This window comes from Anolis carolinensis, unplaced genomic scaffold, assembly GCF_035594765.1.
Source record: "Anolis carolinensis isolate JA03-04 unplaced genomic scaffold, rAnoCar3.1.pri scaffold_7, whole genome shotgun sequence".
NCBI classification, from domain to species: Eukaryota; Metazoa; Chordata; class Lepidosauria; order Squamata; family Dactyloidae; genus Anolis; species Anolis carolinensis.
This window is the reverse complement of record NW_026943818.1, coordinates 36,767,395-36,898,649: the sequence shown is the minus strand read 5'-3', so window position 1 is coordinate 36,898,649 and position 131,255 is coordinate 36,767,395. Positions and strand designations below refer to the sequence as shown.

General features: G+C 40.3%; 6 protein-coding genes and 1 long non-coding RNA gene across 13 annotated transcripts in view; 5 read left to right on the top strand and 2 right to left on the bottom strand.

Annotated features, from left to right (window-relative positions):
- Positions 1-5,365, top strand: part of LOC134293100 (uncharacterized) — an 11,416-nt gene extending 6,051 nt beyond the window's left edge. Inside the window, exon 2 of the long non-coding RNA XR_010000136.1 lies at positions 1-5,365. This exon is cut by the window's left edge and continues 341 nt beyond it. This is a non-coding gene — a long non-coding RNA (uncharacterized LOC134293100).
- A 4,247-nt stretch (positions 5,366-9,612) lies between these two features.
- fem1a (fem-1 homolog A) lies at positions 9,613-23,980 on the top strand. Its single transcript, XM_062958877.1, has 2 exons — positions 9,613-12,484; positions 12,761-23,980. Exon 2 carries the CDS (start codon positions 15,018-15,020, stop codon positions 16,971-16,973), a length of 1,956 nt encoding a protein of 651 aa, XP_062814947.1. The 5' UTR covers positions 9,613-12,484; positions 12,761-15,017; the 3' UTR covers positions 16,974-23,980.
- A 1,869-nt stretch (positions 23,981-25,849) lies between these two features.
- Positions 25,850-31,134, bottom strand: ticam1 (TIR domain containing adaptor molecule 1). The gene is made up of 2 exons (XM_008122224.3): positions 29,616-31,134; positions 25,850-28,071 (listed from the first exon to the last, which is right to left on the bottom strand). The coding sequence occupies exon 2, from the start codon at positions 28,056-28,058 to the stop codon at positions 25,875-25,877; it is 2,184 nt and encodes a 727-aa protein (XP_008120431.1). The 5' UTR covers positions 28,059-28,071; positions 29,616-31,134; the 3' UTR covers positions 25,850-25,874.
- Positions 31,135-31,247: 113 nt separating this feature from the next.
- LOC100563438 (perilipin-3) lies at positions 31,248-48,175 on the bottom strand. 3 transcript variants are annotated; one of them, XM_062958880.1, is made up of 8 exons: positions 48,058-48,175; positions 41,852-41,916; positions 40,443-40,638; positions 40,274-40,356; positions 38,970-39,480; positions 37,693-37,877; positions 36,253-36,378; positions 31,248-35,007 (listed from the first exon to the last, which is right to left on the bottom strand). In XM_062958880.1, the coding sequence occupies exons 2-8, from the start codon at positions 41,897-41,899 to the stop codon at positions 34,402-34,404; spliced, it is 1,755 nt and encodes a 584-aa protein (XP_062814950.1). In that variant the 5' UTR covers positions 41,900-41,916; positions 48,058-48,175; the 3' UTR covers positions 31,248-34,401. The 3 variants fall into 3 exon arrangements, with proteins under 3 accessions (XP_062814950.1, XP_062814949.1, XP_062814948.1); XM_062958879.1 differs by lacking the exon at positions 48,058-48,175 and adding an exon at positions 45,768-45,900; XM_062958878.1 differs by lacking the exon at positions 48,058-48,175 and adding an exon at positions 43,599-44,248.
- Positions 45,976-50,133, top strand: arrdc5 (arrestin domain containing 5). Its single transcript, XM_062958881.1, has 3 exons — positions 45,976-46,225; positions 48,087-48,295; positions 49,566-50,133. The coding sequence occupies exons 1-3, from the start codon at positions 45,976-45,978 to the stop codon at positions 50,058-50,060; spliced, it is 954 nt and encodes a 317-aa protein (XP_062814951.1). The 3' UTR covers positions 50,061-50,133.
- A 2,716-nt stretch (positions 50,134-52,849) lies between these two features.
- uhrf1 (ubiquitin like with PHD and ring finger domains 1) lies at positions 52,850-86,490 on the top strand. Of its 3 annotated transcripts, none has more exons than XM_062959503.1 (17): positions 52,850-53,096; positions 57,689-57,852; positions 61,444-61,701; positions 62,064-62,239; positions 64,497-64,712; positions 64,790-64,899; positions 67,458-67,644; positions 69,856-69,979; positions 70,098-70,205; positions 70,287-70,391; positions 71,273-71,379; positions 74,091-74,253; positions 77,096-77,233; positions 77,574-77,679; positions 77,771-77,928; positions 81,098-81,196; positions 85,384-86,490. In XM_062959503.1, the coding sequence occupies exons 2-17, from the start codon at positions 57,700-57,702 to the stop codon at positions 85,528-85,530; spliced, it is 2,355 nt and encodes a 784-aa protein (XP_062815573.1). In that variant the 5' UTR covers positions 52,850-53,096; positions 57,689-57,699; the 3' UTR covers positions 85,531-86,490. The 3 variants fall into 3 exon arrangements, with proteins under 3 accessions (XP_062815573.1, XP_062815575.1, XP_062815574.1); XM_062959505.1 differs by lacking the exon at positions 52,850-53,096 and adding an exon at positions 55,083-55,186; XM_062959504.1 differs by lacking the exon at positions 52,850-53,096 and adding an exon at positions 55,083-55,190.
- A 19,185-nt stretch (positions 86,491-105,675) lies between these two features.
- Positions 105,676-131,255, top strand: part of kdm4b (lysine demethylase 4B) — a 210,919-nt gene continuing 185,339 nt past the window's right edge. For 2 of the 3 annotated variants that reach the window (XM_008122219.3, XM_016998043.2), the window contains exons 1-4: positions 117,605-117,770; positions 124,557-124,732; positions 126,041-126,155; positions 129,713-129,906. In XM_008122219.3, coding sequence (XP_008120426.1) covers positions 117,630-117,770; positions 124,557-124,732; positions 126,041-126,155; positions 129,713-129,906 — 626 coding nt within the window. In that variant the 5' untranslated portion in view covers positions 117,605-117,629. Of the gene's footprint in view, positions 105,699-117,604; positions 117,771-124,556; positions 124,733-126,040; positions 126,156-129,712; positions 129,907-131,255 lie in introns of those variants that run through there. The other variant, XM_016998044.2, reaches the window with a different exon arrangement.

Sequence of the window (131,255 nt, the reverse complement as noted above, 5' to 3'; positions counted from 1 at the left end):
ACAATAATAACAAGTATTCTGAGGAATAGAAACTTAATAATAAGTGGTGTAAGGATGAGAAACTTTTGTTGTAATAATAATAATAATAATAATAACAATATCCTATGGAAAACTGTTGTGTTGTCAGAATGACAGACTGAATGTCAGGACTCTTACAAGTCAAACAAGCAGTCAAAGAAGAAGAACATGCCCTGGCAGAATATGTAAAGCAAAGTGAAGAACCTGCTTTGATTGAAGTCAAAAATCAGAAACTCCTCAAAGCACAGCAGACAAAAAACCAGTACAAGAAAACTGCACTACAAACTAGAGCTGACAGCTGGCACAACAAAACATTGCATGGAAAGTTCCTTGACAAGATTGACAGAAAAGCTGATAAGGAGAAGACCTGGCTCTGGCTCACGAATGGGACCCTGAAGAAGGAGACAGAAGGCCTGATCCTTGCAGCCCAGGAGCAAGACATCAGGACAAAGGCAATTCAGGCCAAGATCGAAAAATCAGCTGATGACCCAAAATGCAGATTCTGCAAGGAAACCGATGAAACCATGGATCATATCCTCAGCTGCTGTAAGAAAATCGCACAGACAGACTACAAACAGAGGCACAACTATGTGGCCCAAATGATTCATTGGAACTTATGCCTTAAGTACCACCTCCCAGCAGGAAAGAACTGGTGGGATCACAAACCTGCAAAAATATTGGAAAATGAGCACGCAAAGATACTGTGGGACTTCCGAATCCAGACTGACAATACAACACACCAGACATCACAGTTGTGGAAAAGAAAAAGGTTTGGATCATTGATGTCGCCATCCTAGGTGACAGTCGCATTGACGAAAAACAACAGGAAAAACTCAGCCGCTATCAGGACCTCAAGATTGAACTTCAAAGACTCTGGCAGAAACCAGTGCAGGTGGTCCCGGTGGTGATGGGCACACTGGGTGCCGTGCCAAAAGATCTCAGCCGGCATTTGGAAACAATAGACATTGACAAAATTACGATCTGCCAACTGCAAAAGGCCACCCGACTGGGATCTGCACGCATCATCCGAAAATACATCACACAGTCCTAGACACTTGGGAAGTGTTCAACTTGTGATTTTGTGATACGAAATCCAGCATGTCTATCTTGTCTGCTGTGTCATAAATAATAATAATAATAATAATAATAATAATAATAATAATAATAATATATTAGTAAATATATGGAAGAGAAACAGTTGCTCTTCCATATATTTACTCCCGGTGATATCATGATGACAACCCAACAGGGTTTTTGCACCTTTGGGGCCAGGCGCCTATCTTCTTACTCCTAATCCGCCTTAAATCTGACATAACCCTGTTTAGGATTAGAGCCTTAGTCGTGCAAAACTCCTTAGCGAAGAATCAGTTGCGAGAGGCACTAAGCTTCCTCGCTTTGATTTGATTTGCCTCAAGGAGAGGGAATGAAAGAGAGAGCTTCTACTAGGTTGGCAGAAGCTGGGGCTAACAGTGGGAGCTCACCCTTCTTCTTCCCAGATTCGAACCACTGACCTTTCGGTCAGCAAGTCCAGCAGCTCAGCGGTTTAACCTGCTGCAACACCGGATAATAATATTATTACTATTAATAAGCATAAGGGGAAGAGAAACTGATATATAACAATATGTATTATAAGTATTATAAGGAGGTGCTGTGTATGGGTAAGTATATATATCTGGGCTCATTGCAGTCTAGCGACGTATTAATATTATTTATTTATTTTATTTATTAGTGACATTTATATCCCGCCCTTCTCACCCCGAATGGGACTCAGTATTTACCAATTGTATTATTATTATTATTATTGCCGACATTTATATCCCACCCTTCTCACCCCGAAGGGGACTCAGTATTTACCTATTGTATTATTATTATTATTATTATTATTATTATTATTATTATTATTATTATTATTAGCGGCATTTATATCCCACCCTTCTCACCCCGAAGGGGACTCAGTATTTACCTATTGTATTATTATTATTATTATTATTATTATTATTATTATTAGCGACATTTATATCCCACCCTTCTCACCCCGAAGAGGACTCAGTATTTACCTATTGTATTATTATTATTATTATTATTATTATTATTATTATTATTAGCGACATTTATATCCCGCCCTTCTCACACCGAAGGGGACTCAGTATTTACCTATTGTATTATTATTATTATTATTATTATTATTATTATTATTATTAGCGACATTTATATCCCGCCCTTCTCACCCTGAAGGGGGACTCAGGGCGGCTTCAAGTTATTTATACATACAATATATTATATTATTAGCATAGCACAACATAAGCACTATATAAGCTTTATATACAGTAGAGTCTCACTTATCCAAGCCTCGCTTATCCAAGCCTCTGGATTATCCAAGCCATTTTTGTAGTCAATGTTTTCAATACATCGTGATATTTTGGTGCTAAATTTGTAAATACCGTAATTACTACATAGGATTACTGTGTATTGAACTAGTTTTTCTGTCAATTTTTTTGTATCACATGATGTTTTGGTGCTTAATTTGTAATATCATAACCTAATTTGATGTTTAATAGGCTTTTCCTTAATCTTATTATCCAACATATTCACTTATCCAACGTTCTGCTGGCCCGTTTATGTTGGATAAGTGAGATTCTACTGTACCAATAAAATTACATTAATTGAGGCATCAGTAGGTTAAATGTTTTTGAATATTTACATGAAACTGTAATTTAAGATAAAACTGTCCAACTCTGACTAAATAATTATTTTAACATTCTTCAATGTAAATGCTTATGCATCCTTTTAATAATAATAGAGTAAAATAATACACGGACAATGCGGTTGCTGTTGCCCGCTTTTGGTCTAAAACTATTTAGTTGCTTGAGATTTCCTTTTTTTTTCATTATTTTTTTTTTAAAAATGTATTTGTTATGCAATGCTTTTGACACGAAATAAATAAATAAATACATGTAATAATAATAATAATAAATAGAGTAAAATAATACAGTAGAGTCTCACTTATCCAACATAAACGGGCCAGCAGAAAGTTGGATAAGCGAATATGTTGGATAATAAGGAGAGATTAAGGAAAAGCCTATTAAACATCAAATTAGGTTATGATTTTACAAATTACGCACCAAAACATCATGTTATACAACAAATTTGACAGAAAAAGTAGTTCAATACGCAGTAATGCTATGTAGTAATTACTGTATTTACGAATTTAGCACCAAAATATCACAATATATTGAAAACATTGACTACAAAAATGCGTTGGATAATCCAGAACGTTGGATAAGCGAGTGTTGGATAAGTGAGACTCTACTGTACATGTAATAATAAATAGAATAAAATAATAAATGCAATAATAATAATATCAGAGTGAAATAATAAATGTATTATTAATAATAATAATAGAGTAAAATAAATATAATAGTAGCAACAATAATAGAGAAAAATAATAAATGTAATAATACCAATAATAATAGAGAAAAATAAGAAATGTACCATATATTCTCGAGTATAAGCCAACCAGGACCCTCACCCGAGTATAAGCCGAGGGGGGCTTTTTCAGTCTTAAAAAAAAGGCTGAAAAACTAGGCTTATACTCGAGTATATACAGTAGGCGGCTCGGCTTATATTTGGGTCGGCTTATACTCAAGTATATATGGTAAGCACTATATAAGCTTTATATATTATTATATTGTACTATACGACTATATTGCAATATTATTAGTAATATATACATTTAGATCAGGGGTCCCCAAACTAAGGCCCGGGGGCCGGATGCAGCCCTCCAAGGTAATTTACCTGGCCCTCACCCTCATTTGTAATATAATATTTTCATATCAGTTTTAATAATATAATATATTGTATATATATATAATATTGATAATAATATTATCATTTTATACAATACAATACTAACAATAATATCATATAATAATATTAATTATATGTTATATATTACATATAATATTACAGTATAGTGGTATAGTTCAATATAGTATAATGCTAATATTGTGCTATGCTAATAATATAATATATTGTATGTACATACAGCTGCTCTGAGTTCCCTTCGGGGTGAGAAGGGTGGGATATAAATGTAGTAAATAAATGTAGTAAATGAATAAATAAATAATTTTGGACTTAGGCTCGCCCAAAGTCTGAAATGACTTGAAGACACACAACAACAACAACAATTAACCTGTTATGGTTGAGCCTTATGGCTCCGATACTGGGAGACGTGGTCGTAAGACTCCTCGGGAGTCAGACTCTCTTGAGGAGCGCGAAAGGAAACGGCTGCGGGACTTATTTGCAGAACCAACAGACGAAGACTCCTTTGAGGGTTTTACCGAGGGAATGGAGGAAGAGATGGTTAGTTCTGAGGAGGATGACATGGAATGGACTCGTGTGAGGGAGGATTTGGGTGTCACCGGCAATGATAGTGTGGGAGGCGACTGGCGGGTTGCAGGATCGGACCCGTGGACGAGTTGGAGGGATGGAACGGGATCCACAGCTGGGGATGCTGTGGGGCGTAGTCAAAGGTGTTTTAGCTCTGATGAGGAGGATGATGATGAGGCACCTGGAATTAGGGTAACAGCTGACAGCGATGAGGAGTTGTGAACTGGCATAAAATGGGGTTTAGAATCCAGGGCTAATTGCGTTGGGCAAGGTAATCTGGATGAACGCTTGGGCTCTTGTTGGGAACTTCCTGAAGACGGGTGTGATTCGTTTGCTGAATACGTAAGTTACCAAGGACACTGGGCATAGACGGCGGGAGGAAATGTGTGGGCTTTTCCTGTGCAACTTGTGTTTAATCTTGATAGCTTGGACCTCCGTCGTCTTTTTGACGGACATTAATTGCCTACTCTGGAATGACGCTGGACTGACTGACTGACTACGACCTCGGACTATCCCTTCTGTGGCTATCGGTGGAATTTGTGAACTAAAGACGTCTGTACCTGGCTTTCGACCTCGGACCGGATTGGGACCCTGCTGATCGTTGCAACCCTGATTGATGTGCCTGGATCCGGATTTCGTTCGTTGCACGGAGGAGTAACAACCTTAGTTACTCATTTGTAGCTTTGGAGTAGCAGAGAGGAATCTGCTGCCAGCTATTTATGTTTCATTGAATCTTTGTTTATCAACTTTTGCTTGTTTAAATTGCCAGGCTGAAGTAAGCATTTTTGGTTTAACCCGGATTAAACTCCTGTTTAATCTGGTTTATCTTTTGAACCGCTTTTAGTACCAGCGGAGTCTTTTTTGTATCTTTTCACACTGAAGGCAAGTGTTTGCCTAGTCCTTTGTTTCTTACGGGCATTTTTAGTTCTGTAACTTTAATAAACTGTGTTGAACTTTATTTGGTGGCGTTCTGTCTCTGACATAACCTGACTATCTCATTGGCCAGAAGCAGGCCCACACTTCCTATTGAAATCCTGATAGGTTTATGTTGGTTAAAATTATTTTCATTTTTAAATATTGTATTGTTATTTCATTGTTATTGTTGTTGTTTTGCACTACAAATAAGATATGTGCAGTGTGCATAGGAATTTGTTCGTTTTTTTCCCCCCAAATGATAATTCGGCCCCTCAACAGTCTGAAGGATTGTGGACCGGCCCTCTGCTTTAAAAGTTTGGGGACCCCTGATTTAGATGATACTAAACAAATAGACGAATGAAACAGATGAAACAAATACAGCGCACATCACTAATATATAATATACAATTATAATAGTGTATTATTATTATATTGTATTATATTATAATATTATTAATAATATTATATGTATGCATTTCGTTTCTTTACACCATTCATTTTTCCCTTGTGAGATCCATTTCTTTGGCCCAAATTTTCAATTTGGCTCCTTTTGGGTCCTGATCCTGATCCTTTGGGACCAAAGGAAAGCTTTTCTCCTCTCCAGCAAAACATCCTTCTTTGCCGGATTGGAGTCTTCATTTTTCAAAACAACTTTCCTCTGCTCTCAATGGACTGTCTCCTTTCAAATAAAAAAAGTTATTATTACTGTTATTAAAAAAAGAGCCAGGTTGGTGGCGGGAGAGGAAAAGAACAGAAAATTGGAGGCTGGGAAGGAGAAAATTGCTCTCCGACAAAGGGAGCGATCAAGCGCCTGTCAATAACAATGTCAAAAAGGCCAAAGAGAAAAATGGCATTTGCGGTTGGCGCGTCCTTCCCGATACTTTTTCTTTTACCGCAAAGTGGCTTTGGATAGGTTTTTTTTTTCCAGAGCAATTCAATGGCACTGAGAACACAGTGATGTAGTTACTTTGAACTACTTCTTCTTCTTCTTCTTCTTCTTCTTCTTCTTCTTCTTATTTATTACATTTATATCCCGCTCTTCTCACCCCGAAGGGGACTCAGAGCGGCTTACAAAAAATATGTACATACAATATATTATTAACATAGAACAATATAAGCATTAAATTACTATATTGTACTATATAATTACACTGTAACATTATTATTTATATTATTATTATTATATTTATTATTATTTTATATAATTAATATTATTATATTGTGTTATTATTAGTATAATATTGTACTGCATTATAATATTATCATCAATATTATAGGTATATACAATATATATTTATAAATTATTGTATATTACATTGTATGTATGTATATATATATATATATATATAAATTATTATATGTATAATTATATATACAGTCAATATATATTATTGACTCAAAGACACAGTTTGACACAGGAAATGAGATCTATATGCTGGATTTTGTATAGTATTATTATCATATTATATTTATTATATTATTATTATATTATGTTATTACATTTATTATATTATATATATATAATTAATATTATTATATTGTATTATTATTAGTATAATACTGTATTACATTATATTATCAATACTATAGGTATATACAATATATTATATATTTATAAATTATTGTATATTATATTGTATGTATACACACACACATTATTATACACAGTAGAGTCTCGCTTATCCAAGCTCCGCTTACTCAAGGTTCTGTATTATCCAAGGCAGTTTGCCTTTTAGTAGTCAATATTTTTGTCATCCATTTTTCAATAAATGGCAAGATTTTGGTGCTAAATTCATAAATACAGTAATTATTACATGACGTTATTGTGTACTCAACTGCTTTTTCTATTCATTTGTTGTAAAGCATAATGTTTTGGTGCTTAATTTGTAAAATAACATAATTTGATGTTTAGGCTTTTCCTTGATCCTTCCTTATTATCCAACATTTTTGCTTATCCAATGTCCTGCCGACCCGTTTATGTTGGATAAGTGAGACTCTACTGTATAGTCAAAATATATTATTGACTCAAAGACACAGTTTGACACAGCAAACAAGATATATATGCTGGATTTTGTATATTATTATTATTACTAGCTGTGCCCGGCCACGCGTTGCTGTGGCGAAGTATGGTGGTATGGGAAATAAAGTATTGAGGAATTGGTGGTAGTTAAGGTAAAGGGTAAAGGTTTTCCCCTGACATTAAGTCCAGTCATTTCTGACTCTGGGGATTGGTGCTCATCTCCATTTCTAAGCTGAAGAGCCGGCGTTGTCCGTAGACTCCTCCAAAGTCATGTGGCTGGCATGACTGCATGGAGCGCCGTTACCTTCCCGCCGGAGCAGTACCTATTCATCTCCTCTCGTTTGCATGTTTTCAAACTTCTGGGTTGGCAGAAGCTGGGGCTAACAGTGGGGGCTCTCTCCGCTCCCTCAATTCAAACCTGCAGCCTTTCAGTCCAGAAGTTCAGCAGCTCAGCGCTTTAACACGCTGCACCATCAGGGGATATTATTTCCTAAAGGTTGTGAATATACAATATTTCTGATTTTTTTTGTCTGTTTGGAGGCAAGTATGAATGCTGCAATTAGGGGAAATGATAAGCATGTAATGGCCTTGCAGCTTTAAAGCCTGGCTGTTTCCTCCCTGAGTGAATTTTTTGTTGGGAGGTGTTAGCTGGCCCGGATTGTTTCCTGTCTGGAATTCCCTTGTTTTCAGAGTGGTGTTGTTTGAGATATTTTATGTGCTTCTACTGTCTGTGGCCCTCAGAAAACAGAGGATTTGCCAGACTTTAGTGATGGGAATAGTTTGTTGGGAGGTGTTAGCTGGCCCTGATTGTGTTGGATAAGTGAGACTCTACTGTATATTGATAATGTTATATTATCTGCTTAGAACTGGATTATATGAGGCCCCTTCTTCACAGCTGTATAAAATGCACATTGAAGTGGATTATATGGCAGTGTGGAGTCAAGATTATCCAGTTCAAAGCAGATAATTTAAGATTCTAAATGGGTTATATAGCTGTGTGGAAGGGCCTTGAGTCTAAACTGCCATATAATCCAGTGCAAATTAGATAATCTGTGGAAGAGGCCTAAGTGAAGCCTAACTCTGCCTGTCCCCTGGGCTGAGTCGGTTGCTAGGAGACCAAGTGGGCAGAGGTTAGCCTTCTAACTGGCAGCAATTGGATAAAAACAATTATTGCTCTCCCTCTAATTAGGACTTTATTTTTCTTTTCTTTTTGTTGTATCAACCTAGAGCCGTGGATGATGGGTTGTGTTGCTAAAGTTCAAGGTTGGGGGGCCTGTAGTTTTGTTGTTTTGTCCGCTGCCCTGATGCCATCACTCTTTTATATATATAGATTATTATTACTACTTTTTATTATTAGGAAAGCTCTATAGGGATCAGAGGAGGAAAGAGCCGAAGGACACGATGCTTTTGAAAGTTGTTGTTGTTGTTGTTATTATTATTATTATTATTGACTCAAAGAAACAGTTTGACTCTCCATGTACCTTGTAATGTCTATGAGGCCGGATGGCCATCTGTCGGGAGGGCTTGGGTTGTCTCCTCCTTCATAGCACAATATTAGTATCATATATTACTATATTGTACTGTAGCACTATACTGCAATATTGTTAGTGATAGTGCATGCAATATAGAATACATAATTATTATATTATTATATTGTAGTATTAGTATTATATTTTATTACAATATTATATGTACATGCGATATATTATATTAGCATAGCACAATATTAGCATTATATACCACTATATAGTACTAGACCACTATACTGCAATATTATTAGTAATATTAATTATATATTACATTATAGTATTACGTATTATCAATATTATATGTACATACAATATATTATATTAACATAGCACAATATTAGCATTGTATATCACTATATAGTACTATTTTTATTTTTATTTTTCAAACTTATATGCCGCCACTCCCCTAGGGCTCGGGGCGGCTTACAAGAACCGGCTAAAATCAACAATTTAAAAACATCCTAAAAGCACCTTTTAAAACATCTAACAGAACTCAAAGGCCTGCCGAAACAGGTGTGTCTTACATGCCCTGTGGAAAGCCGATCTATCTAGACCACTATACTGCAATATTATTAGTAATATTAATTATATATTACATTATAATATTATGATCAATATTATATGTACATACAATATATTATATAAGCATAGCACAATATTAGCATTACATCTATATATATATATATATATATATATATATATATATATATATATATATAATGGGTAATGGAACAAAACAACAAAACTAAAGGCTATATTGTACAAGTCCACTGTACTGCAATATTATTAGTAATATTAGATGTAATATATAAAATATAATTACAGTAGAGTCTCACTTATCCAAGCCTCGCTTATCCAACGTTCTGGATTATCCAAGTCATTTTTGTAATCAATGTTTTCAATATATCATGATATTTTGGTGCTAAATTCATAAATACAGTAATAACAGCATAACATGACTGCGTATTGAACTACTTTTTCTGTCAAATTTGTTGTATAATATGATGTTTTGGTGCTTAATTTGTAAAATCATAACCTAATTTGATGTTTAATAGGCTTTTCCTTAATCCCTCCTTATTATCCAAGATATTCGCTTATCCAAGCTTCTGCCGGCCCGTTTAGCTTGGATAAGTGAGACTCTACTGTATTATAATCTATAATATCTATCTATGGGGTTGGACTGCATGGCCTTTGGGGTCCCTTTGAACTCTAGTATTATCATTCTATAGCTTTATTATTCTCCATGAACATTGTAATGACTATGAGGTCAGATGGCCATCTGTCGGGAGGGCTTGGGTGGTGTAGCAGAATGAGGTTGGATCTGGATCTGGTTTAAAAGCATTACGAACCTTCCTTTGCAGGAATGGAGCTCCGAAGACAAGAAGACCCTTGTGGCTGGTTTCTGGGTGGAAGACTAGTGATTTTGTTGTTCTGACTTATAATTTAGACAACAAATCGTAGCCTGCCGCCCAGCGACCACAGCCGAGCACCCTTTGGCATTGGGACCCCATGGCACCCAAATCTGCACCCCTGCTTCATAATAAATCAATCACTAAATAAGTCTCTGATACAACTGTCTGCAAGGAAGGACGGCGCCGCCACTCATCCCTCACTGATGGACACTTCAGCGTGAAATGTCACCGCATCCCTGGTTGCCATGGCAACGCAGACCGTGGTCCATCGTGGGATAAATCGCCTTTTGTGTGGACAGAGACGGGGCTCAGCTTCACCTCATAGAGTTGGAAGGCCATCCAATCCAACCTGATAGATAGATAAATGGATGATAGATATAGATAGATAGATAGATAGATAGATATAGATAGATAGATAGATAGATAGATAGATAGATAGATATAGATAGATAGATAGATAGAGCTAGAGAAGATCTCCAAAGGCTATCCAGTCCAACCCCATAGATAGATAGATAGATAGATAGATAGATAGATAGATAGATAGATAGATAGATAGATAGAATCCTAGAGTTGGAGGAGACCCCAAAAGACATCCAGTCCAACCCCATAAATGATCAGATCAGGGGTCAATTCACAAGACCATAAGTAAGCAAAGAGACCTTCATAAGACCATCGGTAAGGGAAGGGGCCCTCAAAGGCCATCTAGATGATCTCATAGGACCACAGGTAAGGAAAGTGATCTCCAAAAGCCATCTAGATGGTCTCATAAGCCTGTAGCTAAGCCAGGACCATTGAGACAATCACATAAGACCATAGGTAAGCAAAGAGACCTCCAAAGACTATCTAGATGGTCTCATAAGACCATAAGTAAGGGAAGGGACCTTCAAAGGCCATCTAGATGATCTCACAGGACCATAGGTAAGGAAAGGGACCTTCAAAGGCCATCTAGATGATCTCACAGGACCATAGGTAAGGAAAATGACCTCCAAAAGCCATCTAGACGGTCTCATAAGGCCATAAGTAAGGGAAGGGACCTTCAAAGGCCATCTAGATGATCTCACAGGACCATAGGTAAGGAAAATGACCTCCAAAAGCCATCTAGACGGTCTCATAAGGCCATAAGTAAGGGAAGGGACCTTCAAAGGCCATCTAGATGATCTCACAGGACCATAGGTAAGGAAAGGGACCTTCAAAGGCCATCTAGATGATCTCACAGGACCATAGGTAAGGAAAATGACCTCCAAAAGCCATCTAGACGGTCTCATAAGGCCATAAGTAAGGGAAGGGACCTTCAAAGGCCATCTAGATGATCTCACAGGACCATAGGTAAGGAAAGGGACCTTCAAAGGCCATCTAGATGATCTCACAGGACCATAGGTAAGGAAAATGACCTCCAAAAGCCATCTAGATGGTCTCATCAGGCCGTAGCTAAGCAAAGAGATCATCAAAGACCATCTAGACGATCTCATAAGGCCATAGGTAAGCAAAGAGACCTCCAAAGACCAGATAGACTTAGGTCCACCCTAAGTCTAAAGTTTAGGACAGGGGCCAGGTCAGTGACCTTGGAGGGCCACATCCAGCCCACGGGCCTTAGTTTGGGGACCCCTGCCTTAAATAGATAGATAGATAGATAGATAGATAGAGTCCTATTGTTGGAGAAGACCCCAAAAGACATCCAGTCCATAGATAGATAGATAGATAGAGTTGGATAGATAGAGTTGGAAGAGACTCCTAAAGGCCATCCAATCCAACCCCATAGATAGATATTATATTATTATTAGATAGATATTATACAGTATAATAATTATATTTTATATATTACATGTAATATTACTAATAATATTGCAGTACAGTGGTCTAGTACAATATAGTAACATACAATGTAAATATTGTGCTATGCTAATAATATATTGTATGTACATATACATCAATACATATATTGATCATATTGTAATACAATACTAATAATACAATGTAATAATATAATAATTATATATTGCATGTAATATTACTAATAATATTGCAGTATAGTGGTCTAGTACAATATAGTAATATACAATGTAAATATTGTGCTATGCTAATAAAATAATATATTGTATGTATATATAATATTGATCATAATATTGTAATACGATACTAATAATAACACTACAATGTAATAATATAATAATTATATATTATATATTGCATGTAAGGTAAAGGTAATCATAGAATCATAGAATCATAGAATAGTAGAGTTGGAAGAGACCTCAAGGGCCATCTAGTCCAACCCCCCGCTAAGAAGCAGGAAATCGCATTCAAAGCACCCCCGACAGATGGCCATCCAGCCTCTGCTTAAAAGCCTCCAAAGAAGGAGCCTCCACCACGGCCCGGGGGAGAGAGTTCCACTGCCGAACAGCCCTCACAGTGAGGAAGTTCTTCCTGAACAGTGAGGAAGTTCTTCCTGAACAGTGAGGAAGTTCTTCCTGAACAGTGAGGTAAAGGTTTCCCCTGACATTAAGTCCATTCATGTCTGACTCTGGGGGTTGGTGCTCATTTCCATTTCTAAGCCAAAGAGCCAGCGTTGTCCATAGACCCCTCCAAGGTCATGTGGCCACTGGCATGACTGCATGGAGCGCCGTTACCTTCCCGCCGGAGCAGTACCTATTGATCTACTCACATTTTGCATGTTGTCGAACTGCTAGGTTGGCAGGAGTTGGAGCTAACAGCGGGCGCTCAAGCCGCTCCCGGGATTTGAACCTGGGACCTTTCAGTCTGCAAATATTGCATGTAATATTACTAATAATATTGCAGTATAGTGGTCTAGTACAATATAGTAATATATAATACTAATATTGTGCTATGCTAATAATATAATATATTGTATGTACATATAACTTGTAAGCCCTTCGGGGTGAGAAGGGCAGAATATAAATGTCGTCAATAAATAAATAAATAGAGTTGGAGGCCATCCAGTCCAACCCCATAGATGACTGGATGGATAATAATAATAGAATATTATTATTACCGAATATAGATTATATAGAATATAGAATAGATTATTATTATGATTAATAGAATCCTACAGTAGGAAGAGACTTCCAAGGGCCATCCAGTCCAACCCCATAGATGACTAGATGGATAATAATAATAGAATATTATTATTACAGAATATAGAATATACAGAATATAGAATAGATTATTATTATTATTATTAATAGAATCCTACAGTAGGAAAAGACTTCCAAGGGCCATCCAGTCCAACCCCATAGATGACTAGATGGATAATAATAATAGAATATTATTATTACAGAATATAGAATATACAGAATATAGAATAGATTATTATTATTATTATTATTATTATTATTAATAGAATCCTACAGTAGGAAGAGACTTCCAAGGGCCATCCAGTCCAACCTCAAGGGCCATCCAGTCCACCATCAAAGCACTCCTGACAGATGGCCATTCGGCCACAGATGGCTACGGATGATGGGACCTGTATGCTATGAAAAAACTCTAGAAACAGGACAGTAAATAAAGAGCAACACTCGGAAAACAGGAGAATTCCAGGCAGGAAGCAACCAGGGCCAGCTAACACGTCCCAACAAAGGATTCCCCCCAGGCAGGAAGCAGCCAAGCTTTGGAGCTGCAAGGCCATTCGATGCTAATCATTCACACGCCTTTCCACAGGTATATAAATCCCATTTGCCTCGCTTCAAACAGGCCTCACAACCTCTGCCATAGATGCAGGCGAAACGTCAGGGGAGAATGCTGCTCGAAACTAACCAGACAACCCGGAAAACTCACAGCAACGTAGTGATTCCGGCCATGAATGCCTTCGACAACACTAATAATACTAACTGCAGGTCCCATCATCCACAGCTTGACTCTCAATGCGCTCCTATAGTTTCCCATTCTCCCTGCCGGCTGGACTACACTTCCCAGAAGCCTCCGCGGTGGCGTTCATTGGCGCTCTTTTCTTCCTCTAGTCTGAGACGCGAAAGAGAGCCGCGAATAGGAGCGTCGGAAAGAGAACTTCGCTTCCCGGCCGCCGTTGCCGCTCTCCTTGCTTAGCGGTTCTGGGAAGTGTATTTCGAGCGCGGCCGGCTCGCCGTTGAAACCAACCAGCGCCCCCTCCCGGGGAGACTACCACTCCCGGCGTGCTCTTCGGCAAAGGCAGGTCTCCTCAGAGCCGAGCGGCCATTTTGTTTGGGTTCCCCGACTGGGTTTTTTTTTTAAGATGGCGGCGTGAGGAGAACTCGGGTGAAGGTTGCTTCTGAGGGAGCTCGGTTGCTAGGTTACCGACCAGAAGCCCCTTATCTGAGGCCTTGCATTGGATTCCCTCAGAGGCAGAGCTCCTTATTTATCTATTTATATGCATATTTATATATATATATATATATTTATATAGAGACATATATTTCTGAAGAAGTTTGGGTCTAGGCTTAAGGCTTCTAGGCTTTGTGGCTTGGGGACCTACCTAGGCCTGGTGTATTTGAATTGCTTTGTTTATACAGAATAATATATATATATATAATATATATATGTTCCCTTTCAGATATATATATATATATATATATATATTTAAATAAATATATTTCCCCCTTAATTTATTCATATTTATATGCATATAAATACATAGCAAGAGGAAGAGGCTGCCTTTTGGGTCTTTTTTTTTTTTGAACTTGTTTTTATTGGGTCTTGCGGGAATGTGAGGGCCACGGATTCGAGGAGGCCACTCTGAACATCGCCATGGATCTCCGCCTGGCTGTCTACAATGCCGCCCGAGAAGGGAAACTCAAGCTGTTGCAGAAGCTCTTGGGAAACCGGAGCCGGGAAAAGTTGGAGGAGTTGACGGCGGGTCCCTTAGGAGGAGAAGGAGCCGGCGGCACCCCGTTGCTGATTGCTTCCCGACACGGCCACCGTGACGTAGTGGAGTACCTCCTGGACCATTGCGGGGTCCACGTGGAGGCCGGTGGCTCGGTCAACTTTGACGGCGAGACCATCGAAGGAGCGCCTCCGCTGTGGGCCGCGTCGGCTGCCGGACACTTACCGGTGGTGCGCTCGTTGCTCGAGCGGGGGGCCTGCGTCAACCAGACCACGCTGACCAACTCCACCCCGCTGCGGGCGGCCTGTTTTGACGGGCACCTGGCCATCGTGCGCTACCTGGTGGGAGAGCGTGGGGCCGACCTAGAGGTGGCCAACCGCCACGGCCACACCTGCCTGATGATCTCCTGCTACAAGGGCCACGCCGAGATTGCCTGCTACCTCCTGGAGCAAGGCGCCGACGTCAACCGCCGCAGCGTGAAGGGCAACACCGCCTTGCACGACTGCGCCGAGTCCGGCAGCTTGGAGATCCTGCGGCTGCTACTGGGCTCCAATGCCCGCATGGAGAAAGATGGATACGGGATGACACCGCTGCTCGCTGCCAGCGTGACCGGCCACACCAATATCGTGGAATACCTCATCGAAGGGGCGTTGGCAGCGACGGAGCATGAAGGGGCGACTGGAGATGATTGTGATGAGGAGCGGCGTGAGGAGGAACCTGACAACGGCGAGAATCGTGTTTATTGCACCCGGGAGGCAGCTGTGGAAGCTCTGGAGCTCCTGGGAGCCACCTTTGTGGACAAGAAGCGTGATCTCCTTGGCGCTCTTAAGCACTGGCGGCGAGCGATGGAGCTGCGTCACCAAGGCGGGCAGTACCTCTCCAAGGTGGAACCTTGCCAGTTGGTCCTGGCTTATGATTACGCCCGGGAAGTGAGCACTATGAAGGAGCTGGAGGCTTTGGTGACCGACCCGGATGAGATGCGGATGCAGGCCCTGTTGATCCGAGAGCGTATCCTCGGCCCGTCCCACCCGGACACGTCGTACTACATCCGTTACCGGGGCGCTGTCTACGCCGATTCGGGCAACTTTGAGCGCTGCATCAACCTGTGGAAGTACGCCTTGGAGATGCAGCAGGGCAACTTGGAGCCCCTGAGCCCCATGACGGCCAGCAGCTTCCTCTCTTTCGCCGAGCTTTTCTCATACGTGCTTCAGGACCGCTCCAAGGGCACCTTGGCCACCCAGCTGGGGTTTGCCGACCTCATGGTGGTGCTGAGCAAAGGCGTCCGAGAGGTGGAGCGGGCCCTGCTCCATCGGAAAGACCCTGTGGCCGATTGCGCCCAGTTCACCAAAGCCCTTGCCATCATCCTCCACCTGGTCTTCCTCTTGGAGAAAGTGGAGTGCAGCCCTGAGCAAGAGCACCAGAAGCGCCAGACCATCTACCGCCTGCTGAAATGCAACCCCCGGGGCAAGAACGGCTTCACCCCGCTGCACATGGCGGTGGACAAGGACACCACCGCCGTTGGCCGCTACCCAGTGGGGAAGTTTCCTTCTCTCCATGTGGTGAACCTTCTCCTGGAGTGTGGTGCCGACCCGGATGGCCGCGACTATGATAACAATACCCCGCTGCACGTGGCCGCACGGAACAACTGCCCACTCATCATGAGCGCCCTCATGGAGGCCGGGGCCCACATGGATGCCACCAACGCCTACAAGCAGACGGCGTACGAGCTCCTGGACGAGAAACTGCTCACCAAGGCCATGATGCAGCCCTTCAACTACGTCACCTTGCAGTGCCTTGCCGCCCGAGCCCTGGATAAACACAAGATCCCTTACAAGGGCTTCATCCCAGAGGAACTGGAGGCCTTCATTGAACTCCATTAAACAGGGTGGTGTGTGGTGGACTCTCCGTCTTCCTGTGATCCGAATTTGAAAGCTTTTCTTTGCACTGGGCCCGGTTATACTGTTTCTCTCTGTGTGTTTCTGGTCCCATCATCAGAGTAGGAGGTATCTACATTCTCCTTCACTCTGCACAATACAATGCTCCTTGAACTGCTCTAGCTGTATCCTTTAGATTTGTAGTTTGTTGAGACTGAAGTCGCTTCCCAAACTGCAAATCCGAGGTTTTCTTCAACTACCAAGTTGAAGCAGTTACCAAAGTGCTACAGTTGTGTTGTGTGAAGGAGACCCGCCTTGACCCACAGTGGGGTCGGCACCAATATCTGACATCGTGGTTCCGCTGTCAAGGGATGCCTTTGCTTCCCCTGCTTCAGTTTCTTTGACAATTTGGGTGTAGCCAAGCTTTTTATAGCTCTCCACAGCACTCCCCACACTTTTCTGGGGATGCTGTGTTGATATATATAGAAAGAGTGGCCCAGTCTGGTTTCTCATCTCACTGCTTTTGCAACCGGGTAGTGACATTTGTCATTTGAACCTCTAGCTGCCTCCTGTCCCAGAGATGGCCACTTTCAGTGTCAAGAGCCATGGGATGGGAGCGGGTTGGTGCTGGCCCCTCCTTTTCAACTGATACTGAAGTTCTTCATTTGATCTGTTTTTGCAAATTCAGCTTGCCTTGCTGGTGTTGGAGCTGCTACCCTTGCCCCTTGCATCCCCTTCTCCTTTGCCCTTTGTCCTTCTCAAAATATAGGAATGGAAATGAGGATTTCAGGCAACCTAAAGACAGTCTTAAAGTTGCCCCCTTGCCTACAAAAAAAAAGTTATTTACGTTGCTGCTTAGCCGAGTGTGGTGGTGGTTTGCGTTCTGGGTTTGAGTTCTTTGTTTGGGAATGGCTGAATCGCATCTGGCTGTTTTTAAGAGCTGACGCTGATAGGGATAAGGTTTGCTTTTTAACCCAAACTTAACTGGTGGCCCCCTTAACCCAAACTTAACTTGCCCACAGTTTGGTTTTTCCCGATCCAGACCTTTGATTACAGGCTTGGTGTAGCTGCTCAGAAGAAAAGGGGGAAGGGGGCCTGTGTTTTGAAACCCTAGAAAAGAAACAAGACGCGTCATCTGTTTGTGTTGTGTTGTGGGAATGAGAACGGCTAGTTTGTATCGGCTAGTTTGTGACTGCAGAGACTCCCAACGATAAAATTTGGCTTGCCAAGTGCTTAAACATCCCCCTCCCAGCAAGCCTGCTTGTTTTTTTCAATACCAATTGAACATCAAAAGCTTCTTTTGCCAGGCCTCCGTTTGCTTGCGCCTAGATGCTCATGTTTCTTTCCCTATTTGGCATAGAGCGATTCCCTAGTCAAGAGTTTGGCTGAGGTCCCCTTCTGCACACAGACCATATGCATTGTCGAAGGCTTTCATGGTCGGAATTACTGGGTTGCTGTGAGTTTTCTGGGCTGTATGGCCATGTTTCAGAAGCATTATCTCCTGTCGTTTCGCTCGCATCTATGGCAGGCATCCTCAGAGATTATGAGGTATATATAATAATAATCATAATCATCATTATGGTCATTATCATTGCCATCATAACAACAATAACAATAGTCATAATTATTATCATAGTAACAACAACAACAATATATTGTCGAAGGCTTTCATGGCTGGGATCACAGGGTTGTTGTATGTTTTGCGGGCTGTATGGCCATGTTCCAGAAGTATTCTCTCCTGAAGTTTCGCCCACATCTATGGTTGAGGATGCCTGCCATAGATGTGGGCGAAACTTCAGGAGAGAATACTTCTGGAACATGGCCATACAGCCCGCAAAACATACAACAACCCCAACAACAATATATTTTATTTGTTAGCCACCTCTCCTCTGCTCAAGGCAAGTTACAACATCAAAATGCGTAACGTAAGACCATTCAAAGGCCATCTAGTTGAAAACTAGACAAATGGGGTTTATTTATCTGTGGAATATCCAGGGTCGGACAAAGGACAAATCCCAACAACGGATTCTCCCAGGCAGGAAGCAGCCAGTCTTTGAAGATGCAAGACTTTTCAATGCTAATCATGGTGGCCAATTGCCACATTCACACTTGCCTCAAACAGACAAGAGTTCTTTCTCCCACCCTGAACATTCCACATATCTATTATTATTATTATTATTATTACTATTTGCCGATACATCACACAGTCCTATACACTTGGGAAGTGTCCGATGTGTGATCCAAAACAACAGCCAGCAGAGTGTCTGCTGTGGACTCATCTTGTGTTTCTAATAATAATAATAATAACAACAACAACAACAGGAAAAACTCAGCCGCTATCAGGACCTCAAGATTGAACTTCAAAGACTCTGGCAGAAACCAGTACAGGTGGTCCCAATGGTGATGGGCACACTGGGTGCCGTGCCAAAAGATCTCAGCCAGCATTTGGAAACAACAGACATTGACAAAATCACGATCTGCCAACGATCTGCAAAAGACCACCCTAGTGGGATTTGCACGCATCATCCGAAAATACATAACACAGTCCTAGACACTTGGGAAGTGTTCGACTTGTGATTTTGTGATATGAAATCCAGCATGTCTATCTTGTTTGCTGTGTCATAATAAAATAATAATAATAATCTTTATTTCTAGACTACCCTAGACTCAGGGCAGTTAACATACATATAAACGGCAAATATTCAATGCCACAACTTCTTTACTAATATCAAAAGTATAAAATGACAATAACATATATAAACCCGACTTGTTTCCAACAGACCTCACAACCTCTGAGGATGCCTGCCATAGATGTGGGCGTAACGTCAGGAGAGAATGCTTCTGGAACATGGCCTTAGAGCCCAGAAAACTCACAGCAACCTAGACTGTATACACATGCGCACAAAGGCACGCATGGCATGCTTTACTCAATCTGGGTTGGTGGAAGAGCCCATCTCTGCCAAACTTGTTTTGTTTCCTGTTGAATTTAATTCTTGTGCTGATTCTGCCAAGGAATGTCAGGCGCAGAAGGGGTGTGTTTGGAATCGTCCAATGGAAAAATGGGCTAAGGAAGAGTTGAGAGTGGCTTTGGAGGGACTGCAGTGTGTTGATACAAAGAGCCGAATCACTTTTTGGAGAAGGAGGTTGTTTGGGGAAGGATCAGCAATGTTTTAAATGGATTGTTTGGGATAGTTTGCAACAACTCACCACAAACGGAGTGTCCCTTGATGCCCATAAAATAAAGCTAGGGTTAATGTCTAGGGCTGCTAAAAGATACACAAGGCATTATGTTATTGTTATTTTTGAAACATCAGTTATGTTATTGCACGACAGGTCTATTGTTTATATACAAAATATACTGGTACAACTTATCTCTCTCCTGAAGAAATGTCCTTATTTATATAGATTTCAAATGTGAGACGTCAGTCTCATCTAAATAACCACAACAGTCCAATACATAGATGAAATATGTCTGATGATTTAAAAAGTCACTTATAAGTATCTTGAAGGACCATACGTGGCATCCAAGATTGTGATTGTGTCAGAGAAGAGTTCTATACAGTGACCAAGGTTACAACAAGGTGTCCCGGGTTGTATTCCTTGTTTCGTTGTTTGGAACACTTCCTTCAGGTAGTTAATTCTTGTCTGTGCCTTTAGATATAACTTAGTACTCCAGTAGAAGATAAGTCTCTGGCACTATATTTACTTGTATAAAAAGATCAACAACATACATAAAATAGATATGCAATAGTATGCAATACCTGTATATTTTGTATATAAACAATTCCTGGCCATGCGTTGCTGTGGCTTATGGGAATCATTTGTTGGCCAAGTGGAATAGCAATGAAGAGCCTTGCAGTCTCAAAGCCTGGCCGTTTTCTGGAGTAGCTGGAGTAGCACCCTCAATCAAAGAACCGCTTTGAAGCCTGGCTACTTACTTTGTAGGGGAATCATTGTTTGGCCAGATTGAATTGCACTGAATAGTCTTGCAGCTGAAAAGCCTGGCCGTCTTCTACATAGGGCATCCTTGCTAGGCCAGGTTGAATGGGACGGAGTAGCCTCGTGGCTTCAGAGCTTGGGGATTTTTCCCCTAGGGAAATTTTGGTTGGCTAGGTTGGAAAGCACTGAATAGCCTTGCTGCTTGCAAGCTTGGCCGCTTTCTACTTTGCGGAATCCTTGGTCAGCCAGTTTGAATAGCAATTAATAGTCTCGGTGTGGCAGGTATGAATGCTGCAATTAGGCACCTTGATTAGCATTTCATGGCCTTGCAGCTTCAAAGCCTGGCTGCTTCCTGCCTGGGGAAATCCTTTGTTGGGAAGTGTTAGCTGGCCCTGATTGTTTCCTTTCTGGAATTCCCAATTTCCCTGCTTTCAGAGTGTTGCTCTTTATTTACTGTCCTGGTTTGAGAGATTATATTTTTCTGTATTATTATACCACAGTCATTATTTCATATTATATTTATAATCTTATATTCTCTGCTTAGAAGTGGATTGTATGAGGTCCCTTCTACACAACTGTATAAAATCCACACTGAAGTGGATTATATGGCAGTGTGGAGTCAAGATAATCCAGTTCAAAGCAGATAATATAAGATTATAAATGGGTAATATAATTGTGTGGAAGGACCTTAAGTATACACTACCATATAATCCAGTTCAAATCAGATAATCTGTATTTTATAGGCAGTGTGGATCAGGCTTAAGTGCACTCTGCCTGTGCCCTGGGCGCCATTTTGGCTGAGGGAGTTGCTAAGATACGAAGGGGGCGGGACCTAAAGGCAGTTGGGGGGGCTAAAGGCAGCAGAGCCTACCTTTCTAACTGGCAGTTAGGGAGAAAGGCTCTTCCTCATCCTTTGTAATTTGGACTATTTTTCTAGGTTTTTTTTATTGAATTGGATGACTATGTCTTTTGTGGCCAAATTTGGTGTGATTTGGTTCAGTGGTTTTGTTGTTTACTCCATAGTAAAACAAACATTACATTTTAATATATATAGATAGACCTGTCATGCAGTAACATACAGTAGAATCTCACTTATCCAAGCCTCGCTTATCCAAGCATCTGGATAATCCAAGCCATTTTTGTAGTCAATGTTTTCAGTATATCGTGATATTTTGGTGCTAAATTCGTAAATAAATTACAACATAACATTACTGCGTACTGAACTACTTTTCTGTCAAATTTGTTGTATAACATGATGTTTTGGTGCTTAATTTGTAAAATCATAACCTAATTTGATGTTTAATAGGCTTTTCCTTAATCTCTCCTTATTATCCAAGATAATCGCTTATCCAAGCTTCTGCCGGCCCGTTTAGCTTGGATAAGTGAGACTCTACTGTAATTGACGTTTCAAAAATAACAATAACACAATACCTTGTGTATCTTAGTTATAGATACCTGTGTTCCAAATATAGGGCTGCTAAAAGACCTCATTTCATCATAGGCTAAGGATCTTCCTCCCAAGGGTCTTAGGAACAGGATTATGGGTGCTGCAGTTCAGTTCAAAACACCTGGAGAACCAAAGCATCCCCTTCCCTGAACTAAATGTTATGTGATTGCTGGTATCCAGAGGTCAGAGAGTGGTTTCCGATGACCGATCTGTTCCCCAGCATGCATTGCCTTTTGCTGTTATTTGGTGGATATTAAATGTACAGGTCCGTCACAAAATATATTCCCCCGAAGCCAGGACTTCTAGGAGTATATCTGTGTTTTGATGTTTACTCAATGACCGTTGGCTGTGGCTAAAATCCCCTGGTTCCTTGTTACCTTTCCGACTCAAAATTGCAGGACAAATCCAATTTTTGGTGATGTTTTGGATGGAAAATATAGAATTACAGTACTTCCCCTCACCTTTGTTTCCTGTGAAGTGTACTTCGAATTAGAAACTAAGCAGAAGGTTTGCAATACTTGGATTGCATAGAACAGGGATCCTCAAACTTTTTAAGTGGAGGGCCGATTCACAGACTGTTGGGTGGCCGGACTATGATGAAATAGTAAACAATTAGGATTGTTGTTGTTGTGTGCCTTCAAGTCATTTCAGACTTAGGTCAACCCTAACATAAGACCATAGGTAAACAAAGAGACCACCAAAGGCCATCTAGATGGTCTCATAAGACCATCGGTAAGGAAAGGGACCCTCAAAGGCCATCTATATGAGATCTCATCAGGCCATCAGAAGACCATAGATAAAGGGACCCTCAAAGACCATCTAGATGGTTTCATAAGACCATTGGTAAGGAAAGGGGCCCCCAAAGGCCATCTATACCATCTCATAAAACCATAGATAAGGAAAGGACCCTCAAAGGCCATCTAGATGATCTCATAAGGCCTTCAGAAGATCATAGATAAGGAAAGGGACCTTCAGAGACCATCTTGAAAATCTCATAAAACCATAGGTAAGGAAAGGGACCCTCAAAGGCCATCTAGACGGTCTCATAGGACCATAGGTAAAGAAGGTGACCTCCAAAAGCCATCTAGATGGTCTCATAAGGCTGTAGCTAAGCAAAGAGACCTTCAAATACCATCTAGATGATCTCCTAAGACCATAGGTAAGCAAAGAGACCTTAGTTTGGGGACCCCGGCATAGAATATTTGTGCATTAAATGTAGTATGGAGAACAGGGGCTCATAGAGTGAAAGCTCCTTTTCTCCCATGACTGAACATAGAAAAGTCACGATAGAAAATCCACTTTCTGCTTCGTTGCTTAGGACTTAAATATCCCAATTGATTTGTTTCTTCGGTGGGTCAGGAAGCATCCCGTGCAGCTTTTTGTTTTTGACCTGTTTTGCCCTATTTTTCGGAAAGTGTGATTTCCAAAGAAAGCGTCAGGTAGGTTTCCTCATTTTGTTTTCGTTTCACTGCCAAGCAGAATAATGAATTCGGACGCTTTCTGCAACCGCAGAATGTGTGTAGTTGGCAAGCCAACGTTTCCTGACTTGAAATGAATAAACCGGCACTTTAAACAAATAAAAAAAAATTAAAAAGGAAAAGAAAGAAAGTTGTGCTGCTAACAATAATCTCCTTGTGGCTCTTCTTTTCATTGCATGCAGGCTTCGCTTCACAGGGATCAATTTTTCTTGGCAGGAGAAGAGGGAAAACTCAACTTTCTCCGAGCTTGATGAAGAAAAGTGGATTACAGACAGAGGAATCCCATTATGGGCCAAAGTTATGTCTAGCCAGGAAACAATGAGGATACTATGGATTCATCGGAGTTGTTGTTTTGCCAGAGGGCAGACTACAACTCCTAGGATTCCATTGCTTGAGCCATGTAAAGTAGTATCAAACTAAGGCAGGTAATAAATTATTATTATTACTATTATTACTATTATTATTATTATTATTATTTTGACACAAAAACATAGTATGACACAGCAAACAAGATACATATGCTGGATTTTGTATTGCTGCTATTATTATTATTATTATTATTATTATTATTATTATTATTATTATTGCTAGCTTGGGTACCCTGCGTTGCCCTGATTATTTGAAAAAGTCAATTTTAAATTGTACAAAATGCATAAGGTTATGGTTTTGGGTGAACTACAACTCACATCATGCCAGGTGAACCCCGAAAAGCTCCATCAGTACTTAAAGTTTGCTATGTTGGGCAAGTTTACTCTGGATGCATCATGGGTGGGGTTCAGTGTGCTCTCTGTCTGTAGGGTAAACAACAACTCCCACTATGGAGAGTCAGTCTCCTCAAAACCCTCCAGTAGGTTAAGTTAGTCATTGGAGTTCTGTGTGTCAAGTTTGGTCCAGGTCCACCATCAGTGGAGGTCACAGTTCTTCTGGTTTGGGTGAACTACAACTCCCAGAAAGGAAGCCCAGTTCCCTAACCCTATCCCAAACCCCTCAGGAATCAAATTTTGGCATATCAGGTCTGTGTACCAAGTTGGATCTAGATCCATCAGTGTTTGTGTTCACAGTGTTCTCTGGATGTAGGTGAACTACAACTCCCCCAAATCAAGGTGAATTTCCCCCAAAGACCTCCAGTATTTTTTGCTAGTCATGGGGGCTCTGTATGCTAAGTTTTGGCCAATTCCATCTTTGGTGGACTTCTGAGTGAAGTTGATTGCAAGTGAACTATAAATCCCAGTACATACAACTTCAAAATGCCCAGGCCAATTTCCCTCCAAACACACCAATATTCAAATTTGGGCATATTGGGTATGCATGCCAAGTGTGGTCCAGATTCATCATTATTTGGGTTCCTAGTGCACTCTGGATGTGGGTGAACTACAACTCTTATAAATCCCTTTAAAGACTGCCAGTATTTTTTGTTGGTCATGGGTCATTTTTTGTTGGTCATTAGTTCCAGGTCCATCATTGGTGGTGTACTCTTAGATTGCTGGTGAACTATACATCCCAGTACCTACAACTCCTATAAATCATGGTGAATTCTCCCTAAACCTCTCTTGTCAGAGGCGAGTGTGAATGTTGCAGATGGCCATCTGTTGGGAGGGTTTTAATGACGTGTTCCTGGCAGTATGGGGTGCAACTGGATGACCCTTGGTAAAGGTAAAGGTTTTCCCCTGACGTTAAGTCTTGTCGTGTCTGACTCTGGGGGTTGGTGCTCATCTCCATTTCTAAGCCGAAGAGCCGGCGTTGTCCATAGACACCTCCAAGGTCATGAGGCCACTGGCATGACTGCATGGAGCGCCGTTACCTTCCCACTGGAGCGGTACCTATTGATCTACTCACATTGGCATGTTTTCGAACTGCTAGGTTGGTGGGAGCTGGGGCTAACAGTGGTTGCTCATTCCGCTCCCGGGAATTGAACCCAGGACCTTTTGGTCCGCAAGTTCAGCAGCTTAGTGCTTTAACACACTTCGTCACGGGGGGTCTTCCAATGCTAGGATTGTGTTAAGAGACGAACAGGCAGATGTGAGAAATGGGCTTTATTTTCGGTCACGGATTCACAATGCCGTTTTCCTCGGCCGTGCCCAGCGTCGCGTTGGTCCTCTCCACCTGCATGTTGTTACAGTCTCCGATTTGGACCATTTGGGCGTTTTGGATGATCAGCGGCGGCCGAGCGCCTCCAAAGCCCTGGGGGAACATAAAGGACGGGCAGAGAGAAGTCAGGTCAGGGCCTGGCGGAGGTTGAGGCATTCCTGGAAAGCCTTGCAGGGACGTCATGTTCATGCTGAGCTCCGAAAGACGCTGCAGTTGCTGCTGGTATTCCCGGTTCTGCTCTTGCAACCGTTCCCTCTCCCGGTTCTGCCTTCGGACGCTCCAGTCCGCTTTCTTCCTTCGGATGTCCTCCTCCCTGAAGGTCTTCTTGACCCGCTTGGCGAAAACGGGAGAGTTCTCGTCCAAGGGCACCAATCCCTTCAATAAGAGCGGCATCTCCCTCGTCTTGAGCGGCCTCTCCTTGGGGAGGAAGGGGATCACTGTGTTGGCCTTGCAGAAGTGGGTCAAGGAGTCCATGAGTGCCGTGTTGGTTTGGTAGGCGCAGAGCCGGCTCTTGAAGTTCTCCGTCAGGAGGAAGAGAGTGAAGGCCGAGTCTTCCAAGGCATTCTCGAAGCAGCCCAGCTGGCAGCGGCCGGGGACGAGGAAATCCTCGCTGTAGGTCGCACCATCAGGGATGCCCATGCTCTCCAGCCGGGCCTTGACGCGGCAGGCGATGGCCTCGTCTTCGTCGGCGTGAACCACGACAAAGGTGAAGAACTCCTGCGGCTCCGACGACGAAGACACAGCCGGTGGAGGGCCTGAAACAGAATTTGAGGGTGGCTTTTGGGAATACGGATCCGCCACAGAGTTGCGCGGATACTGTGTCGAATCTGCAGACGATATCCGCGGATCGTGCGGCAAACTCCTTGGAGAGACGTGCTTTCCAGTAACAGGTTCAGGGCACTGCACACTCCTTTCCGGTGAGACAGATGGATCGGAGGAAGAGCAACGGCTGCCCTTGAGGTCACCGCTTTCCGTTCTCCCCGTTAGAGATTCATCTCTGTTTCTCTCTTCGGTGTCCCTTATTTCGCCGCAAAGCTTGCTGATCCCGGTGCCGTAATGCACCGAATGCGTCTGAAAGGGCACCGTGAGGGAATGACTGATCTCCAAGTGGCTCACGATGGAGGTCGGGCTTCCGGTGGATCGGAGCGGCTGAGGATCCAAGGAGTTCAGGACCGGGACCGGATCACTCGCCTTCGGGAACAGCACAGGATCGTTTACCCTCAGGAACGGCACCGGATCGCTCGCCCTTGGGACCGGCACCAGATTGTTTACCCTCGTAACTGGCACCTGATCATTCGCCCTCGGGACCGGCACCGTATCGCTCACCCTCGGGACTGGCACCAGATCGTTCGCCCTCATGACTGGCACCGGATCGCTCGCCCTTGGGACCGGCACCAGATTGTTCACCCTCGTGACTGGCACCTGATCGTTCGCCCTCGGGACCGGCACCGTATCGCTCACCCTCGGGACTGGCACCAGATCGTTCGCCCTCATGACTAGCACCGGATCGCTCGCCCTTGGGACCGGCACCAGATCATTCGCCCTCGTGACCGGCACTGGATCGCTCGCTCTTGGGACCGGCACCGTATTGCTCACCCTCGTGACTGGCACCGGATCACTCACCCTCAGGGCCTTCCCCGTTTCCCCCGAGCCAAACATGAAGCCCATCCCACACTTCTCCAAGGCTTCATCTGCGAGACCCCGAAGCCGGTCCTTGCTGCCGCCGCCAGATCGGAACGCGGCGACGGCTACCCGGTAGGCCTCATCTCTGAGTACATGACAACACCACTTTGCGTCCACCAGCAGCGAGTAGATCCGAGCCACGGCCAGCCACATTTCGGCTGCCCCCTCCTCCTTTTGCAGAGGAGGAACAACATTGGCCGTGTTTGCTGTAGCAGTGCAATAGCGGGAAATGCGAGCCGCCACTGGGTCACCCCTCAAAGCATCCAGGCTCCTCCGGGCCTCTGTTTCTCGTTTTAAAGTCAACAGGATCATGGTTTGTAGGAGCTGAGAGCTCCGCCGGTTTTGCCGCTCGCAGCTCAGTTTATGTTTATAGTCGATCAACTTCTCCTCGGGGACTTGGGCCAAAATGTGGAAGATGCCCTCCAGACTTGGATGCAGCCCAGGGCTCTCCGCCATCTTTCAATATCACCTGGGAAGGAAATAAAACAAGACTCAGAAAACGGAGGAATTCCAGACAGAAAACAATCAGGGCCAGCTAACAGCTCCTAACAAAGGATTCCCTCGGGCAGGAAGCAGCCTGGCTTTGAAGCTGCAAGGCCATTCAGTGCTAATCAAGGTGGCCGACGGCAACATTCATACTTGCCTCAAACAGATCGTTCTTTCTCCCACCCTGGACATCATCCCACAGATATATATACCCCACTTTCCTAGATCTAACAACCTCTGGAGATGCCTGCCATAGATGTGGGCGAAACATCAGGAGAGAATGCTTCTGGAACATGGCCAGACAGCCTGAAAAACTCAGCAACTCATTATTATTATTACTACTACTACTACTACCATTATCTCTTTGTATCTCTCTAAAAAAGAAACTCAAAGTGGCTCACAATAAAAACAATATAATTAAAAACCTATAAATAGACAAGCATTTAAAATAGAATTAAACACGAACTGCATTAAAAAATGGACCGTTTAATCAATATTAGCTTACTGATGCTCTGAGTCAATAGAACGTTCACATACAAAATAAACATAAGGCAATACAGCAGCGCATAAAATAATTGCACATTAAAAGAATAACGTGATTCAAACGCAATGCAAGGTATTAAAGGTAAACAGCGAAACTACCGTTTAGGTGAGATTAAAATCAGATTGCATCAAAGCAGTCTGCTGCAATAATAATAATAATGCAATATCAGCAAAGCATTGCCTAAGAAGCATTGTTGGACAAGAAATAGAAAAGTTTTTCCGAAACACAGTGGGAATGTAGATAAGCATCCTAGAAAGGGACTCCCAAAGGCCATCCAGTCCAACCCCCTTTCCGCCAGGCAGGAACACCGTTCGATCCCTCCCGACAGATGGCCATCTGACCTCATAGACATTAAGCATGGAGAAAGAGAGCTATGGAATAGTTGAATCCTAGATTTGTATGAGACCTCCCCCCCAAGGGACATCTAGTCCACCCCCTTGTTGCCAGGCAGGAACACAATCAAAACCCTCCCGACAGATGGCCACCCAGCCTTTGTTTAAAAACTGCTAGAGAAGGAGATGAAGGCCTAGGAAAGCTTGTTTTGGGAAGGTGATCCTTGCCAAGAAGGAGGGCCACATTTCACAGACGACACCATCCAAGCCTTCCCGACAGATGGCCATCCAGGGTGCACTTTGCCAAGAAGGAGGGCCACATTTCACAGACGACACCATCTAAGCCCTCCCGACAGATGGCCAGACTGAGTGCGCTTTGCCAAGGAGGGCCACATTTCATAGAAGACACCATCCAAGCCCTCCCCACAGATGGCCAGACTGAGTGCGCTTTGCCAAGAAGGAGGCTCACATTTCACAGAAGACACCATCCAAGCCGTCCCGATTGATGGCCATCTAGATTTTTTACAAACCTCCAAGATAGGAGACTTCATTGCCTAAGTCCAATGCTGCATGTTGAATAACAACAATTGTTGAATTGTTCTTTCCTTCCTCTTTGAAGAGAGGAATGTGATTTTCTTGCCAATTCCTTACCTGGCTCTTTGCCACCAATCCAGCCAGGCTTCGGTTGCTAAAAAGGGCCGGCTACTTGCCCGAAGCAGCGGGGAGTCCCTGGCGATGTTGGCCTTTGAGGTGGAGCATGTGCAGCAAGGAAACAGGAAGCGTCTGGGCTCTGATTTGAGCCGCTTCCTGAAAGTTTTGAGCCCGTTTCCTGGTTCAAAGTTCAGGATCAGAGTCTAAAATACTTGCACAGCTGAGGCCTAAACAAACACAATGACTTCCAACAGGAAGAAATGTGTGGTGCTACACATTACACATTGCATTGCGCAGAGATGAATTTGGCTGTGTTCTCGGAGTCTTTGGAAGCCGACAGTGTGATGCTGCAGCGGCAAAGGCCAATGCGATTCTAGGTTGCATCCATACGAGGATAGTATCATGGGAAGTCATGATCCGTAGGAAACTGATCTAGGAATCGGAAGTCATAATCCATAGGAAAAGGATCTAGGAATTTTGCAAGGGTTTGATTTTGACCTTGTTTTTTGGGAGTTGTAGTTCACCTGCATCCAGAGATATTGTGATCCTCACCAACAATGGACCGGGACCAAACTAGGCACAGAGAAGGCTCATAACCAACTGAACGTACTGTAGGGATTTGAGGGGAATTGAACTTGATTTTTTTGGGAGTTGTAGTTCACCTTCATCCAGAGATTTTGTGATCCTCACCAACAATGGACTGGGGCCAAACTAGGCACAGAGAAACCCCATGACCAATTGAACATATTGGAGAGATTTGGGGGAAATTGATCTTGATTTTTTTTGGGAGTTGTAGTTCACCTGCATCCAGAGATTTTGTGATCCTCACCGACAATGGACCGGGACCAAACTAGGCACAGAGAAGGCCCATAACCAACTGAACATAGTGCAGGGATTTGAGGGGAATTGATCTTGATTTTTTGGGAGTTGTATTTCACCTGCATGCAGAGATTTTGTGACCCCCACCAACAAACTTGGCACAGAACCAAACTTGGCACAGAAAACCCCCATGACCAATTGAACATATTGCAGGAGTCCGTGGAAAATTGACCTAGATATTTGGGAGTTGTAGTTCACCTGCATCTTTGCCATGTCTCTATTGTTTTTGTGCTTCTTCCGCACGCCTAAACCGGTTGGCCACTCCTTCCCTTGAAGGGATTATTATTACCAAAGAAACCGGTTGGACTACAACTCCCATCACCCCACCCAGTGCAGTCAAAGACATGGCTGGTGTTCAATCCGTCAATTTCTTGTGCCGACTTGTTGCAACGAGATTCTTTTCATCCCTCATCTTTGTGAGCCCAGTAATCACATGTTGGCATATCAGGTCTGTGTGCCAAGTTTGGTCGAGATGCATCGGTGTTTGGGTTCAAAGTGTTCTCTAGATGTAGGTGAACTACAACTCCCACAAATCAAGGTGAATTTCCTCCAAAGACTTCCAGTATTTATTGCTGGTCATGGGGGCTCTGTGTGCCAAGTTTGGTCCAATTCCATCTTTGGTGAAGTTCAGAGTGCTCTTTCATTGTAGGTAAACTATACATCCCAGTACCTACAATTTCAAAATGTCCAGGTCTGTTAGTGGAAGTGGGAGTTTGTCTGTGGAAGTGGACACACCCCAGCCACACACGCATACACATTTTAACGTTTATTATGTGTATAGATAGATTTTTCCAGCCCTTCTTTACATCTATATATATAAAAGGGTAATGAAATTTCAGCCTAGGACAAAACAACAAAACTACACATCCCAGAAACACTAAACTTGGTAGCACAACCCCTCATCCATGCCTCTACGTTCATACAACAAAAAGAAAAGAAAAATAAAGTCCTAATTAGAGGGAGAAGGAAGAATTGTTTTTATCCAATTGCTGCCAGTTAGAAGGCTATAAATGGGTTATATAGCTGTGTGGAAGGGCCTTGAGTCTACACTGCCATATAATCCAGTTACAACCAGATAATCTGTATTTTATAGGCAGTGTGGAAGAGGCCTAAGTGAGGTCTAACTCTGCCTGTCCCCTGGGCTGAGCTTTTTGTTTTGTTTTTATCCAATTGCTGCCAGTTAGAAGGCTAAGATCCGCCCACTTGGTCTCCTAGCATCCCACTCAGCCCAGGGGACAGGCAGAGTTAGGCCTCACTTAGGCCTCTTCCACACTGCCTATAAAATACAGATTATCTGATTTGAACAGGATTATATGGCAGTGTAGACTCAAGGCCCTTCCACACAGCTATATAACCCATTTATAATGGACTTGATGTAAGGTAAAACCTTTACCCTTTACCTTAACTACCACTAATTCCTCAATACTTTATTTCCCATACCACCATACTTCGCCACAGCAACGTGTGGCTGGGCACAGCTAGTCTATATATATAAAAATGTAATGTGCATTTTTCCCATGGAGTAAACAGAAAAACCACTGAACCAAATCACACCAAATTTGGCCACAAAAGACATAGTCATCCAATCTATGTCTTTCAATAAAAAACCCTAGAAAAATAAAGTCCAAATTACAGAGGACAAGGAAGAGCCCTTTTTCCCTGGCTGCCAGTCAGAAGAGTAGACTTTGCCACAGCAACGTGTGGCCGGACACAGCTAGTTCCTCCTAATTACCATTATTATTTTATTATGACACAGCAAACAAGATAGACATGCTGGATTTCGTTTCACAAAACCACAAGTCGAACACTTGCTAAGTGTCCAGAACTGTGTGATGTATTTTCGGATGATGCGCGCAGATCCCAGTCAGGTGGCCTTTTGCAGTTGGCAGATCATGATTTTGTCAATGTCTATTGTTTCCAAATGCCGGCTGAGATCTTTTGGCATGGCACCCAGTGTGCCCATCACCACTGGGACCACCTGCACTGGTTTCTGCCAGAGTCTTTGAAGTTAAATCTTGAGGTCCTGATAGCGGCTGAGTTTTTCCTGTTGTTTTTCGTCAATGCAACTGTCACCTGGGATGGCAACATCAATGATCCAAACCTTTTTCTTTTCCACAACTGTGATGTCTGGTGTGTTGTGTTCCAGAACTTTGTCAGTCTGGATTCGGAAGTCCCACAGTATCTTTGCGTGCTCATTTTCCAATACTTTTGCAGGTTTGTGATCCCACCAGTTCTTTGCTGCTGGGAGGTGGTACTTGAGGCATAAGTTCCAATGGATCATTTGGGCCACATAGTTGTGCCTCTGTTTGTAGTCTGTCTGTGCGATTTTCTTATAGCAGCTGAGGATATGATCCATGGTTTCGTCAGCTTCCTGGCACAGTCTGCATTTTGGGTCATCAGCTGATTTTTCAGTCTTGGCCTGAATGGCCTTTGTCCTGATGTCTTGCTCCTGGGCTGCAAGGATGAGGCCTTCTGTCTCCTTCTTCAGGGTCCCATTTGTGAGCCAGAGCCAGGTCTTCTCCTTATCAGCTTTTCCTTCAATTTTGTCAAGGAACTTTCCATGCAATGTTTTGTTGTGCCAGCTGTCAACTCTAGTTTGTAGTGCGGTTTTCTTGTACTGTTTTTTTTTTGTCTGCTGTGCTTTGAGGAGTTTCTGATTTTTTACTTCAATCAAAGCAGGGTCTTCACTTTGCTTTATTATTATTATTATTATTATTATTATTATCATTATCATTATTATTATCTGTAATACAAATGGCAATAAACGAAGTGGGAAAGAAGACTTCATGTATACACACAGTTAAGAAAAGTTTATGGAAATTCTCAGCTTTTGTTAGAAAACAGGAAGGTGGATGGTCCTCTTTAAGGAGTGTTTTAGTTGTGCAGAGCAGGGATGGACTAGATAGCCCTTGTTGTAAGGTTAGCAGTCGTATGTTTCCTTTGTTTACATGCTTAATATTTATTTCGTTTTCTTTTGTGGATGACAAAGGCGAAGACAACACGATGGGGACTGTGAGACGTCGGTTGTGTAAACCAAGTGTCGACTTCTTCCGTGAATCAGAAACAAAGGCATCTAATGCTCTTTTCTGGGCGCTTCGTAGAGTCAGAAGGGATCCCAGAGGCCATCTAGTCCAACCCCTTGCCGTTCAGGAAGGCATCGCAGAAACATGTTGACATTTAATAGGCTTGTGTTAGAAGCAAAGGTATCTAAATGCTGTTGAAGGATTTCATGGCGAATTCACTGGAATGTTGACATTTAATAGGCTTGTATTGGAAGCAAAGACATCTAATGCTGTTGAAGACTCTCACGGAATAATTGGCATGTTGTTGTGTGGTTTCCAAGCTGTATGGCTGTATTTTAGCATCATTTTCTTCTGACATTTTGCCCGCATCTGTGGCTGGAGTCTTCTGAGGATGCAGGTGGAATGTCAGGAGAAAATGATGCGAGAATACATCCATACAGCTTGGAAACGACACAACATCCAGTGCTCTTTCTCAGGCATTTCAAAGAGTCTTTGAGTGGGAAGAGGCTTCCCCATCTGCGCAGTAAGTTCCGTACTTCACACTTTAACAACACAATCGGGGTTGTTGTATGTTTTCCGGGCTGTATGGCCATGTTCTAGAAGCATTCTCTCCTGACGTTTCACCCACATCTATGGCAGGCATCCTCAGAGGTTGTGAGGTATGGAGAAACTAAGCAAGGAAGGTTTATATATATCTGTGGAAAGTCTAGGGTGAGAGAAGAACTCTTGTCAGTTGGAGGCCAGTGTGAATGTTGTAGTTAATCACCTTAATTAGCATTAAATAGCTTCATCTACTGGCTTCTTCCTGCCTGGGGGCATCCTTTGTTAGCTGCCCCTGAACAACACAACCGTTCATTTCAACTTGGGATGGGCGTTGAAGGCATCTAATGCTCGGAGACCTGGTTGAGGTCGCTTTTGCACGCCTTCTCCGGCACGGCTCGCTCCTCTTGCTTCCTCGCCTTCCTTGGCATGTCGGACCAAACCTTGGTCAGCACCTCGGCGTTTTCTTGGGCTCCACTTTCGTCCACCGATCCGAGCCCTCCGGATGCCTTTTCCATCTCTTTCGGCGGTTCTCCGACGTCCGCGGCCGGTATCTCTTCTCCAACATCCGCGTCTGGTATCTCTTCCATCTCCTGATCATTGGGATGGGACGTTTCTGTTTTGTTATTGTCGAGGGGATATGAGGGACGGAAAGGCCCAACGACCCAGTTCAGCGGCGCAGCCTGGGCAATGTGCTTGACCAGGGTGTCCAGGCACTCCCGGGCCTGGGTGGCCGTCTTGTGTGCCTGGGTCAAGGTGCCGTCGGAGAGGTCGTGGATGGAGGAGACCGTGGAGAAGGAGGCGTGGAGCTGTAAGGCGTTATGGAGTGCCTGGTTCACCCTCTCACGGAGGCTGCGGGGTAGACCCTTCAGGACCCCCACCAGGCGCAGGGACACCGGGCCCAGGTCCTGGGTCACGAAGCGCAGCAGGGCCAAGGCACGGGGCTCCACCTGTGGTCGGGGAAACAAGATTAACTGTCATCCAAGAGTTAGAATCACAGGATCTTTGAGTTGCATCCAAGGGATCATGCTAAGGCTTCCCCGTCTGCGCAGGGTTCCATACTTGGCACTTTAACAACACAACCGTGTCTAGGGCCGGGCTCTGGCGCAGCTGGCTAGTAACCAGCTGCAATAAATCAATACTGACCGAGAGGTCATGAGTTCGAAGCCCGGGTCGGGTTAAGCCCCCGACCATTAAATAGCCCGGCTTGCTGTTGACCTATGCAGCCCCGAAAGACAGTTGCATCTGTCAAGTAGGGAAATTTAGGTACGCTTTATGCGGGAGGCTAATTTAACTAATTTACAACATCATAAAACTGCCAGCAAAACACGAGGAAAGGAATGAGGAAGTACAGCCACTAGTGGACAGTGAAGCAACAGCTCCCCCTGTGGCCAGAATCGTGAAGCTGGAAAAAAAAAGTTAAATGCCTCTGTGTCTGTCTCACTAAGAGTCTCACTAATCCAAGCCTCGCTTATCCAAACCTCTGGATAATCCAAGCCATTTTTGTAGTCAATGTTTCCAATATATCGTGTTATTTTGGTGCTAAATTCGTAAATAGTAATTACAACATAACATTACTGCATATTGAACTACTTTTTCTGTCAAATTTGTTGTATAACATGAAGTTTTGGTGCTTAATTTGTAAAATCATAACCTAATTTGATGTTTAATAGGCTTTTCCTTGATCAGTCCTTATAATCCAAGATATTCGCTTATCCAAGCTTCTGCCGGCCTGTTTAGCTTGGATTAGTGAGACTCTACTGTATGTTGTTTGTCTGTTGGCATTGAATGTTTGCCATATATGTGTTCATTGTAATCCGCCCTGAGTCCCCTTCGGGGTGAGAAAGAAGGGCGGAATATAAATACTGTAAATAAATAAATAAATAAATAACTGTTCAATGCTAAGGCTTCCCCGTCTGCACAGGGTTCCATACTTCGCCCTTTAACAACACAACCGTTCAATGCTAAGGCTTCCCGCCAAATGGAATTAACTGTAGAGGAGAGTCTACTGAACAGGCCAGTACCTGTTGCATACCAGTACTGCCATCTACTGAGTTACGAAGGTGGAGTCTTTAACTTTCATCCAATCCTCGTCGATTGATAGATAGATAGATAGATAGATAGATAGATAGATAGATAGATAGATAGATAGATAGATAGATGGAATGGGGAAGGCCTGAGTTCCTCCAAAGTACCTCGGACGGGAGGTCTCCTTCGGCAACGCCTCCCGGCTGCGTCTGGGTCCATTCGGCCACCAACTGGTTCAGTTTCTGCTGCGCGTCTTGCACCCGCTGCCCCACACCTTTTTTGAGCTGCTCGACCTGACGGAAGTGGGCAGAAGGGTGGGAAAATTCAAGAGAAACAATATTAGAAGATAATATTATTTATTTACATCCCGCTTTAGCTGAGACACAACACAACGAGAAGCATCACCATATCGATTTTTGCAGCTGGTCGCATGCAGTCCTGCTCCATGCAATCCTGGTAGTTGTCGTTTGCTAAAGTCCGTGTCTGAGTGAGAATGATGACCCATGATTTAGCGTGAACCACTACACCCAATCATGCCAAGTACAAATTATTATTATTATTATTATTATTATTATTATTATTATTATTATTATTGACACAACGACATTGTATGACACAGCAAACAAGATAGATATGCTGGATTTCGTTTCACAAAATCACAAGTCGAACACTTCCCAAGTGTCTAGGACTGTGTGATATATTTTCGGATGATGCGTGCAGATCCCAGTCAGGTGGCCTTTTGCAGTTGGCAGATCGTAATTTTGTCAATGTCTATTGTTTCCAAATGCCGGCTGAGATCTTTTGGCACGGCACCCAGTGTGCAGATCACCACCGGGACCACCTGCACTGGTTTCTGCCAGAGTCTTTGCAGTTCAATCTTGAGGTCCTGAGAGCGGCTGAGTTTTTCCTGTTGTTTTTCGTCAATGCGACTGTCACCTAGGATGGCGACATCAATGATCCAAACCTTTTTCTTTCCCACAACTGTGATGTCTGGTGTGTTGTGTTCCAGAACTTTGTCAGTCTGGATTCGGAAGTATCTTTGCGTGCTCATTTTCCAATACTTTTGCAGGTTTGTGATCCCACCAGTTCTTTGCTGCTGGGAGGTGGTACTTGAGACATAAGTTCCAATGAATCATTTGGGCCACATAGTTGTGCCTCTGTTTGTAACCTGTCTGTGCGATTTTCTTACAGCAGCTGAGGATATGATCCATGGTTTCGTCGGTTTCCTTGCACAGTCTTCATTTTGGGTCATCAGCTGATTTTTCGATCTTGGCCTGAATTGCCTTTGTCCTGATGTCTTGCTCCTGGGCTGCAAGGATCAGGCCTTCTGTCTCCCTCTTCAGGGTCCCATTCGTGAGCCAGAGCCAGGTCTTCTCCTTATCAGCTTTTCCTTCAATTTTGTCAAGGAACTTTCCATGCAATGTTTTATTGTGCCAGCTGTCAGCTCTAGTTTGTAGTGCGGTTTTCTTGTACTGATTTTTTTGTCTGCTGTGCTTTGAGGAGTTTCTGATTTTTGACTTCAATCAGAGCAGGTTCTTCACTTTGCTTTATTATTTATTTATTTATTTATTATTATTACTATTACTATTATTACTCATCTGACTTACCAGGCTGATGACTTGCTGGAGCTGGGAGAGCCGGTCCTGGGTGCGTTCCTTCATGTGCCGAAGCTTGGTCAGTGAATGCAGGTAGGCCCGACGGCGGACCTTGCTGGAGAGAGATCCCAGGCGCACAAAGTAGCCCTGTTGCCCCTCCGCTGGCCCAAAGCCCTGCACTTCGGTGGCCAGATTAGCTGAAAAGAGAGAAACAAAGAGGGTCTTTATTTCTGAGAGATACCAAGTAAACACTACTTAATTTAAGCCCAAGCCCGACCAAGAAGCCATGAGATTGTGCCTCGCACACCTGTGTTTCAAGGGTCCATATTTCTGAGAGACAACCTTGATACTCTTACTCTAAAGTTGGACAGCATTCCTTTCTCCCTGATTGTCTGGCTTTCTTGATACGGGGTATTGTTGTTTTGGACTTGGCTTGAAGGTTGTCATTATCTGGCTTTGCTCTGATGCCGATCATCCCACGTTATTTTCCCAGCCAAATATGTGACTGCGAACAAGGGCCATCATTATGCAAATCCCCATTTTTTGAGCAATCATCATAACCTCGCAGAATCCAGAGCAGGTCAAAGGTCTTCTTAGGGGAAGGGATGAGTCTACATTAGAGAATGAATGCAGTTTGATTGTACAGAGCATGTTCAGACACAGGACTCTATTTTGTATTCAGTATGTGTCTGGACCTCAGTGGAGGTGGATGCATGTATATGTATATATTTGCTAACCTGTATTCTATGTGTATGTTGATTTGCCAGTTTGGTGTGGGAAGGACTATAGACATGTGATTGATTATACTGAGCATGTTCAGACGCAGGACTCAATTTTGTATTCAGTATGTATCTGGTTGTACTGAGCATGTTCAGACATAGGACTCCATTTTGTATTCAGTATGTGTCTGGACCTCAATGGAGGTGGATGTATGTATATATATATATATTTGTTAACCTGTATATTGATTTGCCAGTTTGGTGTGGGAAGGACTATAGACATGTGATTGATTGTACTGAGCATGTTCAGATGCAGGACTCTATTTTGTATTCAGTATGTGTCTGGTTGTACTGAGCATGTTCAGACGCAGGGCTCAATTTTGTATTCAGTGTGTGTCTGGTTGTACTGAGCATGTTCAGACGCAGGACTCAATTTTGTATTCAATATGTGTCTGGACCTCAGTGGAGGTGGATGCATGTATCCACCTTCTTTCCAGAAAGTTTATGATTGCTATTTACTTCGAAAAGGATATGTGCAGTTATTTTCCAAAAGGGGATGATGGGTCTTACCCAGCTCTGCTTCTGTGAAGGGGAGGTAAAAGTCCACCATCTCCTCCGTCTTCCCCAACGCGGCGTCCACTCCGGTGGCCACCATCTGCTGCAGGAAGTGGGTCATCTCGAGCCCTTCTTGGACGGCCCCTGCCTGCGCCACTTGGCCGCTCACCACCAGGTCCTTGGTACCGATGGCGGCCTGCAGGGCGGTGTTGACGGTGGAGGAGACCACTGCCTTGGCCAGGTCAGCACTCTCCTTGGCCGTGTCTCGGCCCAGCTGCAGGACGTCCGCCGCCCGGTGCGAGACCAGGGCCTTGGCATCGTCGGCGGCGTTCAAGGCGGTTTGGACCGTGGCCTCCACCACCGACTTGGTCAGCCCCACACCGTCCTGGAGGATGTCCTTCGTCAGGTCCACAGCGGCAGTGACTCGATGGACCACGAGGTCCCTGGCCCCGTTGGCGGCATCCTTGGCCGTGGCAACTGTGGAACCCACCACCGTTTTGGCCAGGACGACACCTTCCTCGATGACCTGGAGGGAGACCGGCAGAAGGTCACTTCTGGATCCTAGAATTGGATCCAGTCCAACCCCATTCACCCAAGCAAGAAGACACCATTCGATCCCTCCCAACAGATGGCCATCCAACCCTAGAGACATTACCAAGTTCATGCTATAGAATCAAAGACTCCTAGAGCTGGAAGACACCCAAGGACCATCCAGTCCAACCACATTCATCCAAGCGAGAAGACACCATTCGATCCCTCCCGATAGATGGCCATCCAGCCTTAGAGACATTACCAAGTTCATGCTATAGAATCAAAGACTCCTAGAGCTGGAAGACAGACACCCCAAGGACCATCCAGTCCAACCACATTCATCCAAGCGAGAAGACACCATTCGATCCCTCCCGACAGATGGCCATCCAACCCTAGAGACATTAAGTTCATGCTATAGAGAAATAGAGCTACAGAATCAAAGACTCCAAGAGCTGGGAGAGACCCTAGGGGCCATCCAGTCCACCCCCATTCCTGCCAGGCAGGAAGATACAATCAAAGCCTTCCCAACAGATGGCCATCCAGCCCTAGAGACAATGTCCCGACTGATGGACATCCAAGCCTCCAGAGAAGGAGGGTCTTGATAGAGTGGGCTATGACGTCCTTCTGTCTCTAGGCACTAGACTTCTATGCATGCAGCCTAGAATCGTATTGGCCTTTTTCGCTGCTGCATCACACCCTTGGCTCACGTTCAGCCCATAGTCTAGTGAGACGCCTAGATCGCTGTCACGTGGAACGTTGTCATGTTATCGGTGACAAAACCTAGTTACCTGATGCGCCGGCTGATTGAGGCAGGGGATTGTTTCCTCCAGTTTATCCAGCCCCTTGCAGGCATACTGGTTGGCCGCCGAGACTGAGCAGAAAGCAACGAGAAGCTTATTAGGAAACTGGATTGACAACGTAGACAGTACACTCTTTTTGTAACGTGGTCGTACTCACTCTGGGGCTCGAGGTGGTTGAGGATGGGCTGGGCGCCCCCCACGGCGCTCCCGAGGGCCACCGCCGCCACCATCTCGGCCACGTTGCAGGCGGTGTTGATGTACGGGAAGGTCTCCTTGGCGTAATTGTACACGGCGGAGCAGGCGTCGTAGGTCGAGCTGACCAAGGGGAGGCTGGTGATCCGGGTCACGACGCTCTGGGGGAAAGAGGAACATATACATGTATATATATATACATATACATGCCTCCACCTCCACTGAGGTCCAGACACATACTGAATACAAAATTGAGTCCTGTGTCTGAACATGCTCAGTACAATCACATGTCTATAGTCCTTCCCAGATGCCCCATGACCCAATCTAAGTCCTGGTGCAATTTGGAAGAGGATGGACTATGGATGACCACTTCCTGAGACCACTGCGACCCACATCCATGATAGATCAGGACCAAATTTGGCACACAGGGCCCCCATGCCCCACTCTATGTCCTGGTGCAATTTGGGGGAGGATGGACCATGGATGATGGGACTTACAGTACTCTCACTCGCTTCCTGAGACCACTGCGACCCACACCAATGATGGATCAGGACCAAACTTGACACACAGACGCCCCATGACCCACTCTATGTCCTGGTGTGGTTTGGGGGAGGATGGACCATGGATGATGGGACTTACAGTACTGCCACTTGCTTCCTGAGACCACTGCGATCCCCACCAATGATGGATCAGGACCAAACTTGACACACACAGCCCCCATCACCCACTTTATGTCCTGGTGCAGTTTGGAGGAGGATAGACCATGGATGATGGGACTTGCAGTACTGTCACTCACTTCCTGAGACCACTACGACCTCCACCAATGACAGATCAGGACCAAATTTGGTGCACAGATGCCCCCATGAGCCACTCTATATCCTGGTGCAGTTTGGAGGAGGATTGATTGTGGATGATGGGACTTGCAGTATCTTTACTCACTTCCTGAAACCACTGTGACCCCCACCAATGATAGATCATGATCAAACTTGGCACATAGAGCCCCCATGACCCAATCTATGAGCTGGTATGGTTTGAGGAAGGATGGACCATGGATGATGGGATTTTCAGTACCTTCACTCACTTCCAGAGACTACTGCGACTTCCATGAATGGCGGATCTGTACCGAATGTGGCACATAAAAAAGTCAAATGAGTCCCCTTGAGGGCATCTAGACCAACCCACTGCTCAGTGAATGATCTCCCAGGAATATCAGGCCATAAAAGAGTCAGATGGGTTCCCTTGAGGGCATCTAGACCAGCCTACTGCTCAGTGAAGAATCTCAGAAGAACATCAAACCATAAAGGAGTCGGATGGGCTCGCTTCAATCTATCTGAGATCGTTTGGTGGGAATCTATGCATTTCTCGAACACCTACCTCTGTCTTTGGGGCCTCTTGGCTCTCTCCTTCGGGTTGGGCAGCCATCGCGACGTCCAAGGCAACTGCAAAGGAAGCCCCAAAACAACCAAAGAGTCAGCCTTTAAGAAAGACGTGAGAAGTTTCACTCTGCATCCGGATCAGGGTTGCGGGTTCTAATCCGCTCCCAAAGTGCCAATTATGTCTTATCCAGGGCAGGATGTTTGTTTGTTTCCCCATCATCCCAATGGTGCAACGTAATTGGAAAGTCATGCAATCCAAGGCACCATCCGAGCCCTCCCGACAGATGGCCACCCAACGTCTGGCTTGACTCATTTGGGAAGAAGATGTCACTAAAATAATAATAAAACTAAAATAATAATAAAATAAATAAAATAAATAAATAAAAATAAAAAAATAAAAAAATAAAATAATAATAATAAATACAAATAAAATATAATAAAAATAATAAAATAAAAATAATAAAATAAAATAATAATAATAAAATAAATAAATAAAAATAAAATAATAATAATAAATACAGATATAATAATAATAATAATAATAATAATAATAATAATAATAATAATAATAATAATAATATTGGGATGCTTTCAAACCGACCAACTCGTCCATCCAGTCTCAAGACTTGGAATATTCATGATTTAAAAAGATATAGTGATGCATTCCGCCGTTTATAATATCTGTATGGCAAACAGGTACAACCTGTCGGATTGGATCTATTGTGGATCCATTAACATCTTCATGGGGAAATAGAGCTAGAGTCAGAAGGGACCCCAAAGGCCATCCAGTCCAACCTTATTCTGAAAGCCACCATTCAAGCACTCCCGACAGATGGCCATCCAACACATCAATGGGGAAATAGGGGTAGAGTTGGAAGGGACTCCCAAAGGCCATCCAGTCCAACCTCATTCTGAAAGCCACCATTTGAGCACTCACGACAGATGGCCATCCAACACATAAGACATAGGGCTAGAACTAGAAGGGATTCCCAAAGGCCATCTAGTCCAACCTCATTCTGTAGTCACCATTCGAGCACTCCCGACAGATGGCCATCCAATGCATCTTAATGGGGAAATAGGGCCAGAGTTGGAAAAAGCACTCCCGACAGATGGCCATCCAACACATAAGACATAGGGCTAGAACTAAAAGGGACTCCCAAAGACCATCTAGTCCAACCTCATTCTGAAAGCCACCATTCGAGCACTCCCAACATATGGCCATCCAATGCATCTTAATGGGGAAATAGGGCCAGTTGGAGAAGCACTCCCGACAGATGGCCATCCAACACATCAATGGGGAAATAGGGGTAGAGTTGGAAGGGACTCCCAAAGGCCATCCAGTCCAACCTCATTCTTAAAGGCACCATTCAAGCACTCCTGACAGATGGCCATCCAACACATCAATGGGGAAATAGGGGTAGAGTTGGAAGGGACCCCCAAAGGCCATCCAGTCCAACCTTATTCTGAAAGCCACCATTCAAGCACTCCCGACAGATGGCCATCCAACACATCAATGGGGAAATAGGGGTAGAGTTGGAAGGGACTCCCAAAGGCCATCCAGTCCAACCTCATTCTTAAAGGCATCATTCAAGCACTCCTGACAGATGGCCATCCAATGCATCTTCGTGGGGAAATAGGGCTAGAGTTGGAAAAGCACTCCCGACAGATGGCCATCCAACACATAATGGGGAAATGGGACCAGAGTTGGAAGGGTATCGGGCCCACCATCTCTTTCCATTCCTTACCTGCTCTTTGCTCCTGTTTCCGACAGGGACCTGTGCGAATGGGACTCTCTGGCACCGGCTCATCGGAGGCGATTGCCACACAAAGAGTGGGCGGAAAATGCCGAGGCCGAAGTCTCACCTTCCCAGATTCCCATCCAATGGAAGCGGTGCCTGGAGGCGGAGGTTGGGTTGCACAAGCCGCAGCACAAGGCCTCACACCTTGCACACCACACAATGCTGGGAGCCCAGTAGGTGAGAGGGGAGCAATCCCTCCTGTGGCCACTGGAGGGAGCCCTTGTGAAAAGCCAATTGGGGCAAAAGGTCCAGTCAGGAGCTCTCCAAGGTGCTGAACCTATTAACCCAAGTCATTGCAAACTACTATATTAACTTTCCATTTCTTGTAACATGTTTTGATCTTTGCCTCATGTCTTCTAACAATAAGAACAATATTAAGACAATATCATGTCTTAATATAATAATAATGGCTATTGTTGGAGGAGCTCTCCAAGTGCTGAACCTATTAACCCAACCCATTGCAAACTACTATTAACTTTCCATTTCTTGTAACATGTTTTGATCATTGCCTCATGTCTTCTAATAATAACAATATTAAGACAATATCATGACTTAATATAATAATATAACAACAACAACAATAATAACACAATATGAATATTATAAACCATTATATAAATATAGAATACCATTATTATTATTGTTAGTAGTATTAGTATTATTATTTTGGATTTTTCATTCACCCATGTGGATTGGTAGATTCGCCTCTATATCAAAAATAATAACACATTATACTGCAATATTACTAGTAATATTATATGTAATATAATAATCATAACATAACATAATATGACCTCTATATCAAAAATAATAACACATTATACTGCAATATTACTAGTAATATTATATGTAATATAATAATAACATAATATGAATATTATAAATCATTATATAAATACAGAATACCATTATTATTCGTAGTAGTATTAGTATTTTGGATTTTTTATTCACCCATGTGGATTGGTAGATCCACCTCTATCTCAAAAATAATAACACATTATACTGATATATTACTAGTAATATTATATGTAATATAATAATAATATAATACAAATATTATAAACCATTATATAAATATAGAATACTATTATTATTATAGTTACTAGTACAGTGGAGTCTCACTTATCCAAGTCTTGCTTATCCAAGCTTCTGGATTATCCAAGCCATTTTTGTAGTCAGTGTTTTCAATATATCGTGATATTTTGGTGCTAAATTCATAAATACAGTAATTACAACATAACATTACTGCGTATTGAACTACTTTTTCTGTCAAATTTGTTGTTAAACATGATGTTTTGGTGCTTAATTTGTAAAATCATAACCTAATTTGATGTTTAATAGGCTTTTTCTTAATCTCTCCTTATTATCCAACATATTCGCTTATCCAACGTTCTGCCAGCCAGTTTATGTTGGATAAGTGAGACTCTTCTGTAATATTATATCATCGTAGACATTATATATTAATAATATAATATAATATTCTATATAATGATCTATATACAGTAGAGTCTCATCCAACATAAACGAGCCGGCAGAACGTTGGATAAGCGAATATGTTGGATAATAAGGAGAGATTAAGGAAACGTCTATTAAACATCAAATTAGGTTATGATTTTACAAATTAAGCACCAAAGCATCGTGTTTAACAACAAATTTGACAGAAAAAGTAGGTCATTACACATTAATGCTATGTGGTAATTACTGTGTTTACGAATTTAGCACCAAAATATCATGATATATTGAAAACATTGACTACCAAAATGCGTTGGATAATCCAGAACATTGGATAAGTGAGTCTAGGATAAGTGAGATTCTACTGTATTAACTTTCCATTTCTTTTAACATGTTTAGAAATTCTACTTCTAATAATAACAATAATATTTATTTGTTTTATTTAATTTATATACTGCTCTTCTCCCCCAGGGATGTTGGATGTGTTGGATGGCCATCTGTCAGGAGTACTTGAATGGTGACTTTCAGAATGAGGTTGGACTAGATGGCCTTTGGGGGGTTCCTTCCAATTCTAGCCCTATGATGATGATGATGATGATGATGATGATAATAATAATAATAATAATAATAATAATAATAATAATAATAAATTTATTTTTGTACCCCGCCACCATCTCCCCAGAGGGCCATCTGTCGGGAGGGTTTGGATGGTGTCTCCAACTCTCACAATCTTTGAAGCTCTTCAACATCTGGGAAGACGAGGGACCTTTCCTCCCTTCCAGCCGCGTGTGATGTCACAATAGCCGTGACATGATGATGATGATGATGCCGAGGTGACCTGGTGGCGGAGAGGCCCGCTCTCGGCTCCTGGATGTCGGTGGTGAAGTCCATCGAGCTGCTGGTGCCCAAGGAGGTCTACCTGGCCGGGTCGGAGGTGGCGGGCCAGCTGGTCCTGACCCTGCACGGCACCCTGGTGGACCCCCTGGTGAAGGTGGAGCTGGTGGGCCGGGGCTACCTGGAGTGGGTGGAGGAGGCCAACGTGGAGAAGGACTACAGCCAGCGTGGCACCTGCGTCAACAAGGCCGACTACGTCCACAAGAGCAAGACCTTCAAGATCGAGCGTGAGCCCCACCCCAGAGTTGATGGACAGAGCTAGATCATGGAGAGATAGAGATGTTAGACAGACAGACAGACAGATAAATATGTGGATGGATGGATGGATGGATGGTAGGAGGGTAGATGGATGGATGTATAGATGGATGGGTAGGCAGATAGATAGATAGATAGATAGATAGATAGATAGATAGATAGATAGATAGATAGATGGGTGGATGGATGGATGGATGGATGGGCAGATGGATAGAAAGATGGATGGATGGATGGATGGATGGGTAGGTAGGTAGGTAGGTAGATAGATAGATAGATAGATAGATAGATAGATAGATAGATAGATGAATGGATGGATGTAGATGGATGGGCGGATGGATAGAAAGATGGCTGGATGGATGGTAGGTGGGTAGGTGGATGGATGTATAGTTAGATGGATGGATGGGTAGATAGATAGATAGATAGATGGATGGATGTAGATGGATGGATGGATGGATGGATAGATAGATGGATAGATAGATACGTGGAAGGATGGATGTATGGATGTATGGATGGGTAGATAGATAGATAGATAGATAGATAGATAGATAGATAGATAGATGGATGGTAGGTGGATGGATGTATAGATGGATAGATGGATGGGTGGATGGATGGGTAGATATAGATAGATAGATAGATAGATAGATAGATAGATGGATGGATGGTAGGTGGGTAGGTGGATGGATGTATAGTTGGATGGATGGATGGGTAGATAGATAGATAACAAGTTGGAAGAGGTCCTAAGGGCCATCCTGTCCCGTTTGAAGGATGGATGGATGGATGGATGAACAGACAGATATGTGGATGGGTGGATGGATAGATGAATGGACAGATCCTAGACAGACAGACAAATAGATGCATAGATGGATGGATGGTGGTAAGGAAGGAAGGAAGGAAGGCAGGAAGGATAAACAGAGTTGAAAGAGGCCCAAGGACCATCCAGTCCAACCCTTCTAAGATGGATGGATGGATAGATAGACAGATAGATGGATGGAAGGGCAGACAGACAGACAGACAGACAGACAGACAGATATGTGGATGGATAGCTAGATAGATGCATAGATGATAGATAGATAGATATAGATAGATAGATAGATAGATAGATAGATAGATAGATAGATAGATAGATAGATAGATAGATAGATAGACAATATATAGATGGATGGATGGATGGATGGATGGATGGAAGGAAGGAAGGAAGGAAGGAAGGAAGGAAGGAAGGAAGGAAGGAAGGAAGGATAAACAGAATTGAAAAAGGCCAAAAGACCATCCAGTCCAACCCTACTAAGATGACAATTGGATGGACGGATAGATGCCATATTTACTCAAGTATAATGTGCCACTGAATGCCATCCACATGTCAGTTTTGTCTATATAATTTACCCCAAAATAGGTAAGCATTAGATAGATAGATAGATAGATAGATAGATAGATAGATAGATAGATAGATAGATAGATAGAGGATAGATAGATCCCAGCCCAACCCCACTAAGATAGATGGATGGATAGATACAGATAGACAAGACTGATTTCTAGAATTAAGGGCCATCCATTCCAACAAAATAGACCAGGCATGGGCAAACTTCAGCCCTCCGGGTGTTTTGGACTCCAACTCCCACAATTCCTAACAGCCAGTAGGAATTGTGGGAGTTGGAGTCGAAAACACCCGGAGGGCCAAAGTTTTGCCCATGCCTGGTCTAGATAGTGGTCTTTTTTCGGTGCTGCATCAGACTTGATTCACGCAGTCTAGAATCGCTTTGGCCTTTTCCGTGGCTGCGTCACACTCTTGGCTCGTGGTTCTACTAACCCGTCTCCCTTCCCTCCTCCGCCGCGCAGGGAGCTGGCTGGGCCCGGGCGCCCACACCTTTGACTTCCGCTTCGTCCTCCCGCCCAGGATCCCCTCCACCTTCTCCAGCCGCGTGGGGCGCATCTCCTACTTCCTCCAGGCCATTTGTGCCACGCGGGAGCTCATCCTCGGCAAGCAGAAGAAGTACATCCTGGTCCAAGGGACCTCCGTCTTCCGGCAGGACACAGTGGAGTCCGAGGTGAGCCTCCCTGGACCCTGGAGGCCTCAATGAAGACACAATATTCCTATTGACGCAGCCTAGAATCGCATTGGCCTTTTTAGCTGCAGCACCACACCCTTGACTCTCATGTTCTGCTTGTGCTTCTACTAAGACTCCTAGACCCCATTCACATGCACTATGACTTACTTTGATGTAGACATTATCACCTTATTGACTCAGCCTAGAATCGCATTGGCCTTTTTAGCTGCAGCACCACACTCTTGACTCTCACGTTCACCTTGTCATTCTGCTAAGACTCCTAGATCCCTTTCACATTGACTATGACATCCTTTGATGTAGACATTATCACCTCTATAACTTCCCTCCATGCAAACACAATATTTCTCTTGACGCAGCCTAGAATCACATTGGCCTTTTGGGATGCAGCACCACACTCTTGACTCTCATGTTCTGCTTGTGGTTCTACTAAGACTCCTAGATCCCTTTGACATGCAGTATGACTTCCTTTGATGTAGACACTAACACCTTATTGATGCAGCCTAGAATCACATTGGCCTTTTTAGCTGCAGCACCACACTTTTGACTCCCATGTTCTGCTTGTGGTTCTACTAAGACTCCTAGATCCCTTTGACATGCACTATGACTTTCTGTGATGTAGACACTAACACCTTATTGATGCAGCCTAGAATCGCATTGGCCTTTTTAGCTGCAGCACCACACTTTTGACTCCCATGTTCAGATTGTGGTTCTACTAAGGCTCCTAGATCCCTTTCACATTTGATGTAGACACTATTCCCTTATTGACATAGCCTAGAATCGCATTGGCCTTTTTAGCTGTGGCAACACACTCTTGACTCTCAAGTTCAGGTTGTAGTTCTACTAAGACTCCTAGATCCCTTTCACACGCACTATGACTTCCTTTGATGTAGACACTAACACCTTATTGACTCAGCCTAAAATCGCATTGGCCTTTTTAGCTGCAGCACCACACTCTTGACTCTCACGTTCAGGTTGTGCTTCTACTAAGACTCCTAGATCCCTTTCACTTGGACTATGACTTCCTTTGATGTAGACACTATTCCCTTATGGACTCAGCCTAGAATCGCCTTGGCCTTTTTAGCTGCAGCACCACACTTTTGACTCCCATTTTCAGATTGTGGTTCTACTAAGACTCCTAGATCCCTTTCACATTTGATGTAGACACTATTCCTTTATTGACACAGCCTGGAATCGCATTGGCCTTTTCAGCTGCAGCACCACACTCTTGACGCTCATGTTCATGTTTCAGTTCCCGTTGGTGGTGGAGATCCGGAAGACGCTGCTGTACAACTGCTGCTTCCAGAGCGCCCCGGTGACGGTGCGGCTCTCCCTGGAGAAAGGGATCTTCACCCCGGGGGACGAGATCTGCTTTGCGGCCGAGATCTCCAACGAGACGGGCAGGTCCCTCAAGAAGGTGGTCTTTGCCTTGCACTCGGTGGTGCTCTACAAGGCCTTCAACCTGCGGGCCGAGCGCCGGACGCTGGAGCAGCGGGAGGAGGTGACGCGGCTGGAGTCGCCGGTGGGCTCGGGGCCGACTTGCCCGGTCACCCGGGTCCGGGGCGCTTTGGCCTTGCCACGCGTCCTGCCGGTGAGCTCTGGCGGGCGCCGCTCCGAGGAAGACATCATGGATGTGGGCTACGAGCTGACCGCCACCGCGCACTTCCCGTGGTGCCTCCGCACCATCTCCGCACGCATCCCCATCGTGGTGCGCAGCCCCGGCAGCGAGGAGGGGGTTCCCGAATGACCGCCCGCACCGTTGTCGTTGTCACTTTTATTTTAAAGATGGAAGAAGAAAATAAAAACAATCAAATAATGTCCTTTTGGGAGAGTTACTAGCTGTGTCCGCCCACGGCGACAAAACGACACCTCAGTCGTAAATTATCTGCTGATCCCAGTGGTTCTTAACTCTTTATTTACAGACGATATACAACTACAAACACCATCGCTATCAGGACACATGTTCCCCCAGCAGTGGTAAAGCATGTCCTCTCTGTTCGCTGAGTCTGCAATCAGTACAAGCATGCAACTCCCCACATTCCACAGTCCATGACAGCGCCTCGGTCTTAAATTATCTGCTGATCCCAGCGGTTCTTAACTCTTTATTTACAGACGATATACAACTACAAACACCATCGCTATCAGGACACATGTTCCCCAGTCTGCAATCAGTACAAGCAGGCAACTCCTCACACTCCACAATCTATGATGGCGCCTGTCGTAAATTATCTGCAGATCCCAGCGGTTCTTAACGGAAGACTTGATCCATTGGCCCTGCAGGCAATCAATCTGGGCTGGCAAGTAATTAACTCGTGTGCTGCTGGAAAGCTTGCCAGAACACATAGACACAATCAAACAGCAACAATTTGATTTAATATTTCACACTCTAATACCAAAAAACACTGACAGTTTCTTCCCAGGGGAATCCTTTGTTGGGAGGTGTTAGCTGGCCCTGGTTGTTTCCTGTGTAGAATACCCTTATTTGCAGATTGTTGTTCTTTATTTACTGTCCTGATTGTAGAGGTTTTTTTTCATGCTGGCTGCTAGGTTTTGTTCATCTTGAGAGTTCCCAGGAATATAATAATAATAATTGTAATAATAATGACTCTGAGGGGGAATCCTATGTTGGGAGGTGTTAGCTGGCTCTGGTTGTTTTCTGTCTGGAATATGTCTAGCTCTCTCCTGAGGGGGAAAGGAAAGGAAACCTTGCCGTCGGTGGGCAGTGGCTGTTGAAGCCCCGCCCACCCGGCTAACGTCACCACGTTTCCCTGGGGGTCTCTGCAGATGCATGGTTAGTAATTTGTAGTTTTGGGGGGTTTTCTGTAATTTGGAACTAATTTTGTAGGGTTTTTGATGGAAAGACATAGATTGGGTGACTATGTCTTTAGTGGCCAAATTTGGTGTGATTTGGTCCAGTGGTTTTGTTGATTACTCCATGGGAATTACGCACATTACATTTTTATATATATAGATGATGATCTCTGGAAAGGCATGAGCTTGTTAGGAATCATAACCTTTTGGAAAATGGCATTCACCACCATCAGGAATCTTCCTGAGAAGAGTTAAAAACTCACTCGTCAACCTTCTCCTTAGCGCTAAATATCCACTATCATTCATCGAAGGCACTTGGGTCTCTCAATTGTTATTCTGATATACCTAGAGACCTCTTTGAACTGTTAAGTCAACCTTCTCCTTAGCGCTACATACCCACTAGCATTCATCCAAGGCACTTAGGTTTCTCAGTTGTTACACTGATATACCTAGAGACCTCTTTGAACTGTTAAGTCATCATATTTATTTATTTACTACATTTATATCCCGCCCTTCTCACCCCGAAGGGGACTCAGAGCAGCTTACAAATTAAATTTACATCCAATATTATATTATTAGCGTAGCACAAGACTGGCATTAAATTACTATATTGTACTATATCAATATATTGTAATATTATTAGTCATATTACACGTAATATACGAGTATAATAGATAATTAATATTCCTATATTTTATTATTAGTATTATATTGTATTACAATATATTTTTATCAATACAGTAGAGTCTCACTTATCCAACACTCGCTTATCCAACATTCTGGATTATCCAACGAATTTTTGTAGTCAATGTTTTCAATACATCGTGATATTTTGGTGCTAAATTCATAAATACAGTCATTACTACATAGCATTACTGCGTATTGAACTACTTTTTCAATCAAATTTGTTGTATAACATGATGTTTTGGTGCTTCATTTGTAAAACCATAACCTAATTTGATGTTTAAGAGGCTTTTCCTTAATGTCTCCTTATTATCCAACATATTCGCTTATCCAACATTCTGCCGGCCCATTTATGTATTATATGTATTGTATTATATGTATATAAAATATATAATATTATATATTATTTAAATTATATTGTGTGTGTGTGTGTGTGTATGTGTGTGTGTGTGTGTGTATGTGTGTGTGTGTGTGTATATATATTTATATATATATATATAAAATTAGCATAGCATAAATATCCACTAGCATTCATCCAAGGCACTTAGGTTTCTCAGTTGTTTCACTGACATACCTCTTTAAACTGTTAAGTCAACCTTCTCCTTAGCGCTAAATACCCTCTAGCACTCATTCAAGGCACTTAGGTTTCTCAGTTGTTACACTGACTCACCATCGTGGGATTTGTAGTTCACCCTACAGCCAAAGAGTACACACAATTCCACTTATGATGCATCCAGAGCAAACTTGCCCAACATCACAAACTTTTAAGTACTGATGGAGTTTCTAGGGGTTAACCTGGCATGATGGGAGTTCTAGTTCACCCAAAACTTAGGCAAAAATAACACCCTTTTAATGAGAAAGGCCTCATTGGACTGTGCGCATGCGCAAAGCCGAGCATGAGAAAGGCCTCATTGTATTGTGCGCATGCGCACAGCCCAGCTGCAAGGGAGGAGCAAACGGTGAATGGAGAGGCCACGCCCCCTCCCCGCATTTCCCGCCACCGCCAGCCAATCAGGAGGCTTCCGGCGCCAGACCGGGCTTTTCCCGCCAAACTCCAAAGAGTAGTAAACTGATTTTTGGCGCCAGATGACGTCTGGCTGAGTCGGCTCCTGATTCCACCTTTTTGAGCATTAATATCCATCTTTGCCCCCTGGATCTGCACTTAGCTTCGAATCCGAATTAAGTGCAGTTTTGTTTCTGTTTTGATTGGTCACAATACACAGAGATTCGGTCTTCATCTTCTCCTTGGGACAAAGGGAGAACCTTGGCCTGCTGCTTCCCCTGCCAGGTAAGTGCCTTTCCCCCATAGAGATGGATAGAATTATATATCTGTCAATATATATGCAATATTTTATAACTCTTATATTTATATTATTATATTTTCTATTTATAGAATTTATAATATATATATAATATTTATATAATACATATATGATAAATTTATATTATAATATTATTATTATAGTATTGTATGCATGCCAATATATATAAGGAGGCTGCAATATTTTATAACTTATATTTTATATTTATATTATTATATTTTATTTTGTATTTATATTTATTTTATTTATAACATATTTATAATATATATAATATATATTTATATAATAAATATATTAGAAATTTATATTATTATAATATCATTATAGTATTGTATACATGCCAATATGTATAAGGAGGCTGCAATATTTTATAACTTATATTTATATTATTATATTTTATTTTGTATTTATATTTATTTTATTTATAACATATTTATATAATATATATAATATTTATATAATAAATATATTATAAATTTATATTATATTATTATTATTATAGTATTGTATACATGCCAATATATATAAGGAGGCTGCAATATTTTATAACTTATATTTTCTATTTATATTTTATTTTATATTCATATTATTTATTTTATTTATAACATATTTATATAATATATATATAATATTTATATAATAAATATATAATATCTATATAATCATAGAATCATAGAATAGTAGAGTTGGAAGAGACCTTATGGGCCATCTAGTCCAACCCCCCGCTAAGAATATTTATATTCTTTATTACATTTATATTATTATAATATTATAGTATTATATACATGTCAATATATATAAGGAGGCTGCAATATTTTATAACTTATATTTTATATTATTATATTTTATATTTATATTATTTCTAATATATTTATACAATATATAATATTTATATAATAAATATATTGTATATAATATTTATATAATAAATATTTATATTATTTGTTAAATTTATATTATTATAGTATTATATGCATGTCAATATATATAAAGAGGCTGCAATATTTTATAACTTATATTTTATATTAATATATTTTATATTTATATTATTTCTAATATATTTATACAATATATAATATTTATATAATAAATATATTGTCTATAATATTTATATAATAAATATTTATATCATTTATTAAATTTATATTATTATATTATTATATCCATGTCATATATAGTATATACATGTCAATATATATAAGGAGGCTGCAATATTTTATAACTTATATTTTATATTATTATATTTTATATTTATATTATTTCTAATATATTTATACAATATATAATATTTATATAATAAATATATTGTATATAATATTTATATAATAAATATTTATATTATTTATTATATTTATATTATTATATTATTATAGTACCGGTATTATATGCATGTCAATATATATAAGGAGGCTGCAATATTTTATAACTTATATGCATATAGACACATATATTTATATACACATATATACATACAGACACATGCACACACATGTTTATATATATACATATAGGCACACATATACATAGAGATTTTAATCTTAATGCTGCTTGTATTCAATTCTATTTTAATGTTTTTGCCTGTTTGAATGAGCTCTATGGATATGAAGTCCTATCTGTAGATCAAGATTTTATTTGGACGCTGTCCCTTTAAATTTTTAGACGCTGCTTCCTCCACACTTCGCCCCTCCCCTTGCGCTTGTTTTTTTTCCCGTTGGCAAGATCTCGCGAGACTTCCCGCGGCCAATCCTCGCACCGGGGCGGTTTTTTTTCAATTTTGTGGCGCGCGCCCTTGGAAAGCAATAGAAGTGGGTCGGAGCGCAGACGGACCTGCTTGTCGGAGTAGGCGGGATTTGAGGAAGCCGACCAATCGGAGTCTCGCTTTCCTTGAGGACGCGGCCAATGGGAGGCGAAGGGGCGGGGCGGGAAAGGAAGCGAATGCCAAAGTGGGCGGGGAAAGGGGCGGGGCCTTTGGGATGCAGTTAGGCTGAGCGGTCGCGGTCTTCGTGAGGGGAGAAAAGACCCCTTAACGTCGTCGAATCCAGGAAAGGGCCAAAAGGCTGGTATATTGTTATTAATCCTATTATTATTGCGAAGGAATTGAAATTTTACATTGTAATTGTGTTTTTTTTAAATATTGGGAGCTGTTTTGTGTCCTGTTTTGGGAAATAAAAGTAACAATAATTCCCAAATGAAGCTGAATAGTATTGTTTTAAATTTGGAGCCATTTTGGAAGGTCTGTATTATTGTAAATAATATATTATTACTGTATTTATAAGAATATTAATATTATATAGTATTAATGTAATATATATTATATAATACTAATGCATTGGATTATATTATTGTCAATAATATATTATTTATAAGAATATTAATATTATATAGTATTAATAACGTAATATATATTATATAATGCTAATGGCATTGGATTATATTATTGTCAATAATATAGTATTATTTATAAGAAAATATTATATAGCATTAATGTAATATATATTATTGTCAATAATATATTATTATTTATGAGAATATTAATATTATATAGTACTAATAATGTTATATATATTATATAATACTAATGGCATTGGGTTATATTATTGTCAATAATATATCGTTATTTATGAGAATATTAATATTATATAGTACTAATACTGTCATATATATTATATAATAGTAATGGTATTGTATTATATTATTGTCAAGATTATATTATTGGGTTATATTGTCAATAATATATCATTATTTATAAGAATATCAATATTATATAGTATTAATAATGTAATATATATTAGATAATGCTAATGATATTGTATTATATTATTGTCAATAATATATTATTATTTATGAGAATATTAATATTATATAGTATTAATAATGTCATATATATTATATAATACTAATAGCATTGGGTTATATTATTGTCAATAGTATATCATTATTTCTGAGAATATTAATATATAGCATTAATGTAATATCTATATATATAAAATGATAAAGTTGTTTGCGCAGTGACTATAACAACAAAACTAAACATCCCAGAAATATGAAATTTGGCAACACAATGCAAAAGGCTTGCCTCCAGGTTACAACAACACAACCACACCACAAAACCACAATCCAGACCCACAAAACTCACAACAATGCATCATGTGATAACAACACAACTAAACACCCCAGAAATACAAAACTTGGCAACACAATGCAAAAGCCTTGCCTCCCAGTTGTAACAACACAACCACACCACAAAACCACACAGGACCCACAAAACTCACAACAACGCATCGTGACTATAACAACACAACTAAACGCCCCAGAAATACGAAACTTGGCAACACAACACAAAAGCATTCCCTCCTGATTGTAACAACACAACCACACCACAAAACCACAATCCGGACCCACAAAACTCACAACAATGCATCGTGACTATAACAACACAACTTAACGCCCCAGAAATACAAAACTTGGCACACAACTAAACGCCCCAGAAATACAAAACTTGGCAACACAACACAAAAGCCTTGCCTCTCAGTTGTAACAACACAACCGCACCACAAAACCACAATCTGGACCCACAAAACTCACAACAACGCATTGTGACTATAACAAATACAAAATCTGACAACACAACTCATCCACCTCCCCAATCCCTACATTCACACTTGGCCTCCAAAAAAACAATTACAATAATAACAATTACAACAACAACAACAATAAGAATCAACACCATCACAGGCAAGAAGCAGCCAGGCACTGAGGCTGAGAGGCCAGTCAGTGCAACACTGGGCCTCCAAAAAACAATACAGTAGCATCTAACTTATCCAACCTTCATGACCACTACAACAACAATAATAATAAACACCTACACAGGCAAAACAAAAAAAAGACTATTGTACCACAATAAAAATATAAACCGCACTCAGCAGAATCAGACATTACAATTAAAAACAAACCAAAGACAACAGGGATCTCAAGCAATTATCAATCAACACAAAAATTGAAGAAGGTAACAGACTTCAAATACTACTACTAATGTGAGTATAAAGAAGGGTGGAGGTCACAGCATAAATACAACCTAATGTAGACTGAACAACACCACCAGACTAAGCCACAGCAACGCGTGGCCGGGCACAGCTAGTATATTATATAATACTAATGATAATGTATTATATTATTGTCAATAATATATTATTTATAAGAATATTAATATCATATAGTATTAATGTAATATATATGGAATTAATAATGTAATATATACTATATTACAGTAGAGTCTCACCCAACACAAACGGGCCTGCAGAACGTTGGATAAGCAAATATGTTGGATAATAAGGAGGGCTGGCCAGGAAGCGGTGTTTGTCCTGTTGAGTTTTGAGTGTGAGAATGTGGCAGGAGGACCATCTGTCTGGATGGTTTTCATTGTGCTTTCCTTGCCTAGCAGAAGGGAGTTGGACTTCCAGCTCAGATTCTAAGATCGTGTTCCTCTTTCTCATTTTTTGTGTCCCGTATCCCATCCCACATTTGTAATGCCTTGTCTTTTCTGTTTCTTTGACAAGAGGTACCGCAGCCATGTGGATCCAGGTGCGCACCATGGATGGGAAAGAGACCCATCGGGTGGACTCCCTCTCCAAGCTCACCAAGGTGGAGGACCTGCGCCAGAAAATCTTTGAGACCTTCAACGTGGCCCCGGATCGGCAGAGGCTTTTCTACAGGGGCAAACAGGTATCAGCATTCCCCTTTTCCTAGACACTGCTGAACATGAACCAACAGTGTGATGCTGCAGCTACAAAAGCCAATGCGATTCTAGGCTGCATCTATAGGAGTGTTAGTGTTGGCATCAAGCGAAGTCCTAATCACATTCTCAGAATAACTTTGATCAGAATAACCCTGTGTCTAGTTCAGAGCAACTTTTTATTTATTTATTTATTTATTTGCGACATTTATATCCCGCCCTTCTCACCCCGAAGGGGACTCAGGGCGGCTTACAAGCAATATAGTTGTATAGTACAATATAATAATATATAATGCTTATATATTGTTTATATTGTGCTATACTAATATAATATATTGTATGTATATATTATTTACTATTTATATACTACATTTATTTCCCGCCCTTCTCTCCCCGAAGGGGACTCAGTGCGGCTTACAAATTATATGTACATACAATATATTATACAGTAGAGTCTCACTTATCCAACATAAACGGGCCGGCAGAATGTTGGATAAGCAAATATGTTGTATAATAAGGAGGCATTAAGGAAAAGCCTATTAAACATCAAATTAGGTTATGATTTTACAAATGAAGCACTAAAACATCATGTTAGACAACACATTTGGCAGAAAAAGTAGTTCAATACGCTGTAATGCTATGTAGTAATTACTGTATTTATGAATTTAGCACCAAAATATCACGATGTATTGAAAACATTGACTACAAAAATGCGTTGGATAATCCAGAACGTTGGATAAGCGAGTGTTGGATAAGTGAGACTCTACTGTATTATTAGTATAGCACAATATTAGCATTAAATTACTATGTTGTACTATATCACTTTACAGCAATATTATTAGTAATATTACATGTAATATAAATATATAATTTATATTATTATATTGTATTATTAGTATTGTATTACATTATAATATTATTATAAATATTATATGTATATACAATATATTATATATTGTATATATTGTATATTATAGCGTTGCTGTAATATATATATATATATATATATATATATATATATATATATATGTTATATAATATATAACTTGTAAGCCGCCCCGAGTCCCCTTCGGGTGAGAAGGGCGGCATATAAATGTTGCTAATAAATAAATAATAAAAGCTTCCCATCTTTTTGATGCAATGGAGAGCCGTGGCGTGATCCCCATTGCCATTCACAGCCGCTGCCTTCAGTTGAGATTCATGATAACTTGTGAATGTGGGTCTAAAGCGCTGTGTTTGCAGAGTAAAAGTAATGCAAGTCTTATGTTGTCGTCTGAAACCATTTCCCACTTTGGATCTTAATGGCGGCCAAGCTGCTTTGGGGAAGGTTTTGGGAATTGACTCAGTACTTTCTCGGGCCAATTATTTGTTCTTGTCTTTGTTAGAAAGGGGAAAGAAAACAAAAACAGAATTACACTGCCATCTAGCGACTGTGTTTGAACGGTGTTGCCTGCTGTCCGCACGTGCTCTTTTCAATTCTTGGTTGCTGCTCTTCTTGAAAGTATTTGTGGTTTGCGTTGTTACTGGCTCGACACTTGTTGCTCTTTCGGCTCTAGTAAAGACGACTTGAAATTGTCCTTTGCGAGTTGAAATTGTCTGTGCCAACTCTGCAAGGTTTCCTGCATTGATTTGAAGCTGTCAGAGACCCAACATGGGACCTTTTTTTGTTGAAAGCATTGAATTGTGAGCCTCTGCATTCAGTGGCAGATTTGCACAGCTTTCTTAGGAGGCAGTGGAATAACTTGGGCATTGCCTGGATTCAGCTTCGTTTTATTAGTATATACCAGCGTTTCCTTGTGTATTCACATCACAGAGTCAAGAAGCATTGTGTAAAACACACAATAGCAGCCTGATGCTGGGGCAACAACTCTGGACCCAGATGATGGTGATGATGATGATGATGATGATGATGATGATAAGGTTTATTTATATCCCACTGTAATGAAAAGCTGTCTCTCTGCTCCCAGAGAAGAATTCTCGTTTCTTGCACTCTGTACTATGCACTCCGGAAACCTTGGGACATCTGTCCAGGCACTTTATAAACAGTCTAATTATTATGTACTTTGTGTCCCCCCCCCCCCCCCCATTTTATCCCTTGGTGGTGAAAATTGTTTTTATGACCTCTCTACTTCTATGGTTTTATTTTGTATAATTGTGCTTAAATCTGTTTTATTTGATTGTATTCTTATTACTTTCTTGTTTTGTTTTATATTTTAATATGTTTATATCTTCTTTTGGGCTTGGCCCCATGTTAGCTGCCCTGAGTCCCTTCAGGGAGATGGTGGCGGGATACAAAAATAAAGTATTATTATTATTATTACTGTATATACTCGAGTATAAGCCTAGTTTTTCAGCCCTTTTTTAAGACTGAAAAAGCCCCCTTCGGCTTATACTTGGGTGAGGGTCCTGGTTGGCTTATATTTGGGTCAGCTTATACTCAAGAATATATGGTACATTTCTTATTTTTCTCTGTTATTATTAGTATTATTACATTTCTTATTTTTTTCTTATTGTTGCTACTATTACATTTATTTTACTCTATTTTTTATTATTAATACATTTATTATTTCACTCTGATATTATTATTATATTTATTATTTTACTTTATTACTACATGCATTATTTTACTGTATTTATTGTATGACACAGCAAACAAGATAGATATGCTGGATTTTGTTTCACAAAATCACAAGTCGAACACTTCCCCAGTGTCTAAGGACTGTGTGATGTATTTTCGGATGATGCGTGCAGATCCCAGTAGGGTGGCCTTTTGCAGCTGCCAGATCGTTATTTTGCCAATGCCTATTGTTTCCAAATGCTGGCTGAGATCTTTTGGCACGGCACCCAGTGTGCCCATCACCACCGGGACCACCTGCACTGGTTTCTGCCAGAGTCTTTGAAGTTCAATCTTGAGGTCCTGAGAGCGGCTGAGTTTTTCCTGTTGTTTTTCATCTATGCGACTGTCACCTGGGATGGCGACATCAATGATCCAAACCTTTTTTTTTTCCACAACTGTGATGTCTGGCGTGTTGTGTTCCAGAACTTGGTCAGTCTGGATTCGGAAGTCCCACAGTATCTTTGCGTGCTCATTTTCCAATACTTTTGCAGGTTTGTGATCCCACCAGTTCTTTGCTGCTGGGAGGTGGGACTTGAGGCATAAGTTCCAATGGATCATTTCAGCCACATGGTTGTGCCTCTGTTTGTCTGTGCGATTTTCTTACAGCAGCTGATGAGATGATCAATTGTTTTATCCGTTTCCTTGCACAGTCTGCATTTTGGGTTATCAGCTGATTTTTCGATCTTGGCCTTTATTGCCTTTGTTCTGATGTCTTGCTCCTGGGCTTCAAGGATCAGGCCTTCTGTCTCCTCCTTCAGGGTCCCATTCGTTAGCCATAGCAAGGTCTTCTCATTATCAGCTTTTCCTTCAATAATAATAATAATTATTATTATTATTATTATTATTATTATTATTATTATTATTATTATTATTATTATAGCAATCTTTTCTCCTGTATGTGTCTTCACTGCAATTTAATATAACCTTATGTGCTGTGTGATGATTCTTTGAACTTCTTTTGTAGATGGAAGATGGCCATTCCCTTTTCGACTACAGCGTTGGCCTGAACGATATTGTGCAGCTGCTGGTGCGGCAGAGCCCTGCCCTACAGCCGGCGGCCGGCAAAGAGAAGGACTCTGAACTGTCCGACACAGACTCCGGCTGCGGCCCCAGCGAATCAGACAAAAGCTCCAATAATGGGGAGGGCTCTGTAGAGATGGAGGGGCATCCTGGCGTGGCCGCTCCCCTCGATTTGGTGGACCCAGGCTTTGGGTTCTACAAGGTGAGAGAAGTGCAATATTTCCATTATACTATGTAACATGATTTTTTGTTTTGGAGGGGCCTCATTCATGATTATCAGAAGCAACTCAAAAGAATATTATTTTGTAATACAATAATAATACAATATGATAATGTTAATTATATATTATATATTACATGTAATATTAATAATAATATTACAATATATTGATATAGTACAATATAGTAGTTTATTGCCAGTCTTGTGCTATGCTAATAATATAATATTGTATGTAAATTTAATTTGTAAGCTGCTCTGAGTCCCCTTCGGGGTGAGAAGGGCGGGATATAAATGTAGTAAATAAATAAATAAATAAACTCAGTGGCTTGGCTTTTGGCTTCCAGATCAACGAGTTGGTGGATGCACGTGACACCAGCATGGGAGCCTGGTTTGAAGCCATCGTGGTCAACGTGACGCAGAAAGGCGAGGCGGCCAGCAAGGTGACCGAAAGCGATGAGGAAACGGACATGCCGGAAGTGATCCCCGATGAGGACATTGTCTATCATGTGAAATACGAAGAGTGAGTTGATTCTTGTTTCTTGTGCGTTTTTGGAAAAGTTTATTTCTTGCTTTAGAGTCAGATATTGCTACTGCTCAGGATTCCAAGATTCCACATACAGTAGAGTCTCACTTATCCAACATAAACGGGCCGGCAGAACGTTGGATAAGCGAATATGTTGGATAATAAGGAGGGATTAAGGAAAAGCCTATTAAGCATCAAATTACATTATGATTTTACAAATTAAGAACCAAAACATGTTTTACAACAAAGCAGTTCAATACACAGCAATGCTATGTAGTAATTCCTGTATTTACGAATTTAGCACCAAAACATCACAATTTGTTGAAAACTACAAAAATATTGACTACTAAAAGGCAGACTGTGTTGGATAATCCAGAATGTTGGATAAGCCAATGTTGGATGAGTGAGACTCTACTGTATTTCTTGGCTCTTGAAGAGTTGGATTGAGGTTGCTTTGGCAGCCTTGGTTAGTGATCCAGGTGGGAAAGAAACAGCGTGGTTGCTAACTCAATAATGATTTGTTATTATTATTTCTTGAGCAGGGCTGTGGTAGTTCAACTGTTACATGATTATTATTAAATCATCATTAGGTATTATTGAACTATTATTACTGTGTTGTCGAAAGCTTTCATGGCCGGAATCACTGGGTTGCTGTGAGTTTTCCAGGCTGTATGGAAAGCATTCTCTCTTGATGCAGTATGTATGGCCAGGTTGTAAAGAAATGGTTGTGTTTTATGTTGTTTTATGTATATTTATTGTTTGTATTGTTTTTGATTCATTGATCCATGTTTTAACTGATGTTATTGTTGGGCTTGTCCCCATGTAAGCCGCCTTGAGCCCATTTGGGGAGATAGTGGTGGGGTATAAGAATAAAGTTATTATTATTATTGTTATTTGAAACACAATAAGACGAGTCCACAGCAGACACTCTGCTGGTTGTTGTACTGGATCACACGTCGGACACTTCCCAAGTGTCTAGGGCTGTGTGATGTATTATTATTATTATTATTATTATTATTATTATTATTATTATTTGAAACACAACAAGATGATTCCACATCAGGCACTGCTGGCTGTTGTATTGGATCACACGTTGGAAACTTCCCAAGTGTCTAGGACTGTGTGATGTATTATTATTATTATTATTATTTTATTGTATGATACAGCAAACAAGATATGCTGGATTTCGTTTCACAAAATCACAATTCGAACACTTCCCAAGTGTCTAGGACTGTGTGATGTATCGTTGTTGTTGTTGATTCCTCCAGGCAGGAAGCTGCCGGGCAAAGCTTTTCAATGCTAATCAAGCTTGCCAATTGCAGCATTCACACTTGCCTCAAACAGACAAGAGTTATTTATTTATTTATTTATTTCATCATTTCTATCCCGCCCTTCTCACCCAAAGGGACTCAGGGCAGCTTACAAAACTGGCAGAATTCGATGCCAATATACAACAGTACTAAAGAATAAAACATAAGCAATTAAAAACAGATTTAAAATAATACAAAATGCTTGAGCCATTCATCCACAAAACCTTGTACATAAACCTTAATCCAGACCGAGTCGAAGCCAACTTTCTCCCACCCACAGATATATAAACCCCACTTGCCTAGTTTCCAACAGACCTCACAACCTCTGAGGATGCCTGCCATAGATGTGGGCAAAACATCAGGAGAGAATGCTTCTGGAAGGTGGCCAGACAACACGGAAAACTCAAAGCAACCCAGTGATCCTGGCCTCAAAGGCCTTCGATAACACATAAAACTAAATTTCCTTGCCAAAGTTTACATGCATTAGATTTGTGCTCTTTTTGCTGCAAATTTGGCAGAAAATCCTTTTTTTTTAGTTTCAGGATTTTGAAAATGGAAGTGTGCCTTAGATTCGATGGCACCTTTGACTCGAGTCAATATGGGTATTATTTAGTAATCACACTGTTTTTGAGAGCCGCTTTGTTGAAAGCGCAGGTTCATTTTCTGGGTTTCATTAATCAGCCCCAGAGGGTTTTTAATAATCTATCCTGTATTTATTACAATTTTACCATTGATGTGTTTTAAATGCAATTTTTTATCCTGTATTTTTGTTTTAATTGATATATTGTATTACTGTTTTATCTTTTTATAGTGTGATTTGTATTATGTTGCCTATATTTTGTCCTATGTTGTTTGGGCCTCTGCCCCATATAAGCCGCCCCTTGTCCCCACGGGGAGATGGTGGCAGGGTATAAATAAAGTTTTATTATTATTATTCATCCTAGTTATCCAGAGAACGGTGTCATCCAGCTGAGCTCGAAGAACGTTCGCGCCCGCGCTCGGTCGACTCTCCAGTGGGAGGAACTCTCTCCCGGGGACGTGGTGATGCTGAATTACAACCCAGACGACCCCAAGGAGCGGGGCTTCTGGTACGACGCGGAGATCCTCCAGAAGCGAGAGAGCCGGACGTACAAGGAGCTGTATGCCAAGATTGTCCTTGGGTAAGAACCGCAAGGTCCATCTTCAGGAGTTCTGCTTTTCTTCAACGCCGTCGGTTCTGATCCGCTTTCTTTTCCAGGGACGGTGGGGATGTCTTGAACGACTGCCGGATCACTCTGGTGGACGAGATCTACAAAATCGAAGAGCCCGGGAATGCGGTTCCCCTCACCATTGCAAGTCCCATGAAAAGTGAGCCTTGTTCCTCTCCAGCCAGAGAGAAATATCATGTTTTATTTGCGGGGGAGGGTGAAGCCATCTCTTACGAGTTCCAGAATTATGGAGTAGTCACTAAGCAGGCTCTGTCCTGCATTCGCACTCAGTGAAGCCCTTGAAGGTATCAGGACAGAGAAAAGGGTAGAAAGACATATCCATATATACTCTAATATAAGCCGACTTGAATATACGCCGAGGCATCTAATTTTACCACAAAAAAACTGGGAAATCATTGACTCAAGTATAAGCCAAGGGTGGGAAATTTCAAAAATAAAAATAGATACTGTATATACTCAAGTATAAGCCTAGTTTTTCAGCCCTTTTTTTAAGACTGAAAAAGCCCCCCTCGGCTTATACTCGGGTGAGGGTCCTGGTTGGCTTATATTTGGGTCAGCTTATACCTGAGAATATATGGTACATTTATTATTTTTTTCTATTATTGGTATTATTACATTTATTATTTTTCTCTATTGTTGCTACTATTACATTTATTTTACTCTATTATTATTATTATTATTATTATTATTATTACATTTATTATTTCACTCTGATATTATTATTATATTTATTATTTTACTGTATTACTACATGTATTATTTTCCTGTATTTATTATTATTATTATTATTATTATTATTATTATTATTATTATTATCACTACATGTATTATTTTACTCTATTGTTATTAAAAGGATACATAAGCACATTTACATTGAAGAAGATGAGACTAATGATTTAACCAGAGTCGGACAGTTTTATGTAAATATTCAAAAATATTTAACCTGCTGATGCCTCAGTTAATGCAATTTTATTGGTATCTATTTTTATTTCTGAAATTTACCACCCTTGGCTTATACTGGAGTCAATGTTTTCCCAGTTTTTTTGTGGTAAAATTAGGTGCCTCGGCTTATATTCGGGTCGGCTTATATTCGAGTATATAAGGTACCAATAAAATTACATTAATTGAGGCATCAGTAGGTTAAATGTTTTTGAATATTTACATCAAGCTTTAAGATAAGACTATCTAACTCTGATTAAATCATTCTTTTCATCTTCTTCAATATAAATGTGCTTATGTATCCTTTTAATAATAATAGAGTAAATTAATACATGTAATAATATTATAAATCTATATTTATATTACATACAATATTACTAATAATATTGCAATATAGTCATATAATATATTGTATGTATATATACTTGTAAACCGCCCTGAGTCCCCTTCAGGGTGAGAAGGGCGGGATATAAATGTCACTAATAAATAATAATAAATAAATAAATAAAGGAAAATAATATATGTAATAGTAAATATATTAGAATTATAAATGTAATAATAATAATATCAGAGTGAAATAATAAATGTATTAATAATTGTTGCTACTATTACATTTATTTTACTCTATTTTTATTATTATTTTATGACACAGCAAACAAGACGAAATTCAGCATATCTATCTTGTTTGCTGTGTCATAAAATAATAATAAAAAATAGAGTAAAATAAATGTAATAGTAGTAACAATAATAGAGTAAAAGAATACATGTAATAATAATATCAGTGAAATAATAAATTATTACAGTAGAGTCCAACATAAACGGGCCGGCAGAACGTTGGATAAGCGAATATGTTGGATAATAAGGAGGGATTAAGGAAAAGCCTATTAAACATCAAATTAGGTTATGATTTTACAAATTGAGCACCAAAACATCATGTTATACAACAAATTTGACAGAAAAAGAAGTTCAATATGTAGTAATGTTATGTTGTAATTACTGTATTTACGAATTTAGCACCAAAATAATACGATATACTGAAAACATTGACTACAAAAATGCATTGGATAATCCAGAATGTTGGATAAGCGAATGTTGGATAAGTAAGACTACTGTACTTTCGGGGGAGGCCTTGTATTTAGCAATTCAGCAAAACTTCTACTAGGTCTTATTTTCTGGGGATGTCTTATTTTAGGAGATATTTTAGGGGGTACATGTAATAATAATAATAAGTAGAGTAGAATAATAAATGTAATAACAATAATAAGATCAGAGTGAAATAATAAATGTATTAATTATTATGAAAATAGAGTAAAATAAATGCAATAGTAGCAACAATAATAGAGTAAAATAATACATGTAATAATAATAATAAATACAGGAAAATAATATAAGTAATAATAAATAGAGTAGAATAATAAATGTAATAATAAGATTAGAGTGAAATAATGTATTAATAATAATAAAAAATAGAATAAAATAAATCAACAATAATAGAGTAAAATAATACATGTAATCATACCAATAATAATTGAGAAAAATAATAAATGTACCATATATACTCGAGTATAAGTTGACCCAAATATAAGCCAACCAGGATCCTCATCCGAGTATAAGCCGAGGGGGGCTTTTTCAGTCCTAAAAAAAGGGCTGAAAAACTAGGCTTATATTTGAGTATATACAGTAATCTGCCAGGGTTTGATGGCTTGGCATCTTTGTTTTGTTCACCCTGTTAGTCTTTCTGTGCCTTCCTTCCCGTAGGACAGAGTGGGCCCGTCTGTAAGCACTGCAAGGACAACCCCAGCAAGACGTGCCGGATGTGCGCCTGCTACATCTGTGGCGGAAAGCAGGACCCCGAGAAGCAGCTCATGTGTGATGAGTGCGACATGGCCTTCCACATCTACTGCCTCAACCCCCCTCTCAGCCGAATACCCGACGATGAGGATTGGTAAGTCACAGCTGACGCCGATAGCAGGAAGCACAGAACTAGGAAGGACCTCCAAAGGGCATCTAGTCCTACCCCCTTCAGCCAAGCAAGGAAACAAAGCCTGTCGGTTGGTTGATTGAAACAAATCACTTTCCCTGTCTCAATTCTTTCTCCGACAATCTGGCTGTGTGCACAGAATGCACGGAATATAATATCCTCCATGACTCCTGAGTTCAGCTTATTTAAGCGACTCAAACTTTATTATTATTTACAACTACTGTATATACAAGACAGATCGAACAATATCCGGACTCCGTCCATCTACATCGGCACCCTGCAGGAGTGAACATTCCATTCTTACATCTAAACATACTTAAGCGGCTCAAACTTTATTTATTATTATTATTTACTACATTTATGACCAGCTCTTCTCACCCCAAAGGGGACTCAAATTATATTCACATACAGTACATTATATTATTAGCATAGTACAATACTAGCATTCAATTACTATATTGTACTATATCATTACATTGTAATATTATTAGTAATATTACATTTAATATATAATATATAATTAATATTAAATTGTATTATTATCAGTATTATATCGTAATACATTATTATAAAACAGTAGAGTCTCGCTTATCCAATGTAAATGGGCCGGCAAAACCTTGGATAAGCGAACATCTTGGATAATAAGGAGGGATTAAGGAAAAGCCTATTAAACATCAAATTAGGTGATGATTTTACAAATTAAGCATCAAAACATCACGTTTTACAACAAATTTGACAGAAAAAGTAGTACGCAGTAATGTTATGCTGTAATTACTGTATTTACAAATTTAGCACCAAAATATCACGATGTATTGAAAACATTGACTACAAAAATGTGTTGGATAATCCAGAACGTTGGATAAGCGAGTGTTGGATAAGTGAGACTCTGCTGTAAATATATACAATATAGTATAATATTAGTATAGGATAATATGAGTATTATATATTATATTGTACTATACGACTATATTGCAATACAGTAGAGTCTCACTTATCCGACTTCCGCTTATCCGACACTCCGTATTATCCGACGCCATCTAGTGGCCAATTGGAAACATTGCATCCTTCACTCAATCCAAGGTGAGAGCTGTGGCTCTTTCCCTTTCGAAAAAACTGGAAGGAGGAAAGCGCATCTCCGAAGGGAAGGGAGGGAAGGGGGGTGAATCATCCCATGGGGGGCCATTTATATGCGAGGGAGGGAGGGAGGAGGGGAAAAAAAGGAAACACATGGCTCTTCCTCCCTCTTTCTCTTGGTGCAGGCAGAGCCTCGTGTCTCCAAACCGGCCTTGTTTCCAAATCAATGGCTCGTGATTGGAAGGAAAGAATGGGGAGGGAGAGAAGCCAAAGCAGCTGGCTTCCTTCTGTAATCTCCTTACCTGGGTGGGTGGGCGGAGGACCCCCCTTTCCTCCTGCACACACACACACATTTTGCTCCAGATCCCCCCTCTCTCTCTCCTTCCTTTTTCTCCCCCCACGCACTCTTCTTCCTCCTCCTCCTGCTCCTCCCTCTTCTCCCTCTTTTACCCCTGTCAGCCTTGCAGCAACTTGCACTTCTGTCTTCCTCCTCCTCCTCCTCTTTTAACCCAAGCAAGAATCATTAGAGGCATAGCACCCTAGAAACACAAGAGACCCCCTCCTCCCTTCAGAGGCTCTCCAGCCCAGCCCCGTTCTGCCAGGCTGGAAGGCACAAGCCAAGCCCTCCTCCCAACACAGAGCCACCCAGCTCCAGGTGAGATTCTGGAGACAGTTGACCAATATCAAATATTTAGCAAATTTTTGTTTCCCAGTGTTGCCATTGCTCTGCTCAATATGGGATTCTAGAGATGATTAATCTACAGTATATTAGTGTGTTCCCAGCTTCCAGGGGTTTTGTATTTCAAACAGGATGTTTTGGTGCTTAATTTGTAAAACCATAATGTAATTTGACATTCAATAGGCTTTTCCTTAAACCCTCCTTATTATCCAACATATTCGCTTATCCAACGTTCTGCCGGCCCGTTTATGTTGGATAAGTGAGACTCTACTGTATTAGTAATACATGTAATATAAATATTGAATTATAATAGCGTATTATTATTATTACATTGTATTACATCATAATGTATATACAATATATTATAATATTAGTATAGTATAATATGAGTATTATATATTATATTATTATTAATAATCCAGGTATTGCCCCGAATGCCGCAACGATGCGAGTGAAGTGGTTTTGGCTGGCGAGAAGCTGAAAGAAAGCAAAAAGAAAGCCAAGATGGCTTCTGCGAATTCGTCTTCCCAGCGGGACTGGGGAAAGGTGAGTGGAGCCTGGTTTTTCTTGCTTGGTTTTGTAATATTGGGCTTAAACCGAAATCTGGAACGGTCTCTCTGGGCTCTTGTGTTGACATGTGTTTAACTGTTTGATTCCCTTCCAGGGCATGGCGTGCGTCGGCCGCACCAGGGAATGCACCATCGTCCCCTCGAACCATTACGGGCCGATTCCCGGCGTCCCCGTCGGCACCATGTGGAAGTTCAGGGTCCAGGTGAGGCCACGGTTTCCAGGACGGGACCTGAAATCGGGTGGTCCCAAAAGCAGCCCTTAGAAATGGTGTTTCTCCCTTCAGGTGAGCGAGTCGGGAGTCCACAGGCCCCATGTGGCCGGCATCCACGGCAGGAGCAACGACGGAGCCTACTCTCTGGTTCTGGCAGGAGGCTACGAAGATGACGTGGTCAGTCATGGCTTTCTAGACTTTCTGTGTTGGGGACATGCTTTTTTGATATGCATCCTTATGGGCCACAGGAATGCAGTTTTACTGGCAAAGCAGAGGTTGAACCAGACATGGGTAAACTTTGTCCCTCCAGGTGTTTTGGACTCCAGCTCCCACAATTCCTACCGGCTGTTACAAACTGGGAGGTGAAGTCCAAAACACCTGGAGGGCTGAAGTTTGCCCATGCCTGGGTTAAACCATCTCCATATAAGGGTCCACATCTATATATATAAAAATGTAATGTGCGTTTTTCCCATGGAGTAAACAACAAAACCACTAGACCAAATCACACCAAATTTGGCCACAAAAGGCATAGTCATCCCATCTATGTCTTTCAATAGAAAAACCTAGAAAAATAAAGTCCCAAATAACAGAAAACCCCCCACATTGCTTACCATGCATAATAAATATTATTTATTACATGTAATATTACTGGTATCGTGCAATATGCTGGTATATAGTGCTAGTGTTGTGCTGTGCTATTGATATAATACACTATGTAAATATTTGTAAGCCACTCTGAGTCCGCTTCGGGGTGAGAAGGGTGGGATATAAATGTAGTAAATAATAATAATAATAATAATAATAATAATAATAATAATAATAATAATTGAGATTCCATATATTAATTGAAAACCTATAGTAAAGTGTGCTGTTGGATGTCCCTCTAAAACAAAAGGTTTTGCAGTTTAATTAGTTTTTTCCATGTTGTTATGATAGAACAAAGTAGGAAATGACATTGATAACCCCAGGAACAAAAAAAATTATGTTGCTGACCAACTAGCTGAGCTGGCATTTCCGGGGCTCGGATTTGAATTCTCTATAACATTATATTATTTCAGGACCACGGGAATTCCTTTACTTACACAGGAAGTGGCGGTCGCGATCTCTCTGGGAACAAGCGCACGGCGGAGCAGTCGTGTGATCAGAAATTGACCAACATGAACAGGTAAGACAACGCAGAAAACATATCTTTTCCATCTGCTTTCGACTTTTAACTATATGGAGGTCTCACCATATATATGAGGCTGGATGGCTATCTGTCGGGAGGGATCAGATGGTGTCTCCCTGCATGACAGAACGGGATTGGACTTGGATGGCCCTTGGGGGCTTCTTCCTAATTTAGGAATCGGAGTCCAGTGGAATGTCCTTTTCTGGGGGCTTATAAAAAGAGGCTGGATGGCCATCTGTTGGGAGGGTTTGGATTGTGTCTTTCTTAAAGGCAGAATGGGATTAGACTGAATGGCCCTTTGGGTCTCTTCCAATTCTGAGTCTATGATCTGAGCCTTCCCCAAATCACATGGCCACAAGTATTCCCTATGAACCTATTAGTGTCTATGAAGCTGGATGGCCATCTGTTGGGAGGGCTCAGATGGTGTCTCCCTGCATGACAGAACGGGATTGGACTTGGATGGCCCTTGGGGGCTTCTTCCTAATTTAGGAATCGGAGTCCAGTGGAATGTCCTTTTCTGGGGGCTTATAAAAAGAGGCTGGATGGCCATCTGTTGGGAGGGATCAGATGGTGTCTCCCTGCATGACAGAACGGGATTGGACTTGGATGGCCCTTGGGGGCTTCTTCCTAATTTAGGAATCGGAGTCCAGTGGAATGTCCTTTTCTGGGGGCTTATAAAAAGAGGCTGGATGGCCATCTGTTGGGAGGGTTTGGATTGTGTCTTTCTTAAAGGCAGAATGGGATTAGACTGAATGGCCCTTTGGGTCTCTTCCAATTCTGAGTCTATGATCTGAGCCTTCCCCAAATCACATGGCCACAAGTATTCCCTATGAACCTATTAGTGTCTATGAAGCTGGATGGCCATCTGTTGGGAGGGCTTTGGTGGTGTCTACCTGCGTTTATGGGTTTGGGGTAAGGGGGTGATGCTTATTTATTTATTTATTTATTTATTTATTACTATAATGTTATTTTGAATGAAGAAGGCGGGGCCAGGAAGACATCTTTCCACCATGTCTCCTGTATCAATTTAACGATATAATAATATATAATAATATTATACTATACTAATATTATAATATATTGTATATACAGTAGAGTCTCACTTATCCAACACTCACTTATCCAAGACTCTGGATTATCCAAGCCATTTTTGTAGTCAATGTTTTCAATACATCGTGATATTTTGGTGGTAAATTCGTAAATACAGTAAGTACAACATAACATTACTGTGTATTGAACTACTTTTTCTGTCAAATTGGTTGTATAACATGATGTTTTAGTGCTTAATTTGTAAAATCATAACCTAATTTGATGTTTAATAGGCTTTTCCTTATTCCCTTATTATCCAACATATTCGCTTATCCAAGCTTCTGCTGGCCCATTTAGCTTGGATAAGTGAGACTACGGTAATAATATTATACTATACTAATATTATATTGTATATACATGTAATATTAATAATATTATGATGTAATGCAATGTAATAATAATTATATTTCACTATTATAATTGTAATTTATATTACAGTAGAGTCTCGCTTATCCAACGTTCTGGATTATCCAATGCATTTTTGTAATCAATGTTTTAAATACATTGTGATATTTTGGTGCTAAATTCATAATTACAGTAATTACAACATAACATTACTGTGTATTGAACTACTTTTTTCTGTCAAATTTGTTGTATAACATGATGTTTTGGTGCTTAATTTGTAAAATCATAACTTAATTTTATGTTTAATAGGCTTTTCCTTAATCCCTCCTTATTATCCAAGATGTTAGCTTATCCAAGGTTCTGCCGGCCTGTTTAGCTTGGATAAGTGAGACTCTACTGTATTATTATTATGTTGACATTCATAGTTATCATAAACACTGCTGTTTTAGTGTTAATGTTTTTCCAAGTACAGTAGAGTCTCACTTCTGCCGGCCCGTTTATGATGGATAAGTGAGACTCTACTGTACATGCAATATTACTAATAATATTGCAATATAGTCATATATACTAGCTGTGCCTGGCCACGCGTTGCTGTATGGTGGTATGGGAAATAAAGTATCTTATATTATCTGCTTAGAACTGGATTATATGAGGCCCCTTCTACACAGCTGTATAAAATGCACACTGAAGTAGATTATATGGCAGTGTGGAGTCAAGATAATCCAGTGCAAAGCAGATAATATAATAAATGGGTTATATAACTGTGTGGAAGGGCCTTGAGTCTGCACTGCCATATAATCCAGTTAAAGTCAGATAATCTGTATTTTATAGGCAGTGTGGAAGAGGCCTAAGTGAGGCCTAACTCTGCTTGTCCCCTGGGCTGAGTGGGTTGCTAGGAGACCAAGTGGGTGGAGCTTAGCCTTCTAACTGGTAGCAATTGGATAAAAACAATTATTCATCTCCCTCTAATTAGGACTTCATTTTTGTTTTCTTTTTGTTGTATGAACGTAGAGGCCTGGATGAGGGGTTGTGCTGCCAAGTTTAGTGTTTCTGGGATGTGCAGTTTTGTTGTTTTGTCATAGGCCGAAATTTCATTACCCTTTTATATATATAGATATAGATTGTATGTATATATACTTGTAAACCGCCCTGAGTCCCCTTTGGAGTGAGAAGGGCGGGATATAAATGTCGCTAATAATGTCGCTAATAATAATTTTAGTCCGTTTACATTGTTGAATCGCCATCACACACGTTTTGATGTCTTGTTACGGCAGGGCTTTGGCGCTGAACTGCAGTGCTCCCATCAACGACAAGGAGGGCTCCGAGGCAAAGGACTGGAGGGCCGGGAAGCCCGTCCGGGTCGTGCGGAACGCAAAGGGAGGCCGGCACAGCAAGTATGCCCCCAAGGAAGGGAACCGCTACGACGGCATCTATAAGGTATGTATACGTACTGGGATGCGGAGGAAACTGATTCAAAGGGGATTCTGTCTCTTATTCCGATGCGCAAGGCTTTGTTGTTGTGTGCCTCTATCCTAATTCTTCCGCTGTCTTCTCCTAATCCTAGCTGAACCTAACTCTCCTAACTGAGCTTTAACTTCCTTCTTCCTGACTCCTGTCTGTCCACACTTCGCAGCCTTCTCTCTTAAGTAAGTCCTTGTTCTCTCTTCGAGTTGTATCGTTCGCTTTTCAAAATCCCTTCCAATCATCATCCAGTCATCACCATTTCATGCTTCCTTGCCCTCTAATCCACACTTTTTTACATGTATGAATGATCACAGACATATACCTTACCTTTATTTATCTATGTACTGCATACCATTTCCTAATCCATTTTCTTTCTAATTATATACATATAATATTGATAATAATATTATAATCCTGCCTTTCTCACCCCGAAGGGGACTCAGAGCGGCTTACAAGTCATATGTACATACAGTGGAGTCTCACTTATCCAACATAAACGGGCCGGCAGAACGTTGGATAAGCGAATATGTTGGATAATAAGGAGAGATTAAGGAGAAGCCTATTAAACATCAAATTAGGTTATGATTTTACAAATTAAGCACCAAAACATCATGCTATACAACAAATTTGACAGAAGAAGTAGTTCAATATGCAGTAATGCTACGTAGTAATGACTGTATTTACGAATTTAGCACCAAAATATCACGATATATTGAAAACATTGACTACAAAAATGCGTTGGATAATCCAGAACGTTGGATAAGCGAGTCTTGGATAAGTGAGACTCTACTGTATATACATATAATATTGATAATAATATTATAATCCTGCCTTTCTCACCCCGAAGGGGACTCAGGGCGGCTTACAAGTCATATGTACATACAATATATTCTATTATTAGCATAGCACAATACAGTAGAGTCACTTATCCAACATAAACGGGCCGGCAGAACGTTGGATAAGCGAATATGTTGGATAATAAGGAGAGATTAAGGAGAAGCCTATTAAACATCAAATTAGGTTATGATTTTACAAATTAAGCACCAAAACATCATGCTATACAACAAATTTGACAGAAGAAGTAGTTTAGTATGCAGTAATGCTACGTAGTAATGACTGTATTTACGAATTTAGCACCAAAATATCACGATATATTGAAAACATTGACTACAAAAATGCGTTGGATAATCCAGAACGTTGGATAAGCGAGTGTTGTATAAGCATTATATCTTACTATATTGTATTATAACGCTATATTGCAATATTATTAGTAATATTACATGTAATATAAATATACCATTATAATAGTGTATTATTATTACAGTAGAGTCTCACTTATCCAAGCCTCGCTTATCCAAGGTTCTGGATTATCCAAAGCATTTTTGTAGTCAATGTTTTCAATATATTCTGATATTTTGGTGCTAAATTCGTAAATACAGTAATTACAGCATAACATTACTGCGTATTGAACTACTTTTTCTGTCAAATTTGTTGTAAAATCATAACCTAATTTGATGTTTAATAAGCTTTTCCTTAATCCCTCCTTATTATCTAAGATATTCGCTTATTCAAGCTTCTGCCAGCCCGTTTAGCTTGGATAAGTGAGACTCTACTGTACATTGTATTACATTATAGCATTATTAATATTATATGCATATACAATATATTATATTATTAGTATAGCATAATATGATTATTATATATTATATTGACACAGGAGACATGGTAATATTATAATGAATACACTATACTAATAATAATACAATATAATAATATTACAGTATAGTGGTGTGGTGCAATATGCTGGTATATAGTGCTAGTGTTGTGCTGTGTTAGTGATAGAATACACTGTATGTAAAGATTATTTGTAAGCCGCTCTGAGTCCCCTTTGGGGTGAGAAGGATGGGATATACAGTATATACATATAATATTGATAACAATATTATAATCCTGCCTTTCCCACCCCGAAGGGGACTCAGGGCGGCTTACAAGTCATATGTACATACAATATCTATATATATAAGAGGGTAATGAAATTTCGGCCTAGGACAAAACAACAAAACTACACATCCTAGAAACACTAAACTTAGCAGCACAACCCCTCATCCATGCCTCTACATTCATACAACAAAAAGAAAAGAAAAATAAAGTCCTAATTAGAGGGAGAGGAATAATTGTTTTTATCCAATTGCTGCCAGTTAGAAGGCTATAAATGGGTTATATAGCTGTGTGGAAGGGCCTTGAGTCTACACTGCCATATAATCCAGTTAAAATCAGATAATCTGTATTTTATAGGTAGTGTGGAAGAGGCCTAAGTGAGGCCTAACTCTGCCTGTCCCCTGGGCTGAGTGGGTTGCTAGGAGACCAAGTGGGCGGAGCTTAGCCTTCTAACTGGCAGCAATTGGATAAAAACAATTATTCCTCTCCCTCTAATTAGGACTTTATTTTTCTTTTCTTTTTGTTGTATGAACATAGAGGCATGGATGAGGGGTTGTGCTGCCAAGTTTAGTGTTTCTGGGATTTGTAGTTTTGTTGTTTTGTCCTGGGCCGAAATTTCATTACCTTTTTATATATATAGATATTACATGTAATATATAATATATAATAATTATCACTATATTGTATTATTATTATATTGTATTACATTATAATATTATTATCAATATTAGATACACTATGTTATATTATTATATATTATTGTATATTGGCCCCAGAGCATCAGTTGGTGTATATGCAATTGCTGTCTATGACCCATTCACAGATTGTGTTATGTAGTCGAAAAAAATGACTTTAAAACAAAAATTTCCTTCTGAAGGTGGCAAAATACTGGCCCGAAACGGGGAAATCTGGCTTCTTGGTGTGGCGCTACTTGCTCCGAAGGGACGACGAGGAGCCGGCCCCTTGGACCCGGGAAGGGAAGGAGCGGATGAAGAAGCTGGGGCTGACCCTGCAGGTACAGACCAATAGTAATAATAATAATAATAATAATAATAATAATAATAATAATAATAATAATAATAATAAACAGCCAGCAGAGTTTCTGCTGTGGACTCATCTTGTGTTTCTAATAATAATAATAATAATAATAATAATAATAATAATAATAACATCACACAGTTCTAGACACTTGGGAAGTGCTCGACTTGTGATTTTGTGATACGAAATCCAGCATATCTATCTTGTTTGCTGTGTCATACTTTTAATAATAATAATGGGTTGTTGTGAGTTTTCTGGGCTGTATGGCCATGTTCCAGAAGCATTCTCTCCTGACGTTTGCCTATATCCCAATCCAGTATCCCGAAGGCTACCTGGAAGCTGTTGCAAGCAAAGAGCAAGAGAACGGCAAGGCTCCCGAAGAGGTCGAGACCCCGGGGAAAGGGAAGCGGAAAAGGAAATCCGGTAAGACAACTGCTTTTTATTTTAGTTGGCCTTTTGGCAGATCTCTTGTTTTTGTTCTATAAGAGTCACCTATTATCGTTCTTTTAACCAGGGAATGAGTCGGACCCCGCTCTTTCTCCTGCTGGGACCCCGAAGAAGAGCAAAGGGGAGACCTACAAGCTCACCCCACAGCAGAAAGCGCTTATCAAAGAGGACGAAGCCAATACGAAGCTGTGGAACGAAGCCCTCGAAGCCCTTAAGGATGGACCGGTACGTACAATGCGTTTCCTTATTGTCTGTTCATGTGTTTTATTGTTTTATGTAGTTACTAGCTGTGCCCGGCCACGCGTTGCTGTGGCAAAGTGGTGGTGGTATTGGTTAAAAATTGTTGTGGAATTTTTATTTGACGTTATTTGTATTTTTAATTAATTTTATTGTAACTTATTTTTTATTTATTATATTTTATTATTTTGTTGTATTATTTTTAGTTATTTTGTTATTTTATTGTATTATTTTTAGTGTTTTTAATTATTTTAGTGTTTATTATTATTTTTTATTGTATAATTTGTATTTATTTTATTTTTTATTCTTTTATTAACACTGGGCTGAGTGGGTTGCTAGGAGACCAAGTGGGCGGAGCTTAGCCTTCTAACTGGCAGCAATTGGATAAAAACAATTATTTCTCTCCCTCTGATTAGGACTTTATTTTTCTTTTTTTGTTGTCGGAACTTAGGGGCAAGGATGGTGGGTTGTGTTGCTAAATTTCTAGGTTCTGGGGCCCGTACGTTTGTTGTTTAGTGGGAGGAATGGACACCATTATTCCTTTATATATATAGATAATGTATTTAATTGATTGTTCTGTGTTTTAACCTGTGTTGTTGGGCTTGTCCCCATGTGAGCCGTCCGGTGTCCCTTTGGGCAGATGGAGGCGGGATACAAAAATAAAGCTATTATTATTATTATTATTATTATTCCTCCCTTCAATGAGCCATGGGGCAAAGACTCAATTGAATGCAATAAATGAATATTATCTAACAAAGTTTGCAAAATTTTCTGTTCCTGGTTTGAAAGTGTTATTTTCTGTTTAATTGTGTGGTCCTAACTTTGGAAGTACAGTACTTGTTCTATTATTATTATCAACACAACGACGTTGTATGGCACAGCAAACAAGATAGATATGCTGGATTTCGTTTCGCAAAACCACAAGTCGAACACTTCCCAAGTGTCTAGGACTGTGTGATGTATTTTCTGATGATGTGTGCAGATCCCAGTAGGGTGGCCTTTTGCAGTTGGCAGATGGTGATTTTGTCAATGTCTATTGTTTCCAAATGCCGGCTGAGATCTTTTGGCACAGCACCCAGTGTGCCCATCACCACCGGGACCACCTGTACTGGTTTCTGCCAGAGTCTTTGAAGTTCAATCTTGAGGTCCTGATAGCGGCTGAGTTTTTCCTGTTGTTTTTCATCTATGCGACTGTCACCTGGGATGGCAACATCAATGATCCAAACCTTGTTCTTTTCCACAACTGTGATGTCTGGTGTGTTGTGTTCCAGAACTTTGTCAGTCTGGATTCGGAAGTCCCACCGTATCTTTGCGTGCTCATTTTCCAATACTTTTGCAGGTTTGTGATCCCACCAGTTCTTTGCTGCTGGGAGGTGGTACTTGAGGCATAAGTTCCAATGAATCATTTGGGCCACATAATTGTGCCTCTGTTTGTAGTCTGTCTGTGCGATTTTCTTACAGCAGCTGAGGATATGATCAATGGTTTCGTCGGTTTCCTTGCACAGTCTGCATTTTGGGTCATCAGCTGATTTTTCAATCTTGGCCTTAATTGCATTTGTTCTGATGGCTTGCTCCTATTATTATTAGCGACATTTATATCCTGCCCTTCTCACCCCAAAGGGGACTCAGGGTGGCTTACAAGTTATAGATACAGTAGAGTCTCACTTATCCAACACTTGCTTATCCAACATTCTGGATTATCCAACTCATTTTTATAGTCAATGTTTTCAATACATCATGATATTTTGGTGCTAAATTCGTAAATACAGTAATTACTACATAGCATTACTGCGTATTGAACTACTTTTCCTGTCAAATTTGTTGTCTAACATGATGTTTTGGTGCTTAATTTGTAAAATCATAACTTAATTTGATGTTTAATAGGCTTTTCCTTAATGCCTCCTTATTATCCAACATATTCGCTTATCCTACATTCTGCCAGCCCGTTTATGTTGGATAAGTGAGACTCTACTGTACATCCAATAAATTATATTATTAGTACTAGCTGTGCCCGGCCACGCGTTGCTGTGGCAAAGTGGTGGTGGTATCGGTTAAAACTTGTTGTGGAATTTTTATTTGACGTTATTTGTATTTTTTTAAATTAATTTTATTGTCACTTATCTTTTTTATTTATTATATTTTATTATTTTGTTGTATTATTTTTAGTCATTTTGTTATAGTATTTTATTGTATTAATTATTTTAGTGTTTTTTATAATTTTTTATTGTATTATTTGTATTTATTTTTTTATCATTATTTTATTAACACTGGGCTGAGTGGGTTGCTAGGAGACCAAGTGGGTGGAGCTTAGCCTTGTAACTGGCAGCAATTGGATAAAAACTATTATTCCTCTCCCTCTAATTAGGAATTTATTTTTCTTTTCTTTTTGTTGTATGAACGTAGAGGCATGGATGAGGGGTTGTGATGTCAATTTTCGAGGTTGTGGGGTGTTTACTTTTGTTGTTTTGTCCGCTGCCGTGATGCCATCACTCTTTTATATATATAGATAGCACAATATGGTAATGGCGCTCCATGTAGTCATGCCGGCCACATGACCTTGGAGGTGTCTACGGACAACGCCGGCTCTTCGGCTTAGACATGGAGATGAGCACCAACCCCCAGAGTCAGACATGACTCTGGGGGTTGGTGCCGTTACTTTCCTGCCGGATCAGTAGTCATTAATCTACTCACGTGTGCATATTTTCAAACTATGTTGGCAGAAGCTGGGGCTAATAGCGGGCGCTCTCCCCACTCCACGGATTCGAACCGCCAACCTTTTGGTCAGCAAGTTCAACAGCTCAGTGATTTAACCCGCTGAGCCACCAATTGAGACTTTATTCATTGAAAAACAATAGCAAAATGTGCTGCAGGATGTCCCTCCCACCAAACCATTATAGATCCAATTAGTAAATCTTGTTATATGTGTAATTTATTGCCAGTATTATACTATGCTGATAATATAATATTGTATGTAAATTTAATTTGTAAGCCGCTCTGAGTCCTCTTTGGGGTGAGAAGGGCGGGATATAAATGCAGTAAATAAATAAATAAATAATACAGTTTTCTCATGTCAGGCTGATTCCTGGCTGTTTGCATGAAATATGAATGACCCTCAAGGCCTCTTGACTCACCCAAATACTTTCTTTTTTGTTGGCAGAAATTCCTAAACAAAGTGGAGGAAACCTTCCTCTGCATCTGTTGCCAGGAGGTGGTCTTCCAGCCCATCACCACCGTCTGCCAGCACAACGTGTGTAAGGTGAGTGGCCAAGAACTTGCCATATACAGTTTTTATGTGCCAGGTGATATGCTAGGCCTTCCCCATCCTTGTAAATGCGGGTTGAAGCTGTGAAACTTTTGGGTATTGCCGTAGATAATAGTGGAATTGTGTAGAAATAAGAATAAGTGAATATGTTGGATAATAAGAAGGGATTAAGGAAAAGTCTATTAAACGTCAAATTATGTTATGATTTTACAAATTAAACACCAAAACATCATGTTAGGACCGGGCTGTGGCGCAGGCTGGAAAGCAAGCCAGCTGCAACAAATCACTCTGACCAAGAGGTCATGAGTTCGAGGCTAGCCCGGTGCCTGCGTCTTGTCTCTGTTCTATGTCATGGCATTGAATGTTTGCCTTTATGTGTGCAATGTGATCCGCCCTGAGTCCCCTTCGGGTGAGAAAGGCAGAATATAAATGCTGTAAATAAATAAATAAATAAATAAATAAAAATAAATTTGACAGAAAAGTAGTTCAATGCGCAGTGATGCTATGTAGCACCAAAACATCACCATGTATTGAAAACATTGACTACAAAAACATTGACTACTAAAAGGCTGACTTGCGTTGGATAATCCAGAACATTGGATAAGCGAGACTCTAATATGAAATAATTACTGTGGTATAATAATACAGAACAATGTAATCTCTAAAACCAGGACAGTCAATAAAGAGCAACATTCGGAAATCAGGGAAATTGGGAATTCCACAAAGGAAACAATCGGGGCCAGCTAACACTTCCCAACAAAGGATTCTCCAAGGCAGGAAGCAAACACCCCCGACTCTGGAACACCCTCCCCAAGGATCTCAGACAGGCCCCTACATTGGCAGTCTTCAGAAAGAACTTGAAGACCTGGCTGTTCCAATGTGCCTTCCCAGATTAATAGGAAATCTCCAACACCAAGTCCCATAAGCACTTTATTAGAACTAGATCGTATATTGCACTCTGCACTTGCCCTAGAAGCCTTATATATCACCTGTCACATCAGCACTTTTAATCTTGTACCCATTACTCTGGCCTGGCCCAGTTTTATTGTGTTTTAGCGTATTGTTTATTGCTTGTTGTTTATACTGTTTTAATTGTTTTAATTTGCCTTTTGTTTTGTATTGTTATATTGTGTGTTGAGGCCTTGGCCTTTGTAAGCCGCATCGAGTCCTTCGGGAGATGCTAGCGGGGTACAAATAAAGTTTAATAATAATAATAATAAAAATAATAACAGGCTTTGAAGCTGCAAGGCCATTACATGTCTTAACTTGAATATGCCTATCTGTATTTTATAATGAGTTTTATGAATGTTCGATGTAAGTTAAAAATGTTTTAACTGATTTATAGTGTATTGCACTATTTTTATATATGTGTTTTATTGTAAGCCGCCCTGAGTCCCCTGTTGGGTGAGAGGGGCGGGATATAAATATTGTAATAAATAAATAAATAAATGCTAATCAAGGTGGCTAATTGCAGCATTCATACCTGCCACACTGAGACTATTACCGTATATACTCGAAGATAAGCTGAGTTTTTCAGCCCTTATTTATGAGCTGAAAAAGCCTCCCCGGCTTATAATGGGGTCAAGGTCAAGGCCGTAATGGAGCCTGCAGGCTATTGCTTGCAATATGTGATCTACCTCCTTTGCTCTTAATCAAGGGAATGTTTTGATAAGAGACACCCTTGCAAGTCAGGAAGAAGAAAAATATATATCCATTAATCTTATGAAAGCATTTTCCCCTGAATATTTGTTAAACTCTCCTACAGATATATAGGCATTAACCCTTCGCAAGCTTTTGCAATCTCTAAATACCTTTATATGTGTATCTATCTATATACATTAATTTTATATATGAATTTTCACCTCATGTTTGCAGGTATTTGCAAATCTTTTATACATATAGATCCATGTACCTGTGCATCTGTATCCATACATATACATTATTGTTATATATGAATTTACCCTCATATGTTTGCAAGTCTCTGCAAATATCTATATAAAGAGAGATATTTGGATAGATATGAATATATTATTACCTACCTATATATAGGGCTTGCAAATATTACAGGGGGGAAATGAACACACAAATATATATAGACATGTCTAGATAGATATGAATGAATGTATGTGTGTGTATATATATATATATATATATATATATATATATATATAGGGCTTAAAATATTGTAGAGGAAATGCACACACACATACATAGAGAGAGGGGTGGATTTGCAAACGTTTCAGGGGGAAATGCATATGTGAAATTAGTATCTATAATTATAGATCTATATCTAGCTCTGCATTGTTTATATAAGCATTGAATATTTGCCTGTTACTATGTTGGAAGCCGGCCTGAGTCCCCAGGGGGAGATAGGATGGGATCCAAATGAAGTTTTATTGTTGTTGTTGTTGTTATTATAAGGTTATTATTGATACCATATTGTTTTTGTTGCCCCTATTTTTCCACTTATAGAGCTAGTTTATTCAAAAACATTTAACCTACTGATGCCTCAATCAATGAAATTTTATTGGTATCTATTTTTATTTTGAAATTTACCCGTAACTGCTGCATTTCCCACCCTCGGCTTATACTCGAGTCAATAAGTTATCCCAGTTAGGTGACTCGGCTTATATTCGGGTTGGCTTATACTCAAGTACAGTAGAGTCTCACTTATCCAACATAAACGGGCCAGCAGAATGTTGGATAAGCGAATATGTTGGATAATAAGGAGGCATTAAGGAAAAGCCTATTAAACATCAAATTAGGTTATTATTTTACAAATGAAGCACCAAAACATCATGTTAGACAACAAATTTGGCAGAAAAAGTAGTTCAATATGCAGTAATGCTATGTAGTAATTACTGTATTTACGAATTTAGCACCAAAATATCACCACATATTGAAAACATTGACTACAAAAATGCGTTGGATAATCCAGAATGTTGGATAAGCGAGTGTTGGATAAGTGAGACTCTACTGTATATACGGTAATTGCTATTCAAACTGGCCAACCAAGGATTCCGCAAGGTAGAAAGCGGCCAGGCTTGCAAGCAGCAAGGCTATTCAGTGCTATTCAACCTGGTCAACCAAGATTTCCCCCAGGCTCTGAAGCCACAATGCTACTTTGTCCCATTCAAACTGGCATTGCAAGGATGCTCTATGTAGAAAGCGGCCAGGCTTTTAAGCTGCAAGACTATTCAGTGCAATTCAAGCTGGCCAAACAAGAATTCCCTTACAAAGGAAGGAGCCAGGCTTTGATTAAGAGTGCTACTCCAGCTACTCCAGAAAATGGCTAGGCTTTGAGGCTGCAAAGCTATTCACTGCTATTCCACCTGGACAACAAAGGATTCCCATAAGCCACAGCAATGTGTGGCCGGGCACAGCTAGTCTATATATATAAAGGGGTAATGAAATTTCGGCCTAGGACAAAATAATAAAACTACACATCCCAGAAACACTAAACTTGGCAGCACAACCCCTCATCTATACAACAAAAAGAAAAGAAAAATAAATTCCAAATTAGATAGAGGAATAATTGTTTTTATCCAATTGCTGCCACTTAGAAGGCTAAGCTCCACCCACTTGGTCTCCTAGCAACCTACTCAGCCCAGGGGACAGGCAGAGTTAGGCCTCACTTAGGCCTCTTCCCCACTGCCTATAAAATACAGATTATCTGATTTGAACTGGATTATATGGCAGTGTAGACTCAAGGCCCTTCCACACAGCTATATAACCCATTTATAATCTTATATTATCTGCTTTGAACTGGATTATCTTGACTCCACACTGCCATATAACCCACTTCAGTGTGCAGTCGGACAGAACTGGACTGGAGATTTTACTCTACAGAGGAAAACGTTTACCCTTTACCTTAACTACCACCAATTCCTCAATACTTTATTTCCCATACCACCATACTTCGCCACAGCAACGCGTGGCCGGGCACAGCTAGTAGTAATATATAATGCTTATATTGTGCTATAATAATAATATAATAATATATATAATAATTATAATAATAATATAATACTTATATAGTGCTTATATTGTGCTGTTCTAATAATATAATATATTGTATATATATATATAGCTTGTAAGACGCCCTGTGTCTCCTTTAGAGTGAGAAGTGCGGGATATAAATGTCGCTAATAAATAAACAAACCTTGTTGTTTTCCTTCCAGGACTGTCTGGACCGGTCTTTCCGGGCCGAAGTGTATAGCTGCCCGGCCTGCCGTTACGATTTGGGGAAAAACTACTCGATGCAAGTGAACGAGCCCTTACAGAGCCTTCTCGGCCAGTTCTTCCCAGGCTACGGCAACGGACGGTGATTCCAGAAAGCACTTCCGATCTCCCTCCTTTGCCCCGTTGTCGCCCCTTTCCCTTTACAACCTTTTTGTGGGGCTGCGATGGGGCTTTTTTATTTAAATACAAAAAATAGACTTTCTAAAGCTTACGAGTCCCCCTTTTCGCCCCGTATTCCCGAGATAGTGCTTTATCAACATTGCAAATTGACCATACAAATTGGGGCAGCGTTTCCGTTCCTTTAAGAGTTAAAACTATATAAACCCTGGCATGTTTGCTAGAACAATCTCCGCTAGTCGACGGATTTGGGCCATACGTTCCATGTATTTTCGGTGGCAGCCATTATTATTATTATTATTTGGTTATTATTATTATTATGTGTTGGAATGAGATCTTTAGCTTAGGATCCTTCTTCTTTGCTCATTCTTGAGGATTGCTAGCCTTTGCATCAAAGTTACTACCTCAAGACCTTCAGTTCGAGAGTTGCCATATGGAGAAAAAGTATCAAAAAGCCATTCGAAAGTGCCTTTTTTGGGGGAAACCCTTTAAAAAGCACTAAATTCAGTCTTTTGGGAGGAGATTATAGATTATAATGCTACCATTCCGTATCGGTAGATTTAGATGTAGCTCTATGCCTGTTACCCTTCCAGCGTCCCTTGCCGATTCTCAATCCGCTTTCTTAGAAATTGAATCTTAAAACCTTGGTGGTTTTATATACAGTATATATATATCTATTCAGCAGTTGGTGTTTTTTTATTGTCTTGTTTTCTGTTTTTGCCTCAATAAGAACCAAACCTCCGCAGCTAATACCTCACCAAGAGTAATCAGGGTCAATAGCAAGTCACTGCTCATCTCCCGACAGACTGGAACAAATGTGTGTGTGTGTTTGTTTTTAATGTCTTGATAAAATATATATCGTTTGGGGGAACGGAAACGTGTTTTTTGTACAAACAAGTTCTCAAAATAAAAGTACTCTTCTTTTCGTATTCAAGAGCAACGTGGCTTTTGTGAAAGTTGTTAGACATAACAAACAATAGGCAAAATAAATCTCTGTGTAAAGATGTAATGTGCATTTTTCCCATGGAGTAAACAACAAAACCACTGGACCAAATCACACCAAATTTGGCCACAAAAGACATAGTCATCCCATCTACGTCTTTCCATCAAAGAACCCTATAAAATTAGGTCCAAATTACAGAAACCCCCGAAAACCAAAAATTAGAAACTACGCATGCGCAGATCCCCCACCCGGAATCTTAGCCAGGTGGGCAGGGCTTCAATGTGTGACTGAGCACAGCTAGACATATTTCCAGACAGGAAACAACCAGAGCCAGCTAACACCTCCCAACAAAGGATTCCCCCTCAGAGTCATCATCATCATCACCATCATCATTATTATTATTATTATTATTATTATTATTAGGTTTCCTGGGAACCATCAAAATGAACAAAACCTGGCAACCAGCTTTAAAAAACTACAATCGGGACAGTAAATAAAGAACAACACTGAAAATAAGGGTATTCCAGATAGGAAACAACCTGAGCCAGCTAACACCTCCCAACAAAGAATTCCCCCAGGGAGGAAACAACCACGCTTTGAAGCTGCTAGCTCAAACAATGCTAATCAAGGTGACTAATTACAACATTCATACTTGCCTCCACAAACAAAAACCCACTTAGGACGACACCACAGCAACGCGTGGCCGGCCACAGCTAATAATAATAATAATAATAATAATAATAATAATAATAATAATAATAATAAATTACGAAATCCAGCATATGGATCTTGTTTGCTATGTCATACTATGTCTTTGTGTCAATAATAATAATAATAATAATTCTTCGACTTGTGATTTTGTGATGCGAAATCCAGCATATCTATCTTGTTTGCTGTGTCATACAATGTTGTTGTGTCAATAATAATACTTTATTTTTCTATCCCGCCACCATCTCCCCGAAGGGACTCGGGTCAGCTAACATGGGGTCAAGCCCAAAACAGAGACAAAACATAACAAGTTAAAACAAGCATCAATAACTAAAAACAGTGTCAACACAACAATCAAATAAACAAATAATTCAATTACAATTAAAACACAGAATACACTATACTACCCTCATTACTATATAATAAAAATGAAGTAATAAAAACAAAGCAATACATATAGAACAGCAAACTTCATTCAAATAAAACCCATTAAAAACAAGTAACACAATATAATAAAAGTAAAATTTCTTCCTGTGTCAATATAACAATATATAATATTCATGTTATGCTTATACTAATATATTGTATATACATATAAGATTGATAACATGTAATACAATATAATAATACACTTATAATTGTATATATTACATGTAATATTACTAATAATACTGCAATATAGGTATAGTACAATATCTATATATATAAAAGAGTGATGGCATCACAGCAATTCACAAAACAACATAAGTACAGGCCCCCCAACCTCAAAATTTGACAACACAACCCATCATCCACGCCTCAAGGTTGATACAACAAAAAGAAAAGAAAAATAAAGTCCTAATTAGAGGGAGAGCAATAATTTTTTTTATCCAATTGCTGCCAGTTTAGAGGGCTAATCTCTGCCCACTTGGTTGCCTAGCAACCAGCCAAGGGACAGCCAGGTTTCAGTGAGGGGACAGGCAGATTTAGGTCTCACTTAGGCTTCTTCCACAGATTATCTAATTTGCACTGGATTATATGGCAGTGTAGACTCAAGGCCCTTCCACACAGCTATATAACCCATTTAGAATCTTATATTATCTGCTTTGCACTGGATTATCTTGACTCCACACTACCATATAATCCACTTCAGTGTGCATTTTATACAGCTGTGAAGAAGGGGCCTCAGATAATCCAGTTCTGAGCAGATAATATAAGATTAGAAATATACAGTAGAGTCTCACTTATCCAACGTAAACAGGCCGGCAGGATAAGTGAATATGTTGGATAATAAGAAGGGATTCAGGAAAAGCCAATTAAACATCAAATTAGGTAATCGTTATACAAATTAAGCACCAAAACATCATATTATACAACAAATTTGACAGAAAAAGTACTTCCATGCGCAGTAATGCTATGTAGTATTTACAGTAGAGTCTCACTTATCCAACACTCGCTTATCCAACGTTCTGGATTATCCAAAGCATTTTTGTAGTCATTGCTTTAAATATATCGTGATATTTTGGTGCTAAATTCATAAATCCAGTAATTTCTACACAGAATTACTATGTATTGAACGACTTTTTCTTTCAAATTTGTTGTCTAACATGATGTTTTGGTCCTTAATTTGTGAAATCATAACTTAATTTGATGTTTAATAGGCTTATCCTTAATCCCTCCTTATTATCCAACATATTCGCTTATCCAACATTCTGCCGGCCCGTTTATGTTGGATAAGTGAGACTCTACTGTACTGTATTTACAAATTTACCGCTAAAATATCACAATGAATTTAAAACACTACTACAAAAACATTGATTATGAAAAGGCAGACTGCGTTGGATAATCCAGAACATTGTATAAGCGAATGTTGGATAAATGAGATTCTTCTTTAATATGAAATAATTACTGGGATACAATAATGCAGAACAATATAATCTCTAAAACCAAGACAGTAAATAAACAGGGGAATTCCACACAGGAAACAATCAGGGCCAGCTAACACCTCCCAACAAAGTATTCCCATCCTCAAAGTCTGGCAAATCCTCTGTTTTCTCAGGGCCACAGACAGTAGAAGCACATAAAATATCGCAAACAACACCACTCTGAAAACAAGGGAATTCCAGACAGGAAACAATCAGGGCCAGCTAACACCTCCCAACAAAAAATTCACTCAGGGAGGAAACAGCCAGGCTTTAAAGCTGCAAGGCCATTACATCCTAATCATTTTTCCTAATTGCAGCATTCATACTTGCCTCCAACAAACAAAAAAAACCAATCAGAAATATTGTATATTCACAGCCTTTAGGAAATAATATCCCCTGATGGCGCAGCGTGTTAAAGCGCTGAGCTACTGAACTTCTGGACTGAAAGGCCGCAGGTTTGAATTGGGGGAGCGGAGAGAGCCCCCACTGTTAGCTCCAGCTTCTGTCAACCCAGAAGTTTGAAAACATGTAAATGTGAGTGCATCAATAGGTACTGCTCCGGCGGGAAGGTAACGGCGCTCCATGTAGTCATCCCACATGACCTTGGAGGAGTCTACGGACAACGCCGGCTCTTCGGCTTAGAAATGGAGATGAGCACCAACCCCCATAGTCAGACACGACTGGACTTAAATGTCTGGGGAAAATCTTTACCCTTTACCTTAACTACCACCAATTCCTCAATACTTTATTTCCCAGACCACCAGACTTCGCCACAGCAACGCGTGGCCGGGCACAGCTAGTAGTAATATAATATATTGTATATACATATAATGTTGATAATACAATGTAATACAATATAATAATACATTATTATAATTGTATATTCTATATTACATGTAATATTACTAACATTTCAATATAGTGGTATACTACAATATAGTAATATATAATACTTATATTGTGCTATGCTAATAATATGATATATTGTATATACATATAATATTGATGTAATACAATATAATGCAATAGAACAATACACTAATAGTTGCTGATCAGTTCATCATATTTTCACTTTTATTATGTGTATAGATAATTATATATTAGCAGTAGTAATCATATTTAATATATTATTACTACCTAACACGATTACACTATTATTGTTATATATTATTATACTATATTGATTTAATTTATTAGTATTACTACTTTACACTATTATTGTTATATTATATTATATTGATTGAATATATTATTACTACCTAACGCTATTATTGCACTCTTATTATTGTTATATATTATATATTATATTGATTTAATATATTAGTATTACTACCTAACACTATTATTACACTATTATTATTGTGTAATTTAATACATTAGTATTGCCACCTAACACTATTGTTGTTATATATAATTATATTAAATTGGTTTAATGTATTAGTATTATTACCCAACACTATTATTGTTATATATATTATTATATCATATTATATTGATTTAATATATTAGTATTACTACCTGACACTATTATTATTATTATATATTATATCATATTATATTGATTTAATACATTAGTATTACTACCTAACACTATTATTGTTATATATATTATATTATATCATATTGATTTAATATATTAGTATTACTACCTGACACTTATTATTGTATATATATTATATTGATTTCATATATTAGTATTACTACCTGACACTAATATTATTATTATTATGTATATTATTCTATTGAGTGTATTAAATCTAAAGCTCCTGAGATGCCCAATCAACCCACGCTGCCCCCCATAGACTTCCATTGGGAATCTGCCTCCCCTCCTCCTGCCTCTGTGCCCATCCTCACGTACACACTTCCCAGCCATTCTCTGCCATTGGGCATTGTAGGCAAGCGTTGTGCGCATGCGCGGCCTTAAGCTCCAACCACCTCCCCTTTCCGCGGCCCAATCCGAAGCGCCCTACCGTGCCTTCTTGTTGTTTCAACCTTAAGCCGCGCTCTCATTGGCTGCGCGCGGGCGGAGGCCAACCAATTCCGGAAAAGAAGAAGAAGAAAAAAGACACAACAACCGCTCTTTAATCCGAAGTGGAAAAGAAAAAAGGCGTCGGATTGGTGAAAAGCGCTGCCAATCCCGCAACGCGGGAAGGGGATTGGCTAGCGTGGCGCGGCGCTCCTCCCCTTTCGGGCTCTTCGCCTTCTCTGGCGCTCTCTGAGGGGATTCGGTGAGGCGACGACGACGACGAGGAGGCCGCGGACGGGTAAGGCCTTCCTCGGCCAGAACTCGAGGCCGGGGCGGCGTATTTTACCTCAGGGCGGTTAGGGCCTTGCCACACCACACCGTTGTCGCGCTACCGTCCCGCTTTAAGTGTCATGGCGGCCTCCTGAGGAAATTAGGCGCTGAGGGGGGAGGGGCCGCCTTTGAATGGCATCTTCCTTTATATCACGGACCCCCAAAGGCCACCCAGTCTGACCCCCTGCTTCCAGGTAGGGAGACACAATCAAAACTCTCCCAACAGATGGCCATCCAGCCTTATATACTATGGAGAAATAGAGCTATACAGTCCTAGAGCTGGGAGGGATCCCAAATGCGATCTAGTCCAACCCCCTTCTGCCATGCATGATAAACACAATTTGATCCCTCCCAACAGATGGCCGTCAAGCCTCATAGACTTTAGAAGGTTCATGGAGACACAGGGCAGTTGAATCTCTGAAATATAGACTCTTAAGGTTGAAAGGGACCCCAAGCCGACTCTGGTCTGCCATTCAGGACACAATCAAAGCCCTCCCTACAGATGGCCATCCAGCCTCATAGATACAGTAGAGTCTCACTTATCCAACGTTCTGGATTATCCAACGCATTTTTGTAGTCAATGTTTTCAATACATCATGATATTTTGATGCTAAATTCGTAAATACAGTAATTACTACATAGCATTACTGCGTATTGAACTACTTTTTCTGTCAAATTTGTTGTATAACATGATGTTTTGGTGCTTAATTTGTAAAATCATAACCTAATTTGATGTTTAATAGGCTTTTTCTTAATGCCTCCTTTTTATCCAACATATTTGCTTATCCAACATTCTGCCGGCCCGTTTATGTTGGATAAGTGAGACTCTACTGTATTAGAAGGTTCATGGAGACACAGGGCAATTGAATCTCTGAATTATAGACTCCTAAGGTTGAAAGGGACCCCAAGCCAACTCTGTTCTGCTATTCAGGACACAATCAAGGCCCTCCCTACAGATGGCCATCCAGCCTCATAATAATAATAATAATAATAATAATAATAATAATAAGTTTATTTATACCCGGCCTCCATCTTCCCCGAAGGGGACTCGGGGCGGCTTACAGATTATACCAGATAAAAACAATAACAATATACAATACATCAATAAACAAAAAAAATACACAAATTACAAAATTTTGAACATGAACCTATAGAAATAAAAAAGCACACTTAATAAACCATGGAATTAAAAACAGCAAGGTTATGATAATAGACTAAGTAAAGTGCACATTATAAAAGTTGTAAACTCAAGATAACAGAATAAAGTGCTGCAAACTTGTTGGCCTCATAGACTTTAGAAGTTTCATGGAGACACAGAGCAATTGAATCTGAGAATTATAGACTCCTAAGGTTGAAAGGGACTCCAAGCCAACTCTGTTCTGCCATTCAGGACACAATCAAAGCCCGCCCTACAGATGGCCATCCAGCCTCATAGACATTAGAAGGTTCGTGGAGACACAGGGCAGTTGAATCTCAGAATTATAGACTCCTAAGGTTGAAAGGGACCCCAAGCCAACTTTGTTCTGCCATTCAGGACACAACCAAAGCCCTCCCAGCAGATGGCCATCCAGCCTCATAGATATTATTTATTTATTTATTTGTTACATTTATATGCTGCCCTTTTCACCCTGAAGAGGACTCAGAGCGGCTTACAAATTAAATTTACATACAATATTATATTATTAGCATAGTATAATACTGGCAAGAAAGTACTATATTGTACTATATCAATATATTGTAATATTAGTAATATTACATGTAAAATATCATATATAATTACTATTATTATATTTATTATTAGTACAGTAGAGTCTCACTTATCCAACACTCGCTTATCCAACATTCTGGATTATCCAACGCATTTTTGTAGTCAATGTTTTCAATATATCGTGATATTTTGGTGCTAAATTCATAAATACAGTCATTACTACATAGCATTACTGCGTATTGAACTACTTTTTCTGCCAAATTTGTTGTCTAACATGATGTTTTGGTGCTTCATTTGTAAAATCATAACCTAATTTGATGTTTAATAGGCTTTTCCTTAATGCCTCCTTATTATCCAACATATTCACTTATCCAACATTCTGCCGGCCCGTTTATGTTGGATAAGTGAGACTCTACTGTATTATATTACAATATAATATTATGAATATTATATGTATATACAATGTGTTATAATTATTATGTATTATTGTAAGTTATATTGTATATCTATCTATATATATATATATAAAACTAGCATAGCATGTTATTGGGGGAGGGTCCTCCAGATATCATCAGGTTCATGGAAAATAGGGCTATCGGATCATAGAATCCTAGAACTGTAAGGAATCCCAGTCATCACCCATTGCAGCCCCATTCTCCCATAAAGGAAGACACAATCAAAAACCTCCCCACAGATGGCCATCCAGCCTCATAGACATTAGAAGGTTCACGGAGAAATAGGGCTATAGGATCATAGAATCCTAGAGCTGAAAGAGACTTTGAGGGCTGTCCAGTCCAACCCCCTTCTCCCGTAAAGGAGGACACAATCAAAACACTCTCGACAAATAGCAAATCCTTCCTCTGTTTCAAAGCCTCTAAAGTAGGAGCTTCCACAGACTCCGAGGCTGTTATCTGAAGTCTCACATCCGAATGAGTTTACAGCCTTGGCAGATTGGAATTGGATCAAAACTAGGCTCTTTGCGTGATGGATGAGGTAGATTTCCTTAGAGGCTCAGGTGTATTATAGATCTCAACCCCACTAAGGGAACGTAGGGACCATGAAAGTTCCCATCTTCCCGCCATCTAATAAAAAACAGGCATATTGATAACAATGTGTTATGCACTTTTTTTCTGTCAATGTGGTATTTTGCTACCTGTCTCGATGTGACTGTATTGTCTATGTATTGTTAAAATACACACAGAAGTTTTAGAAATCAAAGTGTTTGAGTAATATCTTTACAGGCTTGTGTCTTGCCTGATAAAAATGTTAATAGCGGTCCTAACGAAAATACAGGAAGTGTATTTGTAGCCCCATCACCAAGTAATGACTTGATTGTAAACAGGTGAAATTGTTGTGTAAATTTACGTTGTCATTGTTTTATAGGCTTATGTAGTGTGTGTTTTATGTGTGCAGTACTTTGGAGTGCTTTTGTGAGCTGTCCCGAATCCGATTGGAGAGATGGTAGTGGGATATAAATAAAGTACAGTAGAGTCTCACTTATCCAAGACTCGCTTATCCAAAGTTCTAGATTATCTAAGGCATTTTTGTAGTCAATATTTTCAATATATCATGATATTTTGGTGCTAAATTCGTAAATACAGTAATTACCATAACATTACTTCGTATTGAACTACTTTTTCTGTTAAATTTGTTGCATAACATGATGTTTTGGTGCTTAATTTGTAAAATCATAACCTAATTTGATGTTTAATAGGCTTCTCCTATATAGTAACTTATTACCAGTATTGTACTATGCTAATATTTATTTATTTATTTATTTATTTATTTATTTATAGCATTTATATTCCGCCCTTCTCACCCCGAAGGGGACTCAGGGCGGATCACATTACACATATAGGCAAACATTCAATGCCTTTTAACATAGAACAAAGACAAGACAAACATAGGCTCCGAGCGGGCCTCGAACTCATGACCTCCTGGTCAGAGTGATTCATTGCAGTTAATTGCAGCTGGCTTGCTCTCCCGCCTGCGCCAATTTGTAAGCCGCTCTGAGTCCCCTTTGGAGTGAGAAGGGTGGCATATAAATTTAGCAAATAAATAATAAATAAATAAAAATTTTCCTTAATCCCTCTTTATTATCCAAGATACTCGCTTATCCAAGGTTCTGCCGGCCTGTTTAGCTTGGATAAGTGAGACTCTACTGTATTGTTATTATGTTGACATTCATAGTATCATAAACACTGCTGTTTTTAGTGTTAATGTTTTTCCTAGTACAGTAAAGTCTCACTTATCCAGCCTTCGCTTATCCAACGTTCTGTATTATCCAACATAATCTGCCTTTTAGTAGTCAGTGTTTTTGTAGTAAATGTTGCAATGTTTTGGTGCTAAATTTGTAAATATAGTAATTACTACACAACGTTACTGTGTACCGAACTGCTTTTTCTGTCAATGTGTTGTAAAACATGATGTTTTGGTGGTTAATTTGTAAAATCATAATGTAATTTTATGTTTAATAGGCTTTTCCTTAATCCCTCCTTATTATCCAACATTTTTGCTTATCCAACTTTCTGCCGGCCCGTTTATGTTGCATAAGCGAGAATCTACTGTAGTTAGCTCTTCTTCGAAACTATTCAGTACAAAGATGGCGAAAAAGCACACACTCGCAATAGTAATGCAGGTTGAGCAGCTCTTATCCAGGATTCCAAATGGCTCCATATCCCAAAATTGTCCGTATAGATGGTAGACATAGCAATACTTTACTTTCTGATGGTTTGGTTATGGACACACTTTGTTTCATGCCCCAAAGAGAGTTTGGAAACTGCAACTGATACAAAGGTGAGCAGCTAGACTGCTTACAGGAGCAGGATACAGGGAAAGAACTACCCTGCTCCTGAACCACTGCCTACCAGTTTGTTTCCAGGTTCTGGCTTTAGCCTATAAAGTTTAATGTTTTAACCCAGGGGTCCCCAAACTAAGGCCCGGGGGCCGGATGCGGCCCTCCAAGGTCATTTATCTGGCCCCTGCCCTCAGTTTTAGACTAAGTCTGAAATGACTTGAAGGCACACAAAAATAACAACAATCCTAATTAACTTGACTATCTCATCAGCAAGAAGCAGGCCCACACTTCCCATTGGCATCCTGGTAGGTTTATGTTGGTTAAAGTTGTTCTTATTTTTGAATATTGTATTGTTCTTTCATTATTTTTTTTTGTTTTTGCATTACAAAGAAGATGTGCAGTGTGCGTAGGAATTTGTTTGTATTTTTTTTCAAACTATAGTCCGGCCCCACAACACTCTGAGGGACCGTGGACCGGCCCTCTGCTTTAAAAGTTTGAAGACCCCTGTTTTAACCTGAGGCACAGGGACTTTAATGATAATGATATATATATGTGATTATTTTTATTCTTATTTATATCGATGTAATTAGTGTTTTATGCAATGTGTTGATTTATTGTTTATATGTCGGGTTGGTGGGATGATAGTTTTCTATATTATGTAGTTGTCTATTTTGTTTGCTGTTTTGAGTCCCATCCGTGGGCAAAAAGTGGGATAAAAGTAAATAAATAATACTGTATATACTCGAATATAAGCCTAGTTTTTTAGCCCTATTTAGGACTGAAAAAGCCCCTCTCGGCTTATACTCGAGTGAGGGTCCTGGCTGGCTTATACTCGAGTATATATTGTACATTTATTATTTGTCTCTATTTTTATCGGAATTATTACATTTATTATTTTACTCTATTATTATTGTTAGTATTACATTTATTTTACTCTATTTTTCTTATTAATAATACATTTATTATTTCACTCTGATATTATTATTGTTAATATTACATTTATTATTTTACTCTATTATTATTAAAAGGATACATAAGGGCATTTACATTGAAGAAGATGAGAATAATGATTTAATCAGAGTTGGACAGTCTTATTTTAAATTAGAGATTTATGTAAATATTCCAAAAAATTTAACCTACTGATGCCTCGATTAATGTAATTTTATTGGTTTTTATTTTTATTTCTGAAATTTACCACCCTCAGCTTATACTGGAGTCAATGTTTTCCCAGTTTTCTTGTGATAAAATTAGGTGCCTCGGCTTATATTCGGGTTGGCTTATACTCAAGCATATGAATAATAACAACATTCAGCCTTCCTGTATAAAAGAGTCTACGACCTATAAATGAATTTTCTGTTTCATCTTTAAGATATCTCTTTGCGAATCCAGGTCTTCCAAAATCTGGAAAAAAATCCAAAATACTTCTGATCTCAAACATTTAGAATCAAAGATGCTCAACCTTAATGAGCTTTTCCTGGTTATTGCAAGGAAGGAACCTATACCCCCTCATTTATGGTCCGAAAAGATGCTAAGGGAGAGTTTAAAGTGTAGTTGCTGTTGTTTAAAGGATAATTGAAAGTTTGTAGGATTGTGAAGGCCTTCTGGAATGGTGTTTTAAGTATGTCATACATAGTACTTGATGGAGAATGGGCCCAGATAAAGAAGGCAAGGCAAATTGAAAATCGGAAATACATTATTCTCTTGCTTAGTCGTTGAAAATACTGTCTGTATCTTGATATTCTTGCTTTTCCCTCCTTACCTTGATCTGGTTTGTGGAAATTGTGGAATGGTTTAAAACTTCTTTTTGTAAATACATACACAGTTAATCGTTTTTATTTAGGAGTTACAGTAGAGTCTCACTTATCCAACATTCGCTTATACAACATTCTGGATTATCCAACGCATTTTTGTAGTCAATGTTTTCAATACATCGTGATATTTTGGTGCTAAATGAGTAAATACAGTAATTACAACATAGCATTACTGCGTATTGAACTACTTTTTCTGTCAAATTTGTTGTATAACATGATGTTTTGGTGCTTAATTTGTAAAATCATAACCTAATTTGATGTTTAATCATTTTTCCTTGATCCCGCCTTATTATCCAACATATTCGCTTATCCAACGTTCTGCCGGCCCGGTTATGTTGGATAAGTGAGACTCTACTGTATTTCACTTGGATAGGAATTTGAGAAAGGCTGTTCTGTGGGATGGCTAGAAAAGTATTGGAAGATGAGTGTTCTGTCACTTAATGGTTTCTCCTTGGATTAAAGAGTCTCTGAGACGGAGAGACTTCCCATTTCTCAGACTTCGAATGCTTTTTACTGTTTTTTTCCTCTAAGATAAAATTGCAGTGTGTGCAATATTTTTAGAAGTTAGTTTGAGAACATGAGATGTAGTGTGTATCATGCAGCCTGTCAAACAGCAATCTATCCTTGATTTCCAAAATGTATTTTTGTAAACACTTACTGTGTTTGGTGATTGAGTTTACTTAGTTCTTCTTTCCTTTTATCAGTGCCGGGTGGAGGCTTTAGATCCCTGTTTCCCAATATGATTTTTTTTGCATTTCTTATGGTTCTAGGGGCCTCATAGACAGTATATTGTGACATCCACATTTTTGCAATTACAATCAGAATGTAGAGCAAGTACAACATCAACTGGGAGCCAGAAGGGGAAAAACAACTAAACAGGAAATAAGAACATGTAAATATGATAATATAGTATTGTAAAAATATAAGGACACAGAAGTCTATAGGCATGACAGGACTCTTGGGTCTTTCTTTGCCCCTTCTGGTTCCCTGTTTGTGTTTTGAAACTCATAATCCAACACATTTGGAGAAGGATGCTCCAGTTTGTTCAGCAATGGGAAGGTTGTTAAGGCAATACATGCATTTCAATCAGGGCAATGATGCTCCATATTTGAGTCCACTGCATGCATCTCTCTTTCCCTACACATGTAACTTTAATGTAGTAATATATAATAATATCAGAGAATCCTCTACAGACAATACCCAAATCAGTGAATGCTCCTGTCCCATCATATACAGTAGTCCAGTTAAATTTCTTTTTGAAAATTCAAGCTTTTGCCAAATTCTAATTTTGGAGTTTTTAAGCTGTGGATGGCTGAATCTGTGGATAAGGAGGGATGAATGTACTGGGTTTTCGAATGAAAACTGACAGTACATTGGATTGTGTCATGGCATGAAGCTGTTTCTTTTTCTTTGGGTTTTTGAGTCATCGTATGGTTTGTAAGCAGGTTTTGAATGGGTCCAAATGGTACCACTTTAGCCCTATTTCAACACAGAAAAGATTTGAAACCAACCAATGAGTGTTGATGCCCATGTTGTCTGGAGTTAGTTAGAGTAGTGAAGAGTTGAACTTCTGTTAAGTTTTGAATTTATTATAATGGGCAGTATGGGGAGTTACAATAAACACAACAGCTTGAAGGATAGGGACAATAAGGCCCCTAAAACAATTACCATATATACCCGGGTATAAGCTGACTCGAATATAAGCCGAGGCACCTAATTTTACCACCAAAAACTGGGAAAACATTGACTCCAGTATAAGCTGAGGGTGGTAAATTTCAGAAATAAAAATAGATACCAATAAAATTACATTAATTGAGGCATCAGTAGGTTAAATGTTTTTGAATATTTACATAAAGCTCAAATTTAAGATAAAACTGTCCAACTCTGATCAAATCATTATTCTCATCTTCTTCAGTGTCAATGTACTTATGTATCCTTTGAATAATAATAGAGTAAAATAATACATGTAATAATAATAATAATAATAATAATAATAATAATAATAATAATAAATACAGGAAAATAATACAAGTAATAATAGAGTGAAATAATAAATGTATTAATAATAATAACAATACAATAAAATAAATGTAATAGTAGCAACAATAATAGAGAAAAATAATAAATGTAATAATACCAATAATAATAGAGAAAGATAATAAATGTACCATATATTCTCGAGTATAAGCTGACCCAAATATAAGCCAACCAGGACCCTCACCCGAGTATAAGCCGAGAGGGGCTTTTTCAGTCTTTAAAAAAGGGCTGAAAAACTAGGCTTATATTCAAGTGTATACAGTATTCGCAATCTGGAATAATTTTGAACCCAGACCTTTGCACGAAAAGATTCACTATTTTTCTTTGGATTTTTTCCTCCACTAATTTTGGTTTCCATTGATAAGTTGGTTAAATACAGAAAATGAAATACTGTACTTTTGGTAAAACTGAATAATTTAACCTTTACTGTCAGTAATGGGTTTCTCATGCAGCAGATTATCTTATTTGAACCAACTGATGATAAAGATCAGAAGTGGAAAATATGGGAATTATATTTGGTGGCTCTTCCCACCTTCTGTTTTTGGCAATGGCAGGGTTGATGAGAGTTGCAGTAGAGTAATATCTTCAGGAATATAACCCGTGCCTGGATTGTTGCTAACAAGGGGGATATGCAAGAAAAGCATTCCTTACCACCCACATGGAATAATTCTTGATGGTTTACATCAGGGGTCCCCAAACTTTTTAAGCAGAGGGCCGGTCCACAATCCTTCAGACTGTTGAGGGGCCGAATTATCATTTGAAAAAAAAATACAAACAAATTCCTATGCATACTGCACATGTCTTATTTGTAGTGCAACAACAACAACAACGAAAGAACAATACAATATTTAAAAATGAAAACAATTTTAACCAACATAAACCTATTAGGATTTCAATGGAAAGTATGGGCCGGCTACTGGCCAATGAAATAGTCAGGTTAATTAGGATTGTTGTTGTTGTTTGCCTTCAAGTCATGTCAGACTTTGGCCGAGCCTAAGTCTAAAATTAATTATTTATTTATTGCATTTATTTACTACATTTATATCCCACCCTTCTCACCCCGAAGGGGACTCAGAGCAGCTGTATGTACATACAATATATTATATTATTAGCATAACACAATATTAGCATTATATATTACTGTATTGAACTATACCACTATACTATTATATAATATGTAATATATAACATACAATTAATATTATTATATGGTATTACTATTAGTATTATATTGTATAACATAAGATTATTATCAATATTATATGTATATACAATATATTATATTATTAAAACTGATATAAAAATATTATATTATAAAACTGAAGGCGGGGGCCAGGTAAATGACCTTGGAGGGCCGCATCCGGCCCCCGGGCCTTAGTTTGGGGACCCCTGGTTTACATAATCATTAAAACTGGTTTTAATAGATTTTGTTGTTTCATTTAGAAAAAAATGAAGTAAACGAGAAAGTGGAAATGTTCTGTCTAGTTGTTGGGTGATCCCCCCCCCTTCTTTTGCTGTTAGTGCTTCTTCCTTCCGCCCAAAGATGGATCCTGAAGGCATTTGGGATCAGACTTTCCTCTTCCTGCTGCTTATTCTTCCTACAGCTGTTCATTTTCTGGCGTTAGGCTGCAGTAAAGCTCTGAATCTGGGTCAGTGTGTCACACCCACCGGAGGAGGAGGAGGAGCAGGGCCTGAAAGAGTCCTGTGACCAGCAGCACGGAGGAGACTTTGCTGCCCTGTTTAAGGAGACAATGCCACCAACCCCTTTGGATGAGCTCGTGTAGTCGGACAGGAAATGGTTGGATTTCTGCATTGGCAAAATTCAGAGGAAGAGATAGTGAAGGGCCGGCATGACTGAAAATTACAGGCATTCCCCAAATTATGAACAAGATAGGTTCTGTAGGTTTGTTCCTAAGTTGAATTAGTATGTAAGTCAGAATGGGTACATTTTTAAAGTGGAGCTCCAGCCATATATATCTATATCTATCTATATACAGTACACACACACATCCCTTTGGATGGCTTTTTTTGTGTGTGTCAGGAACGACTTAAGAAGCTGCTTCTGGAAAGTCCCTTCTGGAAGGATGTTGCCCAGGGGACGCCCGGATGTTTTGATGTTTTTATCATCCTTGTGGGAGGCTTCTCTCATGTCCCCGCATGGAGCTGGAGCTGATAGAGGGAGCTCATCTGCACTCTTCCTGGGTGGGATTTGAACCTGACAGCTTTCAGATCAGCAATCCAACCTTCAAGTCACAAGGCTTTAATCCACTACGCTATTAGGGGCTCCTTTGGATGGCACAGGGAAGTGTTAACAAGAATGTATATGATTCAATGGTTTGTGTGTGTGTTTGTGTGTATATATATATGTATGCACACATATACAGTGTTCCCTCCCTTATCACTGGGGTTCAGTTCTAGGACTACCTGCAATAAGTGAAAATCCGTGAAGTAGGGACACTGTATTTATTTCAATATCTATACATTATTTTAGTAGTTATACACTATTATAAGTCTTTATCAACCAATTGTGTGTTGATAAATCGCCTCCTCCTGTTGTCGCTTGGGCTCCTTTTCTCTCCCTCTGGCTTCTCCTTTCTCAGGCTGTAAATTGTCATGTCATTCTCATATATATATATATATATATATATATATATATATATATATATATATATATATATAAACCTTGGGATGAATTGAAACCTTGTGATGCTCAAGTAAAAGATATACAATAGAAATATGCTTATACAGTAGAGTCTCACTTATCCAACATAAACAGGCCAGCAGAAAGTTGGATAAGCAAAATGTTGGATAATAAGGAGGGATTAAGGAAAAGGCCTATTAAACATCAAATTAGGTTATGATTTTAGAAATTAAGCACCAAAACCTCATGTTTAACAACAAATTTGACAGAAAAAGTAGTCCAATACGCAGTAATGCTACGTAGTAATTACTGTATTTACAAATTTAGTACCAAAACATCACAATGTATTGAAAACACTGACTACAAAAACATTGACAACTAAATGGCAGACTGCGTTGGATAATCCAGAACGTTGGATAAGCGAATGTTGGATAAGTGAGACTCCACTGTATATCTATATCTATATTCAGTATACACACACACCCCTTTGGATAGCATAGGGAAGTGTTTGTATATATGTATGTGTGTGTGTGTGTATATATACACACACACACATACACACACACACACACACACATACATACCTTGGGATGAACTGAAACCTTGTGATGCTCAAGTAAAAGACATAAAATAGAAATATCCTTATATATATTTTTATATTTTTGTATTGTTTTAATTTTAATTTTATGGATCTGTGTTTTTACTTACGTTGTCGTTGGCTTGTCCCTGTGTGAGCCACCCCGAGTCCCTTCGGGGAGATGGAGGTGGGATACAAAAATAAAGTTATTATTATTATTAACACCTCTGTGGTGTTTCCTTTGCTATCTGTGCCTCTGTTCAGAAAACTTCACTTTCTGTCCCTGTGAGAACTGGATTTTGGAAAATTTGGATTGTTGTGGAAATAAAGATTGGAGATAAAGCTTCAGTAGAGATCTCTTTCCCCTGTGATAATAATTCCTTCAGGAGTGAATTTCCCTTCTTTCCGAGTGGTAGATTTCTCACTTCCTGTTGTCTTGCTCCTGTTCTTAAATAGACATTGTTTGTAAATTGGCCACGGTGGTCCACGTCTTAGTTATGCTTAGAATTGATTACTGCAGTGCACTTTACGTTGGGCTGCCTTTGAAGATGGCCCGGAAATTGCAGCAAGTGCAAAGATTGTCAACCAGGGCTAGCTTTTGGGAGCATACCACGACCCTAGTAAAGCAGCTCCACTGGCTGCTGGTAAGCACCCATGCTTCAATGTTTTCAGGAGGAATTAAAGACATGGCTTTTTTTCTATAATGGTGAATGTAACATCTAAAATTCGGAGGACCTACATAGGCTGAAGTTGCACCCTGATGCTGACATTTTTGAATTGGCTGGACCTCTTACTTGTTTTGTATAATACGGTTTTAAGTATAATTTATAATTTATGTTTTATTGTTCATTTTATTTTAAACTTTTTTTTGTATTTTCAGTGTATTTTCCTTGGTGTATAATTTTGTTGATGTAGTTTATTCCACTGTATTCATTATATGGTGTTCGCACTGTTGCTTTTGTGAGCGGGTGGCTCACATAAATGAAGATATATTATTATTATTATATTATTATTATTTGTAATAATAACAATCTGCCTTGTACAGATATACGTAGTAGAAGATGTTACTGGGGACCTGCTTATGCAACCCCAGGGGAGCAGTTTCAGCCACCTCTTTGCTATCACCTTTCTTTTTTTAAAACTAAAACAATGGCAAAAGTGTGAGTTGTTTCTTATATAGGCAGTCTCCGAGTTACAGATGATTCCTAGTTAAGAATGGGAGTGAGACTACAGGAAGTGAGAGATAGCTAAAGGGTTTGTGGTAGCATGAAAGAAGGCAGTACTTTGTGATCATAATGTTGATATTGTTTGAAACTTTGTTTGCTAGAGACTACAAAATCCTTGACATAATATATGCTCTGGCTAGGAATGAAAATAATTCCATATCAGAAGCACAGGGGGGAAACCTGCTTTGTGAGCACCATGGTAAGGCTCTGCTTCTTGCACCAGAATTTGCTAAAGTATTTGGAAGGGAGATCTATTTCCCTGTTTTGCAGATGCATGTAAAGCCAGACTTGTTAGCGGACTGTTAATGTTCATGCAAACCAGCACATGGTGTTGTTCAGTTGCCATAAACCAGTGTTACGTCACTGTGCTTTTAACATAGCTGTGCCTGGCCACGCGTTGCTGTGGCGTGGTCTGGTGGTTAGGATCCCTCTGGTTTGGAAGCAGCCTGGCTTTGAAGCTGCAAGGCTCTTCAGTGCTATTCAAGGTGGCCAATGGAGGATCCCTCTGGTTAGGAAGCAGCCTGGCTTTGAAGCTGCAAGGCTGTTCAGTGGTACTGGCAAGCAATTGGGGGTTTTCTGTTATTTGGATTTTATTTTTCTAGGTTTTTGATTGAAAGACATAGATTGAATGACTGTGTCTTCTGTGGCCAAATTTTGTGTGATTTGGTTCAGTGGTTTTGTTGCTTATTCCATGGAAAAAAATGCACATTAGATTGCAGGGTTGTTTTATGTCTTTCAGGCTGTGTGGCCATGTTCCAGAAGTATTCTCTCCTGACGTTTCGCCCACATCTATGGCAGGCATCCATAGATGTGGGAGAAACGTCAGGAGAGAATACTTCTGGAACACGGCCACACAGTCTGAAAGACATAAAACAACCCTGGGATCCCGGCCATGAAAGCCTTCGACAACGCACATTAGATTGTTAATTTTCTTGCTTATTTGTATTGTATCTTGTTCTATATTCATTGGTTATGTTATTAATTAGGTTACCCTACCCTGTGTAATTTATTGTATTTTATTTTATTGTATTATTTATGTTGTGAGCCGCCCCGAGTCCCTTCAGGAGATGGGGCGGGATATAAATAAAGATGATGATGATGATGATTATGACAAGAACACAAAGATTAAAAAGGATAAAACACTTGGGGTTTTTATTTTATTTGAACTTTATTTTTCTAGGTTTTTTGATTAAAAGACATAGATTGGATGACTATGTCTTTTGTGGGCAAATTTGGTGTGATTTGGTACAGTGGTTTTGTTGTTTACTCCATGGGAAAAATGTGCATTACACACACACACACACACACACACACACATATATATATATAACCAGAGGAAGAGAAGTGTGAGCATTGACTTTTCCCCTCCCCTTCTTCACAGCGATTCTATACTTAGTGTTGTAATGAGCTTAGGTGAATTAGTTGAATATTTCTCGCAGTTAGCTCTGTCTGTGGAGCCTGGGAAGAGGTTCTCTGATCCTGTTGAAAGGTACACTTCTTGCTGGCTTCTTTTTTTTATTCTTATTGATTCAAAATTCACTTTCTGGCACACGAAGTGCTGGAAACTGAAATTGCCTCTAAGTTGTCCATAGGGATTATTTAACTGCGAGAAAGAAGTTGGCAGCATAAGCTTTCCCAGACTCAAGTCTACTTCATTAGATGTGACTTCTTTGTCTGTGTTAGTCTCAAAGGTGCTACAACATTCATTTGCCTGCTGATCCAAACTAAGAGGGCTATTTAGAGGTAGAGGTATTTCCTTTCACTGTCTGGTTCCCTCCCTGCCTCCTTCAGATACCTGACTCTCTTGGGTTGTAAAAAGATAAAGAGTTTTTCATATGTAAAACTGATTTTGAATACTTCTCCCAATGTTTTGTTGTGAAAATTGTGTGATTGGGGCACACCTGACTTACATTGTGATGCAGGAAGTGATTCTAAAGTTCTCTGCTGCCCTCTGTTGATATTTCAAATATATAGCATTTTACACTACAAACATTGTCCCTTGTTTCTTTGCAATAATTATAGATAGTTGAAGTGAGATTATTTTCTTTATTTCATCAGAAGCAAATTGAGGATATAGTTATAATGTATTTAAAAACAAACAAAGCTAAAAACTTGGCATTATACTAGATTTCCTTGGCAAGAAGCTGGCCATTTGGAGTGCCTCTGATGTTGCTGTGAGAAGGTCCATTGCTCATGTGGCAGTGCTCAGGCTGCATTGTATTCAGTTGTCTGTTGTTTGTTTTTCTTCGCACTTGCATGTCGTGGATTCCACTTCGTAGTCCCATTTTGTAAGGTTGGCACTGCATCTCGTGATGCCAGAGCTCAGTCTGTTCAGCGCCTTCCAAGTGTGTGCCCAGAAAGGAGTCTCTTATCTAGTTTCAGCTACTGATTGAGGTTCCAGGTTTTAGCCTGCCACTTTTGGACTCTTGCTTGCTTAGGTGTTCCTGCGAGTATCTCTATAGATCTTTGAAAGCTATTTCTTGATTTAAGGCGTTGGCGTGCTGGCTTATATCTGAACAGAGGATGTGCCGGAGATGTCAATGCCTTGGTCCTTTTATTATTGGCTGCTACCCTGTTTCCCTGAAAATAAGACATCCCCTGAAAATAAGACCTAGTAGAGGTTTTGCTGAATTGCTAAATATAAGGCCTCCCCTGAAAATAAGATCTAGCAAAGTTTTCGTTTGGAAGCATGCCTGCTGAACTCAACACCAGAGCATGCAGGATTGGTAAATATATATACCATAGATCAGGGGTCCTCAAACTTTAGACTGGGGGCCAGTTCATGATCCCTCAGACCATTGGATCATAGTTGGCCAAGCAATAATAATAATAATAATAATAAAGTGTTGGAAGACACCCCTTGGGCCATTTAGCCCAACCCCCTTCGGCCTTTGTGCACCAAAAGCATAAGTAAAACACCCCTGACAGATAGCCTCCCAGCCTCAGTGTTAATAATAATAATAATAATAATCATAATCATAATCGTAATAATAAAGAGGGTTGGAAGACACCCCTTGGGCCATTTATCCTACCCCTTCTGCCTTTGTGCACCAAAAGCAAAAGCAAAGCACCCCGACAGATAGCTTCCCAGCCTCAATGTTAATAATAATAATAATAATAATAATAATAATAATAATAATAATAATAATAATAAAGAGGGTTGGAAGAGACCCCTTCTGCCTTTGTGCCATGGGGGCCAGATAAATGGCTTCGATGGGCCACATGTGGCCCGCGGGCTGTAGTTTGGGGACCCCTGCCATAGATGAATGTACATGGAAATAATGGTAGTAACAAGAAATTCTTGATAGGATTTCACAGGTTGTCTGGTTATGCTGGTTTGTGATGACAACTACTGTACAGTATATAGTAAATGTTCATTTTTTTGTTCAACAATTAATGTGAATTCTTCTTCGTGGAAAAATAAGACATCCCCTGAAAATAAGACCTAGCACATTTTCGGGAGCAAAAGTTAATATAACTTTTTTTTGGGGAAACACAATATTTACCAACGGATGTCAGGTGGTGCAATGCTGGCTAAACAGTATAATTTCTCCAGCGGCATAGACATCCTGTGATAATGCGGCATGTCTCATTAAGAGCCACATCCATTGTTTTAATGTGGTGAGATGTATTCCACCCTGGGAATTAATATTCAGCAGCAGAGTAGCAAAGCACAAGAGCAAATGTCTTGACTTCTTGTGATCTTCAGGTTGTGTACGTCAGCTTTCATATGATATTATTTCTAGCACCCGTGTTTTGCTTGGTATTCAAGCAGTGCTTCTTATAAATCATAGCATAGTTCAGAGTAACTCCCAGGTATTTTGGTGTGTTGTAATGCTCCAGTGGGATTCCTTTCCAGGTCATCCTCAGAGCTTGAGATACTTGTCTGTTTTTAAGATAGAAAGCACACATCTGCATTTTGGATGGATTAGGAATAAGCTGTTTTTCCCTGTAATAGGCAGTAAGAGCACTTAAAGATTTGGAGAGCTTCTGTTCAACCATTTCTAAGCTCTCAGCTTGGGTGGTGATGGCACGATCGTCAGCATAGATCAGTGATGGTCAACCTATGACACGTGTGTCAGCACTGACACGCCTAGCCATTTTTGCTGACACACTGCCGCATGCAGATTGATTGGATGGCTATGTCTTTTGTGGCCAAATTTGGTGTGATTTGGTCCAGTGGTTTTGTTGTTTACTCCATGGGAATTATGCACTATATATTATTCTATTATTATTGTAGCATATTATTACATTATTACTATTATATTATTCATTATTCATGACTACATTGAAACTACAAGAGAGAAATCAGTGTGGAAACTGCAAGAGGTACCATAGATTGTTGTACATGGAAATAATGGTAGTAAATAGTTTTTGATTTATTAAATACAGTTATGTATTACAATTATATATATTTTTGTTATTTAAACTATATATATATTGTGAAATTTTGGTTTTATCTTATATTGCTGCTATAGTCCCCCCCCCCACCTTTGAAGTTGACGGAATTGCATTGGTGGTTGTTTGATATTATTACTGTTGTATAAACCTTTGTTTTAACTTCTGTTTTATCATCTTCTTGTGTTTTAAACTGTGTATATTGTTTAATGTATTTGCGCTGTTAGTTTTGTAACATTGTGAGCCGCCCCGAGTCCCCACGGGGAGATGGTGGCGGGGTATAAATAAAGTTTTATTGTTATTATTATTATTTTCTCGAAGTGACACACCAAGTCATGCTAGGTTTTTTTTGTGAATTTTGACACACCAAGTGCAAAAGGTTGTCCATCATTGGCATAGATGAAACTCTCTGTCCTTTCTGGCAGTGGCTGATCATTTGTGTAAATGTTGAACATTGAAGGAGCAAGCACGCTCCCCTGAGGCAGGCCGTTCTTCTGTTTTCACAGTCTGCTTCTCTGATCCTGGAACTCAACAAAAAGCTCCTGTTTTGTAGCAGATTTCCTATGAAGAAAATTAGGTGGTAGTCTTTTATGATATTATACATTTTTCTCAGGAGAAGGTGACGATTTATAGTATCATAAACTGCTGACAGGACTATGAAGACAGCTCCTGTAATCTGCTGCCTTTCAAAACCATCTTCTGTGTGCTGAGTCAAGTCCAGCCCTTGTGATGTGCAACTTTTCCCTTCTCTGAAACCAGCTTGCTATGGAGTCATAAAGAATAGTTGAAGTGAGATTGAATTAAAGATTAATTGCCATCCCTTCAGTCTCTTTTTTGACCCAATAAGGGCATTCCAAGGCGTCTGCAACATCTACGAAAATAGCATTAAAGCTCTCATTGTGCCTCAGGACCACACTTTACCCAACCCTTTCAGAGTCTGCACTGCCAGTATAACGGAGGGTGAACTGGATTATTTGGCATTATAGACTCATGTAATCCAGTTCAGTGCAGTTCAGTCTACATTAGCTGCTTTGAGTCTCCTTGTGGAGAGAAAAAGTTGGTATAAACAAACATAATAATAATAATAATAATAATAATAATAATAATAATAGGAAACAATAGACATTGACAAAATCACGATCTGCCAACTGCAGAAGGCCACCCTACTGGGATCTGCACGCATCATCCAAAAATACATCACACAGTCCTAGACGCTTGGGGAGTGTTCGACTTGGGATTTTGTGATACGAAATCCAGAATGTCTATCTTGTTTGCTGTGTCATAATAATAATAATAATAATAATAATAATAATAATAATATAGTAGAGTCTCTTTTATCCAAGCTAAACGGGCTGGCAGAACCTTGGATAAGCAAATATCTTGGATAATAAGGCGGGATTAAAGAAAAGCCTATTAAGCATCAAATTAGGTTATGATTTTACAAATTAAGCACTAAAACATCATGTTTAACAACAATTTTTTCAGAAAAAGTAGTTCAATACGCAGTAATGCTATGTAGTAATTACTGTATTTACGAATTTAGCACCAAAATATCATGATGTATTGAAAACATTGTCTACAAAAATGCATTGGATAATCCAGAACGTTGGATAAGTGTGTTGGATAAGTGAGACTCTACTGTATCTTAGTGGTAACCTTTAGGTTAGTGTAATCCCTGTAGAGGTACAACAATTAAACAAGTGTTTCAGTTACTTTACGCTATGTAACATTATTTTTCTTTTGGGGTCATAGATGTCATTTCCTAATTGGTTCTATCATTAAAAACATGGGAAAAAGTTCATTAAACTACAAAAACTTTATTTTGGTGGGAGGGACATCCTGCAGCACATTTTGCAATAGTTTCTCAATTAATATCTCATTGATTCAACATAGTTTGTGGCAGCCACAAAAGGACAGGTTGCTCACCTGTAACCATGTTTCTTCGAGTGTACTCTGTGAATTCACACTAATGGAGAAGCTGCGCCTGCGCAGGTTCCGACGGAAACTCTTCCAAGCTGAAGTTCAAATTTTGGCGGTAACCACGCCCCCCTTCCCAAGGGGCATATAAGGCAGCCCCAGGCGCCCGCTCTCCAGTTCCTACGCCGCCAAGGCAACGAGAAAGGGAGAGGTTTGCCAGAGGGGAAGGAAGGGCGGGTTTGTGTGAATTCACAGAGTACACTCGAAGAAACATGGTTACAGGTGAGCAACCTGTCCTTTTTCTTCGTGTACTCTGTGAATGCACACTAATGGAGACTAACACGCTAAGGTCCCGGATGGTGGGACAAGGCAAACTCGACAATCAGTGAATGTCCAAACACATGTTTATTAGGACATAGAAAAAACAACCGTCCCAAGGGACCAGTGCAATAAATTGTCCGAAAGGACCAGTGCAATGCAACATGAGCATCATAGAAGAAGAACATAACATGGAAGGAATTTTTCAATAAACATGATAGAGAAAAATACACAATTGCGTAGTGCATATAAACGCTCTCCCAGGGGGAGAGGGACAAACACATCTTGGTCTTTGGCATATCCGCCAGGGCCAACGAGGCGGAACAAAGCAACAGAGCAACTGCTCAATACAATCATGGGAAAAAACACATATCCCTAGAGGCAGGTATGGGGAAAAAACCCCGTCCAACTTGAAGGAGAGGTATAGAGAGTCACCTGTGGGTGAATATGAAGAGAAAAAACGTCTGAGAGTCAGGAGAGGCAAGATGAGAGTACTGATCTTGCAAAGGCCGAGTCTTTAAGGGCTTTACTGTCCAGCCTGTAGTGAGAGACAAACGTGAGAGGGTTTGACCAGATAGCCGCTTTACATATGGAGTCAAGCGGAATACCCCTAAGGAAGGCGGTCGACGCCGAGAGGCCCCTAGTCGACCTCGGGCGGATGGAAGGAGGGGGAGGTCGCTTGGCTAGTTCATAGGCCAACTCAATGGCCTGAGCGATCCAGTGGGACAGTCTTTGGGAAGAAATGGGATTACCCAACTTGTCCTGGGCATAGGCGACAAAGAGTCTTTGTGACTTACGAATGTCCTTAGTACGATCCCTGTAGAAAAGAAGTGCTCTCCGAACGTCGAGAAGGTGCAGTTTTTGCTCGAGAGGAGAGGAGGGGTTAGAGAAGAAAGCTGGTAAGACAATGTCCTGGTTGAGGTGGAAGGCTGACACCACCTTAGGAAGAAAGGTAATGTCCGGGCGAAGAACAGCGCGGTCATGGTGGAAACGAAGATAAGGCTCGTCGACTCTGAGGGCAGCGAGCTCGGATGGCCGTCGTGCCGACGTGATCGCCACCAGAAAGGCCAACTTCCAGGAGAGCAGGCGTAGATCGGTCGAGGCAAGCGGTTCGAAGGGAGCAGAAGACAGCTGAGAAAGTACAAGTTCGAGGCTCCAGCCCGGCGTAGGTGGTAGCGACGGCGGGCAGATGTTATTGTAGCCCCGGAGAAAGGTTTTGATCAGGTGGTGAGAAAAAAGAGATGGCTGGCCGTGGCGCTGAAAGGACCAGGAAAGAGCTGCGAGATAAGCTTTTATAGAGGCAAGAGAAAGTTTCTTCTCGACGAGAGTCATGAGGAAGTCGAGGACCACCGATACCGAGGTCGGGAAGGTGTCGACGTTACGGGATCGAAGGAAGGCATGAAAGCGAGAGAGTTTGTAGGAATAAGCCTTGGTAGTAGACGGCTTATGGGCTGCCCGCAGGACGTCTCGCAGATTCTGCGGAAGAGAGGCTAGGTAAGAATCTTCCATGCAGTGAGATGAAGGGAAGAAAGGTCCGGGTGAAGAATTTTGCCGTCCTCCCGTGAGAGAAGGTGCGGCGAGAGAGGCAGAGGGTGAAACGAACCTCTGGAGAGGCGAAGAAGGGCTGGATACCACGGTTGGCGGGGCCAGGCCGGAGCTATGAGAATCGCCGTGACCGAGATCGAGAGAAGTTTTTCGAGAACTTTCGGTATGAGGGGAATCGGTGGAAAAAGATAAAGCATCTCCGCCGACCAGTCCAGAAGAAAGGCATCCCCTAGGCAGCCGGGGAAAGAGTTCGGGGGGAGCCTCGCTCCGTAGCGGGGTAGTTGGGCGTTGTGGGGAGACGCGAAGAGATCCAGAGTAGGGCGCCCCCAGAGGCGGAACAGACCGTCGAGGACCTCGGGATCGAGCTTCCATTCGTGAGAGGAAGAAGTCATCCTGCTGAGGGCATCCGCTAAGCCGTTTTGGGCGCCCGGTAGGTGGATTGCAGAGATCTGTACGCCGTGGGCTATGCACCAAATCCAGAGACGAGAGGAGAGGAGCATTAGTTTCCTCGAACCCGTACCACCCTGTTTGTTGATGTAGAATACTGCTACTAGATTGTCCGATTGAATGAGGATGGACTTGTGGCGGATGAGGGGGGAGAATGCTTTTAGGGCTTTGAGAATGGCAAGAAGTTCGAGGAAGTTTATGTGGTTGGCCCTCTCTGACGGGGACCAAAGATTTTGAACCGTTAGACCGTTCATGTGGGCTCCCCAAGCGTAGGTGGAGGAGTCTGTGGTTATGGTTAGCGATGGCGGGGCTGGATGGAAAGGAAGGCCCTTGCACACGTTTTGGTGAGACATCCACCATGAGAGAGACTGGCGGACGGACGACGGTACCGACAGGTATCTGGAGTTGTGGTGGTGGAACGGTTTGAAAGTGTCTATAAACCACCTTTGCAGGGTCCGAAGGCGCAGCCTGGCAAACGGGGTCGTGAGAACCGTGGAGGCCATGTGGCCTAGAAGGACCTGAATGACACGGGCTCTGACCCTCCGGGCAGATCGACAAAGGGCGATATGGTGGCGGAGAGCCAGGAATCTGTCGAACGGAAGTGACACAGTCTCTGCGACGGAGTCGAAGAGGGCCCCGATGAACCGGATTCGGGTTGACGGGGAGAGATTTGACTTCTCGGAATTGAGTTGGAGGCCGAGAGATTTTAGAAGACGCAGCGTGAAAGAGACGTGATTTTGGAGAAGAACCGGGTCGGGTCCGACGAGAAGCCAGTCGTCCAGATAAGGAAAGACCGTGATGCCATGTAGCCTGAGGTGAGCCGCTACGGCGGCGACAACCTTGGTGAAGACCCTCGGGGCCGTGACGAGACCGAAGGGCAAAACGGTAAACTGGTAGGTTTGGTCGAGAACTTTGAAGCATAGGAACCGTCTGTGCGCCTCTCGTATCGCCACGTGGAAGTAGGCGTCTCGTAAGTCTATGGAGGCAAAGTAGTCTCCCCGCTGCAGCATCGGGAGGATAGAGGCAATAGAGACCATCCTGAATTTGGAGGGGCGAATGAATATATTGAGTGCCCTTAAGTCCAGAATCGGGCGTAGCCCGCCTCCTCTTTTCGGGACTGTAAAGTATCTGGAGAAGAAACTTAGAGGGTCCAGTTCGGGAGGGGAGGGACGGATAGCGCCTTTGGCCAGTAGCGCTTCGACTTCGGCCAGTATCTCTGGGGAAGGGTTTGAGTGGAGAACGTGACCTGTAGGAGGGAGGTCCATGAACTCTAAGGCGTAGCCGTCTTGGACAATGCGGAGAACCCACGCATCTGAAGTAATAGAGTCCCATTGATTGTAGAAAGGGGCTAGTCGGTCTGCAAAGATACCGAAGGGACGAGGCAGCGTGGGCTCTACAACGGTAGCGGGCGAGGAGCTTTGGCAGGAGTTGGCGTCAGGTACGCCGATTAGGCTGCGGAGGAGCAGGGGTGGATCGACCGCGTTGCTTTTGCGGATGAGGTCCCCGGCGAGGTTGGTGATGGGCTTGATTGTTCGAGCCCGAAGGCCGCCTGAAAGAATGGTGTCTGAAAGATTGCGGCGGGAAACGGCGGGAACGGTGCGGGAACCAGCGAGTGCGCTGAGGTTGAGGTTGGTCGCCACATTTAGACGCAAGAATTTTAAAGTCATGATTAGACTTGAGTTTGTCATCGGTACCGGCGTGAAACAGTCCGAGCGCGTCAAAGGGAAGGTCCTCAATGACCTGTCTGGAAGATGAGGAGAGACCCGAAGACCTCAGCCAGGCGTGGCGGCGAATGGAAATCGCGTGGGCAATCATTTTACCCGCAGTATCACCTGTATGCTTCGCCATTTGTATTTGGTGGTGAGCGAGCGAGTCTGCCTCCTGTTGGAGGGTAGTGAGGACGGAGCGGTCTTCGTCCGACATCTTAGCGAAGAAGGGCTGCGCCTTCTCCCAGATAATTTGTTGGTAGGCACCCATGCAGGCTCCATAATTCGCCATGCGGCAAAGCAAAAGGGCTCCGGAATAAAGTTTTCGACCCACGGCGTCGAAGCGCTTCCCTTCTCTGTCGGCCGGAGTATTCGACTGACGACCTGAGGATTGAGAGGCCTTAACGACCAGGGAGTTAGGGTCGGGATGGTGTTTGAGCCACTCCAGGGTATCATCGTCGGTACGGTACCAAGTCTCGATCCTCTTCGAGGTCGGAGGAATGGAGGAAGGGTTTTTCCAGGAGGCCTGGATAACGTCCAACAGATAAGGCAGAAAGGGGAGTAGCGTGGCCGGCGGAGCTTGGGCCTGCACCCTTTTGAAGACTGGGTCAGACACTGCTTTGGAGGTTTGCTTGATCTCCAAACCCAGGGCGTCGGCCATCCTGACCATTTGCTCAGCGAAAGCACGAACATTGTCAGTAGGAGAAGGCGGGTCCGCCTCATACGCGTCGTGGGGAGGAGAGAGGTCGAGACCGAGAGAGACCACCGAGGCCGAGAGGACAGAGTCTGGACGGTCGACATCAACATCTTCCTCCTCAGCCCCTTGGGGGGACTGAGGGGGAGAAGACAGCACAGTCTCGGGAGGAGGCAAGGCCTCGCGGGAAGAGAGGGCCGGAGGCCGAATGTCCTTAGAGGCTGAGGCCTGGGCTGCCCGAGCCAGGCGAGCCGTTTGTCTGCCACGCTCCGGTGTCGAGGTGGGAGGGAAGAGCTGTTGGCGCGACGAGCGAGGCGGCGCAAGGGGCTCCGGCACCGGCACCCTAACCACCGTTTGGGTAGAGTGGTGGGGTGAGTCCTGCAGCTCCCCATCAGACAGGGGGTGCAATGGAGACTGAGAAACATCTCTAGGCCTCTGGGCTGGTACAATAGGAGAAGACCTTCTCGAGGAAGTTGTCGAGGAAGATGGCGGGTCTTTCTTTGAGGAGGCCGAGGAGGAGGAGCGCTGAGTTAGCCGTTTCTTCGCCGGCGGTTGCTTGGATGCAACCCTCAAGGACTTGCCAGGTGTGGGAGGAACCACAGCTGAGTCGGATTGCGCTCGACGAGATTCCTCGTGAGCCCTTTTAAAGGCTATTTTGATAGCAGAGGAGGACGGAGGGGAACCGATACGAGAGCGGATCGAGGTCACCGAAGCCAGAGAGCTCGACGTCGAGGAAGGTCCCACCTTTCCGGAGCGGGTCGACACGGTCGCCGTCGTCACAGTACACGGTGGTTTGACCGGTTTAGCGACCCTGGAGGTCTTGGACGCTCTGGACGAGACCGAGGAAGCCTTGGCTGCCGGAGGCTTAGTTGGTGGTGCCGACATAGCTCTCAAAGCTGAGGACGCCGACGTACCCGACGTCGACGGAGTCGGTTCTGGCGCGAGAGATTTTTCGTAGAGCGCCGCTCTAAGCCTAGCGGCTCTGTTCTTTCTGGCCTGAGCCGTGAGAGCTAGGCAAAAACGGCAGGTACTGACCACATGAGCCTCGCCAAGACAGAAGAGGCACTTGGCGTGGCCGTCCGAGTCAGGAATTTTAGCAGCACACTGCGTGCAACGCTTGAAACGAGTAGTAGACATGCGAAGAGTCCGAAGTGAACCTTGCGGCGGAAAAAAAGGAACTGGAGAGCGGGCGCCTGGGGCTGCCTTATATGCCCCTTGGGAAGGGGGGCGTGGTTACCGCCAAAATTTGAACTTCAGCTTGGAAGAGTTTCCGTCGGAACCTGCGCAGGCGCAGCTTCTCCATTAGTGTGCATTCACAGAGTACACGAAGAAAAAACGTTGTTTCTGGAGTATAACAAGTACAGTAGAGTCTCACTTATCCAACATAAAAGGGCCGGCAGAATGTTGGATAAGCGAATATGTTGGAAAATAAGGAGAGATTAAGGAGAAGCCTATTAAACATCAAATTAGGTTATGATTTTACAAATTAAGCACCAAAACATCATGTTATACAACAAATTTGACAGAAAAGTTAGTTCAATATGCAGTAATGCTACGTAGTAATTACTTTATTTACGAATTTAGCACCAAAATATCACGATGTATTGAAAACATTGACTACAAAAATGCGTTGGATAATCCAGAACCTTAGATAAGCAAATGTTGGATAAGTGAGACTCTACTGTACTTTCAAAGTAAATACTGCACAATTAAACAGGAAATAACATTTTCAAACCAGGAACCCAATTTTTTTTTCAAATCTTGTTACATAGTGTTATATCTGTAACTAATTCAGTGATGTTCTTGGACACATTTTAAAAGTTGTTTCCAACCAAGATGTAACAGTAGAGTCTCACTTATCCAACATAAGGCCATTAGAATGTTGGATAAGCAAATATGTTGGATAATGAGGGATTAAGGAAAAGCCTATTAGACATCAAATTACATTATGATTTTATAAATTAAGCACCAAAACATAATGTTTTACAATAAATTTGACAGAAAAAGCAATTCAATACACCGCAATGTTATGTAGTAATTACTGTAATTACGAATTTAGCACCAAAACATCACAATGTATTCAAAAGATTGACTACAAAAACACTGACAACTAAAAGGCAGACTGCGTGGGTAATCCAGAACGTTGGATAAGCGAATGTTGGATAAGTGAGATTCTACTGTATTTTTTTTCTTTGCAAGATTTTGTTCCTTGTTGAATCTAAGGACGTTACACCAGAACGGTTCAAAATCATACATGAAAATAAGTTTTCTTCTTAGGTCATAAAAAAATGGAAAGGCACATGGTATTCTTGATCAACTCATTATTTACTTTCTCTTTTCTTGATGTGTGTGTGTGTTTTTTTTTTACAGGCCACGTTCTAAAAAGGCCAGCAAGATGGGGTCTGAAAACCCAAGTCCACAGAACCCCAGCTGTAAAATTATGACTTTCCGCCCGACGCTCGAGGAATTCCGTGATTTTGGGAAATATATTGCTTATATCGAATCCCAGGGAGCTCACAGAGCTGGACTGGCAAAGGTGAGTTTGGTTTGGGTCTCACTGGTTGGATTGGAAGGTAGCCAGCAATGATTTCTCAAAGGAAATGACAACTGGGGTCAAGCCTCAAGTGATTCCGTCTCTCTTTGGCTTTAATCTCTAGTTTGTCCTTGGCTCACTTGATACTGCTAGCAAGGAAAAATTTTAATAATTGAGGATGAAAGTCTGAAGTTCCTACGTTTGCTCCTATATAACATGACTAGCTGTGCCCGGCCACGCATTGCTGTGGCGAAGTATGATGGTATGGGAAATAAAGTATTGAGGAATTGGTGGTAGTTAAGGTAAAGGGTAAAGGTTTTATCTTACATTAGGTCCATTATAAATGGGTTATATAGCTGTGAGGAAGGACCTTGAGTCTACACTGCCATATAATCCGGTTCAAATCTGATAATCTGTATTTTATAGGCAGTGTGGAAGAGGCCTAAGTGAGGCCTAACTCTGCCTGTCCCCTGGGCTGAGTGGATATAGATATATAAAAGGGTAATGAAATTTCGGCCTAGGACAAAACAACAAAACTACACATCCCAGAAACACTAAACTTGGCAGCACAACCCCTCATCCAGGCCTCTACGTTCATACAACAAAAAGAAAAGAAAAATAAAGTCCTAATTAGAGGGAGATGAATACTTGTTTTTATCCAGTTGCTGCCAGTTAGAAGGCTAAGCTCCGCCCACTTGGTCTCCTAGCAACCCACTCAGCCCAGGGGACAGGCAGAGTTAGGCCTCACTTAGGCCTCTTCCACACTGCCTATAAAATACAGATTATCAGATTTTAACTGGATTATATGGTAGTGTAGACTCGAGGCCCTTCCACACGGCTATATTACCCATTTATAATCTTATATTATCTGCTTTGAACTGGATTATCTTGACTCCACACTGCCATATAATCCACTTCAGTGTGCATTTTATCCAGCTGTGTAGAAGGGGCCTCATACTTTGCCACAGCAACACGTGGCCGGGCACAGCTAGTATATAGATAAAATGTGTGTGTGTGTTTGGTTTTTCGAACATAAGCCTGCGAGGGCACATTAACTGGGACAGTATTATCATGACTGTGTCTTGCCGCTTCATTATTGAAACTTATATATGCCACAATCTGGCGCACAGGTAATGCATATGAGCACGCACACAGGGGACTGCTCACTGAAGAAGAAGTTAGTGTTAAGTGATGAGGGACAAGGTCCTCATTTAGGCAAGTCAATTACTGGTCTTCGTTACAGTTTCACAGGGGAATTTGGTATTGATGAAAGCTTTCCAGGCTATGTTCCTTTGTCTAGTGGAGTGTGCAAATCAAGTTTATTCTGCCTGATTCCTTAGACAGACATTATTCTAACTACCGTATATACTCGAGTATAAGCCAAACCCCGAGGCACCTAATTTTACCACAAAAAACTGGGGAAACTTATTGACTCGAGTATAAGCCAAGGGTGGAAAATGCAGCAGCTAATGTTAAATTTCAAAATGAAAATAGATCCCAATGAAATTATATTGAGGCATCAGTAGGTTAAAGGTTTTTCAATATTTGCCGTATTTCAAAGAAAACAGTAAACTAGCTCTATAAGTGGAAAAAGTAGGGTCAACAAAAAAAAATTGGTATTAACAATATCATCATCATCATCATCATCAAAACTTCATTTGTACCCTGCCCTGTCTTCCCCTGGGGACTCAGGCCAGCTTCCAACATAGTAACAGGCAAACATTCAATGCCTACATAAACAATGCAGAGCTAGCTATAGATCTATAATTATATATACTAATTTCACATATGCATTCCCCCCTGAAACCTTTGCAAATCCTCTCTCTATATATGTGCATTTCCCTCCAGGAATATTTGCAAGCCCTATATATTTATGTTTATATCTATCTAGAAATCTCTATATGTGTGTGTGCATTTCCCCTACAATAGTTGCAAGTCCTGATGGTGGCGCAGTGTGTTAAAGCCCTGAGCTGCTGAACTTGCAGACTGAAAGGTCCCAGGTTCAAATCCCGGGAGCGGAATGAGCGTCCGCTGTTAGCCCCAGCTCCTGTCAACCTAGCAGTTCGAAAACATGCAAATGTGAGTAGATCAATAGGTACCGCTCCGGCGGGAAGGTAACAGCGCTCCATGCAGTCATGCCGGCCACATGATCTTGGAGGTGTCTACTGACAACGCCGGCTCTTCAGCTTAGAAATGGAGATGAGCACCAACCCCCAGAGTCGGTCACGACTGGACTTAACATCAGGGGAAAACCTTTACCTTTTTCTACATATCTATATTCATATATATCTATCTAGACATGTCTCTATATATAGATAATTGTATCTGTATAGGATTTGTAGACTTGCAAACATGTGAGGCGAAAATTCATATATAAAATAATGTACACACATAGATACAGATATACAGGTACATTGAAATCTCTAGATATCTATATGTTTATAGGATTTGCAAAGACTTGCAAACATGAGGGGGAAATTCATATATAAAATTAATGTATATAGATAGATAGGTTGATAGATAGATACAAATATAAAGATACATAGGAATTGCAAAGGCTTGCAGGGGGAAATGCCTATATATCTGTAGCAGAGGTTAACAAATGGTTCAGGGAAACATATATATTATATTCTTCTTCTTGACTTGCAAGGGCTTCTTTCTCTTTTCAAAACATTCCCTTGGTTAAGAGCTAGGGAGGCTTTGGAAAAGAAAACACTGATAAGGGAGGGTAAGATGAGAGATAAATATATCATATATTGCAAGCAGCGGCCTCCAGGCTCTGCTGCCGGATTATAAGCCGGGAGAGGCTTTTTCAGCTCATAAATAAGGGCTGAAAAACTCGGCTTATCTTTGAGTATATACCGTATATCAACAGTAAAGGAGGCAGGTGCAAAAGTGAGGGTTTTTGATGTAGGGGAAATCTTGGTTGAGCAGGTTGAAGAGGAGTGGTTGGAAGCCTGTCCGCTTTCTACTTTGTGGAATGGTTGGTTGGGAGGTGGAATAGTAATGAATAGTCTGAGTGTAGCAAGTATGAATGTTGCAATTAGTTACCTTGATTAGCACTGAATGGCCTTGCAGGTTTGAGGCCTGGGTGTTTCCTGGTTGAGGGAATCCTTTTTTGGGAGGTGTTATCTGGGTGTGATTGTTTCCTGTCTGGAATTGCCCTGTCTTCTGAGTGTTGTTGCTATTGTTCTGTTTTCTTAATTGACCACAGTTAATTATTACATATGAGATAGAGTAATGTTATGTATTAATAAATATTAGGTAAGTGAAGCTTGGATAAGTGAGACTGTATTATATTGTCTGTTTGGAGGGCAAGTGCCAATGTTGGCATTGGTGAGCTTGATTAGCACTGAATGGCCTCGCAGGTTCAGTGCCTGGCTGCTTCTTGCCTGTGAAGCTGTTTATTGTTATTGTTGTTTTGGTTGTTATTATGATTGAGGGGTAAATTGAGGGGAAGAGAAGGAGAAAGTGAAAGTAATTGAGGGAGAATTCCAGTTTTTGGGTTTTTTTAGGCCCCATGGAGGTTGGGGATGTCTAGTTTTGTTGTATGAACCTAGAGACGTGGATGATGGGTTCTGTTGTCAAATTTTGAGGTTGGGGGGCCTTTAGTTTTGTTGTTTTACCCGGTGGAGCGATGCCATTCTTCTTTTATAGATATAGATCTCCTTTTATAGATATAGATAACAACTTGAGAATCACCTTTATTAATCACGAATTAATCACTTTTGTTAGCGTTAAATGGCCTTCCCAGCCTCACATCCTGGCCTGGGGGAATCCTTTGTTCAGAGTCATTAGCTGCCCCTTATTGATTCCTGTCTGGAATGTTTCTATTTTCAGAGTGCTGCTCCTTATTGACTGTTCTGATTTTGGGGTTTTTAAATGATTAATTGCAACATTCACACTGGCCTCCAACAGACAAGAGTTCTTCCCTCCACTTTGGACTTTCCACAGATATATATAAACCTTCCTTGCGTAGTTTCTCCATAACTCACAACCTCTGAGGATGCCTGCCATAGATGTGGGCGAAACGTCAGGAGAGAATACTTCTGGAACATGACCATACTGCCCGAAAAACACACAATAATCCTGTGATCCCAGCCATGAAAGCCTTAGACAACACACTTTTTGCCGCATTGTATTTGGAGGTTTTTTTTTTTTTAATTTCAGGGTTTTGAAAATTGAGGTCCGCATTAAATTCGATGGCTCATTAGACTTGAGTCAGCATGGTCATTTTTATGGCTTGGTGCCTTTTTAATCTATTGGTCTGATTCTCGAATGCTGCCTGGCCAGGTGTCTTTAATCTTGATTTGCGGATTTCAGCGCTATTGCTCAGTTTCCTAGGATTTCCCTGGAATGAATCCAGAGAGCTGGACTCCACATGGCTCCTTTGATTACTGTGAAACAGATGGCTTGCTTTCTCCCCTGTTTGTTGTGTTGCACTGTCAGTATTAGCCACTTGCCAGCGCTCCCCAGGTAGCATCTGCTGCAGATTCAAGAAAGCTTGTTTCCTCCTTTCAAGTCAGAAATGCCTCTCTGTGTTCGTTGCAGAAGAAGTTGTTCAGTGTGCAGTTTGAACAGACGCTGCTCTTGCGGTAGAATGTACTGGGGATGTGTTGGCAAGGACTCATGGAAGGAAAGTGAGCTAAAACTGTCTTAGGAAAGCCAGCACAAATCAGGCTGCTTCATGATTTTTTGAGAGAATGCTCAGATACTGCGTTGCTTCCTGGAAGCCAACCAGTTCCCAAAATCCAGTAATTCTTTTAATCCAAAAAATAGCAATTTTATGTCTTCTTCCAGGCCAGGAAGACATCATTCCACCATGTCTCCTATGTCAATATAACAATATAATAATACTAATATTATGCTATACTAATAAGATAATATATTGTATATACATATAATATTGGTAATATTATAATGTAATACAATATAGAATCATAGAATAGTAGAGTTGGAAGAGACCTCATGGGCCATCCAGTCCAAACTCTGTAAGTTTATAAAAGAGTCAGATGGAATCAGGGCACCGGACAAAACAACAAAACTACAGGCCCCCCAACCTCGAAATTTGACAACACAACCCATCATCCACGCCTCTAGGTTGATACAACAAAAAGAAAAGAAAAATAAAGTCCTAATTAGAGGGAGAGCAATAATTGTTTTTATCCAATTGCTGCCAGTTTAGAGGGCTAATCTCTGCCCACTTGGTCTCCTAGCAACCAACTCAGCCAAGGTACAGCCAGGGTTCAGTTAGGGGACAGGCAGACTTAGGCCTCACTTAGGCCTCTTCCACAAATTATCTAATTTGCACTGGATTATATGGCAGTGTAGACTCAAGGGCCCTCCACACAGCTATATAACCCATTTATAATCTTATATTATTTGCTTTGCACTGGATTATCTTAACTCCACACTACCATATAATCCACTTCAGTGTGCATTTTATACAGCTGTGAAGAAGGGGCCTCATATAATCCAATTCTAAGCAGATAATATAAGATTATCAATATACAGTAGAGTCTCACTTATCCAACATAAACAGGTCGGCAGGATAAGTGAATATGATGGATAATAAGAAGGGATTCAGGAAAAGCCAATTAAACATCAAATTAGGTAATGATTATACAAATTAAGCACCAAAACATCATGTTATACAACAAATTTGACAGAAAAAGTAGTTCCATGTGCAGTAATGCTATGTAGTAATTACAGTAGAGTCTCACTTATCCAACACTCGCTTATCCAATGTTCTGGATTATCCAACGCATTTTTGTAGTCAATGTTTTCAATACATCGTGATATTTTGGTGCTAAATTCATAAATACAGAAATTACTACATAGCATTACTGCGTATTGAACTACTTTTTCTGTGAAATTTGTTGTATAACATGTTTTGGTGTTTAATTTGTAAAATCATAACCTAATTTGATGTTTAATAGGCTTTTCCTTAGTGCCTCCTTATTATTTGCTTATCCAACATTCTGCTGGCCCGTTTATGTTGGATAAGTGAGACTCTACTGTATAATGTACAATAATATATAATAATTACAACATATTGTATATACATATAATATTCATATTATATTTTAATACGATATAATAATAATACAATATAATAATATATTATATTTTACATGTAATATTATTAATAATATTACAATATATTGATACAGTACAATATAGTAATTTATTACCAGTATTGTACTATGCTAATAATATATTATTGTATGTAAATTTAATTTGTAAGCCGCTCTGAGTCCCCTTCGGGGTGAGAAGGGCAGCATATAAATGTAGCAAATAAATAAATATGAATAAATAATATAATAATAATACATTATTATAATTGTACCCGTATATACTCGAGTATAAGCCGACCCGAATATAAGCCGAGGCACCTAATTTTACCACAAAAAAACTGGGAAAACATTGACTCCAGTATAAGCCTAGGGTGGTAAATTTCAGAAATAAAAATAGATACCAATAAAATTACGTTAATTGAGGCATCAGTAGGTTAAATGTTTTTGAATATTTACATAAAGCTCAAATTTAAGATAAGACTGTGTTGTCAAAGGCTTTCATGGCCGGGATCACAGGGTTGTTGTATGTTTTCCGGGCTGTATGGCCATGTTCCAGAAGTATTCTCTCCTGACGTTTCGCCCAAATCTATGGCAGGCATCCTCAGAGGTTGTGAGGTATAGAATGAAGTGCGTTTGTGTGTTGGTGCCTTTGAATTTTGATGAGATCTTGACTTGCCTTCTTCCTTTCACCTTTTCTCTCTCTGTCTTACAGGTGATTCCTCCAAAGGAGTGGTTGCCACGGAAGACCTATGACGATATTGACAAGATGGTTATTCCTGCCCCCATTCAGCAAGTCGTGACGGGGCAGTCGGGCCTCTTCACTCAGTACAATATTCAGAAGAAACCCATGCTCGTCGGGGAGTATCGTCGCTTGGCCAACAGCGAGAAGTATGCACTTGTTAGGATTATGGTGTGGTTTTAGAATATACTAGCTGTGCCCGGCCACGCGTTGCTGTGGCGAAGTATGGTGGTATGGGAAACAAAGTATTGAGGAATTGGTGGTAGTTAAGGTAAAGGGTAAAAGTTTTACCTTACATCAAGTCCATTATAAATGGGTTATATAGCTGTGTGGAAGGGCCTTGAGTCTACACTGCCATATAATCCAGTTAAAATCAGATAATCTGTATTTTATAGGCAGTGTGGAAGAGGCCTAAGGGAGGCCTTAACTCTGCCTGTCCCCTGGGCTGAGTGGGTTGCTAGGAGACCAAGTGGGTGGAGCTTAGCCTTCTAACTGGCAGCAATTGGATAAAAACAATTATTCCCTCAAATTAAGATTAGTTTAGACCCCAAGTTGCTCCTCCTGGGTATGTATGACAACATAGAGGAAAAAAAAATAAAGAAATCTTATTTAATTATCTGATAACAGCAGCAAGAATAACATATGCTAAGGGATGGAGGGAAAAAAACAGTCCGGATATAAAAAACTGGTTTATTAAAATTTTGGAAATTATGAGTGCAGACAAATTAACATACTTATTATCGAACACTCAAGGCAAACCCAAAAAACAAACAGATTGGGAATTAGTTACAAACTATTTAAGAACGGAGAACTGTAAAGTGATAATATAAGGATACAATAGCCAATGATAAAAGACTACACAACTGCCCCGGAATAAACATTAAAAGAGAGAAAAATAATACAACAAACAAATAGAAGAGGAAATATAAGGGTATAGTTTATACCAAATGAATATGATACATAACAATACACATCTGATGGAAGTCAATTTTAATTATATGTGATAACTGTTAGTATTTAAGTGATGTTCTGATTTTTTATTTTTTGCTTTCTGTTTTCTGCTTCTGTCCTCTTTATCTTTTTACTTTTATTTCCTGATGTAGGGTTTCGATTAATAGATTTCTCCTATCCTCCTGTATATATTTTTTTCTTTCTTTCCCCCATGTGATCCCCCTTCACGGTGTGTAATGGTCGATGTGATTCACATTATTATTATAATAATAAAAAATATTTACAAAAAAAAACAATTATTCCTCTCCCTCTAATTAAATTAATGTAATTAATTGGTATCATGTTTTTATTTCTGAAATTCAACACTCTCGGCTTATAATGTTTTCCCAGTTTTTTGTGGTAAAATTAGGTACCTCAGCTTATATTCGGGTCAGCTTCTACTCGAGTATATACGGTAAATAAATAAATAAACATACCATTCTTTTTCTCTTCCCCTTTCTTGTCAGGTACTGCACCCCTCGACATCAAGATTTTGATGACCTGGAACGCAAATACTGGAAGAATCTGACTTTCGTGTCTCCTATTTATGGGGCAGATATCAGCGGTTCCTTGTATGATGCTGTAAGTGACAGTGATATGAGGTTGAAGACTTCTCAGATTTTGATTGCCGTGTTTAAATATTAGAAAGGTTACAAAAGAAGGGGAAGCATGTTTTTTGCTTCCCTGGAGACTAGGGCTCAATGTAGCCATGGGTTCAAATGACAGTAAAAGAGAAAGGAAGAACTTTCTGGCTGTAAGAAGGGCTACCAAACAGTGGAACTCACTGCCTTGTGAACCCAAACACTGATGGATCTGGACCAAACTTGGCACACATACCTGATATGGCGAAATTTGATTACTGGAGGGGTTGGGGGGAACTGACCTTCCTTTCTGGGAGTTGTAGTTCACCCACAACCAGAAAGACTGACCTTCACTGATGACGGACCTGGTCCAAACTTGGCACACAGAACTCCCATGACTAACTCAACTTACAATAATAAAGAACATTAATTAATTATTATTTAATTTTATATTATTATTAAATAGTAATATGATATATTACTAATAATACAATAATATTAATTATATATTATATTTTATATGTAATATTCCAAATTTCAAATTTATTTAATGCTTAGACCATAGGTCTTTCGCATGCAAGACAAACAAATAAATACACAAAAGCCAGACCATCAAATATAATATAAAACATGCCATAATATAAAACATGCCATTAAAACCCTATATAAATCATTAAAACATTAAAATGCTGCAAATATCAATGTCAGGATATGCCCTTCAAATACTACATATTTCATGGATTAGCACCATTATATATTATATTTTATATGTAATATTACTAATAATATTACAATATATTGATATAGTACAATATAATAATTTATTGCAAGTATTGTACTATGGTAATAATATAATATTGTATGTAAATTTAATGTGTAAGCTGCTCTGAGTCCCCTTCGGGGCGAGAAGGGCGGGATATAAATGTAGTAAATAAATAAATAAATAATAAATAATGTATATACAGTAGAGTCTTACTTATCCAACACTCGCTTATCCAACGTTCTGGATTATTCAACACATTTTTGTAGTCAATTTTTTCAATATATCATGATATTTTAGTGGTAAATTTGTAAATACGTTAATTACTACATAGCATTACTGCGTATTGAACTACTTTTTCTGTCAAATTTGTTGTATAACAAGATGTTTTGGTGCTTAATTTGTAAAATCATAGTGTAATTTGACATTCAATAGACTTTTCTTGAATCCCTTATTATCCAACATATTCGCTTATCCAACATTCTGCCGGGGTGTTTATGTTGGATAAGTGAGACTCTACTGTATATTTATAATCCTATATTATCTGCTCAGAACTGGATTATATGAGGCCCCTTCTACACAGCTGTATAAAATGCACACTGAAGTGGATTATATGACAGTTTGGAGTTAAGATAATCCAGTTCAAAGCAGATAATACAAGATTATAAATGGGTAATATAGCTGTGTGGAAGGGCCTTGAGTCTACACTGCCATATAATCCAGGTCAAATCAGATAATCTGTATTTTATAGGCAGTGGGGAAGAGGCCTAAGTGAGGCTTCTTGGCAGGGGGTTGGACTGGATGGCCCATGAGGTCTCTTTACTATTATATGATTCTATGATTCTAGGCCTAACTCTGCCTGTCACCTGGGCTGAGTGGGTTTCTAGGAGACCAAGTGGGCAGAGCTTAACCTGCTAATTGGCAGCAATTGGATAAAAACAATGATTCCTCTCCCTCTAATTAGGACTTTATTTTTTCTTTTTGTTGTATAAACGTAAAGGCATGGATGAGGGGTTGTGCTACCAAGTTTAGTGTTTCTGGGATGTGTAGTTTTGTTGTTTTGTCCTAGGCCGAAATTTCATTACCATTTTATATACAATAGAGTCTCACTTATCCAACATAAACGGGCCGGCAGAACGTTGGATAAGCGAATATGTTGGATAATAAGGAGGGATTAAGGAAAAGTCTATTAAACATCAAATTAGGTTATGATTTTACAAATTAAGCACCAAAACATCATGTTATACAACAAATTTGACAGAAAAAGTAGTTCAATACGCAGTAATGTTATGTTGTAATTACTGTATTTACGAATTTAGCACCAAAATATCATGATATATTGAAAACATTGACTACAAAAATGTGTTGGATAATCCAGAACGTTGGATAAGCGAGTGTTGAATAAGTGAGACTCTACTGTAGTACAATATAGTAATTTATTGCCAGTTTTGTACTGTGCTAATAATATAATATTTTATGTAAATTTAATCTGTAAGCCGCTCTGAGTCCCCTTCGGGGTGAGAAGGGCAGCCTACAAATGTAGCAAATAAATAAATAAATAAATAATGTATGTACATGTAATATTGATGATAATATTGTAATGTAATGCAATATAATACTTATAATAATACAATATAATATTTATTACCGTATATACTCGAGTATAAGCTGACCCGAATATAAGCCGAGGCACCTAATTTTACCACAAAGAACTGGGAAATCTTATTGACTCGAGTATAAGCCGAGGGTGGGAAATGTAGCAGCTACTGGTAAATTTCAAAATAAAAATAGATACCAATAAAATTACATTAACTTAGGCATAAGGGCCCGGGCTGTGGTGCAGGCTGGAGAGCAAGCCAGCTGCAATGAATCACTCTGACCAGGAGGTCATGAGTTCGAGGCCCGCTCAGAGCCTATGTTTGTCTTGTCTTTGTTCTATGTTAAAAGGCATTGAATGTTTGCCTGTATGTGTAATGTGATCCGCCCTGAGTCCCCTTCGGGGTGAGAAGGGCAGAATATAAATGCTGTAAATAAATAAAATAAATAAATAAGTGGGGTAAATGTTTTTTGAATATTTACCGTATTTCAAAGAAAAACAGTAAGCTAACTCTGTAAGTGCATAGGTAGGGTCAACAAAAACAATATGGTATCAACAATAGCTTTATAATAATCATTATCATCATCATCATCAACAATAACAATAACTTCCTTTGTATCCTGCTCTGTCTATCTCCCCATGGGGATTCAGTCCGGTTTCCAACATAGATACAGGCAAACATCCAATGCCTATATAATCAATGCAGAGCTAGATATAGCTCTATAATTATAGACACTAATTTCACATGTGCATTTCCTCCCTGAAAAGCTTGCAAATCCTCTGTGCATTTCCCTCCTGTAATATTTGCAAGTTGCTCTCCTTTCCCTCCCTTTTGACTCAAATGTTCTTGCAATAATAGTAAACAACAGAACACAGTACCACACTGAACAGTGTAAATGTAAATGTAAATGCGGCCTGCCCTGTTATATTGCTTTTTTGATTTTGTGTTGTACTGTACATGATTATTTATTGTATTGTTTAATTATATTATGATATGTTGTTTTTATATTTTGCTATATTGTATTGTCCTGGGCATGGCCCCATGTAAGCCGCCCCGAGTCCCCGTTGGGGAGATGGTGGCGGGGTATAAATAAATAAATCATCATTATTATTATTATTATTATTATTATTATTATTATTATTATTATTATTATTATTATTAAAAGCCAACCCATTACTCTTCCGATTTGTTGTGTCCCAGGGTGTGAACGAGTGGAACATTGGGAACCTCAACACCCTCCTGGACATGGTGGAGCACCAGTGCGGAATCATCATCGAAGGCGTCAACACCCCGTACCTCTACTTCGGGATGTGGAAGACCACGTTTGCATGGCATACAGAGGACATGGACCTCTACAGCATCAACTACCTACATTTTGGAGAACCCAAATCTTGGTGAGTCGGCCATGCCGGAAACGGAATTGTCTATAGCTTGTCAACTTTTCCTACATTTACTGCCACATGAATAGCACCTCAGCCTGTGAGCTAGGAAAATGCCACACTCATGTTAGGTTAATACTGTATTCTTCCACTGTAACATGCCTTCGATTATAAGATGCACTGCCGCCAACAAAAAAACTGTGTATACTCGACTTTAAGCCGACCGAATATAAGCCGAGGCACCTAATTTTACCACAAAAAAATTGGGAAAACATTGACTCCAGTATAAGCCGAGGGTGGCAAATTTCAGAAATAAAAATAGATACCAATAAAATATTGATGCATCTGTAGGTGAAATGTTTTTGAATATTTACATAAAGCTCAAATTTAAGATAAGACTGTCTAACTCTGATCAAATCATTATTCTCATCTTCTTCAATGTAAATGTGCTTATGTATCCTTTTAATAATAATAGAGTAAAATAATACATGTAATAATAATAATAATAATAATAATAAATACAAGAAAATAATACATACAATAATAAATAGAGTAAAATAATACATGCAATAATAATAATAAGATCAGAGTAAAATAATAAATGCAATAATAATACAGTAGAGCAGGGGTCCCCAAACTAAGGCCCGGGGGCCAGATGCGGCCCCCCAAGGTCATTTATCTGGCCCCCGCCCTCATTTATAATATAATATTTTATATCAGTTTTAATAATATAATATATTATGTATACATATGATATTGATAATATTGTCATGTTATACAATGTAATACTAATAATAATACCATATAATAATATTAATTACATGTTATATATTACATATAATATTACAGTATAGTGGTATAATTCAATATAGTAATATATAATGCTAATATTGTGCTACCCTGTTTCCCCTAAAATAAGACATCCCCAGAAAATAAGACCTAGTAGAGGTTTTGCTGAGTTGCTAAATATAAGGCCTCCCCCGAAAGTAAGACCTAGCAAAGTTTGTGTTTGGAAGCATGCCCAACGAACAGAACACCAGAGCATGCAAGATTGATAAATGTACGTACCATAGATGGTTGTACATGGAAATAATGGTCATAACAAGAAATTCTTGATAGAATTCACAGTTTGTCTGGTTATGCTGGTTTGTGGTGATAACTACTGTACAGTATATGATAAATGTTCATTTTTTTTGTTCAACAATAAATGTGAATTCTTCTTCATGGAAAAATAAGACATCCCCTGAAAATAAGACCTAGAGCATCTTTGGGAGCAAAAATTAATATACGACACTGTCTTATTTTCGGGGAAACACGGTATGCTAATAATATAATCTGTATATATAAAAGAGTGATGGCATCAG

Coding starts and splice junctions, on each gene's coding strand:
- ticam1 (XM_008122224.3), bottom strand. CDS start 28,058: ATGGCGGAGAGCCCTGGGCTGCATCCAAGTCTGGAGGGCATCTTCCAC.
- LOC100563438 (XM_062958880.1), bottom strand. CDS start 41,899: ATGGCTGCCCAACCCGAAGGAGAGAGCCAAGAGGCCCCAAAGACAGAG. Junction 40,639..41,851: donor AAGAGGCCCCAAAGACAGAG/GTAGGTGTTCGA, acceptor TCTTTCCCCCAG/AGCGTCGTGACCCGGATCAC. Junction 39,481..40,273: donor TCAATCAGCCGGCGCATCAG/GTAACTAGGTTT, acceptor GTCTCCCTCCAG/GTCATCGAGGAAGGTGTCGT.
- arrdc5 (XM_062958881.1), top strand. CDS start 45,976: ATGTCGGTGGTGAAGTCCATCGAGCTGCTGGTGCCCAAGGAGGTCTAC. Junction 46,226..48,086: donor CAAGACCTTCAAGATCGAGC/GTGAGCCCCACC, acceptor TCCGCCGCGCAG/GGAGCTGGCTGGGCCCGGGC. Junction 48,296..49,565: donor AGGACACAGTGGAGTCCGAG/GTGAGCCTCCCT, acceptor TTCATGTTTCAG/TTCCCGTTGGTGGTGGAGAT.
- fem1a (XM_062958877.1), top strand. CDS start 15,018: ATGGATCTCCGCCTGGCTGTCTACAATGCCGCCCGAGAAGGGAAACTC.
- uhrf1 (XM_062959503.1), top strand. CDS start 57,700: ATGTGGATCCAGGTGCGCACCATGGATGGGAAAGAGACCCATCGGGTG. Junction 69,980..70,097: donor CCCAGCGGGACTGGGGAAAG/GTGAGTGGAGCC, acceptor ATTCCCTTCCAG/GGCATGGCGTGCGTCGGCCG. Junction 74,254..77,095: donor GCTACGACGGCATCTATAAG/GTATGTATACGT, acceptor TTCCTTCTGAAG/GTGGCAAAATACTGGCCCGA.